Raw genomic sequence first — 144,179 nt, 5'->3', positions numbered from 1 at the left:
TCCACCAGCCACTGGTATGAAATTGAAAAGAAGACAGACTAGAGCACCCAAGACAATCTGGACATTTGGACCACAGATGACAGCACAGTCTAGGGTGAAAATATTGATGATGGGATTCTTAAAAAGAGAGGAATTTCATTAACATTCATCCATGGCTGGTTTTTTTACAGAGGGGCAATGTAAAGTTTCTCTTTATCAGCTTGAACATGAATGTGGCCAGTAGAGACGGCATGCAGAAATCAAAAAGTTCCAGCTTCTGACTGTTCGTGAAGACTTCAGCAGCCGTGGACCATTTAACGTGGTTTCTTTTGACTGAAATCAACACATATCAAATGGATGCCTAGGCCCTAAAGAGGTTTAAAAATATATCAAACCACAGAATTCAAATGAATCTAGATTTCTAATGGCAAAGAAGGAAAAGATGATGACAAATGACATTTACTTTTTTTGTTTGTTTCTGAAAGTTTTAGATATGAGTTATGTACGATTCAAGCATCCATTAACCTGCCATCCAGCGCTCAGTCGCTCCACTGTCTGCCTGCGGTCTGCGCTTTGTGAAACCAGTGGCATAGAAAAGTAATGGTGACTGTTTTTGTTCTATTTTAGACTTGTGTCTGTTTGGATAGAAAAGGTAAAGAAAAGCCAGCTTCAATTCGTAGCCGCCCTGTAGAGCTCTTACGCCATCTTTAGACTTTCTTTAGCATTGTGTTGGACTCCATGGTCTTAATTGTTTCTTAAGTCCTTTTATATTTTGGCACAGTGTCCATTACAGATTATCAGTCTTTACAAAGTGTAGAGGAAAGTTATAGTAGGAAGGAAGACAGAAAATCAGAGGTTTATCTAAATCTAACATGCTGTTTTGGAGTTGTGCTTTAGATTCAGTATTCTAGAGTTTGTCTTTGGTATATATCTATATTTTTTTGCTTTTCAAACTGTATGATGCCCAAATGATGGACAGACACTGTGTAAGCAAAATGTAAGTGATTGTTTTATTGCAACCTATGGATTGCCAAAGAACCGTGTATGTGCACAGGGGTCTGAACAAGTATTAAAAAAGGCTGGGTGGTACATGGGTTAATAGTGATGTATCATCCTGCCTTTTAGCCACCATTCTTATTGTCACCCCTTGACTGAACGATGCTCAAAAATAGAAGGAGGAAAAATGACTAAAAGAGGAGAACAGAAATCTTACCGTCAACTTTCTTGGACACACAATCGAGCCTTAAGCTAACTACAGTATACTCTGTATTGGAGGACAGCCATTAAGGAGAGCCAGTGCTGCTGGAGAGACTGATGAACAGGAGAAGACACACACCCACACCCACAGAGAGAGAGAGAGAAGCAGAGAGAAAGAGAGAGAGGGAAAAATATGATGGTTATGTTTACATGCAGGAAAAAAGTCTTACTAATTTAAATAACCTGTTCATGTCTGAATGTTTATACAGATATTATCCTGTTCTCCATACTGGGCCTACAAAAAATTCATTTTTGCTAAATATATTTTGATAGAAAATTAAAAGTACCCTGTGGAGTTTTTCATCATTACGAGCACTGGCAAGTTTGTCCATGTAGATCCCCTCACATGCTGCATGCATCTACACAGTGGCATTAATGTACCAAGAAGCAACGTTGTGTTTCCATTGCAGGATTGAAATTTATTAGAAATAATGCTTTGTAAACACATTATGAACAAGAAAATTATATTGAACACATTTGTTAGTGATACACAGTGATACACAGTATACACAGTTCTGGTGTGCAACACTGAATATCAAACTATATTTTCAAGAAAACTCAACAGGGTACTTGAATACCTTTAAATATATTGACAAAATTGTTATGTTAAACATATATGAAACTGTTTTGATACTAAAAGATGAACTAAAAGATGTTTATAAATGTTTGGGAAGGTGTGAGCACTGACTTGAAGCATAAATCTGAACCTTTGCCATTATATTTTGTATGACCAGTCATCTATCGTCCACCCAGCTCCTTCTGCATGCACAGGGTTGATGCCACACTAGTTCCAACATTACTAGCAGACTACTAGCTAGTAAACATGAAACTCAAATTCGCTATATTTGAGCAGAATTCATGGGAAACATCTGCTGTATGGAAACAGTTTCATGACAACATAAAACATGGCAGGTGAATCTGTGCATGTAAACATACTCATTAAGATACTGGCCTGACAGACACACACAGGTACAAACTGTCAATAGCATAAACCAAATCAAACATAACATGAGTGCCAGGCAGACAGGTGGATGGTGAAAGACGCAATCACAGCACAGAGGGAAGAAAAGAGGCAACAAAACAAAAGACACATAGGGAGGAAAAGTCAGTGACCCAGACAGCTAGTTTAAAAATGAAATTGGAGGACCAGACGCTGACCTCTCCATGTCTGCTTTTTATTTTTCTTTTGCCAGTCTGCTCAGCCATATCAGATAAAGGTCAATCCTAAAAGTCAGTTTTGTGTTTTCTGAATCTGTATAACTTCCTGGTCAAGTTGTTAAATCTGAGGATGAGGGGGTTGGATAAAAAGGAGCAAAAGAAGCAGACAGGGGAAAAAAGAGTAGACCATGTCATACCTGTTGTATCTTTGCCTGGAGCCCTGTTCTTTCTTAGTGTGTTTCTCTCTCGTCTCTCCTCATTCAAGGGCATGCATGGATATAGCCAGGAGGCCTATAGCGATGAAATAAACAGCAAAAATAAGAGGATTATAAATAGGAGTTGAAAAGTGGTCAGGGAAAGAGAGCTGGAAGGAGGGAACAATACAGAGGCGATTTTCTGTCCATCTGACTGTGTCCATCCAACGTTTTCCAAGTGCCTTGGAGCTCTCATGTCTCTCGATCTCTCTCACATTGCTCTCCCTAATCTTAATCTGACTTTTGTTCTCTCTGACATGCACATATGAAACAGTGAGCACTAATTAGAAAGTACATTGTGAGACACATGATAGTGCACATATGGAAAAACTACACCTATAGTTTGCATAAAACACTTGAATGATCGTCTCTTTCGCTCCGTCTCTCTTGCTCGACTCTCCTCTTTCCTTCTGGAAGTCCAGATAGTATTACCTCTTCTGTCTTGATGGATACAGACACACACAGCTGACAGAAACACATTCATTTGCACACGACATGAAGACACATCTACGGCACTGGCCAGATAACTCAAATTGTTGTTTGTAGACTTTGTACAGAAATGTTTCTTTTTTTAATGTTATTATTATTTAATAAAGGCTAAATAACAAGTGATTTGGTTGTGTTTGTATTTGTTTGTCTATATGTTTGAAATGATGAGTCAGTGCCACTAAGAGCAAACTACCATTTAGTCTCACCTTTGCTCCAGCACATTGTAGACAATTGAATTAGAGCCTAAAGCCACAGGAGTACAGCAGTGCTAATTTTAGCATGCTAGCATGCACACCATCATGATTAAATCAAATCAATCTTCATTTATATAGCACTTTATAAACAACTCCAAGATTAACCAAAATGCTTCACAAAATTAAAAATCCAGACAAGGAATAAAAGGGAAAAAAAATAGGTAAGATCAAAACACAGTTCAGCAGAGGAAAGAGAATCCCTAGTGATGGAAGCCAGGGCAAAAATAAGTTTTAAGTCTAGATTTGAATGTACTTAAATCATCAGGAAAATAACAAGTTCCACAGTCTCAGCACAGAGGCTGAAAAACCCTAATTATGAAAAGTTTGTCTTCTTAGGTACAAGAAATTCTGTGCAGAAGCCCAAACATGCCTACTGGTCTGATGGAAATTAAAAACAAACTATATAATCTTAAAATCCATCCATCCATTATCTATATCTGCTTATTCCTTAACCAGGGTCACAGGGATCTGCTGGAGCCTATCCCAGCTCTCTTTGGGTGAAAGGCAGGGGTCCACCCTGGACAGGTCACCAGTCCATCACAGGGCCACATAGAGACAAACAACCTCACACACTCACACTCACTCCTATGGGCAATTTAGAGTCACCAATCAACCTAACATGCATGTTTTTGGACTGTGGGAGGAAACCAGAGTACCTGGAGAAAACCCACGCAAGCACAGGGAGAACATGCAGACTCCATACAGAAAGGCCCCTGATGGGTTTCAAACCAGGAACCTTCTTGCTGTGAGGCAACAGTGCTAACCACTAATCCCCAATGCTGCCCAATGTGTGTGTGGAGAGTGAAAGGCATATATGACACACTTTGTGCCTTTCTATTTGGGGGAGGTGGGCTGTTCCATCCACCACAATTAAAACCCAGACAGCTCCTAAGCCCTCTGAAAACCCTGAACATTATATGCAGGACGGTATCTGCACTAAGGGCAGCAATGTACCAATGCACTCAGGTCTAATGGAGATTAGCTAGTAAATTTACACGCTTAACTACTTTATCTGAAACGTGTAGCGATGTAACATAATTGATGAAAGTTTGAACTAACTGGTTTACTGCTGGAGATGACACACATTGTGTCATCAACATTATCAAAATGTGTGTGTGTGTGTTTCAGTGTGTGGGCAGAAATACACCAACACATTCAAGAAATAAGAAGTAAGGCCATGAGTTGTAAAACTACACCAAAAGGAATTTCTGTTCAGAGACAAGATTATTTTAATCCAAGGCCCACAGAACTGCAGTAGAATGCCCTACATCCCTGACCATCTGCTCCACTTTACAGTGCTTCTTAATTGGCTCTAAGTGTGTACAGTATAATGCTAAAGTTTGGTTTTAGTCCACTAATTAGCTTAGCAAGCCATTGTTACTGATCTCTCTGCATCAGCTGTTCTTCAACCCTTTCTTCTTTTTCTCTTCTCACATCACATTTATTCTTTGCTTCGTTGTCTCACTGTTACTGCACTCCTCAGGACACTGACCTGGTTCTCACACTTCCTCTGACATAAAAGCATGTACACACAAATGGTCCAAACAAGAGGAGCGTCCACATGTCTGCACACACACTAGGTGAGTGCAATATACTATAACACTGGCTCACCCAAACTCAAGCATACAAGTGTCTGTACGCCTGTAGATGCACAGATACACACACACACACAAACATACTGCCTTGAGCTAAAGTTTTATTGACATTTTCATAGAAAATGGTTTTAAAATAAAATATTCCTTATATCTCAAGCATCTTAAGCACAAAGACAGCTTTAAAAATAAGCATAGTGCCTGGTTGACCTTAGCTATTTTGATATTGAAACCCTGATTTTTGAAGGCCTACTTGCAACCTTGACTGTCCAAATTCATGAGGTCAGATAAAAGGCTAGTACATTAAATTTCCAACTGTGACATCATCTGTAGGTTCACATACCAAGTATAAGAGCCAACAATAATATCTAAACTGCCTACTAACCGGGTGCTTTTGTTAAAGATGACACTCAGCTGTATCTATCTATGAAACCGGTTAACACAAACCAGTTAACCAGACTTCAAGCGTGTCTAACTGACATAAAGGCCTGGATGGCCAGTAACTTTCTACTTTTAAATTAAGAGAAAACAGAAGTTATTGTATTTGGGCCTAAAAACCTCAGGAATAGCTTTTCTAAAATTATAGCTACTTTAGATGGCATAGCCCTGGCCTCCAGTACTAATGTGAAAAACCTTGGAGTTATTTTTGACTAGGACATGTCCTTTAACTCAAACATAAAACAAATCTCTAGAACTGCCTTCTTTCACTTGCACAACATTGCCAAAATTAGGAACATCCTGTCTCAAAATGACACAGAAAAACTAGTCCATACATTTGTCTATTTGTTGTTTATTGTTGCTGTTCTTTTCTCTCCCCTCTATCCATTCACCCCAACCAGTCGAGGCAGATGGCCGCCCAAACTGAGCCTGGTTCTGCTGAAGGGTTTTTCTTCTGTTAAAGGGAGTTTTTCCTCTCCACTGACACCAAGTGCTGCTCATAAGGGATTTGTTGGGTTTTTTGTTTTTGTAAAGTGCATTGAGATGATTTGTATTGTGATTTGGCGCTATACAAATAAACTGAATTGAATTGAATTGAATTGGAGTGTGCACTGATGCCGGCCAGCAGTTCCATGCCCAGCACAGAGTAAACCTGCATAATCGTCAGCAATTGTAACAAACCCAGTAACACAGATGTTCCTCAGGGGTGGGGGAGCCCAGCAACACTCTTTGTAGTGAACAAAAAGGTGTGCATTCTACATAACATGCCAGGACATGCACCAGGCAAAGAAGATATGACACAGCCTCCTCTGTGGACACATGGAGAGGAGGAAAGACACCCTCCAGTGTGCTAAACACCAAATTCCTCTGCTGTAGTAACTGGAGAAAAGACAAAACCATGGGGAGAGGTCATGCAACGGAGGAAATACCATTTTCACCATCACCATCGCTGAAAAGCAGCCTATTTTGCCCCATAAAAAGCACACATCCTGGATGGTAACAACAACGTCGGTGGGAAAATTCCAAGCCCTCTAAGTAAATCCCTCTCAGTGGCCAGACACACAGGGGCTGCAATATTACTGGGGGGCTAAAGATTGTCCCCCCACCTGCAAGAGAGCATCCTGTCTCCATGGAATTTTCCACAGAGGAATTGCCAGCATGCACTGCAACAGCAGAAACCACAACACTCAGGGCCATTCTGGAGCTATCAGAATCACTTCCAGAGCCTCCTTCTGAACCCGAGCCAGCAGTGGAGGGATAAGGACAGGGAGGATCAGGGAGGGACTGCATAGAGAAGGCAATGAGGCCACAGACAATGAGCAAACCATCTAACCCCAGCAGGGGATTGTCCTTCACCTGCAGAGAAACCCAGTGGTCGCACTGTGCATTGTCACAAGCTGCAAAAAGATCCACTGCCACCTGTCCGAACCTACTCTATATCTGAGCCACAAGGCTTCGATTGAGATGCCAATCTCCCATGCGAAAACTGCTGCAGGACATAAATGTCTGTGGCCACGTTGCATTCTCCTACAATGGGCTGCACTTTTACGGAGAGATGTGTGTAAGTCCCCAGCAACAGGTGATGAGCGAGGGAGAGGAGATGGCTCCCCGCACATGCCTGTTAATATATGCCACTGCCATCATGGTGTCTGTCTGGACCAGAACATGGCGGCCCTTCAACAGTGGGGAGAAGCGCCGGAGTTCCAGTTCAACTGGAGTCAACTAATGAGTCAACGGTTGCCCCGATGAATGCACTGCAGGAGCTGAGCCGTCGTGAGCATGTGAAACCTTCTGACCTGCATCGATTTATTGAGCTGTGTCAGATCAAAAATGGGCCTCATTTCTCCCGATTTCTTGGAAATCGGGAAATAATGGGAGTAAAATCCACAGGCCGTATCCACTGGCGGAACAATGGAAATAAATCCATTTGACAACAGATTTTGTATCTCTGTTAGCAGTGCCCATGCATGTACCGGTGAGGTAAGGCACGGAGGAAGGGGCCATACCAACTGAAGAGTATGTCACGGACTTGACAGACTTGTCCATCCAGCGGTACAACTTGCAACACCTGCACCACTGTGAATGAAAAGTAGAGAAGGGATAAGGGGAATTAGAATTAGCAACGGGGTCTGACAAATCACTGTCTGTGAGCGTTCTCTCCTAAACATGTTTATTAAAAATTTGAACAATGATCATGACTAACAATTCACCACATACATATATTCCCTGTGTCAGAACATCCACTGCTTATGAGGAGGTTTGGTTGCCAGGGTGAACCAGGAGCCGGAGCTGGTGGTACTGATGGTTGAGGGCGGAGGTTAGAAGCAGGAGCCTGGGGGCCAGGAGGATGTCGCGGCCTCGGTCACTAATCACGGTGGCCCCGCCATCCCCCTGTGAGGCGAGGAGTGGCAGTGACATAACCATCTTCAGGATGTAAGAGAGATGTAGCCAGATGTTTCTATGCGCCATTGTCTGCCAGGTGGCAATGTGGGCCACTCCCACGGTGATAGAGGTGCAGAGGGCCATGATAACACCCTCAATCTTGCTAACTTGCGAACCTTGTCCAAACTTTCTCGGTGAGATCAGAAGAAAGGGCCTTAGAGTCTGCTGCTAGTTCAGAAAGGAAGTGAGCAGCGGCCGTCTGGAAGGCACATTGGTGGGACCTGTCTGCTAGCTTAGCAGTTAACATATCCTTCAGCATAGGAGGGGCAAGCAGCCATCCAGCACGTAAACCACACTTTACCCTGAACAGCTCAGAGCTCTCACAGAGCCTGGCATAGCTGTGGGAAAACCCCCACCGTTAGGTCGGCCACCTGTATGTTACAGGTTACAATATTACTTTCTAAGGTGGATAATTATTACTTTTAAATTTACTCTTGCCTATCTCCCTAAACAAAGACCTGATCTAATATAAAGTTACTAGGTCATACCTCATGTTTAAAACTGGTCGAGAAAGTAGCAGAATCTAATTCTGGACTATTGTTTAGAGACAGTGATGGTGTGTTAAAGCCTGTTCCTCCAATGACCGCTGTCTTGCAGAGTGCACACACACCCAACAACAGCTTTTCTTTTGGCCTGCCATCGAGTTATTTAGGTAATGCAATTACATTAAATATACAGTATTGTTCAAATTAATAGCAGTACAATGTGACTAACCAGTATAATCCAGGTTTTTAGTATATTTTTTATTGCTACATGGCAAACAAGTTACCAGTAGGTGCAGTAGATTCTCAGAAAACAAACAAGACCCAGCATTCATGATATGCACACTCTTAAGGCTGTGCAATTGGGCAATTAGTTGAAAGGGGTGTGTTCAAAAAAATAGCAGTGTGGCATTCAATCAGTGAGGTCATCAATTTTGTGAAAAAACAGGTGTGAATCAGGTGATCAGGTGATCATTTTAGCTGAACAGCCTAAAATGTTTTGCACCTCTCTTTAGGTTTTCCCCTCTCCAATCAACTTTTTAATCAAAGTACGCTGTTCTTCTGAACAATGTCTTGAACGACCCATTTTCCTCAGGCTTTCAAATGCATGTTCAACAAGTGCTGGCTTCATCCTTAAATAGGGGCCACCTGATTCACACCTGTTTTTTTCACAAAATTGATGACCTCACTGATTGAATGCCACACCCCTTTCAACTAATTGCCCAATTGCACAGCCTTAAGAGCGTGCATATCATGAATGCTGGGTCTTGTTTGTTTTCTGAGAATCTACTGCACCTACTGGTAACTTGTTTGCCATGTAGCAATAAAAAATATACTAAAAACCTGGATTATTCTGGTTAGTCACATTGTACTGCTATTATTTTGAACAATACTGTAAACTGGCTTGTCACCATAATAGGGCAAATTTAAATTACAAGATCTGTCTGTACATATGGTAGAACATTTGCATCTCCTCTAAACCAACAGAGCTCCTTTGCTATCTGAAGCCAACAACAATCTCTGAGTTTCCTGGAGACCTGGGACGTATAGCCGCATATCCTTCTCCATGGCCTCTTAGCTCCTTCACAGTCATCATTTTTACTGAATATGGGGTTTGTAGCTCCAGCTTTTGCTGCTTCACACCATTCTGTGGCATGCAGACATTAGCATTTGTTAGCTAACTGCCTACATGTCCTAACTTTGTTAGAATCCAAATCAGTTACTCTACTTAGCATAAGCGTGCAGCTTCTTGAAAAGTTTCTTCAAAAGGATGTGATATTTTTAGGTGTGGTAAGCACTTTAAAGTCTTAGCAGGGGTTTCGGTCACCATTTGATTTTGTCCTTTTCAAAACAAGTTGAAAATACTGACAATATTTCCACTTAAAAAAAACACAAGTGTGCCATTGGTCATGATTCCCAAAAGCAAGAGTTCTAAAAAAAAACAAAACAAACAAGACATGGATCTACTCGTTGACAGATGACACATTTAAGGACATTCTATGTCCAACTACATTAAGACAAACAAGACAATCTAAAAACCCAGAATTTACAATATGGCCATACAAAATCCTGAAACGTGTTGATCGTCCCAAAAAACAACAAAAAAAGTCAGAGATGTTTGAAGTGGGGTGGTGGTCGGGGCTGCCATCACCACTGTGGCCCTTCCACCCATCAACTTCCCTTTACCACACAAAACATTTTTTAATAAAATAATATTAAAAAATAAGCACATACTTGCCTCACTTTCATATTTTTATAGGTCTATCCTTATAAAACAAATAATGTGACCTATAATACATTATATATATTGTGGCGAACTAGAAGCTGGCTAAGAAGGTAACTATGAGAGCTAGCAAGAACTCACACTCACACAGTGTCTCTTTTCTTATTGGCGCCCGTGCCCCATACACCGCACGACTCCGAACACGTATTTATTTAGTCACACAACACAGAGCATAATAACAGCTCCAACAACTTGCATACAGCAACCCGAGAAGGGTCCTTCCCCCAGCAGCCTCCCACAGTCACGGTATCTTAATCCCCTTCCCCGAACTCACAACCCCTTTTCCACCTTATAACCCCCCACAATAACCTACATACACACAGTGAACAATTAATACATGAACATGAACAGTAGAACACAGAAAACAACACCAATAACCAGCTTTCCTTTTTACCCACAATCCTCTGCGTCAAGCGCCCTCCTATGGCCGCTACATAGCCCCCACCTGAGGGGTCAAGTGTCCCCACTGACCTCATCACCCAACACAAAGTCTCTTAAGTGTCCAGGAGTCCGCCGACTCCGCACTGGTCTCCCCTCGCCCTCAGGCCTGGTGGATGGCCCTGGCACCGAGCCTATATTGTCCATGCTACCGTCCCCAGGGGCAGAGGCAGACTCCCCTCCCCCACCCCCTCCAGTTGAAATCAAAGGATGGTAGGGGGCCAACCGGTCCTTATGCAGAACCACTGTCTTGCCGCCATCTGGCATCCTTATCCGGAACACCACATCCGAAAGACGCCCCACCACAGACCCTGGTCCCCGCCAGTGACTATTGAGCTTTGGGGAGACACCCCTCTTTCGCACAGGGCAATAAACCCACACCTGGTCCCCCACTTGAAATGTCCCCCCATAACACCGGTTGTCGTAAGCCCGCTTTTGTCTTACCCCTGCATTCTTCTGGTCCTGTCGTGCCAGGTCATGCACCACCTGAAGCCTCTCTTGCAGCCTCCGGTAATAATCCAACTCCATTCCCCCAACTATTTCCAGCTCAGGGGGTGCCCCAAACACCAGGTCCACTGGGGTACGAAGTTCCCTCCCAAACATCAGTGCAGCAGGGGTGCACTGACTAGATTCCTGTACCGCCATCCTATATGACCACAGAACCAGAGGCAGGTGCTGGTCCCAGTCCCTCTGATGCCGATCAGTAAGAATGGCCAGCTGAGTAGCCAGAGTCTGGTTAAACCGCTCCACCAGGCCATCACTCTGGGGGTGAAGGGGCGTCGTCCTCGTCTTCCTCACCCCCATCCGGTGGCACACTTCACGGAACAGACGGCTTTCAAAATTCCGCCCTTGGTCGCTATGGAGTTCCCCCGGTGCCCCAAACCTGGCGAACATCTCCTCTACCAGTTTCTGCGCCGTCGTCGAAGCACTCTGGTCCGGCACCGCATACGCCTCAGGCCACTTGGTGAAGTAGTCCATTGCTACCAAAACGTAGCGGTTACCGGAGTCAGTAGTTGGAAATGGACCTAGCACATCCACTCCCACCCGCTCCATGGGGGCCCCCACCAAGTACTGCTGTAAGGGACCTCGAGTGCGCTGGCTGGGTCCCTTCTGTGCCGTACAGGTGTCACAGCAATGGACGTGCAATTCCACGTCCTGCCGACAGCCGGGCCAGTAGAACCGCTGCCTCAGTCTCTTCCAAGTCTTTGCGTTCCCGTAATGGCCTGACCCCACCGCGCCATGAACCATCTGGAGAACCTCTGCCCTCAGGGCCCGAGGTACCAACAGCTGCAGCAGATCGGTCCCCCGGCCAGGGGCATGCCATCGTCGATGGCGCACCCCCTCGTGACACTCTAGGTTGTTCCACTGGGAATGCAGCACCTTCACCTCCGGCCCCTCCGCTGCTATGGTTTTCCAGTCCGGACACTGCTGTGCCTCCAGCCACCCTTTCACCATGGCCAGAGCGGGATCTGCTGCCTGCTGTTGTCGCAGCTGGGCCTTGGTGAACAGGTGGTCACCTGCTGCTTGCCCAGCCGATGACGTCACAGATGGTCCCCCACCTCTACTGTGCAGCTCCGCCGCAGCTACGCCGGGGCCTGTGGGGCCAGATACTCGTTCTACCACCATCGCCAGCCCTGACCCCTCTCTCTCCTCCTGGCGCTGGCAGTGACGGCACATCCCCTCCGCACAGGGTCGCCTGGAGAGGGCATCAGCATTGGCATGTCGATGCCCTGGTCGATGTTGGACCTCAAACCGATACTCCTGCAGCACTTCCAACCACCTCGCCACCTGGCCCTCGGGCTGCCGGAAGGTGAGCAACCAGGTGAGCGAAGCATGGTCAGTGCGCAAGAGGAACTGACTGCCCAACAGATATGGCCTGAAGTGTCTCACCGCCAGAATCACAGCAAGCAACTCCCGTCTGGTGACACAGTAGTTGCGCTCTGCCCGGTTCAGACTGCAACTGTAGTAGGCCACCACTCTCTCTGCACCGCCCTCCATCTGTGAGAGAACCGCCCCGACTCCCACATTGCTGGCATCGGTATCCAAAATGAAGGGCTGCTGGGGATAGGGATAAGCCAACACTGGGGCGTCAACCAACGCCATCTTGAGCTGTTGAAAGGCGGCATCGCACGCCTGAGTCCATCCGAAGGCTCGTCCCTTTTCAGTCAGCCGATGTAGGGGGCTGGCAATGCTGGCAAAGTTCCTTACGAACCTCCTGTAATACGACGCCAGCCCCAGAAAACTCCGCAGCTCACTGATGGTGGTTGGTGTCGGCCAGTCCTTCACGGCTGCCACCTTACCAGGGTCAGTAGCCACCCCTTGACCGCTGACCACATGTCCCAAAAACATTGTGTCCCTGGCCATCAGGTTGCACTTGGCCGGGTTCAGCCGCAACCCGGCCTGCCGGATGGCAGAGAACACTTCCCTGAGGTTCTTCAAAGCCCCCCCAAAGTCACTGGCATGCACCAAGAGGTCATCCAAATACACTACACAGCGATCTCTGGGGATCCCATTGAGCACCCTCTCCATCAGGCGCTCGAATGTTGCAGGGGCATTACATAGTCCAAATGGCATGACCCGGAACTGCCACAGTCCCTCCCCGATTGTGAAGGCAGTCTTGGGTTTTGCCTCTGGTGTTAGCTCTACCTGCCAGTATCCACTGCGCAAGTCAAGGGAGCTGAACCAGGACGACCCTGCTACATGATCCAACGCGTCGTCGATGCGGGGCAAAGGGTATGAATCCTTCTTGGTGACTGCATTAAGGCGACGGTAGTCCACACAGGGCCGCCATCCTCCCCCTTTCTTTTTCACTAGTACTACCGGAGCGGCCCAGGGACTGTTGGAGGGCTCAATAATCCCGTTACTGGCCATAGCTTGAATTAGGTCCTCTGCAATCTGTCGTTTGGCCAGGGGCAGTCTATGGGGTCGGAGGCGAATAGGTTGTGCGTCACCAGTCTCTATATGATGCTGCACCAGTCCTGTTTGAGTGCAGTCCTCACTCACACGCAAGAACTCACTCACACAGTGTCTCTTTTCTTATTGGCGCCCGTGCCCCATACACCGCACGACTCCGAACGCGTATTTATTTAGTCACACAACACAGAGCATAATAACAGCTCCAACAACTTGCATACAGCAACCCGAGAAGGGTCCTTCCCCCAGCAGCCTCCCACAGTCACGGTATCTTAATCCCCTTCCCCGAACTCACAACCCCTTTTCCACCTTATAACCCCCCACAATAACCTACATACACACAGTGAACAATTAATACATGAACATGAACAGTAGAACACAGAAAACAACACCAATAACCAGCTTTCCTTTTTACCCACAATCCTCTGCGTCAAGCGCCCTCCTATGGCCGCTACAATATATTTATATATATATTATAAATAAAAATGCTGCCTATAGTCCAGCTAGCTTGAATGAATGTTGACGTCCTACAGTTCAATGGTTGAAGTTTATCAGAGTGAGGCTGTGCCAGGATACCCCACTCATTAAATGCCCCTTATCCAATCAGAAATAAATTGTTTAAGTGGGACTAACAGTAATATAAAAAAAACATCAACACAAAGGGTGTGCGGTTAAATTAGGCTAGCAGTAGCAATGGCACAAAAGCATATTTTTAACTACTTTTCACTCTGACCCTGAGCCAGTTAAATGCCTGAGAGGCACAGAAACAGAAACAGCAGGTGAACATTTGACCCCTGACCCTCCCAGAGGAGGCAGCTGCAGCTAGCTGCGATCAGTACTTGTCCTTCTCCACCTGGTGGTGAGAATAAACACATTTTTTTGTGAAATCAAAGCGATAATAATTACTGCTATGTTGCTCTGTCCAATGTGTTCAACCACCCAACTCACAGTAAAATCCAGCACTCCTCTAAAATAAAATACTGATAGTGACAACATCTCTGTCTGTATTTTGTTATGCAAGCAGCTTATCGTTTAGAGTGATTCTTTTCAGCAAAGACGGCGTTATGGTCAAGTGACTGAGCCCCTAGTAGCTATAGTAACTATGACAGCAGCAAAGGAGAACGGTGTCACTTGTGTGAGTTTGTGTGTTCGCAGTCATGTGTGGCTTACAGCCATTCGTAAGGAAGATGTGTGCAAGCACAAATAATTTGATTATCTTTATTATTTCTACCTTCTTGGCATTGCAGATCAAATATACTGCCTACAGCTCAGACTTTAGTAGACTGGAACCACACTGATGCTTCTGCCCTTTGCTCCTTGCTTGCATTGTTGGCATAAGCCTACAGTTTTTCCCATCATACATCACCCCACAAAATCAGTTTTAATTTAATGGAAAAATGATTTGTGTAGCAAATAATTTGGTTAATGATTTGTTTAATTTTTCTCCCTTACTGCCTTCCTTCCATCTTTGCTTCCACACCGTTATTTTTTTCTTTCTCTTCTTCAAGCTGAATCCCTCAAATTGATGTTTTAATCATTTGACTATATTTGAACATATAAAGTAGCACTGGTTTCAGAAAAGCGAGGACAGGACTGAAAAAACATTTTTAAAGTAATAAACTACAAATTTAATTTGCATGCTGTGCCCGCCACTTACTAAATCTTGTTTTTCACTTTGTAGAAAACATAAAGTAAGTTAAGTGCAAAATGTCTCCTTTACCAACTGTATAAAATCCATTATGTGTTTTTTTAATCTTCCCCCACCTGGGTGGGTGTCTGGGTGAGAGAGCTTGTTCATGGTCTTGGCAGTTTCCAGGGCCCTGCTCTCCTAATGTCCCAAACTCACTAGCTGCATGCTGCTAAATCAAATTACATTTCATCAGACAAAAGCTTTTTTTTCCTCACTACACCAGTACAAATAAGATTGCGGTAAATCTAATCACAGCATAAGGCTTATAGCTTTCTTATTTCAGGGTTTTCATTTGTTTGGTTGTTTGCCAAGTGCTGGCAAGTGTCCCTGAATTTTTGCCAAATTAAAAAGTTACACCAAAGCTGAGGGTTCCAACTCAAAAACCAGTTTCTCTGTACAATTGTCTTTAATATGCATGTTTCGTTTTCCTCTCTCTCTTTTTCACCAGATTATCATTTGAGCATTAATTGTTCTTCATTCTTCCTTTTCTTCCTTTCATCCCTGGATTTCCTATATTCAACATTCCTACTTTTCTTTTCAATCATCTCAAACATCTTATCTTCCTTCCCTAATTTCTTCATTGCTCTCTTCTTTCATGAAACATTTTATCATCAGTGTCTTTGCAGTGTTTTCATCCCTCTCAATTCATTTGTAAAGCATTTCATCAGTCTTCCATTACAGCTAGCACATTCTGTTACAATGATATCAGTCTTTCCGTTCAGTAGCATTGGGCTTATCTTAAATGCCTGCTTAGCCACGAACACTTGTGCTTTCAGAGGCGGTTGTTGACATTAAGACTCTTAAACTATCCAAGGCTGCAGTGTTCCCTCTCTGTTGTGGTTGTGAGGACGTGTGTGCCCTCAATCTGTGTGTGTGTCTGATCCAGCATGAGTGTGGGACATGTTATTACAATGTTCAAATAGGCACCACATTCATATACACATTCTCTTCAGATATGACACATAAGTAAACACCTGTGACAGAAACAGGCACAGAAACATAACAAGCATACACATCATCCTGTACAATACACACTGGCATTCCTCCTGCTGACTCCTTATCCCATAAATAGCAACAATAGTCTTCAATGGGGCCTCTAAGGGAGCCAGAGTGGTCTACCACGGAGCCAACACTTTTATCTGGGTAGGTGGCACAAATGTGTGTGTGCGTGTGTTGTAGGGGCAGTTGTTGGCACCAGCAGCAAAATGACTGTTTTCTAATCCCTGCCCTCTCCCACACAACAAGCTTTACCTTACTGCAAAGGCATGTACCCCCACAAACCTGTCAATATATGTTGGATCCAACACAATCCAACTACTGTGATGTACTACAGTGCATATATCTGCTACTTTGATTTAACTAGTTACTTTTCAAAATCTGAATAATAACACAAAATAGAGCAAATCCTATCCTAAGTACTTAAAAATTACAGACATAAGGTAATGTAGTTAACATTAGCTCCACCCTCACCAGCTGAAACATTAAAGTGATGAACAACACAATGGATCAGTAATTATAATCATATGTAATCTGATATACATTCATATGAATATGCATTAATATGAAATGTGCCATTCTGCATATTGAGTAATTTTACTTTTGGTACTTTAAGTATATTTTGATGCCAATACTTTCATACTTTTACTCAAGTAACATTTTAAATGCAGGGCTTCTACACAGGGGTATCTGTAATTTAATGAGAGTACCTCCTCCACCGCTGATCATGTGAAATGGCTTTACATGGTTAAAACAAATGAAAGCATATTTCGAAAAAGAGTTTCGAAAATTACAGAAACTTGTGGGAGGCACTGTTCGTCGTGCTAAGTTCGTTTAGCAGAAACTAGTGCATCAGGAAACCTGCATTATTTTAAGTCAAAAAAGATTACAGCTGGTATATCTTGCCAAAAGTGGTGTTTGCCATTCTAACAGGTGAAAAAACAATCGTGTGAGAAGTAAGAATAGATCTAAGATCAGAAAATACTGAGCCTCTGTGTTTTAGGGATTAAGATTACACACTAGTCACAGGAAGCCCTTAAAATCATGCTGCTGATCAAATCTAACACACACTAATTTTCTTGAAATGGACAGCGACTGGTTGCTGCAATTGTCTTTGTAGTATTTTTGCAGCTTTCTTTACAGTACACAGGATTGTCCTGTGATACTTTGTAATGAAAAAGTCACATAAATATATATTTAAAAAGTAATCATGTACGTCAGTTCTGTTATTTATGTTACAATGTTACTTGTCCTGTGTGTGTCTGTGTGGTTGCTGCCCTCTTTTCCTCTCTAAGGAATGAAAGCCCACTATCATTAATTTTCTAATAATGTCCCCATGGCTGCACATGTCAACAGAGCTCCAACACACCAATCACAGCTCAAAGTGTCTGGTGGTGTGTTTTTGTGTTTCCCCATGTTGTGCATTTACCAGCAGCTCAGGGCAGTGTGTGCTTATTGGATTTGTGACAGACTGATTGAAAGTGACAGATGACTCCTTTTGTGAGTGCATGCATGTGTATCAACGTGTTCACTCTAAATAGTGACAATGAGAGCATGGTGTGGATGTGTTTTGTCATAGCTTTTAGATTTATACATTTCTTTGTACCTTTGACTGCTTTAAATGTGTGCAAGAAACAGGTAAGTGGCACAGAAAAAGTACACTGCAATACAGTGACACCTGGAATATGTGGTTTCATGTGTATCATCCATGCAAATGTTCTTAACGTATCTGAAACACAAATTACACAATTCGTTTTATGTACTCACTATAATGTCTGTGAGTCCAAAAGCTGGTTTAGCTTGTTCTACTGTGCCATGTACCTTCACTGTTGTCGGAAAACTGTGAAATACACACACACACTGGTTGACATGTTTCTTCCAGTGGAGGTCTACGGCACAAACAGATAAACTAAACCAGGTGGAAAAGTAGAATCACCACACTGTGGTTGTATGCCTTCACCAACCTGCCAAGTTACACTTTACATGTGAGACTGTATAAGACCCTCAAATTTGAAGAACTTCCCTTTCTAACATTCACAAGAATGGGACGAAAGTGAGGTCAGGGTAACATTGACCTTTTGACCTTTGATCACCAAAATCAAATCAGCTGATCTATGAGTCCAAGTGGACATTTGTAGCAAATTCCTGAGATATTATGTTCAGAAGAATCAAACACACAGACCTGAAACCACAATAACTCTGGTCACAGCTATCGCCTGCACGGAGGCATAATGTCTAAAGAGTAAAAAAAATCACCAGCTTTATCCTTTAACTGAAACTTATCATATTTCCCCACTATTACCCAAAGTGCTTCTCTTGTCTAATCTATTTGCAAATGACAATCGGGATGCAAACCCTGGTTTTTGGTGTCACAGCCCTGCAGCAATGACTGACTCTTACTCTTGATGCTAAAACACATTTGCTGATGATACCGCTTTTGAATGCGAAAAGTAAAAGCTCTGAAAAAATGTTTTTCTAGTTTTTCTAGTAGTCTTCTAATATTCAGGGATGGAAAGACAAAAATGCTACAGAATGGATTAACAAGCAGTTTTACACAGCACAGGCGTATCCGACTGGGTGTATTCAAAATCCTGAGTTCCTACCACCTTTACAATACTGGTGACTATACAGATTGTACTCTGCACAAGGCTGGTCTGAACCATCCAGCAATCTGCTAAGACCGAGCAATAGAGATGGGGGGGGGGGGTCATCCATTTCCTGCTGAGTTAAAAGAAGGTTGAAAGACCTGGAACACCTCCTGCACAGCATGGTGTATGTGTGTGTGTATAGAAGAGTGCACAGTGCATTTTGTGTGCGCCACAACTGTGTTTTTCTGTGTGTGTATTTCAGTGTCCTTCTCCAGTCTCCTCTCAGCAGGAAGCAGTGAGTGACAGCTGGTGATTTTCAGCTACAACTGTTCAGACCTGAGGAACCCCAGTGAGCAGCTGTAAATAAAAGCTCATTCTGATTTAAACAGTAGCTCCCAACCAATTTGTCTTTCCTGCTACTCAGCGTGCAGATGTTCATGTGCAGGGAGAAAGCTTTGCCCAGCCCCAAATGACAGACTGACAAGGCTAGGAAGTAGCTGGTAACGTAGCAGAGATTTACAGTCAGATAATTCCCTCAGGAGCTGATGAACACTAAAACAGAGCAGAGTATTGGACATTGATACATCAGGTTGACACAACTTTGAATGCAAATGCTATATATCTTGCTGCAAGAGTCTCGTGAATGGAGAGTATAAAAAAACAGCTTGTTGGGTCTATGAATTTATCTTTTAAAATTTCTGTTTTATTATTAAATAATTCATATAATTATTGTTAAACACATTTATACATTCATACTGTATAATAACAACAGGGAGGCCAGTTTAAACATGCAGGAGTGTACCTGGAGAGTTGTTTGCTCATTATGTTGCACCTGACTACAATTAGACTGGATGCTTCCAACATACTTACCACCTGAGGCTGCACTCAGACTGACACACACACGTGCAAACACACACACACACACACACACACACACACACACACACGCACACACGCACGCACACACACACCTCTACCTCATGTCATAGGAATGCTTTGACTTTCACCAGGGTAAATCCTGCTAACTCGGCTTGATAAAAGGTGGTTTATTGCACATCAATATTACAAAAGACAAAGTGGTAAAGGTAACACAATGAACTACATAGAAGCTTCATGATATTTGGGTGAAGCCAAATTTTCAATAAAGATTACATACTAGTGTGTCTGTGTGTGTGTGTGTGTGTGTGTGTGTGAGAGAGAACATTGTTACAGACAGACAGTTAAACAGAAAAGAACATCTATCCAGAGCACATCAGTCTGTCCAAACAAAGTCGTAATGTTTCAGAGGACAGACTCTTTTTATGGTTTGTTACATTCACCGTTCTACTCTACTCTAATGCCCCTCCCCCCTCCTGTCTGTATGGCCTAAACTCTTTTCTTGCCTCCTTCTTCCACTTTCTTTAAACTTTTTTGACAATCTGTGCTTAAATATATTTTTAGAACTTTTTACTCACCAGCTCATGCTGACATGACATTGCAGGAGTCTACACACTGCAACTTCTCTAACTTTTCTTTCATTGCTAATCCACCCCTACCTTGAGAATGTTTTCTCACCAAAATAAAAGAAATATACATGTAGTATATGTATATTTCTTTTATTTTGAAGTATTAAGGCAAGAAGTCTTATTGTTGTCACTGCTGTCTAAATGTATACAAGTGATACTTTTGCACTGTAGCAACAGGTTATCCCATGTGCCTTATTCTGCCAGTCATCCTTGCTTTCCCCCTTTATCTAACTCTGGATAAATTATGTCTCTTCTTTGTTCTGTCTTCTTTCTTTTTTCTCTGACATGATTCCATCCTCCCTATACTCGCTGTCCCTGTCTCCCTACAGAAGCCCTTTTCTTATGAGATCTCAGTTGCACCTTTACAGTGGCTCAATATTGTATCATCTATCACTCTGCATAGAGCTGCAGGCTGCATCAGCCTCAGCGGACAGAAAACAAGATTTACTACAGGAGACGACACCCTGTGTGTGTGGTGGTGTGAGACAAAGGGAGACAGAGATGCGGCTGGACACAAATTTAGACAGAAAAGTGTCAGGGAGAGAAAGACATGCATAGAAACAGAAGACGCAAAGGTAGAGACTCATCAGCAGAAACATGGTGACACGAGTGACAAGAAGGAAAAGGTGTTAAGACAACGTAAAGAGGAGGTGGACGCAAAAAGACATGAAAGTAGGAGGACAAGAAATTTCAGAGAAAGACAGATGACGTGAAAAGACAGGGCTAATGAGTTTGACTGATTGAGAGTTTAATGTGTGTGTAAATGACAGACATAGTGCTTAAAGGCCAGTGCTTGGCTGCGCGTCCATTAGGTGTTTAGTAATGACTGAGGTTCTGTGTGTGTGTGTGTGTGTGTGTGTGTGCCTTCAGTAATCATCTGTGTCAGTTTGATTGATGATTGACCACGGCCACTGATTAAACATTTAAAATCTTCCAGGATAGAGGAGCAAGAAGGAGACCAGGGGAGGGATGTAGAAAAGATGTCAAAAGAAAAATTAAGCATGCACATCGAATTAATGATCACATTTAAAACTGGAAAAAAAAAAAAGCCACATCAGCAACATTTCTTTTGGAATTCTGTTCACTGTATATAGGAAGACATGAGATTAGTGGAAATCAGATTCACTAAAACAACATCCATTAAAAGTCAGCCATTTCCAATGTTAGCCCCCTAATGACTGGCCATTATCAGTTATCCTGTCGATAATTACTCTTCAGATGGGGCCAACAGCATTAACCAGTAGGCCAGAAGGTGCACGTCATCAATATATGATATACATATATATATGTGTGTGTGTATAATTATAATTAGGCAGTAGCCTAGCTTGTGCAGTAATTATGACAGGTGCAAAGTTAGCATAGACTGACAGGGAGCAGGGAGGAGGTCTGGCTAAATGAGTGAGATGACAAAACACAATTTTTAAAACAGTTGTTCCTGTTACAAACCAATAGTCATTGTTGTGACTTAAGTAAGCTTTTATTTTAACCCCAACCATAATATTCCTCTAAACCTAACCAAATGTTTGGTTCCTAAACCAGGGACTACTCCAAGTTTATTGTAATGACTATAATGACAAAGGTCTGGGGCATGATAACGGCCTAGTGAGAGGAGGAGGGGGTGGAGAAGGAACTCACATTTTTGCCCCAGTTTCAAACTGGATGTGGATTTAAAGGGGTGATAACATTCTAACTTAGTGAGTAAAGAAATAATTTAACATTTAAGGAAATGAGCATAAGCGTTTTCTTTTCCATCCTTATTCTGATAATACCCTACAAGGAGACCTTCAGTCTCTATCTCACTGCTGGCTTCATACTGAATGCTGTCAGTGTTGCACATCCATTAACCCACTCTTTGATAGCTTTACACCATTGCATCTGAATAAGTAATGACTAAATCATTCCAGGCAGAAAAGTTTCACGAACTGACTGACTGCATTTAATTTAAGTAACACTCAGATTTTTCATAGTTTGCCTGTTTTATTTATCTCAAAATCACAAATTTGCCACCAACAAAGCATATGACATCCTCTATTATTAATACTTCAGTTAGAATCTCTCTCTCTCTCTCTCACACACACACACACACACACACACACACACACACACACACACACACACACACAAACCCTTTAATGAAAAAAGGAACATGCAACAGCCTAGATATCCTGTAGCCATAACAAAAACATGGAAAATCAAAATAAACAAACTCTCAGTGTTGGTCCCCTACAGTTTTCACTGGGACTGTTTGGGAAACAGTAATATAAGTAAGTGTCATTTGGATAAACTGCTTTTCATTGCTGCTGACAGCACGGCAGAGTAATCATCAGCTATTTTTGAATAGTGGAGTTTTGACAAGACTTTTTATGCACAATGAGTGATGTGAAACAGAAATTTGATCGCTCCATGTTTAGGTGATACTGGTTGAAAACAGTGAACCGTGCACAGAAATGTAACATATGTGAAGCCCTGAGGTGGAAGCAGTAGGAAGACCGAGGGAGAGAAGAAAAGTCACAATTAAAGATTAAAAGAAGTAAAAGTTACTGTGGACGACAGATGGGGTCAAAAACATTAGGGGTTTAACAGAGAAAGGCATGAAGAACAGAGGTGGGGAGAGTGGGACATGAGAAGACGGGGCAGCAGACAGTGACTCCACTCCAGCAGTCTGGATGCTCAACCGTTCTCAGGCTTTCCAATATAATTCAGCCGTTACGCCATGTCAAGATCACCACCGCGGCCCTGTAGGGCCCACCACGCCTCCCTTTCTCCTTGGTTCCATATATGGGCATCTCGTCCCCCCGTTGTGCTCAAAAGGATTATTATGTTTATGTCCGCGCTGCTCTGGTGACCCTGTGACAGAAAAGAAGTGAGATTATTCATGCTACTTCCACCCTGCTCTTTACAACGGAAAACCGCCTCCAAGTCTTCAGTGTCAGATGTGTGTGTGTGTGTGTGTGTGTGAATAGGCATAGAGATAATGGAAAGATTAAAACATCAAACACACTGTTGTATTTTTTCATTCAAATCATTTGCTTTGTAGAAGTGCTTCCATTATATGTGAAGCATTAACCGAATTGAATTGTTGTTTAAAAGTCAGATTTCAGTCAACAGTTTGAGTCCTTTTTGTGATGTGCAGTCATGCCAGTGTTTCAACTGATTCTGCAAGAGCAAGAAGAAATTGAGACAAAGAGGAGAAGAAAGGAGGGAAAAAACGGGGTCTTTAAATGAGTGTGTAGAAAAGCGGCCTGGCATTGGAACAGACACGCCCCATCACACAACAGTCAAGACATTAACTTCTCCACTCTCTGTTTGCTCCCCTGCCATCATTCTTTCTCTCCCTCCCTCTTTTCCTTCACTCCATCTGCTCTGCCACTGCACCTGGCCTCTTCTCTTTCTTTCACTCCACTTCCTCTCTTTTACTTCTTTTTCTCATCTCATCTCTTTCATTTTCCCAACCTCACCCTCCTCCTCTTCCTCTCTCGTCTTTTTGAAAATTAATAGTTTCTTTTCTTCTGTTTGCCTTCCTCGATCTGTTTCTCCCATCCATCTGACAGCGCCTCTGTCTCTGCTCTTGACTTTTTCTTTTACAGTGGCAAAGCTTATTTCTAAGTTTTTCTTGCTCTAACTCATATTCTTCATTTTTGTTCAAATGTTGAAATTTCATTCTTTTCTTTCTACATCTTTTCCTCCCCCCAGGTGGGGGGTGTCTTGGCCCAGCACGAATAGATCACGACTTGGCCCAGAAAGTCAGGATCATAGGGTGAATGAAAAAAATTTCCTGGAGGACTCTGACACAGTGACCATATGGCAGGGCACTGAGCGAAGAGTTCCTCACAGTCAGACAGGGACACACAACCCAGACTCCCACAGTCACCCGGTGTGAAGGAATGGATTGTGTCCCCTGTGGCCGGTGGGCATGTCCACCACTCATTTGTTTTCCCATGGAGAATTGGAATTATTCACAAAGCTGCCTGGCTCGACCCGGTTCATAATCCTGACCACGTGAATAGGCGGGTGACATGAGTGTGGGTATGGGTTCAGAAGTTCAGAAGGGTAAAGAGGAGGAATTAGTGATCCACTAAAATGTTGATGGTAATTAAAAAAACAAACATTTTATATGCCCACACACTACAAAAAGCACATCAATGAAAAGCAAGAAAAAAATCAAGCAAGTTATAGATTAGATATCTAGCTTTGTACAATGCTAAGAGTGATGACAATGGTAACACGCTCATAATGACACAGTGTTTACATGCACTTAAATAAGTAACCTGGTCACAGTCGGCTTTACCCAGGAAGCTGATTTCTTAACTGTCATGTAAAAAAGAAACCTGGTTTCTGTAATCAGGGAGACCTGGAGGTAGATTTCTCCAGGAGTCACTTTTCTCTGCCATGTATACCCAAGGAAGGCTTTATGGGGTAACAGCTGTACCATGAGAGCTGGGTACAGCGCCACCACTTGGCCATTCAGAGGCCATTCAGTTAACTGCAACAGAAACTCCACCAAAAAAAAACCCAAACCACATTTTCTTCACACACCTCAATTATAAAATAGACACTTTAGAAATGTCTGTTGAAAGACACATCAAACTACAATCAAAATCAATACTTTTTGCTTACATGGAGGCGTATATTTGTACCTTCTCAGACTTTTTTTATTCATATGATCACAAAGGGGGCAGCACTGTTGCCTCACAGCAAGAAGGTTCCTGGTTTGAAACCCATCAGAGGCCTTTCTGTGTGGAGTTTGCATGTTCTCCCTGTGCTTGTGTGGGTTTTCTCCAGGTACTCTGGTTTCCTCCCACAGTCCAAAAACATGTATGTCAGGTTGATTGGTGACTCTAAATTGCCCATAGGAGTGAGTGTGAGTGTGTGAGGTTGTTTGTCTCTATGTGGCCCTGTGATGGACTGGTGACCTGTCCAGGGTGGACCCCTGCCTTTCACCCAAAGAGAGCTGGGATAGGCTCCAGCAGATCCCTGTGACCCTTGTTAAGGAACAAGCGGGTATAGAAAATGGATGGATGATCACAAAGTTGGTCACTTCTGGGAGCATGATGGTGGGGACAGCAGGGGCCACTCTAATAGGCATGTGACATGTGCTGCACAGTGTTGAAGCTAAAACACTTCATTGGCTCATGTAAGGAAACTAACACAGTTGCTTGTAGAAGTCCAAACACATCAGTTCCCATAGCTGAACACTTGTCGGCCTGCCTCTCTCTGACACAGACCCACAACACAACAATAATTCAGGAAGCAGTGTCCTCTATCACTGTATAGCTAAAATCTATCAGACATGTTTCTAGAAGAAGCCCAGGGTAGAGAAGAAATCTGATTGCTAATCTGCAAAGTACTGGACAATTATGACCTGATGATGGCATGAGATGAAAACGCAGGTGGTCAACAAAGTTCATTTGTGATCCACTGGGGATCACAAATGTCTGAACAAACTTTAGGGCAATTTGAGCCATTTCACTCTGATCACAATTGTCAACCCCATGAAACAAGAAAAGAGAGTCAAATTCATCTGGGAACTTCTTATAGTGATGATTATAGTATACTGTAATAAACAATGCTAAATGAATGGTTATTATTAATGATTCATTTAAAGCTTTATGTTTAGTTTATGTGTTCTCTTGTTCTCAGAATGAAAACAGATTTTCACAAAGCGTTTTGTTAAAATGCTGCATAGTGATGCATTTGTCCTGTGCATTGCCAGTCAGATTCTTTGCCTTAACTTGTTTTCTCTTCTTGTAATTTTTGCATTTAATGCGTTGTGTTTTACTCACCCGGACAGAGCTGGCATTGTTATTTGTTTAAATATAGAGAAATGCTGCTCAATATGCATGTGCATATGTGTGTACGCAGCAGTAATAGTTTTGAATGTCACTGAAATATGAATTACGTTTCAGTGCAGGGTATTGGAAATGTCCCCTACATTGGCTTTTTTTCTAATAAGACAATTATTTTTATTCATGCCACTGACTCTGCCCTATTCAGAGTGTTCCTCATCACTACGTACACACCGACTAAATTAAAAAGATTACTCACTTCTGACAATTCCAGTGTTCCTTTTCATGGCTGCCCCATCACAGTCCCACAACATGTAAATAATAGTGTCTGCCATCAACAGAAAACTTATGTTGCCATTTTTGTCCATTTGCTCATCTTTCTTTCACTGTGGCTGATAACTGACTTGGGCTAACGATAAAAGAAACTTCCTAGCACATTAGACAGAAATGAGTGGCCAGTGCAAATCGAAGGTCAAAGTGCCCTGTAACACATATTGTAACATTATGTTTTACTTTAGGCTTCCTTTGTACATTGCTGCAATTATATTAATGTAATTACATTATTTTCCTCCAGTAGCCAAACAGTCTAAATTGCTGCAATTTCTGTTATACTATGATTACTGAGTAGGAGAATTTGTGATTTTTCAATTTATTCCACATTTGTCTAATTTGCTCCTTCATTTCTTATGGAGCTTACAGCCAAGATGACAGGAAACTAAAAATGTCAGTAGAATTATGATTTGATGGATTGAATAAATAAAATATTCTGTTTTTCATCTCAGAAAAAAAAAACTGTGGCTGGGGCTGTGGTTTTGAGACTTGCTCAGGCTCATATTAGCTTGTGGAACAAAGTGCTGAGTTTTAACTGGGGCATCTGAAAGCAAAAAATGAACACAAGGACAACAACACAACACAACCCTTGAAAAACAAGCAAACTCCACAAATCTACTTCCTCTTTCATGCTGAAACATCAAAGCACAATGCTTCTATTTCCTGTGAGTACAGAGTGTACACACACACACACACACACGCATACACAGACACACACACGCACACACACAGAAATGATAATAAATGAACTCATCCCCCATCAGTGTGTTCTCTTTATGGATCTAATGATTAGAACTCTCTGTTCCTCGTCCTTGTTCAATGAAAGCCTCTTTTCAGACTTTTTATTGAAAAACAACAAAATCACTGTGTGTTGATATGAGATATATGTGTGCGGAAAGATCATTGCCCTTTTGATGATCCTCCACTTCCTGCTCTGACTATACATTTTTCTGTCTCTCTCAAAGCTGGTGTGTTATAAAAATGCATGCAGGGGCTTTAATTTGCTTTGCTTTTCCACTAAATACTGCATTTGGTTGTTATTTTCAAGTACCGTCTGTGCACAGCCAGACCACACTTTGAAAACAGTCATAAACCTAGGTGACTAAGAGTCACAGTCTTTTTCTTTTTCTCATGTTCATTCACTTTCACACTTTAGAAAGACACTTTAAATAAATGAATAAATGCTTGAATTTGAATTTTTAATAAGCTGTTGCTGGAGGCTGAACCTGTAAGCCCTGTTTCCATATCACTGTTATTTTCTTGAGAAAAAACTGATCCCAAAATATAAAAAATATATTCTGCTGTTATCTTAGCAGATGGTGCCTCTATGACACATCCACAGAGAGAGACCCTTCTGTATTTAGGTCTGACAGAATTACACTTGTCTAATTAACTTGAGTCAGGCTGCTTGACACACAGTTCAGAAAGTGATGTACTGCTGTCAATGTGTGTGTGTGTGTGTGTGTGTGTGTGTGTGTGTGTGTGTGTGTGTGGGTGTGAGAGAGAGAAAGAGATGATGGAGAGAGTGACAGAAGAGACACACTAATGAGTAACTCAGCATTGTGTTATGAATTTGTGGAATAATAGCATCTTCTGTTAGGTAAATGTGACCCATGCTGTCATACTGAGATGTTTATGTGTGTGTTTGCAGTATCTGCATGGATGGTATGTGTGTCCATAGGCTTGTGCGTCTTTCCCCTTTGATTTAATTGACATTCGGCACAGACCGTAGTTCCGTCCTCAATAATGGTTGTTATGGAAACGATGCTTTGTGTGACAGATGTGTTTGTGGCAATCAGGATACAGCAAACCGCAAGGGACACACATAGATTTGGAGAAAGAGCTGGCAAATAGATAAGTGAGTAACACAAAAGAATAAAAACACAATACAAAACCACCACAGTGGATAAACACATTCACATAATAAAAAGAGATTCATTACTAAATGCCATGAAACCGAATAAATGTTTCAATCCACACTATTATTCCACCTGATTAAAGACTTAATTAAAGGTAAATATTTTTGAAACATCAACTGCAACAAATTCAAAACCCAACTAGTGACTAAGAAAGATTTCTCCTGAGCTATTGTCAGTATTATGGGACATTTAGCTGACATGTAAATATAAACACTATTTTAGCTTAGTTCCACTGCTCTACACTATGCCTCTGTGGGTTAATGCAGAAGATTAATGTGGTTTTACTGTTGAATTGACAAAAAACGATGCTAGGTATAACCGGCAGCTTCAGTTATAGCAGGGGTGGGGGGGTGAATACTTGTTATTCTTTGCAAACCACAACAGTGCAATACTCTTCATCGTCCTCCTAAAATATTATGCGACAGGCTACATAAATGCATGTTGTATCCTGACAGTAGCAGAACAAAACGGCCTGTAGACATTATCATGCATTTAAAATGCAAAACAGTTATTAACACTAAGAGGCACTATAAGCTGAGCAACTGACTCTGAGCTAACAGGCTAAAAGGTAGGCAAGCACTGGGTCTACTGTATGACTGATACATGAACAAGAGGAAAGTGCCAAAGGTCAGTGTCTGCATACTGACGTCAGTATGGACCAGAGCTGGTATTAGCTGAGTCAAGTCAAGTATATCAGTAAAAAGTAAGGTGTGAGTGGGAAAACGTCTTTAAGTACCAAGCCACAGCATTTAAAACAAGCTAAACTTCATCACACTTTGTTTAAGGTAGGCAGTTAGTTTGGTAACACGTGAAGTGCAGGCTGCATTGGAGTCAGTATGTGCCACTGTACTCTCCATTAGTATTAAACGTCCAGAAATAGCAGTAGAAAGTATTATTGTTCACAAACACTAGTGTGAAACCAGTGGCCCAAGCACAAATAAAGATGGACAATATGAACAGCATAGTGCTGAACAATGAAAGTCAGCTTTGTATTAAATCAATTAGACAATTAACAAAGACATGAGCATTTTTTAAAAAAATCAATCACACCTTGAATGATTGTTGAGTAAAAGTGTCAAAGTTGTGTTGGTTTCAGGTTCTCACATAATTATCTGTGGGGCATGCTGGCCTGCCGCAGAGTTCCCTACAAAACTATACACATTTATGCCTCATGAATTTCAAATATTGTGTTATTACTGCCACTGCCACAGTTATGACTTGAAGGTATCATTGTGGGTTTGAAATTATTCGACTTCTGTACACAACTTCAAGAAAACAGCCTAACAAGGGGAAAACAGGGAAATCTGGCCCTTATAATTTGATGGAGTGTGACATCAGTTTCCCCAGGGGCACCACGTCTAATGATTAGAGCTGAGAGGGCAGCACACAAAGTTTATTGGTTGGTGCCTGAGGTAGACGTAGTGATTATTATACAGGGGGAGAGACAGTTACTCTGCTGTGTTTGTGTGTGTGAATGCAGGGGATCCCCCAGCTCTATCTTTCACTGTGAGTCACACCTGCTCCCAGTTTTTGTGTGAAAAACGACAGCAGCAGACACCGACGGGAACAAGCATTCAACATCACCCACTCTGTGTGTGCATATTCCTAGCGTGTGCATGTAGACCCTCCTGCAGAAGTGTTTGTGAGTGTGTTTCTGCTCTGGTTTGGTGGGTAGATGTGGGGCCACGTCAGTGTGGGTGATGATTGGCAGCACCAGTTTTGGGTGTCGTTGATAACACACAGGAGGGTGACTGCCACAGATGAGCTCTGTCAAGCTGTCTGCAGGTCAGACACAGATACTGCTTTTCTCTTGTGTTTTCACGCACACATATACAAACAAACACACACACACACACCAACCTCTCACTCAATTTCTTTGCCAGTGACTCTTGCTCTAACCCTTGTTTGTGTTTAACATACACACAGTCACTCTGTCTGATCTCAAACACACAGTTCTCACAGGTCTAGAATCCACTCTGTATTCTGTCTACACACGGACACACAACCTGCCAGCAGTGCCTGTGGCCAGCCGTTGAACCTGGTATACTGATAACAGCAACAACAGCCCTATCCTCTGCAGAGAGAGACTCATTCATATGTATCTTTAATGTGTTGGGGAATCTGTCACTTGTTTGTCACTGTGACTTGAAAAGACCAGGCTGACATTTGGAGGGGTATATTTCAATACAGCAAATGGAAAAAAAAGAGAGTTGTTCCAATGGCCGTGTCTGGATTGTGTGTGGTATGAGGCTGCGTATTAGTTTAAAATCAGTGATGTTCTCAAGTCATGCTGCTGACATGTTTTGCCATCAGCTTTTATGATTCAGAGTTTTCTGAAGCACTGAACATGAGACAGTCCTGACCAGAAACTTAAAATCAGAGTCTTTGTATGGGACACCACCCTCCTTCCTAACAGTGCTACAACAAAGGCAGTACTACTTCCCCTTTTGCATCTCACAAACAGTGGTCACTATTCAGGTCAGGAAAGGAAAGGTTAACTGCTCTGTACATTCCCAGCCCTGTTTCTTTTAACCATCACCACAGTCTTAAGTTGGTAGTTTAGGTTTCTGCAACAAACACACATTAAGTGGCATTAAAGGTTCATTGTGCAAAATGTCAAAGATTTAGCAACATCTAGTGGTGAGATCGCAGAACACAGCTTTCTGAGAATCTCTCACACCCCACTCCATTGTGGCATATTAAGCAGTTACAGAGCAGGACATTTCCCTTGGGAGTTTCGAAAACCAAAAACAGACCAAAAAGGGGCTAAACTATGGACTTTCATTTATCAGTGGCCATCAAAACTAGTCTCAATGAAGGACAATGTTGCTTTGTAATTGCTGGATGTGTTATGAATTTAGAGCCACCTGTGTTGACAAAACAGTGGAAATGGAAAAACAGTGCAAATCAAAAAATTAAGTCTGTGCTTACTTTAAATTTCTGAATGACACAAAATACAGTAGAAGATCTAACCCAGTTTTATTCAGATGAGGGAACAAAAATACAGGTAGCAAATGTGTGTGTTTGTGTGTGTACAACAACACTTGTGTGGTTGCTTCAGTACTTCAATACACAGTACAAGACCCTATACTTACTATATGACAGACAATTAATAAGCTGTTCTTAAGGAGACACATGCTGACATGAAAATAGCTAATTAAGGACTGAGGTCTGGTGTGTGTGTGTGTGTGTGTATGTGGTGAGAGACAGAAAGAGCATTGTGTGTGTGTGTGTGTGTGTGTGTGAGAGAGAGAGAGAGAGCTGGTATTATTCAGGGACAAAAATCTGTGTACATTGTGGGAGCTCAATGTCCTCAGAGGGGGACAAAAAGCAGGTCTCCAAAATGACAAGTGGTTGGGGTCGTGTCCAAGGAACTAATGTAAGTCAGTGCAGTGTCCCCGCAAGTGATAGAAACACATTTCTGTGTGAATGAGAGAGAGCATTGTGTTTATGTGTGTGTCAATTCTTGTATAATGAGGCTTTTTAGTGAATTTGGCACTTCATCATCTCACCTGGCACACACACACTCACACAATGCAGCCCTTTAGGGATCAATTACCTCTCAATCACATCTTTATCATCTCAAAGCTTTGAGTTTGAATACACACATACACACACCAAGGCTATAAACCCAGTTTGATAATTGAGATGTATAAGCTCCTTTTCAAAATGATCTGTCAGAGAATGTTATCTCCTGCAGCAGCTAGCCAAACAACACAATAGCCTTTATTGTAGTGACGGAGAGAGGATCCCATATGTGTGTTTTGTGTGTGTGTGTGACAGAGAGAGAGAGAGAGAGAGACAGAGAGATTTACCTGTTGAATGTTCAGAACCTGTGGATACACCTGAGACCAGGAATAATCAACACATGCACACAGACCTTTCTCTTCCTGTCCAGATGCTCCACTGTCATCTTTTGCAGTATGAAACTTTTCATCAAGGTCACTTTATTCTGTGGAAAAATGAAACTTCATCAAGATCTGGCTGTCAGAGAAAGTGGTGGAGACGGATGCAATGGCAACATTTCATCATCTGGATTTCACCCAGAAAATTAAAGCCTATCCTAACTGGGAATACAAAAAAAAAAAAAAAAAAAAGATGAACTTTTGTCTCACATGGACACAGCAGATGTAAAAGCATTTGCTTTACATGTATTTCTATTTGTTTTCTGCTGAGATTTACACCCACAGTTCTAGCATGCAGTATGAGATTTAATGGGAGATCTGCTCATGGATTGCATTTTTCTTTAAGCAAAGCAAATTTTCTATGCCGCAAATGTGACCTCTTGCCTTTTTCTTGTTGTTTTTGTATATCTTTGAAGCAGATTCAGAAAGCTCTAAAAAAAAAAGCAAACAATTTTCACTTTCACTTGTGCAGATGTGTTTGCATCAGTAGTTGGGAAGGCTCTGGTTAAACAATGAACTCACTGTTAGCAGCTAATTTATGCTGGCAAAATTAACCATTCAGCATAGAAAATAATGTTTGCATACATAACTAGTGATTATCACCAGTCCATAGTTTTTGTTGGAACTGTTCTTTTCTGTCAGTTGCTGACTGGGCTAAACTGGTTAGCGTGGTACTGACATTTAAAAAAATATCAAAAGTCACTTTAAGAACTTTCATGGAGACCACTGTGTAAAGCCTTGACACCCCTTTCTGTTGTTGCTGTTTCATATCTTCTAGGGCTGGGCAATATGCCCTAAAAAACAAACAGATTTTTCACAAAAAAAAATCTGATTTATGATTTAAATCAATTTTAGAGAGGACATGGTATTTTTGCTGTTAGGTAGTTCTGAGCTAGTGACATCAGGGCATCGGCCCAGCGCCAAATCTCCACGAATCCACCCAGAGCTTTGAGCATGCTTAAGCAATCATGACCTGGCATAAGGTCCATGTACGTAATCAATTATTCATTTGGAAGGTGGAGGAAAGTCAGCCCATCTGCTGAGGGGAGCAGTCCTGGCTGAGTTATTGAGCTGTAGGCAGTTCTGCTGTTTAATGACGGTCAACTATGGATTGAACAGTTGCAGTCAATCAATTTCGAGTCACTGCATTCAAATATAAAGCAATATGACAATTCACAAATACCAGCAGAGTGCTTTCAGTTCAGTACAGATTGTATATTTTGTTTAGTTTTTGGTTAATGAAGAAACTGAAGAGTTAATTTGTCAATATGAAAAAAGTGGCTTAAGTAACTTGAAAGAACAGAACTGGGAGATAAGCATTATTTCTGCACACTCCTCTAAGACCATTCTTCTCTCACTAAAAACCCATGTCCGATATAAACATTGTTCACAATAAATCTGATTAATGGACTTTTCTCAACAAACAAGACACTAATCTGCAGCCCACAAGTATCAGACTGATTTATAAAAATGGCAAAGTATAGTCAAAAAACAATATACATTGGAATCTTAGGTTTAAATCTATGATGGGTCTGTTTTGAAGGCTTTAATTATATATCAGATTAAAAAAAATTATTCTATATTAAACAATGTTACAACTAAAGAAACCTCTACTCAGGTTAGGACCAATATAATGCAGTCAGCAGGATGTCATCTCAACCCCAAGGAGGAAAATGGTGCTGTACTGCCATCCAGTGGTAAACTGAGTCACACACAGGAACAACGGTATCTGCTTGGTGGAACTTGAACTAAACTAAATCTTTACAGCAGTGAGCAACATGGAGCCTTGTGCCATCTTGAAAGGGTTTTCCCACCTCTTCATATTTTAGTATAGTACCTTTCACAATCGAGGATTAAATTAAAACCTTCTGAGGGTTGTAGTGGCATGAAATGGCAGTTATGCTCTTCATTAGACAACAAATGTCAACACTAATAAGTAAACTCATTTACATTATTGCTTTTAAAACTTATTGTGACAGTACAGTGATACAGGAGAGGTTTTAAATAGCAATGCAAAAAGAGATGATTTTACCTTTGAGTGGTCCATCTTTTCAAAGCTGCTTTAACAAGGCCACATCATATCTGGTGCACAGTAAAATAGCAAGACAATATTTGGTCGTACCTAAATTCAGTAAGTCACTGAGGGGTAAATCATTTTAGAATAAATGGATCAAAAAAAAAAAACAAAAAAAAAAAAGAACAAAAAAACAACTAACTCCAACTGCAGCAAAGCTTTACTAGTATCAGGTACTCAAGGAAGAAAAATAAAAGTTTATATAAAATTGGAGACTCAGTATGTAGTAACAATACTGCAAACATACTTCTCAAAAACATATATAAATCTACTTCTAATCTGCAGCCGGATGATGCCGTTGTAGTGTGAACACATTATTGCTGTATGCTCCAATACTTTTTGACAACATGACATTTGTGAACAGTTACACTGAGTAGGAGCAGAAATAACTCACTGCTAAGACTTTGTAAAACAGTCAGCGTTCCTTGTTTAAGACAATAAGGAAATCAACATCACACTGAAAAATACTACAGACATAAATTGACTGACACTCCAGACTTACGATGTTTCAGGGAATAGGATAAAAAAGTCTAAAAGCGTGACATCTACAATGCTACCATTTTAAAGTCAATGTGATATTTTTGATTAATAATTCAGAAAATTAAGAATGTACAAATTCCACTTAAAATATTTCACAAGTTTTCCTCCAGTTAAAAACTAGCTCAGCAACTGTCTAACAAGTTGTACTGTGGCTTCTCCAGCATTCTTGGATGAGAAACTTTGAATACATTCATTTTTACATAAGGCAGGGTAGTAGCTACCACATGCTAATACGTGGAGGGTCAGGTACTTTCTAAAATAAATTCAGATACCTGTTAGATAAGAAAGACTGGACACAGATTTTGTCAACAGCAACTAGCCAGTCAATTGACAGTTGTGGCATTTAAGTTGTTAAAAAAAAAAAGAAAAAGAAGTTAAAATTCATGTGGATACACAAGGTGCCACTTCTTTCACAGCAAGTGAAAGCAAAATATAACTTCATATTCTGACCTATGATTCTGCAAGGGCACAGTGTTTGAACAGAGACACAGAACTACTTTTCATCAGTGATGTTTAGTCTGTCGTGATAATGGTGCCATGTGCACATGTAAAAATTACTGCCAAGGACAAAAAAAAAAACAAACATTAAAAACAGACCAATAAGTAAGACTGGGACAATAAAAACATCTGTTGAAAAATTAGAGCTGTAATCTTTGTCATCATCCTTCATAAAGATATTTTTACAAGGTCCAGTGTTGCAAAAATAATCCAGTGCAGTTTTAATAACCTGGCTACAAAAAACAAGTTTCACATGTAGATCTGACCAGATTTATAAAGGTTTGTAGTGTGCTACCAGGACAGTACAGTATCATTTCCACAATAAATCATGCACAGTCCAGGTGTTGTTTATCTCTTAGAATCAACATTTTAAGTCAAGGCCTTTCTTTAACTGTCTCTCTTTATCAACTTGTCTTTACAGTCCTTTCCATTGTACTCCAGAAGCTTCACACGTGAGTGTACAGAAAAGCTCAGAGTAGCAGGAATCCAGTGATATGCATTGCCAGTGATAAAACATCATGACCAAAACAGGTGGGGCAGCAACACTGCTTGTTAAGTAATACAGCAATGGTGGATGCTTTCATGAAACGCACCGCACATACTTCATGAGACGTTGGATTTTTATGCATGAGCCACAAATTGACCTGTAGCAAACAAACACTTTCATTACTTGTCATCTACAAGACGATGGTGTTGGCTGCTACACTGAGGTTTGGTTGACTGGATGGATTAAATAAATGACAGGTTACTAACACTGACACTCAAACAGGAAGGTTTGTAAGAGTACTGAAGATGTCACTACTGGAACTAAATGTTTAACAGTTTTACAAAAAATAATCTTCATGTCATATCGTGGCTCAGCATGGTTGATTAATTTTGTTCAATCTGCTTGAACATGGATGCACTTAGAATTGTGGTACTTGTCAGCTGCCTTTTCCTTTCTGCTTTCCACATTGTTAGGCTTACAGGGCCCAGCTTGCTTGTGTGTGGATGACTGAGAGTGTAATGGGCTGAGGTGGGAGAGCAGTGAGTGAAATGAATGGTGTGGTGGTGGCTGCTCATTTCGTCATCAGAGCTCAGTGGTCAGGAGACCTCTGGGTTTGGCTCCATTCTCCAAGGCTGGTGGCTGACCCACAGCGCTGTGGGACAAAAGGAGTGTAAGGATGGTAAAATTACTGCATCAAAGATAAGGCTTACTTCGCTGATAAAAACACTCAAACACATAGTGTACTGTCACGATGGATGGTGATGAAAGAGTCAAAGTGTAAGCTCTGTCCTTGAGAAATGACATAAAAACTTGGCTTATTTGTCTATCAGTTCTCACCAAGGCAAACTTGCTACTACTGTCGTGTGACGTCTGCTGAACCTAGCAAGGATTTCTCCAACATGAGAAGCATTTCAGAAAACGTTGACGCCTCAAAACAAACTCATGATTTCTCAGTGTACCAAGGTCAAGCAAGAATTACAAGTAATTTCAGCCAAGTGCAAAGACAGCTGAACAGCCTGTTTATATTTCATCTGGTGCCCATCTGAAGTGCTTTTGCATTGGAAGTAACAGCAGAAGGACATATTTTATTGTTCTACCAGCAGGGGTCAGCATACTACAAAGCTTCCTTTAACATCAACTGTTGCTTTGGTTTGAATCTCAAGACTTTTTACCTGGTGGAGATGGTGCTATGTGTGTGAGCAAGGTGGGGGAGGGCTGGGATGAGAGCAGCTCCCCCATCTGCATTGAGTAGAGGGGTGACCTTAGCAGGGGGGTCAAAGTCGAGCAGTCCATTAGTAAAGTTGCCAGGAGGCTGCATTAGAAGGGGATGAGGGAAAGAGAAAGAGATCACTGCCAGAGTGCATAGCAACTATGCAAGTGGATATGGGAATACAAATAATATCATAAAAGGCACATCACCACTGTCTAAAATATTTGAAGAAGAACCTGTGATACAAACTAGACAGCCAGACAGGTAGAGAAAAGTTAGAAAACAAAGGCCAATCACTCACAGCAGCTGTAGGAATGATCCAGCGAGGCGTGATGACAGGTTTCATCTGTTGAACTGTTGGTAGCTGGAAGGCAAGAAGAAAAAACACTGTCACACTCCATAACCATACAAATCACACACATTTATAAGAAATTCAAACCATGTTCCACCCCAGACCCACTGTTACATGAGTTTAAAAATGGCACTGAGTACTGAGTTGCACATAGAGTATGTTTAAACTTACGGCAGGTGTTGGATCAGAGAAGTCGATCAGGTTGTCAGACAGTGAGCTGGTGTTTTGCAGATCAACTTCTTCTTCTTTAGCCTGCAGCATGACACAAACAGTCATAACCGCAATATGAAAATTACATACACTCTCTGTATTAGATCATACACTCACACTGGGTTCAACATTACAAACACACATCAGACAAATAAACCTGTATATAGTACAACGTGTTTATTAGACAGATATACTGGCAGGTTTAGGAACAGTCACAGTAACACAAGGGCTCATGCACATTGTGCAGGTTTCAGCACAGTCAGTACTGGAGATCATTTGATGTACCGTATTTTCTGGACCATAAGTATCACTTTTTTTTACTCCTGTGGCTTGTCCTGTGACTTATACAGCAAAGCAACTTATATGTGTATATTTACAGTAATTTTGTTGAGTAGTCACTAGCGTTAGATGGCACTGTTGACTCAAACGAAGATAATATTGTACTGCTGAAGAAGTAAAAATGTTTATGTTCTTGCTAAACTAACTTCTAGTGTAACACAAATGAAAATGCTGTCCAAAAGAAAGAGCTATACTGCAGACTTCAAAGTGCAGGTAATAAAGTCTGCAGCTGAAACAAAGTTTGGAGTGAGCCTCGGGATTCAGACAACCTGAGAGAGGAGGAAGAGACACTGTTTCATCTCGCCCCACCACCTCGTTGGCACAGTTATCTATCGTTAGTTGACACGGATGAATGAATTTCATAATGTACTTCTACTTGTTGTTATGCCTAGCCTATGTTCTTCACAGGCTAGACCATCATTAGTGTAATTAGAAATGCAACTTACACGAAAGTGACTTGTAAATGTTTTTTTCTCTTTAACAAGGCTGTTTTTGCTAAAAGCAACTTATACTCCGGTGCAATTTATAGTCCGGAAAATATGGAAGTCACCTTTCAGTCCATCAATAATAATAAATAAGTCATACCTTTTACAGTATGTGGTAAAATAGGATTATCATGTAAAATATTTGTACCATTATAATTAGTTGCTGTAGATGATATTCACAACACAGAAAAAATATACTTAAGCCTTCAATTAATAGTATGTCTTTAACAAACTGAACTACTATATAAATAATCATGTTACCTTTGGTACTATGCCTTCACTAGAAGACTCAGAGGGCATCTTAGGATCACAGGGGGTTAAATCTTCAGGTAGCCTCTCAGCACTGATGAAAAATGAGCAGAGAGAAGAGAATGTCAGATTTCTATTGAACTTGAAAATTTTCTCACAGAAGAACTGAGAGGAATGTCTTTCAAGATCCTCATCCCTGAGATACAGTGGAAACCATTTTCTTTGTGCATTTTTCAACTTTGCGTGATTGAAGAAGTCAGTTAAACATAGGAAGGCAAAACATCTTCCTATTTAAAGATGTTGAACCAGAAATGCTTTAACATTTTTTCTTTCTAAAGATTAACTGCCAATCAAAATGAATGGTCTGACTAACGGATGAATTCATTTTATTTCAGTAAAACATGAGTTTATATTCTCCAGACTGTGGCAGAAAAACATCCTCAACAGAAGCATTTACTGCGCCAACGAGTCTGGAGCTGCACAGCTTTGTGAACTGTCTGGTCAAGCGTATGAGAGTGTGTGTTTTTATGTTCATCCTCCTGTAAACACTTATTGTGGACACACACCAGCAGTATCCAGGCAGAACTCAAGTCATGTGACGCAACACACACATATATTACTCAAACATGCCAACAGATGTCAGCACAGACTACAAAGAACCAACAACATTACCTCCGATAGATCAGTGTGAAATCTGTGTTGCTGACATTTTATTTTCTGTTTGGCTGAACACAGGCATACATAAGTTGTCAGAGATAGACTATATAGTGAGTTGCACCTTGGTTTTTATTTCTCTCTTTCTACTATCTCAATGCTGATGTAAGTGGATAGTGAAATCAATGTGATCACTAGACAAACGTGAATGTAAAAAGTGAAGGACTTGATGATCCATTACAATAAAAAGTGATCAAGAAAAGGTGAAATTTCACTAAATTATTTGACTTAAAAGATAAAAGAGGAGAACATAATATATAATGTGTCTGAGTCCTTTCAGAAGGTTTAAGAATCAGCAGATACTCTTCCCTCTGCTCTCCCTGGTTTCATCTTCTCTATAATCACATGCATACAGTGGGAATAACATGTATACATGTGTCTATGCAGGTGAACACAGAGTCAAAATTGCACACAAAAGCATTCAGTACATCCAAACACACACTGACCTGGCCCCTGCTGATGACACCAGTGAAGCTGGCTTTAGCAGCTCCCAGGAGTCCTGGATGTCAGGGCGACTGCTAATGGAAAGAGAGGAGTTACTGCCCATTCGCCCGGTATGCACCTTCAACCTGGCAAAACATGGCACATATTTTTGTTTGCGCTTGCAATGTGTGTACATAATGCACATTGCTGCTGAAAATATTCAGTTTGATTTTACATAGAAAAAAACATGACTGCCAGGATGGGATCAAACCTATCCTATTACACAGAAAGGTAACTGCACAATATAGTATATCTGAACATTTGTTATGTTTATGCTGGTTTCATATCAGTTTTTAATATCTAAATGTAATATATTCTTTAGAGATGTTTGTCTTTTACAAGTGGCTTTTTCTCCAGTCTGAACCATTTACTGCCTCTGACACAAGACAGGGACTTGCTTGTCAATATGCAGAGCTGTGCTTGTAAGGATAAGCTACAGGTGATGTAATGTTGTGAACTATGCTGATAAGCTCCATGAATATTCAAGAAGTTAATCAGCTCAAGCAGCAGGGATTGTGATTGGCTTGCACTAACAGTTGGCATGACTCAGGAAGATGGAGGAGGGAAAAGGCCCAGTTTCAAGACAATGAAGCTTAAGTGACAAGTGCTTTTCTCCTGTGCATGCTTGCTCTATACTGGCTAACTGTATTGTCCTTAAATAATGCAGCATGATGCTGCAAGAACATGAATATTTCTGCATAGTTAAATAAAATTTGAGAACCTTAGCAGAAATGTTCCTATTTAATTTTAATTCTGAAATGGAGTTCAAGATAGAGCCTATTATTTTCCTTCTTTCTATTAATTCTGTAACTATAGATTACTGGACTTTAAGAAATGAGTAATAACAGTGTGTAATCATACCTGGCAGAAGCCTCCTGCAAGTTACAGTTTTTATCTCCAACCATTACAACATATTCCTCCAAAGTGCCCTACACAGAGGAAAACAGAGATAAATGGATAGTCAGAGACAGAGCCCTCTGTGGACCACACCTCCGTGGAGGTCATTTTAAAGGTGTGGTGGTTAAAAGTCCTGGTCAAACATTTAAGTTTCATTCTGTGTTTGCTCCTTTCTGGTGTAAAATAATGCATAATATTATGCTATATATAACAAAATGTCACTATCTTTTTCGAAACCATATAGACACCAAAGGATGGCCCAACCAAACGTGTATTTTTGGGTCAAGGAATAATATGCCCCTAAATCAACCTGATCAAAACCTATGGAGCAGACATGCCCAGAGCTCCATACGCCAATTTACTCAAATTAGTTTCAGGCAGGTTTCACTGTACATTCACAACCATCTGACTGGAACAAACAGCATAAGCACAAGGCTGCAGTCATTTCACAAAGTCTTCTGATATTCAGTTTGTTAATGCAGTCATTTAATTGAACATTAGAGAAAAACACACTGTTACCAATGATGTGTTAAAAAATAACCTTGATGTTGTTGCAGACATGTTGCTTAAATCCTTTCAAATTAGAATCACTAAAAAAACTCAATACACAATTTATATTGCTAAAGCACTACAAAGTAAAAATGCTTGGGATTATCATCATTAAAGGCTATAACTGTAACCTCTAAGGTGTCTTTCCTCTTCCTCTCTTTTTGTCCAGTTTAGCGGAGTCTGGTTCTCACCTTTAGGCCAGCAGCCTCAGCTTGTGCCTTTAGGATGTTACTCTTCAGATCCTCTGGGGTGCGCAGTGGAGTAACAACCGGACTACTGCCTGTACTACTTAAACCACACTTCTCTGTGAGCTTAACCACATCCTCCTGTTGGAGCAGGGTCAGCGGAGGTGAACACATAAACACATAAAAAAGGTACATTGTGAATCCATACAGTACATACAGCATACATATAGTAAAAACCTAAAGACAAATGCTTCTGAACCAGCCTGGTTTGTCAGACTTGCTTTAATTCTCCCTAGTTTGTCTTGCTCAGAGCCACACATAGTTCTTCACTACTCTATATCTAGAAGACAAAAGGTTTTCATTAGTGTAGAAATACTGCAAAAAAAACACTCACCTGATTGTTCATGACCATATTGACATTGACGTTATTTCTTGGGGTAGCAAGAAGTGGACTGCTTTCCAACTCCAGTTGCTTCAGACGAGCGGCTGCTTCTGAAGAGAGAGCCAAAAAAATTTAGAAACAAACCAACACCAACTGCATTTTCACTTTTTTTCAGTGCATGTAACTAATCTGTAGAATTACACTTGTTAATTTTAAATCTACATTTAGTAGATTTAGTAGGCATTGCCTTACCAGTGAGGCTGAGAGGATCTTCTGCAGGGACAACAGCAGAAGCATAGGCATTGCTTGATCCGATATCCTCTGTAGCTGTCACCGTGGGGGCAACAGGGACCCTGAGGACATCATCAATGCACGTCTCCATCAGGTCAGCAACCATGGGCATACTAGAGGCAATGAAAAGGACAAGAGAAGGAACATTTAAAAAAAGTGAGAGGTGCAGATGGAGACATAACAATAACTACATTTACATATAAACACAAACAAATACAGTGGAGGCAATGCAGGTGTTTAACCAAAATTGGAACAAAGGGTTATACAGATGTACCACTTACCTGCTGCATCCATAAGATATGAATGGACTCTGCAAAGATGGCAAAGCTAGCCCATGATTTTATATCAGAAGACAATTTAAACTAATACAAGAGCCATATTTGTGGCATAAAAAATACAATAAAAATAAAGCAAACAATAAAAATTATTCCATTGCCATTGAGAGCACTTTAGGTACAATATATCTGAGAAAGAAGCCTGCGTTGTTGCTACATAGTCTATCTGAAATAACTCATGTCAGTTCAGTGGTGCTCTGGTTGGTTTGGAAAATAACATCTTGTACCCACTGTATAGGTAATCAACAAAAGGACAAATTTAGGAATAAGGGTTAAGTAGAACGTCAGGCCAGACTATAAATAATCATGCCCAAATGTCTTCTCAAGAATAAAGGAACAGTTTTAAGGAAGCATGATTCAGTTAAAGGTAATAAGGCTAAGTAGTAACTTTGAAGTGACCTTAAGTAAAACATCTTCCAGTACCCTGGTAATTGCCTCATATTTCTGTAGCCTGGAGATGTAGTGATGCATGAGTAATATATATCACTACATACTGCCTGAAGCTCCACACAAACAAATATGTGAAAATCAGTACAATGCTTTGCCAGGGGACTCACAAACTAAAACATATATAATAATAGGGTGATATGTCTAGCCTTCATGCTGGCAATAAAAACAAACAAAACCAGAAGGGGAAAAACACAGATAATAAGGATGCAGTGTCTTCTCCCAAGCAAATACTACATATCAATTAGTTTCTTTGGAGTCTTATTTAGTATTCATACCTGATGAGTACTAGTTACCACTTACATCTATCTGCCCTGCTCCTTCCAATAAGTCTTCATTTATATAGCAATGTAAAAAAGGAAAACCTCAAAAGATGCATGACAGTTTTCACTGAGAGATAATGCAATACAATTCAACGCCAATGTAAACATCTTTCTAAACTGACTACAGCTTAATTGACACATCTCTAAAACAGTTAAAAATGAATGTCACCCTCATGATGGCAGGATTTATTGCAGGGCTGCTGTAGTACAATGCATTAGTTTTAGCTGGGTATAGTGTCTAATAAACTGCTAAAGGTATTTTTTTATTCATACTGTGCTCTATAGTAGATATGAGCAATTTATGCCCAGTAACTCATGGTTAACATCATGTTGTGTGTATAATAGCTAAAGTAGATTTTGAATGGTACAAAATACAGTGTACAATATACACATTAAAAATGCTACATAAAGTTACATACTCCGCTAAGAGTAATCCCGTCTTTATTATATGATTGATTTAAAATGTACAGTTCAGAAAGTTATAAATCCGTTGGTCACAATTATGCTGCAAATATCTATGTAAAAATATTATAAAATCACCTCCACTGGCTAAAGCCTACATGCAGCAGTATAGTTCAGTGACTTCTACACACAGCTTTCATATATTTATGAGTCAAAGTCATTACTGTGATGCCTCGGCCATTTCACAACAATCCTCTGAACTGTGCTTAGCTGTGTTCACAAAATAGAGTGGAAGTGCCCAGATAAACAATTCTCATTCAACTCCGATTCAGTTTTCAACATTTTAATAGAATTATGCTTTTGATTGAAGTTGGATGAGAAAGTCTATATCAATTTCATTTCTGAGTACAGAGTCTAGGATATTTTTAGGAAAGTTTAGGACAGGAAACAGTGACATCCATCCTACATCAAAGCAGAGGGAAGAGTATCTGCTGTTCAGAACTTTTAAACTGTTTACTACATAAGAAACAGTGTCCAAATGTAATGGATCTGGAATTTTTGGACACAACTTTAATGCAGCAAAAGTAACACTTTCCCCCCCAACCTCTTTTTTTTTTTTTTTTAACTGAACTAGGCATCAGCCTCATGCATTAATCTCTAAAAGATGAAAGATATCAACCTTCTTATCGCAAAACCAAAGCCACACAAAATACAGCACAAAATTGAGAAAATCTGATTATTTGCTCATGTAATAATCATGTAGAGCAATTCAAACATAATACCATAAATGAAATGTTTTGGAAATAATATTAAAAAAAACATTGAATTACTTTTGAGCAGGAATAAGTAACAGAAGGTACCTTGTCTCAACCCTCTGGAAAACAATTTGATCCATTGTGTCCATGCAGAGTCGAGACTGAAACTGAACCCCTAAGATTCACATTGATATCACTTCACCCAACCACCCACCATGAGGTGACGGTTGATGATTGGAAGCAAAAGGGGGAGGAGAGAAAGGACAGGAGGGAGACAGAAATGATGAGGGTATTAAAGGAGGAAAACAGGAGAGAAAAGAAGTTGGAAGGGGCAAAAGGATGACGTTTCAGAACTGTCACTGGAACAAGGAACCAGGAAAAGTCAGAGGAGATGCAGAGATGGAATGAGGCACAGGGGGCAGCATCTTGTGTGAGTGGAAGTGTCAGTCTTTGAAGGGTGTTACTAGACTGAATAAGTGGCACTTTGGTTTCTGTTGAGGAACGTTTTAGCTAATAAGACACATGTGCCTTCACACCAAGTGTGTTCCTTCATGTGGTACAGACACTGCCACAGCTATCTTTTCATGGGTGAGTCATTGATGAGCCATTCCCATTTAATAGTGTGATGTCCAATTCATGTCAGTACGGGCGGTGAAACTTGTCAGCTCGTCGGATCTGTCCAACTCCATATGGGGAGCTTTGACGCAACATGAGCAGGGAGGATGAAGGGAAGAAGAGACCTGAAGAGAGCAGGATAGAGGGGGAAAAAAAAGGACCAGGGGCTGGGGATACACAAGAGAGGGATGTAATGAGTACTGAGTGAGGTAGAGTGGCAGTAAACTAAAAGTAAGACTGAAGGATGGGAGGAAGTGAAGGAACAGGAGACTGAATGCAAAATGACTGAAAACAGGAAAAACAGCTTTTTAACATGGGAATAAAGGAATAAAAGGCAGCAGAAAGCTTTCTTTGAAATGTAACTCACTGCATATAACGTGATAAAAAATTAGGCACAGTTATGACAAGCAGTGTCAATATATAGAATAAGCAATATTCCTCAGTCCTGTCATTACAACTGACCAGAAACTGACTTTATAGCAGAAAGAGGGTCAGGCTGACTAAATGCTGTAAATCTGTATAAACTGTTTTCCAAGTGACAGGAAGAAAAAAAGCTATGTTTTACTCTTTTGTGCCAGTTTTTCATGGCATCATTAAAACATTGACAAACTAATTGGCAAACAAATTTCAACTAATCTCAAATATTTTTTAGAATATTTTGTAAACCACTTTACAGTTCAGAAGTTAGAAGTTTCAGATGACAAAGCAGAGACATCTACACACTAGAATGCACCAAGGTCTTGAACAGAACATCCCAAAGCTGAAATCAAATCACATCACTGATTCATGATGGTAAACCCAAGATCCCTGCACAGCATCCCAAATCATCACATAATTTCCCACAATGATTAGAGGTTGACATCTCATGCTGATCAAAAGTGTGCAGACAGAGAAACACAGGAGACAATTCCATGGCAGGAGAGCCCTTTTCCAAAGCCAAAATCACAAAGCCTGCCACCACTCAGCAATTGATTGGTTTAAAGCCAGAGCAATGTCAAGGTTCAGTGCTCGATTGTACCTACCTGGACTACCTCCACACCCATTTGTCCTTAGTACATGCTAATACTGGAACACACAGGGAAACATTGCAGGTTTCTAACAGAGGTCTGCATACATATTTGTATGGACACACAAACACACAGATACACAGACACACACAGAAAATAATAAAAAGATAACAGCAAGTATGGTATCAAGCAGACACCATCCAAGTACTCATATATATATATATATATATATAAATAATATAGGGCTGTCAAAATTAACGTGTTAATTACGTGTTAACGTAAATTAATTTTAACGGCACTAACTTTATTAACGCAGCGCGCATTTCCTGTTTGACCCGTGGCCTAGCTTTCAGTAGGACAAATCGAAAATGCAGCCATAGACAGTAAAGAGTGCAGCAGCAAACAGAAACGGAGAAAGACAAAGGTCTTCTGAATAGTAAATTCATTTACTGTCTGATGGTTCTGTCGATAAGACAAAAGTCTGCGTTTATTGTCCATGTGAATTAAGTTGACTTGTCTGTATTAGCAACTGGCTCAGTGCAATGAAAGAGAAATAATGGGAACATGAACAAGTTCTTTGAAAAACATATCTACGGTCTTTGAAACATATCTGTTCTTTATGCTGTATGTTTAGGGTAGTTTCACTAATAATAAACACACATTTACATGAAGCATCCATGTATGTCCATGCCCATGTTGATTAGAGTATTAAAAACTTGAAAAGTATTAATTTAAGGTACATTTAGAACAGATAAAAATGTGCGATTAATCACAAGGTAACTCATAACAATTATGCGATTATTATTAAATATTTTAATCGATTGACAGCCCTAATATAATGTGTGTGTATATGTGAGTGGATATACATATTATATCCACTCACATAACAGACCAAGAAGTTAAAAGTTGGGTAAAACAATCAAGAACAGAAGGCACACACAAAAAAAATCATCATAAATACACTCTCTGCCTGATTCCCTCCTGAGTTCCCTGATCACAAGAGGACAGCAGATTACCCAAGTTAAGCTTCTCTCATGGCATTAGGCCACAAAAAGCACACCTAACTATCCACCCACTTTTCTCAGCACCCAAAATGGATCAGTTAGCTCTCCCCACCCTCCTGTAGCCTGGTTTTGTTTTCCCTCAACAACCAGATGAAAAAAGAGCTTTTCAAATAATTCACCAAATATTAATACAACAATTAAAATGAAACACATCTGGCAGACATTCAAAATAACCCAGAACCCATGAACCCAGCAAAAAGCTCTAATTATTCAGGCACCAACCTCCTTTTTTCTCCTCTAGGACTTCTGGGCAGAGCCTCGATTTCCAATGGTCCACAGGCAGAAGCAGTTACTGGGCTGACCACAGGCACACCTGACCATGGACCTGTACTGGAAGAAACCTGAGGAGGGAATAGATAAGAATTACATTAAAGAGGCTAAAACAAGCTAAGGTACAGAAAAAGGCTTAAAGAGAGATGAAGGTATTGAAAAGATTAAGGAAAGTAAAGCAAATAAATTACATCATGTATTAAATATCAAAATAAAATTTCAATTCAATTCAATTTGTATAGCGCCAAATCACAATACAATCATCTCAAGGCACTTTACAAAAAAAAAACAACAAAAAAAAAAAAACCCAACAACAAATCCCTTATGAGCAGCACTTGGTGACAGTGGAGAGGAAAAACTCCCTTTAATGGAAGAAAAAACCTCCAGCAGAACCAGGCTCAGTTTGGGCGGCCATCTGCCTCGACCGGTTGGGGTGAGTGGATAAAAGTTCACTTACACTGTAAGTTTTACTCATTGTAATTTTATCAGCAGTTTCATATTAGCTAATTGTATCCAGTCATACATTTGGTATCATGTCCAAGTTCAAAACCTGCACTACTCAGTTTTGTTCCCTTGTATGACTTGAGAAGTATTATAAACAGTTTTGCTCCTCACCCTGCTGTCTTTGCTGGAGGTAACTCCATTGCCCGATGAAAGAACTCTGAACAGAGAAGGAAATTATGGTCACACCTCTACAGAAATTTTTATATCATACACAGATCTGAATGGCAAATAACTGAACCAGTTTGGCTAAATTAAAAGGCAAATTTTGAGTTTTATTTCTCAAAGGTTTTAAAAGGTTCTCAATTCAATTCTCAAATCTCACAGCATAGGACTGCCAAATCAAGTGTGATGAAAAGTCACATGAACGTTGAGCATTTAGCTGAGTAAAGCTGGTCCCATGACAGCTCAAACTACCACTGACATCATGTCGTTAGCCCACACGCATATACTGTCAACAAAAGGCTACCAGTCTAACAAGATTATAACTGAGCCTTACGGTTACACTGGATGAATAAAGATTATGTGTGTGTGTTAGTCACAGCATTTTAAGGAACAGTAAATGCAGACAAACCTGTAGTATAACCAATGAATTTCCAGTACAAGCCTTCCCATTTTTGTTGTTTATCACAAGTTTAACAGTTGTGCTGCAACAGTTTGCAGTTTCTCCACAATTTAATGTGGATGTGGGCACCCTTAAATCTAAGTTGTATCACAATGACAGGGCAGATTAAGTGGCATTAAATGGCATAACTACATTGTGTTATCCTACATCAGTGTACTCACTGCTGGGGGTTCAGTGGCCCTGTAAAAACACAAAGAACAGCAAGTAAGATATATATATATATATATATATATATATATAAAAATATGTAGATTGTTTGAAAAAAATGTGTATTTTATATATATATATATTATATATATATATATATATATATATATATATATATATAAAATACACATTTTTTTCAAACAATCTACATATTTATATCACGCATCACATTTCTATTTTAGCTTGCAAGGTTAATATGCCATAGCATGTATAAATACAGCACATGTCCATGTGGTTGCATGTGTATACTGTACATATTTTCTGCTGTGTGATGATGTATTAGTGCCAGCAAAATATCACGTTGTCCGTACCTCGGTTTTGCATAGTTCTTCTTGAGTAACGTCGACTGGGCCTTCTCTCAAAAGAGGCTGACCGCCTGGCTTTACTGGCCTTGGTTGTCTGATACTCCGTCTTTCCACTGGTAACACATGCACAGAGAAAACCACAGACAAAACTGTAATGGTAAGTAAAGGTGACCCTGAACTTTTCTTAAATCTCTGTGAAAAAAAAATAAACAAACAAACAAACAAAAAAAGCAATGACCCCTGCTAAACTCTGGACCTACCGAGGCGATAACATTTTACTAACAACAAACCCTGGAACCTCTGTGTTAAACTAACATTACATGCTTATCCAAATGTGTAATGTTTAAACACACATTCAGGGAACTAGATGGCTACAGTGGCATGTTGACACAGTGATATTTCTTGTACAATTGCAAGTATCTGTGTGCACACATCTGGGTTTTTTTTGGTATGGACATTGGAATGATACAGTACATCACAATAGGATTATCTCAGTTGGTATGTTCAAACACATGGCACAGCAACAAAACATGGCCTGCAGCTTCCCAACAACTTGTCTTCTTTAAAAGAAACAACTTTGTAATCGTGGTTGGTGACACAGGTGATTATTTACGAATGCTTTACTTATGGGGCTCAATAGTTGTACAACCATACATGCCTGACATTTGCATGAATTTAGATAAAAATACATTTGTTTTTTTTATTAGATGTTTCCTGCAGACTGTTATAAAAAATTTGAATAGTTTAACAGTAAGACATAAAAGAGCTGGTTTGACAATGTTTTATAGCCACTGTAAACACTCTACTGTAAACTGCTGTGCAAGCAAGTTATTATGTAAACCACACTCCCAACAAAAACCTGTTTGCTACACTATCCATGGACTTTGTGACTCTGAAAAGAAAACTTTAACATCTGCGTATTTTATAAAAATTGACCAAACCATAGCGAGAAAAAAGCCATCATTCAAATGTTACCTGTATCTGAAACGTGATCCCATGCGTATGAATCCAGAATGCGCAGAGTTCTTTTGTACTGGCCCTCTCAGCCTAAAGAAAGCATGGTGTTCCACAGCACACTTCCAGAGGTGCTTACAGGCCTTGGGATGGTCCATCCTAAAGACAAAGGTATGTTCCTGCTCTTTACCCTGGGGAGGATTGGCATGTAGTTAATTTGGGTGACAGAGAACAGGGTAAGGTCATAGCACAGTAACATAAAAACATTTTGTGAGCATTGTTTAACTATGGCACAGTGTTTGTATCATCATTTACAGTTTGAGTTAGTACATGTTAAATTCCACACAAATTAGTTTTTCTTTCATATCTAGCTAACATATGTGTACTTTCAGTAAAACAAACAAAAACTTGAAATTGAAATTACCGTATTTATCAGACTATAAGTTGCGCTTTCTTAGTGCTCTGCCTTGTCATGCAACTTATTTAGTGAAGCAGCTTATATGTGTTACAGCCATTCTGTCAGGTAGTGATTAGCATTAGATGCCACTCTTGCCTCAATTAAAGATAATACTGTACCGCCGAAAAAGTAAAAACGTCTAATTTTCAGGCTAAACTATAACTGCTAGTGTGACACAAGCGAAAATGCCGCCCAAAAGAAAGAGCTATACTGCAGACTTCAAAGTGCAGGTAATAAAGTCTGCTAAACTACTAATATTGTGGTGCGACTTACAGTCTGGAAAATATGGTTACTTGATTTCTCATTGGCCTAAATAAAAATTTGCCTGGCACCACAGACAGTTACAAAACTGTACTGAAGCCTTTCCAGTGTGATATTTGTTACTTGTTTTGTTCTCATGATTTCATTGGCTTTCAGGCCAAAATTATGTTCAAGTAACACCCAATTGGACAGCTAACCCTGTATTGTTTATCATTTCTATTTGATTATGCTATCTACCTAATCCCATTGCCCTCACAGAGATATAAAACTGCACCCATAGCAATTTCTGTGTAGTAGGAAGTAGGATCAGATCACCACAATGATTTGAAAAACAAGAGTTGGTTCTAGTTAGGTTTTTATGGGATTGGATCTTCCCAATGAACTCTAACAATAAAGCCAGCAACCATTTAACAGCCAAAGAGAAACAAAAGCACAACCAAGCTCACAAACGTCTTCAAATCAACCAGCCAACTTGTTCTTACACATTTTGTTTGACTAAGAGCCATGACTGTTTCCCTTCTTCAGCTACCATTTAACTGCTGTTAACGGGAAAAAACACAATTTAATCTCAAAATATGTGCAATGCAGTGGCCCTGTGACAAAACTCTGTTAGATTCAGCTCTGATATCCTGGCTGTGTGTAACAAGCATCTTAAAAAATTTAGATTTGAAGAATGAGGAGTAAAATCCAGTGGTGAGAAGACATACAGACAGCATATGACTGCTTAGGACAGAGTTGGGAGATGAGAGCTCTGTTTGTGTAGGAGAAAGGTGCATACCAGAAATACCAGAGGGAGCAGGCTACTTTATTAAGTTCACTCACAAACCTCCAGGATGGACACAGACTCTCTCTCATATACACTGGCCTCTGGATACTGCAATACCAAGTCTTGCTCCATTTGTGTTTGGAAACCAGTCTCTCTGGGAGCTCAGGCACTACTACAAACAGCTAATATGTTTATATTCCCCATAAGCTTTTGAATATTATTTTATTTCTTTTATTACAGTAAGCTGGTTGTGCTGGTATTTTTCTGCATTTCCTTTCATGTGATTTAAAATGACTTGCATGATCTACCTCAGTTTGTAAATAACATTAGCATTATAGTCAGTCTATGATAGGCAGTAAAAATGTTGAGATTTATCGTGAAGAGCAATTTGTTCATTTGTTTCAGGTTTGTTTTTGTAAGAGAGCAGAAGAGGTGAGGTGAGTTCACTCTACAAACTGTAATTGTTTAAATGGACATGAGAGAAATTCACAATGCTATAGGAGTAATTTGTGAAGTTTCCAACACTTTTTCATATGAAATTGCATAACTAATGAAATACAATATTACCATCTTAAACCAAAAATGACTGCTTCAGCTTTTCTCTGTAGACATGCCCAAACTCTCATAAAATGAGAACGCTTATGGTAAACCATATTTAATTGCAACAAAGGTGTAATAAAGGTAATACACTTTTATGGCTATGGCTACAACAGTAAGTCGATTAATTCTAATGATTAGCTACAGTACATAGGGAGTGTTGTGTTTAATGTTTACCTGCTCATCATCCTCCACTACCACAAGGGTCAGTTTGCTTTTCTTGAAATCCAGACGAGTGATCTTGGGCCTAAAACGGAGTACATCCAACACAACGAAAACAGAAAAATTACAAAAATAATGGAATGATGAAAACTCAAAAGTATGTTTATAAAGTATTTAGGTAAATTAGGTCATATCAAACATACCAGAAGAAGAGCCCAATCTTAGTTTGTCCTTCAAACACCAGAACACCAGTGGGTGTCAAACCCAGACTGTACTCATTGCCATCTCTTGCCTGCAGGGCCAATACAATTGGAGAGGCAGTAAAAGAAAAATAAAATAAATAAGACACAAAGACAACATTATGAACCATATGTTATGCTCTAAAGCACATTCCCTCCACCTCCTCTATACCAAAATTGTATGCAATTCCATGTGTTTGTAAATGCAGTACAACTTCAGGCTATGCAGTGCATGCTAGTAAATGTGTGTCATTTACCTTGACCACATGCATGTCCACCCCATACATTTCTAGCCACTTGGCTTTATTCAGATAGTTAATCTCAGCTTGGGCTGGTGTCTGACCTCTGAATGAGAGGAGGGATAAAGGATGGTAGACACAAAACAGAAAGAAACACATTATTGAAAATATAACTGCCCATTTTCCAAAAGAATTCCTTCTCATTAATATCAAGTCTAACTTTCGCACATATAGTAGTTTATTAATGTTGAAATGTTTACCTGCACTCCTTCCATGTGTTGTAAATAGCCAGCTCCACATCCTCCGTCTGGTTGGGGATGAAGCGAAATTCTGATACCAGGTCCAGATTGTGTTCTAATGGGTCACAATCACCCAGTTCAGCTGAAAATAGACAGACACACATACCTGTCAATTCACACTCTGAGGAACATAGGTAAGATTAGCTGAGGGGCTGTAGCTGTGGGCTGCATGAGATTCTACAGATGTGTCTAATAACCTGGCATACAATTTATCTAACGGCTGACAACATTCTTCAAATAATATGTAAGTGTTCGCTAACACCCTGTCCTTAAACCCATGGAAGAGAAGTCCTCTGGGGAATCCTAATGAACAAAATAATAAACAAACCCTGTCTCCATGTCACAATACACAAAATACGGTGTGACATTAGGTCAGGGACTGATGGGAACCTGATCTTTCTCTGGACAAGAGGTAGCAGATTTTATCAGGTAAAAGAAGACAACCTGTTTTAAGGCACAACAATACATAAATCTTCACTAGACAAGAACAAGAACAATAGTGTGCTAAAAACAAAACAAGGTAAAAAAAAAAACTTATCTCTAGTAGTATGGTGTATATATAAATATATATATATATATAGGCCACACAGAAGCCGTGGTTAAGAAAGACAAGGACTTGTTGGAAGATCTTTACTGTTTAGCTTATCCAGCTGTGGGCTTAGAATGCTTAGGATCTAGAGTATGTACTATCTATATCAGTAACCAGTTGACGAACAGCATAATTCAGCAAAAGGAAAATGAAGAGAGAAAGCTCAAGTGAGAGAAGGAGAAGACAGAAATGGTGCAGATTAGGGGGCCTCTGAAAAGGATGGAGCACTAATGAGCTGGCATTTACCCCACACTGTGTGTGTGTGTCTCTCCAAGGGTTTGTGCGCACAATCCCATTCCATAAACATCTCTATTGACTGGATCTTTGTTCTTCTGAAGCAGCATCTTTATACTGCTCTTGCATGTAAATGCCACATTTAGCACATTCAAGAGTAAAATGTGTCTATTTTAAAAGATATGGGCTCTTTGTCATTCAACATTTCATTGTAGAGAAAGCCCCAAAAGCTTTTGGTCTAAATAGTGTATTTTAATATTGCAATAATATATTATAACCATATCAACAAACCTAGAATGGACATCAGGCTATTTGATAAACAAATAATGCCTGTAAGATAATATTATTGCTGCTACAGATATCTGACTAACATTACTGATGATAATGTTAGAAATAATATCATGAAATAATGTCAATGTCCTACAAAGACCGTTTTTAGCTACAAAGGTAAAAAAAAAAAAAATACTGTCCTTGGGTTCAGTTATCCCCTCTTTTTAAATCTTTGTAGCCAAGTACACGTGTGCAATCTCATTCTCCACCACTCAACCTAAAGCCATCCACCCTTTGATTTGCAATCTTATTGTAGTGAAGGCGTTTATGTGTGTCTGTGACCATGGCAGCAATGTTGCCAAAGGCATTACTCAAAGCAGATGGCCATTCATAAAGACATCCATGACTGGTCTGAAAACGTCAAGGAAAACTCCTGTGAAGCAGGGACACACGGCAGCAGGCTCTGTCAGTTGTGTGCTGAAGTGATAGTGGCTCAAATGAGATGTGGGATCACCAGTTAGGGTGAAATGGCTCTTGGGTATGTAGATGGGTTGCAGTAAATTTCAGCTATGTAGACAAAAAACAACTAGCTTTTAGAAAAGGGACTACTATGGTAAAACCACTAGGCTTTGGGGTTCTGTCCAGCAAATACAGGACACATCTTTCCTCAGTGTGTGCTGCACAAAACACTGCACCTACAACGGATAACTAATTCCAGTTGTTACAGAGGAGATTCCAAATAACAAAAGAGAGTTAGAAAGAATCCCGCTGTGGTTACCTTGTAGTGAGAAGGCAGCCAACTCCACTGCAGTGTCAAATGGACATTCTAGCCTGAAAATATAGACATGTAAGTCAATCATGGCACTATCAAACCTACAACACTGCCATAAACTCCAAATTTCCTGATGACCTTCACTGAAGCCTACTTGTGTTTACCACCTTCTAGTACTGATACTCATGCAAATGATGCAAAAAAGTGAATTAAGCTCCTTTGTAATAAAAGTTATACTGGCTAATGTTAATGCTTTTCTTCTGTTAACCAAACCGTGTAAGCCTCTTAAAACATGGCCATGACAAAAAGGATAACTAAAGAAGAAAGCCCATATATAATGTTGGCCAAGTGATTTAAAACTTAGTTGTGGGAAATGAAAGGTTTGGTGCACCATTAGCATAATTAATATAGCACTCATTCTGGTGAGCTTTGATCAGTCAGAGTCGGCACCCATGCAAAAATTGGACAAACACTAAAGCAGGTAACCTAAATTTAAAAAATGAAACTTTTGAGCTTTCTTTGTCACTTTTTGAGGGACCTATTAGTGTACATCATTCTGGTTTGATTTTAACCCTCTGATGGTGTTTTGGGGCCCTGGACAAGTTTTGACATGTCCTGACATTTGTGCTTTTTTCAGTTGCTTTTAAACATATTAATGGCTAAAGTCTGATAACACTTTAATCAGCACAAACTGGGCTACAACAATATGTGAGCAGCAAGTTTATACATGATTGTGTTTTTGAGAACAGTGTTTATGCATGGTTAGTGAAAAACTACAATTTTTAAGTCACTGAAATAAGACCATAAAACACAAACAGAACATTGGTTCACAAGACTTTGGAGAAAAGCATCTTGTAGGTTAAAGTGTTTGCTTCAAAATGATCTAAAAGTCATCTTGTTCACTCATTCACAGGAAACACATTTTGTTTAGAAAAGACATATGCAGGAAGGTGTGTCTGAGGATGAATAGTCATGTGATTTACCTGAGAAGACAAAAGACGCACTCAACGACCAGACAAAGACGCGCATAATGAGCCTTTCAGTCAATGTGGCTGAGAGGGGATTAGTGCAGCACAATACAAAACAATGCGGATCCAAAAAGCCCAGCGTTTTGTTATTATGATTGGTATACAACTAAAACTAGACCCTTTACAGATTTGAATGATATATTTCTTTTATCTGTGCGATCAAAATTGACGGAGTAATTTAGGTTTGTTTCGGCGTTATCAGGAGAAGATACGTCAAAAGGCACCAGCGCGTTCGTCGACCCCAGAGGGTTAAAGAATTACTTAAGTAGTATGGTAAATGCAACAACAACTGGCATTACTTCATCTGTGAACTGGAAAATTTGTAGTTGACATGCCATTGCCTGGATAATTGCTGTGCATTAGCGTTAGTGTATGTGATAATTATATTTATTTCTCCCTCTCTATAACTGAACATTTGTTTAATGTAGCATAACATCATCAAATGTTTCTGATGTGTACATTAAGATAAACAGCTACAATGCAGGATATGACTTACTTCCCACTGAGAATGTCTTGCTTCAACTGTAAGACAAACAGATATCTGAAAGAAAAGTAAAGCAGTACAGTTAAATATGGCATTGAAATGTAACTACATTTGAGGACTATATGATAATACAATAAAACAGCCACCTATGCAAGTTAAAGGAACCCCACAGACACCTAGGGCTTTATGGTCAAAGCACAAAAAATAGGAATTACAACAAGGAGAATTACTTGATCACTTTCATTTTGAAGCTCACACACTAAAGAAAACGTGTGTAGCAAATGCATAAAATGACTGTTGAAGGTCTATGATTTTACCACATTTAATGAGTAATACAACATATAGATTACATATGAGTTTTAAAAATGTGTGTAAGAGACAGTGAGCTATGGACGAAAATGTGCACATCTTAACTGACCTGGTGAGCTCTTCGTGCAGGTTGTTCGGTTCTGAAGAGTAGAACTTCACTTTCATGTGAAGGCAGTATGGTGGGCCAACTAAAGTACAGACCAAAATGATAGCTCAGCAAATATTCTGAAGCTTAACAATCATAAAGTGCATAACAACAAAATTAGTAGGATGTAAAAATGTAATGTATTAAACGTGTTAAAGACCAGATGCATATTTGGGTTGGGGAGACTATATACTTACTTTTTACTTGCTTTTTGATACTTTTCGTAACATCAAGCCAATGCTGAAACAATATGAACGTAATTAGGAAAGCACAGCATCTTTATCATTCAGAATCATCATCATTCAATTTATTAGGTTTAGTATAAAAACAAAATCTAAGACCAGCAATACTGTTTTAATATGTGACCTTAAGCTTTTTCTCCACAACTCCATTTAACATGCAAACTAGTAAAAATTACTTTTTATATGCACCAATTTATCAATCCCCATATAATAGTTAATGATATGTTCAATTCTGGAAGATCCTGGAAGGCGTGCGCATGTGCACGCATACATGGTTTTGTTGTAAGTCTTCTTGGAAGAAGTACAGTTCAGAAATACAGCTATTCGTGGCTACTCTATGTGGCATATCTGCCAAGGAGAAGTGTTATGCATGTGCACTCCCCTCCAAAAAGTGTTGGAACAATTTCTTTATTTTTGCTGCAGACTGAAAACATTTGGGTTTGACATCAAAAGATGAATAAAACGAGAGATCAACATTTCAGCTTTTATATCCAGGTATTTACATCTGGATGTGACACACATCTTAGAAGATTGCACCTTTTCTTTGAACCCAGTCATTTTTCATGTGAGCAGAAGTATTTGAACATGAAACTGACAGGTGTGTTTTGTTATCCAGGTGTGTCCTATTACATTGACTATTCAAACAACAAATAGTGCTGAATGTCTGCACTCAGGTTCAGGTTTTGCCTGTGCAGACTGCATTTATAGTTAGAGGTGTAACCAACATGAAAACCACAGAGCTGTCTATGGGTGAAAAACAAGCAATTGTGAAGCTGAGAGAAGACGAAAAATCAATCAGAACCATTGCACAAACATTGGCCATAGCCAGTACAACCATTTGGAAGGTCCTGAAGAAGAAAGAAACGACTGGTGTACCGAGTAACAGACTTCGAATGGGTAGACCAAGGAAAACAGCAGCAGTTGACAACAGAAACATTGTGAGAGCTGTAAAGAAAGACCCTGAAACAACTCTTAGTAAAATCAGCAACAACCTCCAGAGGGCAGGAGTGAAGGAATCACAATCTACTGTTCGCAGAAGACTTAATGAACAAAAGGACAGAGGCTACACCAGAAGATGCAAACCACTCATTAGCAAGAAGAATAAGAAGGCCAGGCTGGAATTTGCCAAAAAGTACAGAGACGAGCCTCAAAAATGAGACAAAGTTTTATGGACTGATGAGAAAGGAGAAAGAAAGGATCTGCTCATGACCCCAAACATACAAGCTCATCTGTGAAACACAGTGGAGGCAATGTCCTGACTTCGGCTTGGATGGCTTCTTCTGGGATGGGCTCATTCATCTTCATTGATGATGTAACACATGATGACAGCAGCAAAATTAACTCAGAAGGCTACAGAAACATTTTGTCTGCCATTTTAAAGAAAGATGCAACCAGATTGTGAGATCCTTCATCATGCAGCAAGATAATGAGCCAAACCGCACTGCCAAAACAACAAAGGAGTTCATCAGGGGCAAGAAGTGGAAGGTTTTAGATTGGCCAAGTCAATCTCCAGACTTAAACCCTATAGAGCAGCATTTGACCTGCTAAAGAAGCGACTGAATAATCTATTTTAAGTCTATCTGTTCCAATACTTTTGCTCACCTAAAAATTGTGTGTTCCGTTACAAATAATGCAGTCTTCTAAGTTGTGTGCCAGATCCAGATGTAAATACCTGGAAATGAAAGCTGAAATGTTGATCTCTTGTCTCATATTCAACTTTTAATGTCAAACCCAAATGTTTTCAGTCTACACTAAAAATGGAATTAGCCTCACTGTTCCAATACTTTCGGAGGGGAGTGTATATGTAGGTTAGAGAGAGAGAGAACTTAAGAGAGAAAACAGAGGAACTCACCAGCCTCTCTACTCTATTCTCCCCCACATTCCTTATTACAACCCTCCCACTCTAACACACTATCTCAACCTTAATTCGCTCTCCCACACATTTAACTCTCTACCTCCACCCTTCTCCTCTGTGTTCCTCCCTTCTGCTTCATCTGTCCTCCCACAAGCCAGCCCCCGGCCTTCACAGACTATCAACGCGAAGGAAAATGGTCACTGACATCAATGGTTTGTTTCAGAACAGAGCCTGACCCAGAGCTGACAAGAGTCCCATAACCAGTCACCTTAGCCCACTGGAAGGGGAAGCCATGTCTCAAGCCTTCCATCAAATGACTGAAAAGTGAGTTGAACTGAAATCAAACATCTGGTTGGGGACTGAGTCCCTCAGTCACTTGGTGAAACATAAAATAATAACTTTAATAGAAAAATAGACATAGGATACCAGAACACTAGACGTTTTTAGACATAGTTTAGATGTTTCTAAATAACATTTCATTGTATTCATGTTATATTATATTATATTAACATTTTTAAATGTGCGTTTAAGTATATATATTCTGTTTATGTATACTGTATTTTATATACAGTACCAGTCAAAAGTTTGAGTACACAAATTGAAATGCCATTGCCTGTGCAAGTATATCCAAACTTTTGGCTGGTACTGTACTATAATATACACATAAATAATATTGGCCGATATGTCGACATCAGATTTTTTTTTTTTTTTAACTTCATAATATCAGTGTCAGCACTGGCCCTAAAAAACCCATATCGGTCAGGCTCTAGTTTTTGGCTATTTTTATTAAAACCAAAAGTTCCTTGCTGTACTGTTCTTGGAATAAATGGAAAGGAAATTACATTTGTCTCCTCCCCTTTTTTGCTGATCTGATCCATGGAACTGTATGAGCTTTCTGGTCCGATCCGTGACTCAAAAACTGTAATCTGATCCGAACCGTGAGTTTTGTGATCCGTCGCACATCTAACGACAAGAGATGACTTTGTAAAGTGTATGTCCAATCTTACCGGCACTTGTGCCCAGTCCATGAAGCGCAGCCCAAAATAGTCTTTTTCTACAATGTCCAAATGGTACATGATCTGGTCAAACAGCTCCTCACCTTTGGCTTTTTTCTGATCAGAGAAACACACAAACAAACAAGACGACTTAGGTAACTCTAAATCTTTGCAGCCCAGTATACGTCATCTAGTAATCATTTTAGCTCTAAAATAAAGTATTTTGAGAGAAATTAACAAAAAAAAAAAAAAAAAAAAACACTAAGATATACAGAACTTGCTAAGTCCAAAAATGGCTCATTTTTCCCCACCTCAACCAAATATTGTTTTGAGTAGACTTTGGTTTAAATAGACACATTATGACTTGTGGTGAATATACAGAACACAACGTTTGAATATATATGGCTGTGTCAAAGATATTCTGACAAAGCTGTAGCAGTTACTGCCTGCCTGGACTGGGAGATCCCTCCCTCACATGTGCACTCGCACTCACTCATGTTCGACTTCCAAAACTCACCATGAAAAGTAGCAACAGTGTTGTCACGGTAACAGGGGCTGAAGTGCCCCCGACAGCCAAGAGCTGAGGAAAGTGGGGTGGCTGGACAGATCATGTGATCATCTGTGAGCTGCTCACTATGTTAGGAACAGATGCCTGCAGCTGCACTTCATCTCCTCTGTCCACCTTTAACCATGAGTGTTGCTGACTTCTTTTGCATCTACTTCCTCTCAGCATACACAGTAACAAGCAAACATTACATTTACAAAACATTTTCACCAGACAAAATTCTCTCTTATGTTTACATCAGACTCGGGGACAAATCAAAATGGTTTCAAAGAGCAAAACTATGAATGAGTAAATGAGAGGACCACATGTGCCAGAGGTTTCCTTGTGTCTTCTATATATAGTACTGTCCAGAAGTTTTAAGCACTTCACATGTTTTAGGTACTTATCACACCATCGGGTGTCTGATTGATCCCAGGTTCATTGTGCAGCCTATTGTGCAAAACAACAAGTCCATAAAGAACCCACTAGAATTCATGAAGAAATATTTTCAGAGGCAAGAATTTGTGTAATCTATATTAAGAGCATCCCCTGTGGATTTTTAGTTCCTAAAGCCTTTGCACAGTACATGCAAGCACATACCCACACACACCACAAGGGAGCTCCTGGACAGCTCATGGGGGCTGGCCCCATGCTAGTTGGCATAGCTAACAAGGCATACCACACCCCTACAGTATCCAGGGACAGAGAATACAAAGGACTCATTGTGTGTGTGTGTGTGTGTGTGTGTGTGTGTGTTGCACCCAAGGCCTTGTTATAGTGCTTGCAGTATTGTTCTACTGTTCATAGTCTGTCTGCCTGCGAACATGTCACAGCTCTATCTCTGAGACAATGTGTCAGACTATTTACACCACAACTGCAGTATTAAGATGATAGTCGAATCAAGCCATAAAACAAACCAGTGTAGCAAAGCATCTATTTTAAAAGGCCCAAACACATTGTCTTGAACCAACAAGGGCTGGGGGAAGGCAAGAACATGGATGTTGCTAAACAGAGGTATCTCTGGGAGACACCTTTGGGTGGTCCTACACACCTAAGACCCAGACAGCTAAATAGAAATGGAAAAAATGAGAAAGAATATCCCTATCGTGTTTCAGACTGAGGCTGTGCATTTACAACCACTTGAACGCCTAAAAAGAAAACATATTGTACCATTTAACTGTGGCTCATCCTGATTTCTGCCAGCCTGGGCTGAACTGACAACTATTTAGCTGACACCTTGCAGTCTTGGAACCCTTTGATGGAGTCAGACGCTTAAGAGTGTATCATAAGCCTTGTGAAAAGCAAAAGCATTCTATGCAATTGTAGAATGACATGATTTCAAACTACAACAAGTAAAACTATATTTTCTATACTGACAACCAAATTGTGTTTTTCCTCTTTTGTAAATATCATGGCTCCTAGTCTGTAATCCCTACTTCATAAAGCAAAGTCCAGAAAAGGTTAGCAATGCCTAACTTTCTCACAGGGGTTGTTTAACTAAACAATAAGTCTGGCTGAAACACTGGTACTGAGACGCTACAGTATTTCTCTATAACCCAGCTCTACTATCAGTAGGTTTGTTCATGCCTATGTTCACTGTTCTTCCAATGAAAGTTCCCTGTGTTACTCAGCTAGCATAGTACCCATGAACAGATCCCACAGAATAGCACAGCAAAGAAAAACAGCAACCACTCAAATCTATTAAGGTCCCCAAGGAATTTATGCAAGCCAAATGACTTGAACCAGTTCTCTCAATTAATCACACAAGGGAAAATGCATCAATTAGAGCTGAAATTAAAATACCAAAATTAGAAAATCTATATTGCACACATGCACACATAAAATCCAATAATAATAATAATTATACTAATAATAATGATAAGAACTTGGTGATAAAACACGCAAATATGGATGAAATTGTGGCTCCTTAATGAATCGGTGCCTCCTTCAAAAGGCACTACAGTATCTGTCAACAGATACTGCCCTTCATTATACTGGCTTCAGTGTACTGAAGGGCAAGAACACTGACACAGCAGAGGAGAAGCTTTTGATTACATCTGATTAACTCTAAAAGTGAAACTCCTTCAACCAGCCTTTAAACATCCAAGTTGGATTATCGACACTTCAGATGTTAGCAAAAGACAGGCAATATCATAAAAGCAAATCTAGATGAGGAATATTGCCTAACATAGGTGGATTGCACCTGTGATGTCTGTTAAATTTCAAAAATCTTTTCATATTTTTAACTAGCCAAGTTGCCTTTTCTTGAGGTCCTTTCTTTTGCACATCCTCCCTGCTTATGCTGAAATGCTGTTGGTGATGTTTTCATTATTGAAATAGATTCCTACAATAGTAGGCAAAGCATTTTAACATGGTAATGCTCCTAACACTTAACATGATAAGTGTTTTTGTTACTGCCTTATCAGTAAAAGAGTGGTGAGGATAAGACAGAAGGGCTTCCAGAAGCTACCTATATCTGGGGGAGGGGAAACACAGAAGGCAGATTTGAAATCTAACACAAGGCCAGCGCCCTGCTGGAATGCATTCACAAATTGAAATGTATTCAGAAATGGTCTATGCTGAACACAGAAAGTGTGCTTTGAGGGCACGAAAATACATTTAGGTTATGGTACACAAATAAACTCCATAATAAAACAGACAACACAATTAACATCAATTAACAATGGTGAAAAAAGTTTTGTAAAAATGCCAGCAAAAATTTAATTTAATTTAACTATAAACAAAGAGTGAGATTAAGAAGCACAGTTAAGTTCATCAAACAGTCTGACTCAAAAAAAATGTAAATTATAAAAAAAAAAAAAAAAAAATTCCTCACACTTGAAATTTAAATCAATATCAAGATAGATATGGAAATAATGAGGTGTAAAAACTCTCCATTTAGCAAATCTTCCTGGGAACTTCCTTGGGAGCCAGAGAGCTACATTTGAAGATAAGACCACAGGGGATTCACACGAATGCTGCTTGTTTGACACATGGAATCACAATGGATACAAAGTAAAAGCAGTAAAAGCTGTGAACCAAGGTAAAATAAAGATCACTTGGAGGTAAAAAAAAAATCCAGAAATGTATGCACTCAAAATTATGGTTACTAAATTGTTGCCCAAGTTAAGACTATATTATGTTTTCCCGGGCAGCAGCTTGGTATTTATCCAAAACAAGTTGCTACAGGGAAATATAAAATAGACTAGAGACAAGTCAACACAGTGCAGGCCAACAAAGAGAAGAAAGACAAAAAACAAAAGGATGCCATGGGAAGAATGAACTTCTGCTTTGAGTCCACTTGGTGATGAGCCCAACATGTCATGTGATGCTGTCATGTGATTATTGTGTTCTCCAGAGCGGATCATGGAATTACAGGTGATCAGCAACATTATCACACACGCACACAAACACCAAAAGGGCTGCTCTGCTGACATTGGCAAACAATGGTCACTAGTACCTCTTTCTTTCATATTACCACAAAAATATAATAACAATAATTGGAGGACTAGTAAAATCACATCCATTACACAATGCAGTCTAGGGGTTCGCACGCCTCTTAACATTGTGTGCAGTATGTTTTGATTAAAGTATGACTGATCTTTTTATGTATTCTCCAAACACACTAATAGATTTTGCAACACTCCTTACCGGCAGGTCAACACTGACATCTGTCCCATCCAGTAAGGATACACGGCAGGTGATGACAGACTTTGCATCCCCAGCAGCAGGGATGTGCATTGTGGCTCGCTGAGCCTCCCGTAACCGGGATTTCTCTGCATGTTTCCGGATGGAGCGTCGCCCCAGCGTCCTGCGCAGGAAACTCAGCATGATGTGGGTGAGAGGGGGTTACAGTACCACACCTGTAAAAGAGGAGGGTAGAGATGAGAACATTTAAGAAATGAAGATATGTTTGTGTTTGTAAACTGTGCAGGGCTCCAGAACCTTCACTCATTCAAAGGCAGGATTTACCTCTAAAACACAGAAAGGGGATGTATCAGGTGAACAACTGTTGAATGCTAGTACAACAGACATGGCTAGAAAACACGGCCATATTAAACTGTTTGGTGTTAGTATGTCAGCTGGTAGGAAGCTAGCTAGAGATCACCTGAAACCTGTGAGGTGCTAAGTGACACCGTTAGCCATCCTCACATGAGTCACTATGTGTCGGGCAGAGTTGCTATTGTTTAAGTCAGCCACACATTTGTTTATGGTAATTGTGAGACTGCGCCCTGTCGTCAAGTTTGTTTGCTAACGTAGTCGTATGTACCACAAATATCCGGAAAACTGTCGTTATCTCAGTTAGTTAACAGGTAAAATACTGTAACTAGAACAGCTCGCTTTGTTAGGGCCAAACTAACAAGGAGAGAAAGGCTAACGTTATATAGTTAAACACAACGCTACAGTTCTGTCTACTGTACAGATCTAGGATGAATATAAACATCACAGCAGGACGTAAAACAACGTCAAGAGGTTTGAGAGGTAGCTTACAGCTGAATGAAAGCGTTACTAGCTAACTAACGTTACTCTACTTTGGAGATGCGAAACGAAAGAAACAAAGCCGCTTTGACAGACAGGTTCCCGAGCTGCCAAATCAACCACAAACTCTCAGATGGCGGGATATAAACAAAGCGCTAGAAAATATGTAAGCAATGTGCTGCTAACACATAAATAAACCGTTTAACTCTTAGCTTCAATTGTACTCTCAAGGCCTTAAGTACCTGGAGTACGCAACCGCAACAGGTGTGCGCTTGTTTTATTGCACTAGCTATTCCGTCAGCAACGAACGCAGGGAATATGCATAACTCCGAGCGCGAAATCTTGTCCCGTACAGCAAAACGAACGCATGCCTTAGCTGTAAGCGCTGGAGCCGACATACACTTGCTCTGCAGCCACTTGTGGATGCCTGGATGAGGACATACTTACAAAAGCCTCTTTCGTGGGAATTCACGGTCAAAGCACGTCCGCTAACATTATAGACGACTAAGGAGCAAGCTCGTACAGGTCCATGCTGTGTAATTTGTTTATTTCCCCACTATACTATATCTTTTATTCCACCTCGTCACCTCTTCGGGATAATTTTCTCTCCCTCGTCCCAACAAAAAGTCGGAGGCGAAGCGCTGCTCCGGATGTGACGTCACGACAAAGCCCTACCAAAATTAAATTAGCATTTTTAAAGCGACAAACCTTTGTTCTCTATTATAGCTAAACTCTGCTTTTCCTACCGCTGTTTCTTAATCTAAAGACCCCGCACTTCGGTATATTTCCCTTGATGGTTTATGTTTACTATTTATATATATGTATATTTAAATTATGGTGTCATTTGTTATTTAAAAGGTCAGAGAAAAAAAAGCTGCCCGACTCTTAAATACGTATAGAAGTAAAATATAAAATAAACATTAATGCAATAGATTTTATGCCGTTTCAAAATGTCCAGCGTTCAAAGATTGGCCTCCTCATTCATTTTCTGAATTTGACCAACGCAGTGTGTCCCATCCAATTGACAGCAGCACTCCCTTCTGGTTAGTTTGTACCATAGTGCCATAGTGTGTGCAGAGGACAGAGATGAACTAAAAGGATCCGCTGTCAACAAGGATCTAATTTAACCCAGAAACATGGACATCCATTCAATTTATGTTAAATTCAATATGTTGAATCATGTTTTATTGTGACTAAGTTTATTTTATTTCATTTAAAAAAGTATGTGTATTTGTTTTTTCAGCACATCACTGTTCCCAAAACTGCGAATTGAAAGCTTTGCCAGCAATAACTCAGCAAGCCTGATTCTTGTTGAGCATCAATACTCAACTATATAATCAAGTGTTATTTTTATATGCATTACTCCCCACTGGGAGGAACTGCCTGCAAACAGATTGGGGTGATCATTTAAATGTATGTGGCTAGCATGCTGGCAGATGCAGTATATTTGGCCTTTCACCTTTCAAAATCTTTAGTTATACTGCCTAAACATATGCTTATGCCCAGCCACACAGAAATCTCACTCTGATGCAGTAGGCCTAATATATGTAGGTATAATACCTAGCTGTAACGCTGTGAATTATTGCCTATACCACTTTCAAAACGAGTACTCATATACTTCAGAAAGTGTGGAGTCTGTCTATAGATACATGTGAAATGTAAATAAAATCTTTTGTGCATGTGCTACCTGTGTTTGGTCACTGTGGCAACAGAAATTAGAGTAAAACAGCTCATTCTATCAAATCAAATCATATGACACAATCCTCTGTCTTTAAGGTTGGTTTATATGCAGTACAGTGGGGAAGTGGTCTGTTTCCTTAGGAAGCCTATTTACACAATATTTTCTCAACTTAAAACATATTTTCTTTCTTTTAGTTTATCCTTCCAACTATGAGTGGTTTTGGTATGTTCTTTGGATCCTGACATTACACAGATTTAGCACTTTGGCTACCCAATGTGACTCTATGATTACATCTCATAAAAACCAAAATATTTAAAGCAACTGATACTTCAGATCTTCAGCGTTGGAGCATCTAATGTTTCAAGCTAACAGTAGGACAGATTTTAGGACATGGTGTTCTGGGCACAGACATGTAAAGGGCCTCTAACCCTGTTAGATGTGTAGTCAGTGTTTTCTTTTTGTTTTGTGTCTGTGTTCAGTCCATGGCGGGCCAACTCCAGTCCTCAAGGGCCACTAGCCTGCTTGTTTTTCAACCATCTGTTTTTCTAACTTCTGATTAGCTGAAGACACCTGGTCCAGGTAATCAGCAGTGGGTAGGGTAGGGATAGTTGGAAAACAAGCAGGACAGTGGACCTTGAGGACTGAAGTTGGCCACCTCTGGTTTAACCACTCTTTCCTTAGTTATTTTGCATCTGTTGTTTTGTCTCTTTTTGCATTTTTGCACAGTTGTTTTGCTGTTGTTTCTGTTTTTAGTCATTTTGTGCTTTAGTAGTTTTCTATTTCATCATTTTGTTGTAGTTTTTTAGTCATTTGCTTCATTTTCCAATGGAAAGTCTAACAGCCCCTTCAATGTTCTCTGGCCTATGGGTCCCCCTGACTCAGTAGGCCCGTTCAGTAATCCTTCCATGCTCTAACTTTGCCCAACCTCACTTTTACAGTGTGGAAAAGCAAGGTGATCTGAAGCCGTGTCTCCATGCTTTGACAGACAAGCTTTAATTGTTCACAATCAAGCTTATAGACATGTCCAAAGCACTGTAAAACCATGATGCCAGAAAGAAACAAGCAACCGAGGACAAAGGGTTATGACACAGGTAGGAGTTAACCAATAGTATAATACGGTAAAACATTTTGCATTATTTTGTGTTTGATTATATACACACTCGCCATTATAGATTAAGTTTCCCATAAAACAAAAATTTTCAAATAGCAGTCTTAAAATACACACCATTTGTGTCACATTTGAAGCATCCGAAAGGAACAAAAGAAAATAAAAAAATCTTTCTGCTCACAAATGATTTTCCCTTTTATTTTAAAGATTTTTTTTTCATATACAACATTGTATTTACATGGTCTAATATTATTTACACAAAATTAACAAGTGGCACTGCGTAGTTAGGAGTTCTCCTTCTTCTTCCCTACAGGTGTCTTATTTTTTTAAACAAAATAAAAATGATAAATTAAAAAAAAAAAAAAAAGAACTCATTTTAACAATGCTTTATCTCCAACTTTTTTTTTTTCCCAGCAGCACTACCTGCACTCAGCATCTACAAAGTGCTGTCCTTTTCCTATCCAAGTATGACCATTTTCATTTGTACAAAAATACAACTAACCAAGCCCTCCCCATGTCTGGTTCCCTCCAAACTACCTTTGATCAGTACCCCAAACACACAGACAGTACCGATTGTGTGTCAACAACAAAGTACTTTGAACATCAACAGCTCATTGTTAGCCATTTTGTGCAGATGGAAACTCTGGCAGCCCTGATTTAATAATTATTAACTTATCACCGTGGGGCTGATGTCTTGTCTTTATGTTAAAAGCTAAAAAGTTTTTTGTTTAACTTTTTATTAATGAGTAGGCCCTTAGCATCTATTCATTGTAATTTGGTAATAATCTGAATTGGTTGGCACAGCCGCCAATTACAAAAACTGATGTAAAATGGCCCCTGGGTACCGAAAGGCTTTTTCGTTGTTCTTTTGATCTTAATAATCATACTTTTAAGGTTAGTAATTTATACAGATTTGCCAATGAAAATAGTGAAACCAGTTATTTGGTCATTCCCTGGTTAAACTTTGTTTGTCCTTTTGTGGAAAGCAAGCTGTTTGATATTGTGCTGCTATACCCATAGTATTCTGCTCAGATATGTCATTTGCCTTTAGGCCATGCAGATAGAGAGAGTGGAATCTGTGTATAAGGATCCAAAAGAGAGGCATCTGGGGAAAAATAAAGAAGAATGGACTGTGGATGTTGCGTGGGCTCTGCAGCAATGGCTGATATTGCCTAAGAGATGAGAGTCAGGAGGAAAGTAGTTTCTACGTTGTTGTTGATCCCACAACTAAATGTGGCAAAAGTATGATTCAGTTGTTCGAAAGGGAGGAATGAACAGAATTCAAATTGTTTTACAGGCAAAGAGTCAGGTTGACTGAAAAATAAAACTCCAAGAAGACTGTTTGCATTACTTCAAAAACTTGAGATGGGGTTAGATTAGATTTGTGGCTTTATGGCACAACCTTTCATTCCAGTTGCACAGACAAGCAGGCGTAGACCAGACAGACAACAAAGTGTATGGGGGAAATGGCAGAGGAAGAGAGGGAGAAATATACAGAGAATCTTACACACACTCATACACACAGCAGTAGGTTTTTCCAGCACAATCCATTGTAAAAACCTATGACAGCAGATACTGAAGCAGCTGATAAGAAAACTATCTCAAATTATAAAAAGGCTACACTCAATTCCATACTACTATGAAAAGTACAACGACAGCTTAACTTGTACTTGGACAAAAACAAAAAATAAGATTCAACAAGCAACTTAATGCAGGGTTTTGTGAATTAAAAACACAATATTTAGTATCATCACTCATTACACATCACCTTAGCTTAAAAACATGTGCCTTATAATGTTGAAAATATAATTGGAAAAGGTCAATTGAAAAAGTAAAATGTTTGTTGAATGTTTTGTTTGTGCTGCTTTGTGTTCTCTGGCAGACACTTTGGAAAAAGATGAAAGAAGCAGTGTTTGGTTTTAAGCTCAGTTGCTGTGACCTCTTGACACCTCTGAAACTTAGTTTGAAAAAAGTAATCCATGATAAAATTTTCTTGGAAAAACGACTAACTAGTCTTACAAATGATTGCTTACACAAAGCAGTGACGGTCCACCAGTCATAACTGCAAATGTGTGAGCAGGGACCTGGGTTTGCTCCAGTTTTACAGGTTAGACATCTTGACCCTCTGGTTAAAAAAAAACAAAACAAAACAAAACAAAACAAAAAAAAAAAACATGTGGAAGGTCAACAGATAGAGCTTTCAAAGTTCAGTTTTCTTCCCCTCTCACAAAGGTTGAGATCAATTCACTGTCAATTCAGCAAACATTTTTTTGTGAAACTTGGAGGGAAAAACAAAGACTGCATAAACTACAAGCAGCTTTCTACCACTTGACAACTAATTGACTATACCGGTGTCTGATAGGCTGACTCCTATTTGTTGTCAGGTCCTATCATAATGACCTGGGCAAAGTAATATTTGTTGTCCTGATCAGGGGAAACCAATCCCAAATAAGTAAGAACTCTTCACATAGAGGGGCTTTGCTGTCAGTGTCTGGCTCAAGGACACCTCAGCAAGGGCTCTGTTGCCCACTGTTAGTTGCAAGTGATTTAAACAGCTTGATTTAAAGTTGCACTGACTAAATATGAATTTGAAGAATGAAATGAACTGACCTCAGCCTTGTTTCTCGTGTTTTCCAGCCATGACACTTGGGAAACAACTTAGATTGAAGTGAGATTGTGTCTACTGGGGCCTCTCTTTAGATTGAAGTGAGATTGTGTCTACTGGGGCCTCTCTTTAGGACAGCATCCTTGTTTGGTGTTGGATGAATGTACTGTTCAGCATTATGCAACGTCAGGAGATTTTATTTCAAATAATCAATCAATAAGCGCTGTCAGTCAATCAGCTGCTGTGACCAACAACGAAGCGAGAGGTGGGTGCCCAGTAAATACAGCCTCTGAGGATTGTAAACTGCTTCTATTCTTTACTACACAAAACAATGACCACTTCAGAGCATACAAGCTCAAAAACACAGAACAAATTGGACTAAAGTGTCCAACTTGCCACAGCAATGAACAGGAAGTGAGACACGAAGTGCTTTCAGCTGTCCATCCGTCAGTCTGTGCTGTCAGAAACTTAGACAAGAAAGCTGAGAAAGATAAACCAAGTACAATAAATTAAATCAGTTTTTTCCCCCACAAAAAGCAATAACTAAAAAGTAGTTAGAAGAAGAGGAATCACACTACTTTACTACCTAAGATTTAATCAGGAAAGCATGAAGCTCCAGACTCATACAAACAAAACAACTTTTTTTTTTTGTTCAGTGGACAGGGTTTGACACAAACTAAAACACAATAAATACTCTGAGGAACAAAAGATAAGGTAGATCTCTTTATCAGCTAAAAGGACACTAAAAAAAAGAAAAAAAGGCAGGTCCGTCTGGCAGACTCGCTCAGAAGGGGACAGGGCAACCCTTTTGGGGTAAAAAAGGGAAGGAAACTTTTACATCCACTGGGACAGCCCTTCCCCTTCATACTTATGGCACTACAGCAATTCCCCATCCACATTTTATTCACGCATACTTTTATCTTACCTGAACATTCAATTCCCCTAATGGTACCTATTCAACACAGCTGGATTTTTTTTTTTTAAATTCGAGCTTGTCCATAATTTTCACGTTTGTTTGTTTGTCTTTTATTTCCATTTTTGTCAGCATAAAGTGCAACAGTGCTTTTGTTCTCTCCTCTGGTCACCTGGCCTCTTCCTGGTGACCCCTGATGACCCCTAGAGGTCAAATGTTAAGGGTTAGCAGGGTCAGGCTCAGGGTTTGCGCTGGTCTCACTTGTCACGCTGGTGGCGCTAGCAACGCTCGGCTCCTCCGCTTCCTCCTCCTCTTCCTCCTCCTCCTCCCCCTCTTCTGTCACTTCTCCCACATCTAAAACCTCCACCTCTTCGTCGTCATCATCCTCTTCATCCAGACCTCCTTCGAGCAACTCCACCACTGCGCCCTCTCCTTCTTCTGCTGCCGTCTCTTCTCTCTCCTCTCCTGCGTTCTGCAGCTCTTTCTTCTCCTCCTCTCTTTCATCATTCGTCTTTTCTCTCTGCTGGTACACAGCGGTCTTGAGTGGTTTAAATAGACCCTCCTCGTAGACTTTCAAAATGGCCTCACACACAAAGCGGTATTGGCTCTGATAAAGACAAACACAGAGAGACAGATTTTTACCTTTAGTTTGCTTCACAACCCATAGCTAAGACAAGTTTGACAGACAAAGGTTGTGTTTACATACCGGTGTTTGTATCATCATGGCCCTCTGGTCTCTCATAGTCCTGACGATATCTAGAGGATACACTGGCTGGCCACACTCCATTAGACACAGTGCTGTCTCCATGGTGATCAGAACCCCTGTTCGGCCAATTCCCGCACTGGAACAAAATAGCAGACAGTTAAATGCAGATAAATGCAAAAGATTTAAATAAGCATTGTGGAGAAGAGAGAAAGTTGCTATAAGTTGACTATGTGACTCAGTCAACATGAAACAACAACAAAACAGCTGACTATGGGCTCAAAGCCTCATATAATTCCCACAATAAGAAATGTACCTGCAGTGTACCACCACTGGCTGGTCCTGTCCAGCCCGTTTGCTCCGTACCAGTGCCACAAAGTCCAGGAAATCAGTGGAGTCATCAGGGACGCCATGGTCTGGCCAAGCCATGTACTGAATCTGAGTAAGCTCTCTCTGCTGCTCACTCTGAACGCATGCAGACACAGAGAGAAAGGAGAAAGCAGAAAAATAATATTTTATGTCATCTTTCTTATGCACTGCCACAGGATTAGATATTGTCATTCAGAAAGGTTTCATTATTTGAGGCATTGGAAACAAACTGAGGGTATTCACTCTCTTCAGACATGTCAAAGAGAATTAATGATTCTGAGGTATCACTCACACTCAACACACAACAGGTTATTTTATTTCATGTGGGCGACCAAGTGCATTTCATTGAGTTCTGTGTCCCAATGGGAGACTACATATAACCTTGTTTGTGTAATTCTGGTGTAATTCAATGTGTTATGAAACTAGTAGTGTGAATTTATTCTTTCCACTGCACTGGACCCCTGAACCCATTACATAAGACACTAGCTAGGGAAAACATTTTCTGCAGCTTTACTACAAATTATCCATTTTGTATTGCTGTAATCAAACTGTGAAAAAAAAAAAAAGAGACAAGTCACACTTTTGTTTGCTCAGGGAAAGGGAAAGAAAAACCAGACACACACTTCAGATAAGTACTGACTAATTTCCTTCGCAACCCATAGCTCCTGTGTTCCTCATAAACATTCCTCTCCGTATTGCCATGGTAACACATCTATCTCCATAGCAACAATCACAGGCAGAGGAGAATGCTGATTGCCTCCCACTACAGCCGTATACTTTAAAGGTCATGCTAAGATGGCCAACACATAGAAAAGCACTGAGGAGAACTCAGACAATAGGAAATAAGAAAACACCAGGAAAAAAAATTGCCTGTAAATATTTAATTAGGTTTTGTCATTAAATGTACTGCAAGAAACACCCGGACACAAAGATAATTTCTACTTGCACCAGCATAAACCGCCTCCACTTTAGAAGGGTTTAAAAAAAGTTTTCTAAAATAAAGACTGGAAGGATCAAGATGCTTCAGCATCACAATAAAACAAACTTACATTCTAGTTTTCTAACTATAATCGCCCCACTCTCTGTTCCTTTCTTCCCGTTTTTCTTTCTCTCACTCTGTTGGTTTCTGCAATGTGACTGACTAGGGTGGTTGGGTTGTCATGGTAACCAGATCCCAATACGTGGCCTGCATGCAGCAGCGGAAGCCAGAAAAAGAACAACCCACACCGGTCACTATGGCAACACACCTCCTCGGGGTCCATGGGAGCTCATCCTTCCTGAGTAACTGGTTCCCCTCTCTGATTGGCCCCACAATATGTCTCTGTGGAGCCTTCGCCCTTCTCTCTAACCTGCTCTGGTTAGCTGCATACACTCTCTCACTTTCTCCTGTTTCCACCAACATCCTCCAGTTCTTCTGATTTAGACCCAGCTTTTCCATTCCTGTTTGTCTTTTTGCCTTTCTGTTTCTTTTGACATCATGTACGTGTAGGTTTCTGTGTTTGTTTGTGCGTGTCGGTGTGTACAGTTACCTGTGTGTGTGTGAGAGTCATCTCCCGGACCAGGAAGGCGGAGTTGCCCTCCTCATTGTGGCACGTGACTGTAAAGACTCCGTAGGTGGCGCTGCTGTCTGGGTTGGGCCAGTATTGGTGACACTTCACCTATAAACACAGACAAAACAATTCTGTTTAGAACAGAACTTTCATTTATTTTACAAGTTACAGTGTAGTCTCATCTCAGAGGTCAGAGATCGGAGTCTACTACAGAACAGCACCCCTTAATTCTACAGTTAACCATCTGTTCTTTGCTATTATAACTAATACACACATTTAGAGCATATGCAACTCACTAGCTGCATGTATCATTTAAAACTCTAGAGGGGTATAGGTGATGATTCTCAAGTTGCCTGTCACATGATCCGATATTTAGACGTTTATTTTTGCAACTCAACACTGTGTTGGCTTAACCTTAGTTTTTATCAGGTAACTAAGTTCAAAGAGATACAGGAATCTGATTATGACTGCAGTGTAGTTAAATATCGTTATCTGAATACAAGGCAGTCATAAGGTGTTGTTCCATTTGATAATGACTACAGGGTAGTTATGTCCAGAAAAGCCTCACATACAGCAGAGGTTTTTGAAATTTTAGTACCCTATATGTGGTGTCCAGTCCTTGAAGAAAACATGTACATACCCGCCCCCTCTCGACTTGTGTTGTCAGCATGACCACCATGGATGAGCCCTGCTCCCAGGTCATTTGCCAAAAGTCAGGGCAGGTGTTGGGCAGCGGGCCCTGGCACGCTATGTAGCGGTTTATCAAACTGGAGGCTGGAATTTCCATCTAGAGGGACAGAGAGAGAGAAAAGTAGGGCATCTTCTTTTAAATTAAAAGTTGTAAAGTTTGCAAATACTGGAAACTTCAGCCAAATAACAAATAAAGCCCCTTCCAAACATACTCTTGCTGCTGCAAGTCAAGTTGAACAAGGTTAAATAAGTCAATGAGTTGAATGAGCCCCTCAATCGGACTATTTAACCTTTTTGAGTGTCATTTGAATGACTTGAGTGTTATAATGTTGGAGCAGCACAAGCTTATATACAACTTCCCATAGAGAGCAAACAGAAATGAACTATGCCTGGTCACTGTTTAGACTAACAACAGGCAGCAGAGGTTAGCTATATAATAAACGCTAACAGTGATGAGAAATTGTATTAGTGGGACTATATTTGATGACTGAGAAGCCAGGGCATGTGTCCTTAACCCTCACAATGATCATTTATTAAAGCACCGAGACAAAGATAGATTACACTGTAAAATACATTTATAATACAAACTCCACTCTTATATATCATTATCTATTGTCTGTTGTTTTTAATCATCCCTCTCTATTTGGAAAGGTTCTTTTATGTTCGGTACAGCTTCTAAAGGGCATTTATGTAACAGAAACAGCAAAACAATTAGGTTCACTCCAGAAAGCACACCCTCTTGAAAAGACAAATGCCTGGCTGACTCAGAAAGATGTAAAACAGGAACTCACAATCTTAACAAATTATAAGGGTGATATGGTTAATTCATTTACTAGTATGTCCACCACATGTTTCGGTGGTAAGCAAAACAGATCACACATCAAAGGAGCAAAATGCAGAGCTGATGTGTTTAAAAAAACAAAACAAAAGCACAAAATGAGGAGGAACAAACTCACATTGATGTAATTTGCATTGATGTAGTCATCTGTGCTTTTCAGAATGACCCGTGTGGCATCATCTGCAGAAAGAGAGATAGACAAGAAGAGATGGCGTGATTACAAAGAAAGAAAGACAACATGAGGCAAATGAAGAAAGAAAAATGTTCAAGAAGAAAAGAGGTGGAGAACAGAGAGAGAGAGTGATGAGAGGAACAAAAGGTTAAGGTCGGTACATATTTGAACACACAAGCCAACAGAATTAGTGCAGTCACGTACAAGGAGAGATGTCTCTGTAGCGATTTTTGGAAACATTCTGAGGTAATTTGGCACACAGCATGGTCATCCCCGGCCTCTTTCTGTACAGTTGCTGTATGAAAAGGAACACATATTTATATTAAATCTTTGTAATAGAAAATTCAGTAAATGACAACCACATTTTACCCTTCTCAAATTCCTAAGTGAGGAAACACTTTACAGTGCAAACATTAGCCTTGTGTGTACTAGGTAGCTGTGAATGTGTATTTAACATTCTTTTCCACTAACAGCAAAACACAGCACTTAAACAGAAAGCTTAAGTGATGATAAAGGACAGGAAGTTTTTGGAATGTGGAGGAGGAAAGACATTTGTGACAACAAAGTTAAGCTAATAATCAATCAAAAACTGTCTCTGTCTGCATTGAGTCTGCTTGTACGTATTTCCCCTCCTTACATCAAACTGTGCCAGTATGGCTCCACTGCTCAGGCCTTCCTTCAGTGTGGCCATAGAATCCCTCAAAGCATGCTGGTCAAGTTGGGCAGGGTCCTGAGGGGACTTCTCAGGGATGTACTGAAAATCTGGCTCGGAGTCCACCTTCTCCTCCACCACGTCATAGATGGCTGAAGGGACAGGTAAGAAATATTTTACAGTTTATGCACACATGGCTGTTTTAGTAGGTCACAGGAGAGTTGATAAGTCTCTAAGTATGTACATGGAAAATAAACCTCACAGCTCACATCATCATAATGTGTTGCATCATAGCAATAGATAGTTTATCTATGTGCAAATGGTAAAATCAAATACTGTGAACTGACAAGCATTCAATGCATGGGTACAATCTTTTATCTGCTTTGATATAAGAGAGGGTAGAACACATAAATCCCTCTCTGACCTAGTTAAAATATCAAGTTCCAGACTTTATCATCTTTAAAAAGCTTCCCTCCCTGCTTCAGTGATGCTGATTAAAGGAAATACTTTACCGTCTCCCTACAGGAGGAGCACATAGAGCTGAGATGTACAGAGAGGAAAAAAAAAAAAAACTATAACTTCTGTGATCTCATTTGCAATTATAAAAGTGAGACTCAGCTTCCCAAAGCACACAAGAATCATCATCGATTGCTTGAGACCATTGGGGGTGTGAGGGGGGTGAGTGGTGTTTGGGATGCATCATCTTTCTCTATGTTAGACTGACATTAACTGTTACTAAACATGAGAATACTCCCTCTGTTGAGGAAGACTGTGAAATGACAGTGATAAGATCAGAAAAAAAAAGCTACTAAATGACCTTGAGTCAGGATAAAATATTTGAGCCATTTATTGCAGACTGAAGAGTAGAAAGTGATATCCAGGTATCCCTTATTTATTTGTTAATGTTGAACTCACCGTTTGGTCTGACCAATAGGATGAGCTCCCCAGAGTGGCTCTCACAGCTGGCCCTTATGAACATGACCACCTGGTCATGGGTGTGGTCAGAGATGTCCCGCCCATTAATTAAGACCACCTGGTCACCCTCGTTAAGGCGGGGCACACACAGGTCAGCCTGAGGGGGAAGAGGAGAGAGGAAGACGAAAGAAAACAAAGGACGAGAGACGTTTCAACAATGTCCTTGTCTTTTGAGCCTTGGGCTTGTGTTTTCTTCTGTAACTCTGTCACTCAAGTTTTCATTAACATTTTCTGTCCTCATTTTCTCTTCTACATCACTCTCTCTCCTGATGTACCAGTGTGCATGGCTTCAGTAGCCCAAACATTAGCATGTGTGCGGCTCCTACACTCTGCACATCAATCTAACCTGACGTGGCTGACTATTCCAGCCACATCATTTGTCTGTGCAGCGCTATTCTCATTGGCTGTTCATGTTTGTTAAAATATGGATGGCATGAGTTCTATCTGGATTGTACTGACGATGTCTTATACTGCTATGGGGGAAAAAGGATTTCGTGATAATTGTTTTATCGTGTAGTCCTACTTCAGATATAAAATCCTAAAATCAAGTCATTACTGAAGCTGTACATGTTTGTTCATACGATTGTTTTATTATGAGCTAATACTCAACATTAATCACTCAGAATATTAGAGGGACTACGTTTACTTTTCTAGTGATTCATGGCTTATATGAGTAGAATACGACTTACTGATGTTCCTGGAGCCACTCTAGACACAATGATGGGCATCTTCTGGTCAGCTCCACCCTGGAGACACACAGACACGCATGATAAAATTACACAGCACTGTATGAATGTCCTTTGTTTTTTTGGGGAATAGGTGACAGTTTAGCAAATGGATGTCATGGATGTCATGAGGCATACACCTGGTTTTATGCCAATGACTACTTTGGATGAAGAAGTAAAAAAATTTTTTTTTAAAAAGTTTGAATGAGAAATGACCCAAGGAATGACAAAGATCAAAAGAACATGAACACAGTTGTGCCTCATCCAGAAAAAGCCTTCACCTTGACATTGAAGCCGAAACGTCCATGTTCATCAGGCCGCATCTTGATCAGGACCAGATTATCATGAGGGACTACTCCATTCAGCTGAAAGAGTTGGACACACATACATTAAATTTGTGTCCTATTTATTTTCTTTCAGCTTCCTCTGGGGCATAGCAAAATCTGTTACTTAACAGATCGGGACACTCAGATTTCGACTGTAAATGGTGGAGGTGAGACATCTGAAATGCAGGCAGCAGTGGTGGCAGGAAATAACAGCATAGCTTTTGCATGAGCAGTGTGGCTGCAGCCATGCTGCAAAAGGCTAAGCAGCTGACAGCTTAAACGCACCACCATGATTTAAGGAGTATGTTGGACATGTGTGAAATCATGTCATGTTTGTGTAGCAGTGATTGTCTTATTATGTAGTGAACATTTGCATCTTGTGTTTCCACACTGACCGTGGTCTTATCAGCATTCACAGGAACATCATACATCTCATTGAGATGGTTGTCGAGCAGACTCTGCTGGGAGTGGGCCTGGATTATCTGGCTCAAGGTCTTCCTGCTCAGTTGTTTGGGGGGCAGAGCTGGAGGTTGGCCATCCACCCCTTCTGGAGACCTGAGGAACGAAGAGTAGGGGGGTTGTGATACAAATGTAAAAGTGTTCAGTTCAAATGAATGTGACTAAGAAAAAAAACATATTCCACGTGTCGATGTGTTTCATTTGCATCGCTATTCTACATGATTACACCTGTACCCATTAGAGAATAAAATATAGTACCTGATTATAATTCTAAATAACTACAAATTAATGCCCAAACGTGCAGTTGAGTAGCTGTTTCTGCTATTAGAATAAATTACCTTAAAGATCGTAGCAAACCACTGCTACAAACTTAGTATAGAAAAATAGAGAATGAGTGGTCTAGCTAAAGGTCTTCCTGTTTGATAAAGTGAGCTTCAGAAGAAAGTGAATGAAAGAAAGATAAAGTATCAGACAAGGGGTAGTGAGAGAGAAAGAGATTGTAACAGACAGAGTGGCTTAATAACAATGTGTTAGTCACAATGCATTAACCTCAATAAAAGGGCTCCAAGAGGACGGAAAACATGGGTCACTCCCTTGGGGTGCTGGGGGGGATTTAACTCTATGTCTATGTGGGTGTATGGTGGTGTGCAGGCACTTTTTGGGGTCAGGAGCACCATTCAAAGAGAATTACCTTCCTTTTTTGCTTCTGCTACTGGTGCCAGAAGTGTCTTAAATACACAGATGCAAACTAACATCCATTATGGGTCAAAACCAGGTCACGCCTCAGAAGGCAGGCATTGCACAGCAGGCCTAAGCCAAGACTGAACATCCTCCTACATTACTGTTTCTTCAACACAACACAAAGCAGTGAAACAGATACACAACTACCTTCATACCACAACTTAGCCATCACTCTGCAATAAGGAGATTTTATATCTTGTTAACATTTAAAATCACAAAGCCCTGCTTTTTCATTGTCCTGCTGCCAAACACTTCAAATCTTAAAAGCATGGGGACCAAAGTAAATGAGCAGTAACAAATCACATGCAGGTCCATGAGAAACCTAAGTCTAAACGACATTGAAAATCATTTGAAGATACATTTACAGACACTTTCAGCACAAAGGCAACATTATTTTTTTTAACAATTTTACCTTGCCTCAATAAGAAGCATGTGTAAATACTGCAACTAAAGAAATGTATTATAAAATACCACATAGTTGCAGGGTACTTTGCAGATGGGTTACGGTATATTCTATAATTATCTGACACTGAAGGAAATAAAAACACTGCCTTCTACAGACTGCATGTAAAGTGACATGGTTTGCTGAACAGGTCATTTTTGCTGTGTTAGTGTTATGGCTTTCTTGTATTTCATGCATACAGCACTGGCACAGCATATAACTGTAGTCCTTTGAATTAGCTTTAATTCAGGGAAAGTCTTGAATGGTCACTGGGAAATCTTTAATTGACAAACTAAATTTCTTTATACAGTGAATAATTATTTATGCAAGAAAATTGGAAGACTGAATCAAGGAAGCTGAAACTGACAGAAAATTGGCAAAACGTTTGTTTTCACTAAATTCCCTCCCTAGGGAGTGTATCATCCAAATTAACTATTTTCAGAAGTTATCAAGTCAAGATATCACATAATTATTTTAGTTTGATCTTACTCATTCTAACATTATGGCAAATTGCTTTTGTGCTATAAGCATGTTGGCAATAATTTGAGGATACATAAGGAGAATAGTCATCACATAGCATATTTCAGAAACTTCTGTCAAACAGGAAGACAAGACATTCAAAAGGTTTGATGACCAATTATTTAGTCATAAAATGTGAGTTTTTAAAAAATTGACTGGAGGTGTCTATTAGAAAGTGAAATAATAATTTTAAGCAAACTGGCTTTAAGGTATTTTGTCTTGCCTGAAATATAATTTGGGCTCACCAGCATTTGATAATGCTGTTAGATTTGCTAACATTGTTGAAACATCACCAATAAAAATTTTTAACCATTTTAAAATTTTTTTTGTTTAAAGCACCTGAACACCATGCTAGCTCAGACAGACTCACAGTGTCCACCAAGCATTGCTGAGTGACTGCACACCTGATCAAGTGAGCAAAATGTCTGGTCACAAGTTTACAGATTAATGCCTTTGCTAAGCATTCCCACCTTAACTTCCACTGGGTTTCTAAGGAATTAGTTAAATACCAAATTCCTGAAGTCCTTGCTCCACGTTGAGACCATATTTATAATAAGGATTAGAAGATGAAGTATTTCAGTACTGAACAAAATTGCAAATACTAATGTTTTCCACTTTCAGAATCAGTTATTTTGCAATAGTATGAACATCTCATGAATGCATCAATAATGTTTTCACACTCCTTTACTAATCTCTAGCTAATATCCCCCCTATTGTTAAGAAGACTGGGATTTTTGTATATAGAGATATAAAACTGATTCATAACTTACTTTACGCATTTACCCAGAGGCAGTTTCTGCCTCTGGGTAAATGCGTAAAGAACAGCAATGAGGAACTTTATTAGTTAAAAGAATTCAGCAGCTATTTTATAGCGTGTGAGCTCAATAAGGACATGAAGAAAACACACACAGACACACACATACTAATTCCTACTTCAGCCCTGCTGTACAATTTCTCCACCCTGCTACCCACTATAAACACATTTTACGGGCTGCTTTTCAAAGGGTTCATCTTTCCAATGGGGCCAGCTAAGTGACACTGGGAGAGGGTGTAAACTGTTGGGAGAAGCCACAGACATAGACAGACATTTTAAAACTAGTCAACTCAGCAGTACAGTCAGACAAATTGGCACTAACACTGATGAGTAAAACTTGACTTCAAAATTAAAGGCCGTTTCTTGGGACATGCTTGATTTATGAGGAGTGTATTTATAGTGAAACCCAGTGTTGTGTTTTTCTTAGAGAAACAGTGGGGAAAAGGGGGGGACAAATAGAAAGACGAGAAAGAGTGACAACTTCCCCACAGTAAATCGTATTTTGTTGTAACAGCTGTGAGACTTACGGTGTAGAGTCCAGGCTGATGCTGTTCGCCTGTGTGGACGATGCTGACTTGTGATTGGAGGAGAAGACAGGCAGGCTGGGCGACGCATGGATCACATGATCCACCAGGTGGCCAACGGATGACGGGCGTAGTCGTGTACCCTCTTGTACAAACAATGAGTTCCTGACAAAGATAAGTATTGTTTTGATTAGGGTAGAGACACTGACATCATAATGGCATAGATGACAGTATTAAAAAAAAAAATTATAATTTAGAATATCGCCTAATTATTTATATCCCTGTAGGTGTATCAGGGTTACTGTTCATCTGTGCCCAAAGTTTCTCTTTGATAGCTCCACATTATGGTCTCTGTCAGTTCTGTACTGACAAGTGGATAATATGATCATTTCACTTGCCCTAATGCTGTTCTAACTATTTAATGAACAAATATTTATTTTAGTTCTACATGTTACCTTCAGCATACAATTTACAGTGCATACTTTAGGCTCATATCAGAATGCGTAAAGAACTATAGCTGTTATATAACTGAACAAACTATTCTTCCTCATATAGTTTGTGTCTCAGCACTCGGTCACCTCAGTCATTTGATCATAAGGTCAAGCCTTCAATGTTATAACTGAGCAGATTTTTCCAGTCTCTGACAGCTGTAATTCCATGAGAAAACATGGATTTGTAGCTAATAGTCTACCTGATAATCAGAATGTATGGACTTGCCTGCCTACCTCTAGACATTAGTGACATTACTTTATGGTGTAGATCATTGGGGGATCTGTTTTGTTAAATTTACTGATGAGTTCACTGGTATTGGCCTACTTTGATGATGCACCTGCAGCAGTATTATCTATATTCCAATTATGATTTATTCTGGTGTGGATCATATTATGATGCTTGTATAAGTAATGTGGTTTCTCATATGTGATCCTTAATGGTGTGAGTAAATTAAATGCAGGATTACAAAAGGAAGCAGCCAGCAGGTTAATATACCATAATTCCCTTCTACAGTCTGTGGTCTCCACTCTGTATGAGCTGTTTACTGTGACTTTTATTTCCTTTAACAAGGGGTTGTATCTGACAGCAATGTCTGACTTTCAAAAATAGATTGGGCATCTGAAAATAATCACAAAATATTTCTTCCTCCTCTCGGGCTCCCTTTCCCCAGTGACACGATGGGCAACAACTGAGGCCTCACATGACAAGAAAACAGCTCTGGAAGGTATGAAATTTTAGCTCACTGATTGGGCGTTCCAGGCGGCGAGCGAGTGGGCAGGCTCTGGGTCTCCAATCTCTCATCGGATAAGCTGTTCCTGCTGACTGACTCCCAGTCAGTTCCGCCTACCAACTTCCTGGCCAGTGGCTTGCTGGGAGACCTGTTCAGACCGAGACATTAATTTAGCTGAGCCTAGAATGAAAACAACATTAATAATACATTAAAGTGCCTGTAAAGTCTATCTACCCTTAGAGGCTTGTAATGATTAGATTCAGCTAACAAAGACATTTCCATTACCTGGCAAATACTCTGTCTTTGATGCCTTTCTCCTTTCCATACTGGACAGACTGTACCTCTGTCCGCCCACTGCAGATAGGAACAACAAAAACAACAATCAACAGACTGTTTTAAAAAATAAATGTTTAACTGAACTACAACAGGCTGACAAAGGTTAAACAAAGTGATTTCTAAAGTCAGCTTTACTTTTATTTGCCCAGTTTCCCCCCCCCTCCCAAAAAAAGAAGACATTTTTCATAACGGTAATATACTGTTATAATCAGCATCATCAGTTGAGAGTAGCTTGTCAATGAGGGCACGAACCATATTATCATATGATACAGTGTTAATAAAATAGAAGTAAAAGTGTATCTTTATTGGAAAGTCAGTTGATACTGTATGTCAAGGGGGGAAAAAAAACAAACCTCCACACACATACTGTGAAGAAAAACATCAGACCGAGGCTTGTTAATGCTGCAACACCACTGTTCAATAATGCATTACAAGTCCTTCAACTCTCAGTTCATCTCACTCACACTACATAGAAAAAGGAAATAGAAATGCTACAAGTGAAGTGACAAGGCAATGTCAATCCAGTAAGAAGACAAATGTTTATATAAGTTACTTTATTTCATATCTGCTTTGTTTGAGAAGGGAGTTAATCTGTGAATTGACTTGCACAGGATGCTTGCACATCGACATAAACACACGGTGATGCCTGAAAAACTTAAAAGACTGATTCAAGGCCAAATAGAAATATGTTACGGTTTCTTCTTTTTTGAGGTAAACCATATATAATTAAGTTGTGGTTTGCTGGAGTACGGTAGCATGAGAGGCAACCACTAGCCTTCCAGTGCTTTAGTTTCTTAAACCAAAGTGAAACAACAATTATCTTCCAAACAAACGTACTTCTGTTGATGTTTGCCTTGGCTCTTTGTGTGCTCATGCGCCTAACTAAGTGTATATATGTGTCATCTTGTTCCTACCAGTATCTGAACTTTGAGCCCAGGGTAAAGTAGTGAGCAAAGAAGTTTTTCTGAGGTGGGACGGGCCGCTCTAGTCTGAAGAATGTGTGGTGCTCCACACAGGCCTTCCACAGGTTCTTACAGGCCCGGTAGCTGACCATGTTGAAACCCAGCAGCGTGTCCCGCGTCTCAGTCTGTGGTCAGGGAGGACAAAGGCAGTTAGTCAGACTGTGAATCACACCTTGGTATTCAGCATATGAGGTGAGAGTGTGTGACCATAATTACTTTCAGATTGTCAGAAATATAGATTAGAAACAAGACAGGCAGGAGAGATTATTCAAGTGCCATGTTTCCCACCATTTCTTGTAGCCCCTCAGCCCTGTCAAATGAACTTAAATATTTCTTCATTATTCATATTGTTCAAATTTTCTCAAAATTGTGTTAGATTGTCAAGTTTAGGTCAGTTCAAACACAGTTCAAAAACCCCCTCACCTGTAATCAGTTATTGAATTTTCACCACGCAACACATTTTATTTCTTAAAATTTATCACATATTCTGACAAACATATCTGATTAAGACATATTAATTAGGACTGACTGTTTCACCAAGAATTTTTGATTGAAAACAGAGAAAGGAGGAATGACAACTAACAGAAGGACAGAATAAGAATTAGACAAAGAGGGGAAAAGAGGAGTACAGGGACAGAATGAACCTCAGTAATATATAAGTTATATTGATATTAATATAATTCTATGTTATTATAGGCAAACTGTTAAAAGTTTAATAAAATTTTTGCCATGTTTATGGCCAGTGACGCTCTAAAGATGCTTTTAGTGAAAAAAAAAAAATACAAGGACAGTATAATTTAATTATTAAATATCAGTAACTAAATGTGTGGCGTGAATAAATATTGGGTGCAATGGGAGCAACTGCTTCATAGAATTGAATGTTATATCATAAACAGAGAGATTTAAGTGTCAAAGTCATGAAGGACACAGACAGTAGAGGGTTAATCTGACACTGATATACACATATGCAGATGCAGGTCAGCTAATACCTACAGTACTGTGTGTACTGTGCTCAGACACACACACTGGATGAACCTAACCTCAACCTTTTTATTGTTGTATTGCTATTGTATTATTTGATTTAGCAAATTAAATACAACTGTGGTAGAGAAGTGGTGATGAATGCTGTATGTTTTGCTCTGTGTGTGTGTGTGTGTGCGTGTGCGTGTGCGTGTGCGTGTGTGTGTGTGTGTGTGTGTGTGTGTGTGTGTGTGTGTGTGTGTGTGTGTGTGTGTGTGTGTGTGTGTGTGTGTGTAGGCCTGGTATTACTCACATTGAGAGGACTTGTAATATCATTCAATTTCAGGGTGGCAACCTAAGCAAATGTAAAGTGCTCAGGAGAACTGAAAACAAACGTGTGTGTGTATGTGTGTGTGTGTGTGTTTGTATGAGTACACCTACCGTCTCTTTTCTCAGCTGGATGAAGAACTGTTTGCACTTGAAGGAGATTTTCACTATTTTCAACCTGGAAACAACCAAAAAATAAAAAATGAGACTAGTGTTGCCATAATGTGGCCGTTTGAGACACTGATTTACACATAAATGACACTTACTGACATAAAACAATCTTGAACAGAAGTAACACTGATATAAAATGTTATTTTGATTATTTTGCAATGCTAAAAGGAAACCAAGCAATTTAGTACTTTAATTATTCTACAGTCTGAGCTAGCTGCCTACCTATCATTCAGCAATACAGAGGTGAGTGGTCACATCCATAACTAACAAGGCACATAGTTTAGAAACATGACTGGCCCAAACTTCTCTTTCAGGAATCAGTAAACAGAACTGAAAAGTATAGTTCTCAATGACTAGCCTGTTTTTCTGGGAAACCCAAACCATTCCATCAATGGAAGTTACGGGTTACAAGTGTGAGGGCTGGAGGTGTTCAACAAAACCCATAATTTCTCATGAATCTATTTGTCATCTGCTCATGCTTCTGAAGAAGCATGCAGAAATGGTATGAAATGATCCATGAATCTGAAGACCACACATGTGCAGCAATAGTAAGAGGTCTCCTAATAAGCAGTAGAGTAACATAATCTCTTCCTAGAGCTCTGCTGTTGCTGTGACTCATTGCTCCTTGCTAAATATATTTTACATACTTACTCACATACACTTGCATGGACAATTGGGCACGCACACGCACGCACTTAGGCAGAGCATGAGTCATGTCCCATCTAAGTGTGGCTCATTTGTTAGGCCGCTAAGAACAGAAATAGGAAAAAGGCAAAAATGAAGAAGTCTTTCAGTTTTCAGAGACTACCTCCAAGTCTCTCCAAGAATGAGAGAGAGGAGTGACAGGACTAAAGTGGACGTACAAACAGTGAGCCTTTGTTAAAGAGGGGCTGAAGCAAGAATGAAGGAAAAAAAAAAAAAAAAAAAATCAGTGAGCATAGAGCTGAGCGACACTTGACTATTATAACCCTCTCACACTTGGTAGTGGACAGCTGTTGGGGACACCGCTGTTGGTCTCTAAATTTAGTTCAACTGACTGGATATGCACACACAAACACTTAGAAAATGACAACTGGCCAAAATGTTCTCACTATCCAATTTCCTCACTCCCAAGTTCAAAAAGTCAAACTGGTTCTCACAAAGATAACCATAGAACCATAGAAATGCACAAACCCACTCATACACCCTATCCACAAATCAAGCCTTAAACCTAAAATTTTATGTGTGTGAGTGTCTATGTTTGTGTCTGTTAAGCCTACACGAGTGAATTATCTTCTGGTGTTACAGGGATTTGAGTAGTTGCTCTCCCACCCCAGCACCCATTAACATTTAGCCTCCCACACTGCAGTAGCAGAATATGGGAGATTTCCAAGAATCAATGCTTTGGAGAGAGAACGATAATGAGAGACAAAAAGGGTGATGAGAGTAAGTGAATTAGAGAGAGATGAAAAGAGAACAAACAGAGAATGGCATAAAGCAGATTTGATGCCTATAATATTTCCAGGAAACCTAGTTTAACACAAAGTCCCCCCCGCCAGAAAAAACAAAATCACATACATAATTCTAGAAAAGAGCAACTGAGGCTTAAACATTAATATGCCTTGTCAATAATCACCATGTGAGAGGTTACCAAAATATTACGCAGCACATTTCTCGGCAAAAAAGGTTCCTGGATGTGGTTCAAGTGGAGCTGGAAGCAGCCTGATTGGCAGATGTGTATGTGACAAGAACATCCACAGTTTGATTCAGCAGATCAGGGGAAATCTAGCTTGGGGGAAAATGACAGAGAAACCTTCTCTGCTCATCAACAGTTACATTAAAACACAGAAAGCAAGATGCCTTCTCATCCACACAGATCTACACATTCACACCTGAGAGCTCCCAGGTTATCGGCTTTTAGCTACAGAGGAGCTTCACTAAAAAAACCCTGGGTTCCCAGTGGTTGTTATTGAAAATGTTGAACTTTTGATCACAAGCTTCTTCCACTATGTCTCTGAAATCGCAGTTTGTTTACAGGTATACACTCAGTTGTGGTTTCTCTCTTTATTTTCTCCCTCCAACCCAGACACACACACTATTTATCTAGAACTAGAAAGAGAAATTTTATCCCAAGGTGTCCCTCAGGGTTTAGCACTTGGTCCTTTACTGCTCATCCTCAAGCTCCTGCTTGGTAATGTCATCCATCATCACAGATTCCACTGCTACAGTGATAATTACATATCCTCTAAATCCTTCACTGCTCCAACTCACTCCGCCCTGACCAACTGCTTTGCTGAAATTAAAACATGAATGCAAGCCAGCTTTCTAAAACTGAACTGTAACATATCTGTTATGATCATCACCAGTCCCAAAGCTCTGAATAAAACCACCCTGCTCTGGTCAAGTGGATTCCCCACACTGCAAACACTGAGTAATCTTTGATAGTAGCTTGTCTTTGAAAAAATACCTAAATCACAGCACAAAACTTGCATTTTTACACTTGTTTTCATTTGGTCCTTTTCACTTTCACACATAATATCTCTGCAAAACACAGGTAGTGGACCCATATACCTAATGAGATGTAACTGCATGTTCTGGATATGTATATTACTCACCATGGGAAGTGGTTGATCCGTACCCTGTTCTTGTAAACTACAATGCCAGCAGATGTCACCCCAATGAGAATCTCTGTGTTACTCTGGTCCTGAAGAGAGGAGTGTGAATAATATAATGTAAAGAATAAAAGGGGGAAAAAAAGCAATGGAATACATTTTTGGAAAAATAAAACAAGTACACAAGAGATCACATAAAAACAAAAGCAAGGGTAGTCACCAAAATACGCTGTAATGCTTACTTTTTGCCATCAAGATATTTTACATAAAGATTTATGTAAACGTGTTTTCTGTCACTTTTTTCTAAATAAACCTCCACAAAGGAACACACCTACAAAAACTGATAAATACAGCAGACTTTAACAACCACACAAACACACACACACACACACACACACACACACAACGAATAAAACCTTACTTACCCTTGCATAGTGCAGGTCTACCCCGTAGAGCTCCAGCGTGCGTGCTGTGTTCAGATAATTAAACTCTGACTGGGCGGGAGATAGACCACTGAGAGAGAGCATGAGAGACAGTAGGGTTCAAAGACAGGCAGGGATAGGAGGTTGGGTGTGTGGGAAACAGAGTGATGATGATAAGAAAGGAAAGAAAGGTAGAGTGAGTGTGTTACAGAGACGGGGGGAAAGAAAAAGAAAACACCAAAAAAGGGGAATTGGGTCAGATAAGCTCCATATGAGTCTTTCGTGTTGCAGGATTAATAAAATGCAACAAATATCATAGTTTCAATTGCATTTGGTATAGTAGTGGCTCTATTGCTTCTCAAAATGAGCAGACTTGTTCATCTTGGCAAACACTACTCTCTTCCGGCCCAGTTGCACTGATCACATCCTAAATGTCTGTACACACATTTGAATATATATGTCGTCATACTTGTATTTGTGTATATCTCAGTATACCTGTGCTGCTGGTGATGTTTTGCAACCTCTTTGTGGAAGTCTTGTGGAGGGTTGGGGATGAAACAGTAGTCAGACAGGTAACCTGGACTATGCTCTGTTTCACTGTAGTCCCCCAACTCAGCTACACAGATACACAGAGAGAGAGATTTATACAATGTCAGAGCATCAACACTATCAGTTTAACAAGCAGAGATGATGAAAGACACAGATAATGAGACATCAAGGATGACAGACAGGCCTACATCCATTATGCAGAGGTATGCTTCATAATTATCCTTTTAGAAAATGTGTTGCATGAAGATTGTAATGAATGAATTTTATGTGTAATTTCTTTATAATAACTGCTATGCAGGAGTGAATTTGTGGTTTGATGACTGAAAAAAAAAACTCCAGTAATATCATATAATATAAAAATATTTGATCACAACGTTCCATTTATTTTAAATCTTATTTTTCTAAAGTTAAAGATTAGGTCATGACATAAGAAACATATAATGGTAGAGCAAAATAGTTTGAAAAAAAATGAAAATGCAGCAAAAGAAAATAGTCATTTAAACCACTGATTACAAATCTCAGCAGATTATCAGCAAATTGTATCTCGTCCTTTATAGAAAAAAAAATGTAAGGCTGACAGATCCTGCAAAACATGTTTCCACTCCCAGAATCGCTTGTTGTCAGTAAAAAAAACATATAGCCAGTGATGAGCATAACCATTTTCACTGACATCTTCATGATCTGAATGCTTAAACATTCTGGCTCATTATTCACCAAAACAGACAATCGGAAACTTTCTCTGTCATCATCTTTAGTTAAATTTGCATTTGACAAATGACCTTCCTCTAAGCTTTCTAAAAAGGCATCATCTCAGAAATTGCAATCTCCATGCAATCTTTGTAGTGTTCATTTATTTACAAAGATTTAAAGTACTATCACTCACTGGTGAAAACAACTAATGAGCCTTCACACCTTAACTGCAGAATTTCTCACAGTCTCTTCTTTTATAAAAAATGCACATTATCACAACAAGCACCACTAGGAAAGAGTCTGAATGTGCAATAGTACTGAAATGTAATGAAAACATCAAGAGATTAAAAGCAGAGTGCTCATCATGTACATCAATAACACCATATTGTTTCTGAGTGTGATGTTGTATACAACTGTGAAATTTTGAAGGAATGAAGGAAAGAGTGATTGCAGAAAAAATAAAGACAGAAAGCATTCAAAGCAAATCCCCAAAGCCATTTGCCTACGAGCAAGCAGTTAAAACTCGAATGCATCAATTCACTCAAGTAGTCCCTGGACTAACGTACTAGGTGGTAGCCTAAGCATATTGACCAATGAATTAATTCCAACTCAGTTGCATATTGATGTGCACACAGCTCTAGGGAGAAATATATGTATAGTCAATAGCTTACGTCCCAGAACACTATGATAATGCAGCTTTTATTTTAAGTTTCTCCTTTACCAGTGTTTAAGTCAGTGAACCACAAAGAAGAGCTGACAACTTCATCTCCCTTTTTATATTCATCTTTTGAGGTAAAAGCCATACTCAGCAGTAGTTTGGCCCAAAGGGGGAGAGATCAGTATGAACTCAGGCTCCTTGTAATGATGCTATTGTCCAACAAAGCACAAAAAGACATTTAACTCTGTGTTGACAGTTTTACATCCACTGTGGGTAATTTTGTACGTGCCTGCTTTGGCTTCATTAACAATGAACACTAGACAGAAAACCTGACTAAACTAACTTATGTTTATTCTTTCAATGTCCTCCACTGTCAATATTAATAAATTAAAACATGCAACACCATGCAACTCTATGAAAACAGCCTTAACGATGTAAAAGTGTTTGGTGATGCAACATCTGTTACAGATATGAAAACCCCATTACACAAGTCTACATCTACTATTTTCAAGTAAACAAAATGATTTTTAGGAATCTGTTTTCACCAAAACACCTTGATTTCTGAGGAGTGGGTTGCTATGGTTTCCAGATGGTATCTAGGCAGTTTCAAGTGAGATTTTAGGTCTCCTGGCTGGGATTTGTGGTGTTTTGAGAATGCATGCTTTTCTGTGGAATTTAGAGTGATCAGTGATGGCACTTGGGCCAGGCTAACTGAATTATCAGTGTAGCAGCTGCTCCAAGCCGTTTTTCCAAAAGCAAACATTTATCTTCATAATCTGGGCTGGCACTAAGCTAAGTGACAGCAAGGACCTAGCTACATAATGTGTGTGTGTGTGTGTGTGTGTGTGTGTGTGTGTGTGTGTGTGTGTGTGTGTGTGTGTGTGTGTGCGTGTGTGTGCGTGTGTGTGCGTGTGTGTGCGTGTGTGTGCGTGTGTACCAAAGCAGGAGTGTCATGATGTTGGTAGTCTAAGCAAAATCTCTTCCCTGACCTATATACTGTTGCATTGCAAATTCCCCCCAAAAAACAGGAGAGAACTGAAGGACAGAAAGAAAAGAAGAGATGGAAAAGGGGAACAGGGTGAGAGAGAGGGGTTCATGAACACAAGCAAAATAGAGAATAAGCAGAAAGGTATGCAAAAAAGATACAGAGACAGGAGGCGAAACACACTGCCTGAAAACAATGAGCAGCAGTAAAGAGGAAGAGCAAGTGAGCCAGATCAGTGAATCAGGAGTTATTATTGTGATGACAGAGGGCCCCAGTCAGCATTTAACCCAAATGCTAAATGACAACACGAGATGAGATTAGTGCTGAGACTGAATGTCTACTGGTGGACACAACCTGAAGAACAGGACATGTTGCAAAGGAAGGAAGAGTAAAAACTGAAAGTACCAATACAGGTTAATTGCTTCTGTTGCACTAAACATCCAGTGAGCTGTTTGGTCACCATCATTCTATATAATATTTACAGTTGAAGCAGCCCTTACTGAAAAAGGCAAGTCAAAGCCTCAGAGAATAGTTACATTATTGCAGCTAATGCCAAATAACAACACACAGATTAATTGAATAGTAATGGATTCAGAGCACCAGCTGTAAATGCACTGCAACAACCACATCTAACAATGTGTGTGTATCCAAAGAGGGGCCTAATGAATTGGCTTTCCATTGTTATGTAGAGTGGCTGTATCCAGGGAGCACTACTTACATTGAACAGCATAGGACGCCAGCAGTGCAGCTGTGTTGTGTGGACAGGGCAATCTGAAAGCCACAGGAACACACACACAAAACAGACATACAGATGACTCAGCCTTGGATGAATGCAAAGGACACTGTAGCTCTTTTCAATGAGCAAACTATTTTTCAGATTTGATAATAGAAATTAGAAATACAAATGTTTGTTTGTATTTGAATACCTAAAGAAAGAAACCAGTAAGGGACAAAGTTGAGCATGTTTGTTTTTACAAGCCTGATGAGCTTGTGTATAGTGTATCATGCAGAATGTTCCACTCATGTTAATACAGCAACATCTCACATTCCCAAAGCACAACACACTCACCTTCCAGTTAATATATCCTGCTTGATCTGAAGAAAATACTGATACCTGTGGGAGGACAACACAGTGCATTAGGATATGAGACCAGTTAATTATTCTCTCTGTTTAAATGAAATATAATGAGATGCATTGGGAAGCAGCCAACCAGTCAGACTGTAATGGTGCAATTCACAGGAGAGGCATCAGTATTATTTAATAAAGTGCTTTGTTTCAAAGCAATCAGGGGTGTTCTGTGAGACATAACTTTACGGTACACCAGATCAGCATATCAGATCCAATGCTCACTATTCACTCTTAGATGCTGTACACAAAGAGTTGATAAGGCTCGTGAAATGAGGCCACAGCTGAGAAACTGAAACAAACACCAGGCAGAAAAGATGATATGGCGCTGTGACACCTCCTCTGCATAGTGTTTATATAGAGCACTGTGTTACAGACCTTATGTTTGGAGTACTGTGGGCTGCAGTCCATATTATGGCCTTCACGTATATTGTACTGGCTTCGCACAGTATTTTCTTTAATGAGTCTGCATCAAGCGAGTGAATAAAGCAGTGGCCCTGAGATTCCACTTGTTATCATTAGATCCCAAAAGCTCTTTTCAAAAAACTAATTACTAGATTGGAAAATGTATTTACTCTTCATAGACAAACAGTGTGGAACATGTCCCTTCTTCAATGACGAGTTTTGGGACAGTACATACCCTATTTACACACACATATATATGAAACACACTTACCGTGTGTATTCTTCCTGAAGTTTACTGGGATCTGTCACAAAAAATTTTACTCTGAAGCTCAAGTTATGGGGGGACCCTCCTGAAAGAAATGTCATTAAGAGTTAAAGGAGTAAAATGCAACTTGGAAGACCTGTGAGTGGACAGAAATATAAATCGATAAATTGTCTGATTTGGAGATCACTGAGAGCTGTGCTTTTGTTGTTTATATGTACTTATCTGAAATGTCAATGTGTCTGAAAAATTGTGAGAAAATGTGACATTGTTCCTTTAAACACAAATTGAGATGTCACGTAGCAAAACATGCTACAAAGCATTATATATGCAGCTTCAACACCTATTTATCATAAGACTACATTCCTACCAACACATCAGCTTCTGTTCTTGCAGTGATTCTTCAATAACCCAACCAGTCAGCATAAAACAAGAGTTGAAGCACAGTTCAATTATTGCTGGAGGAGGACTTCAGATGACACCAGGGCTACTTCTTGGCTGTTCAACATGTTACAAATTCTATTACTCATTATCAAAAATAGGAGCAGAGTTGAAATGAAGTTTAATCATTTCTTAAGGCAGATTGAGAATTTTAATTCACTCAGTGTGGACTGGAGACTTTTGCTTGAGGTGGAGTGTGAATTTTCAACCATCACCAAGCTGAGCTGCAGAATACTGCTTTGACCAGCTGGTAAACTATAAAAATTCCAACAATTAAGTTGGACTTGAGTAAACATGCTTTGTGTTAGAGGCATTTCCGTTGTTTGTTTAAAATGGACAGAACTGGTCAGTTTCAGGTGATGTGTTGTGGATTTCACCTACTTTTTAACTGTTTCCTGATGGGCTTGTTGGGATCGAGCCAGCGCTGTAAAATATTAAGAGACACTTAGAAACACCATAACACTTCCACAGCCTGACTACACAAGATCAATTATTTACCAGTGGCCACACACACATACATATCAGAAATACTGACACACACCAATATATTACAAACTGACATACATAGAGCGATGTACACTTACACCCAGATGAATGTGATTTTTACAAGATTGATCCAGATACAGAGTATCTCTAGAGTCCTCTTACAGGTTAGGATATGAATCCTTATGTACACACACACACACACAGATTGAAAAAAATTCATACTGACTGGTGTGTCTGAGGAGTCATCAGCCAAGTGCAGGCCAAAGTAGTCTCTCTCAGTCAGCTCCAGGTGCTTAAAGACAGCATCCAGCAACACCTGGCCATGGTCGGACTTCTGCACAGAAAAACAGAAAACAGAGAGTGAATTAGAACTTGTTATTCAATCTCACAATCACACCTGTTTGCCACTCCTGAACTCCTCAGTAAACAAGTGCCAAGGAAACAGTGAGGGCATGTGAATGAGAGAGGAGCCAATTTAAACAAATTCTGTGCCATGCTGTAGAGAAGATGTGAGCATGGTGCGGGGAAATTCCTTTTCCTTCCACAGACTTCTAAATTATTTAAACACTCACAGCGCAGAAACATTTTACCAACTTAGAATTCATGTGTGATTCACCCATGCTGGACTGCATTTGATATCTTTCCAACCACATGGGCCAGAGCATGTACAAGAAATTGAGCGGATGTGTGCCTGTGAGCTATTTATCTAATTTGCTACTTGGTTTGATCAGTGACTATGTAACGCCATCTGACAACTTTCTATCAAGGCAATTAGAGGGCTGAATGAAAAACTACAGCTGAGGAATTTAGATGCAATGCTGAGTTTTCAGAGTAGCACATGACGATGACGTGTAGAAAGTGGAACAGAGTTCAAGAAGATGGTTAAATACAAGCCCATCAATGACCAGAAGTTAGAACAGGGATTAACTTCTGCTTTCTGAAGTACACTGCAAAGGTTTTTGGACGGGAAGCACTCACTGCTGCTTTATGTTGTTCACTGGGTTGCTCACAAGGACTGTTTATGTCACAATAATCCTTTATAATCATGAAAAAGGTAGCAAAACGTGCATGAATGCTTTAAAAGAAGACGATAGATCTCCTTTTTTTTTAGCTCCGTAGTGATTTTACTCATATCCTTCATTTTTGCAGCTCCGGCATTAGACATACACACTAAAAGGATGAGCTTAGTAAACCACTGCAGTTATCACCAGTTATCCAAACCTTTAATACAGGGTTACTAGAGAGCCAGTGAGAAAGAGGACAAAGGAACAGAAGAAAAAAAAAATCGGAAGAGAAGGATTGTAAGATTATAAAGTGTGAATAATAATGTATTAAATAGATCATTGATATTGTTTTATGAAAGAGTAGGAAGGGTGAGAGGATAAACTGTGGGACCACAAGTGGAGCACAAATTCACACCTGAACCTACTGCAGCATTTAGAGAGAGAGTTAGAGAGAGAAAAAGTCTGTCAGAGCTCCCACGAGAGAACAGATAGATATGCACACACATAAAGCTACTGGTCTGTCCACCTCTGCCTTTTCCCCCAGTGACACACTTTTCCATGTGTGAGTAAAGTGTGCATGTGTGACATTGTTGAAATGGCAGCCCCCCAGGATCACCAGCAGTCTTTTCTTACATTCTTGTGAGTGTGTGTGTGTAATCTACCACAGTCAAAGTCTTTCTAAATGTGAGTCAACTGTGTTCCTTTTCTCACTTTTGCTTTACTATAATGTCTGGATGATGAAAAAAAAAACATTTTCATTTCAGCCTAAAATTTGCAGCCTATATTAGTGTTGGAGTACTTAATGATACATGCAATATGTCAGTTCAGTTTTGTTCAACTACTGGGCACTAAGCTGGCAACTAAAAATTAATTTTCTAAATATGAAACAGACCTTCTCTTAAAAGAAATAATTCATTTAAAAAAGGTCACTTTTGATTGTCATTAGATTGTTTTTTCTGTCACTTTTATTTTTTAGTCAGGGACCAAAGTTCAACTTCCGTAAAATAATCTGTGTGAACAGACACTCACAGTCATCTAAGTCTGATGAGTTCACCACCTGACTGGGGTTGAACAGACAAAACAGGGTAGTGAAAGAAGCATAAAAGGCGCAGATATGATACTTTACCATGTAAGGCTATTCATTGACATGCCTCATACTGTGTGTGAGTTTGTGTGAGTGTGTTCCCACTGCTTCTCCCTTGTATGAAGCAGCTTTTCAGGCTGAATATTGGTGCTCTCTGTGCACTTACATTGTGTTCGCAGGAAACCTATCACCACTCTGTGTGTGTGTGTGGGGGGGGGTGTATGTACTAGCCTCTTCTGTTATTCTATATCCATGCAAGCCAAATGTGTGATCACTGCTACTGCAAGAACAAACATCAATACATTGTTAAAAGTGACCCAGTCGCACACTGGCAAGCATGTGTGCAACATTTTTTACACTGTTTTTCTTTGTACTTTTACACCAAAAACTAGAGCACCAAAAACTCCATGTTGTAGACAGTTAGTGCACTACATTCAGTCACAAGGAGCAAAGATGAAAAAAAGTAAGAGTGAAAAAAGTGAGCCAAAGACAGAGAGTGATAGAAAAACAGAGAAGGAAAAAAGAAAAGGAGTGATTGACGACGCCTTGACACAAACACTCTTTGTGCAGTCCACCAGCACCATTGACTGAAACGGTGTCTGTGTGCGTGAGAGAGAAGACAGAAGAGGGAGACATGATGATAGAGAGCAATCGGAGCACAAGGGACTGGCTAAGGCGCTATGTTGTGAGAGCGAGTGAGAAGGAGATGCTCCGATACTTGTTTTTTTCCCACCCTCAGGGTTTATCTACGGTGTAAGATGGTAAACGTTACCCAGATGTCAATAACACTGGGCGGATCTGAAATACAAAGTGGTAGTGAGTGTCGGAGGGGGGGTGCCAATGTTCCTAAGGCAGGTCAAGAATAAAAAATGCAAAATGCGACACATTTACTCCCTTCCTTCCACAGCTGAATGTGGTGTGTGTCAACGATGGAAATTCAGGAATGTGTGAGGAAGCTTGTTCAGACAGGGAGGGATTACGTGAAAGACAGAGTGATTCACATCTACCCGTCTTTCATTGTGTGTGTCTAAAACACACAATTCTAACCAGACCGTGATTTAAGTATGTCACTCGCCTTGATCTAAATATTGGACCACATACCCAACAGAGGCAAATTTATACATACACACACAGGATTCAAACACTTGTATCTATTTTCTGTTGTGGTACAATAATGTGACAATATTTTTAGTTGGATCATGCTCTCATCGTTTTCAGATTATTTCTTCCACATAACTTGCATTTGTATCAGAGACCTCATTCAGCAGTACTATGAACTATGAGCTATTATTTATACTTTGCCCCTTGCTGCTGTTTATTAAGAGCTACTTGATTACCACATAGCTCTTGCAGACAGCTGGATGTGTTTATAGTGTGTAGTGGTTACTATGGTCACTGCTGGTTTGTTGCTTTACTTTGAATAAATCCTGGTTCTGACCTTGCCTTTGTATTTGTGGAGAAGTGGGTCAGTAGTAGACTTTTTTTTTTATTTTTCTGTCCTCTATCAAACTACACACGATTCACCTTCATACCGATGTTGTTTCATATGCCAAAGACTTTCTATTTACAACATCATCAACCCAAGCCTTCATGTGCAACCACCCCTTGCAACATGAGCACGGCAGTTCTCAGTGACTAAATTTTCACTCCCTGTGAAAATCAAGGCCATTCGGCCAGGGAGAGGATCAATAGAAGTTTTGTTACTCTCGGGATGGCTTGTCTTTCCAGGAAGTTACTGCTGCTGCAGGGGCCTGATCAATGACACTGTCAGAGAGACTGACAGAGACCGAGTCATTCATTCAGCAAGAGGCAGGGAATGGGGAATGGTGGGCAGTCAGGAGTAGGAATCAGAGAGGGAGAGAGAGGGAAACTGTCAGGGTGGAAGAAAGTGGAGAGAGATTTAATAGAAGAGACTGTGTATGATAAATATCCACAGTAATGGCTGAAATTATGCATTTAAATGTCTATATTTGTTTGAAAATCATGGCAAGGTGTAAGGAGATGTTGTATTATATATGGTACAAATTGAAATTTACCAATCGGTTAACTCATGGTGAACTTAAAAACTCTTCCAAACTTGTTTTATATCTGTGCACTATGCAAGCAAAACACATTGTAAGTCCTTTTGGTGGAAACCACAGAAAGAGCAGAACAGAAAAGACAGGCAGGAATTGAAAGATATGATCAGCTACAAACAAGCATGTGACAAAACATCCTTTATCTCTTCTTTACTGACATCACATGTATCTCGCACACAGTTCAAAAGTAAAGATGATTTTATTATCACTTTAGCACTGTGAATAGCACCCTCAAAATGTGTGCATTATTTACGCATTTCTATAGTCTGTATTAACCCACACACGCATATCAAGAGGATGTGATTCAGAAGCAGTGACATTATTAGAGTAACTATACTTTCTGATTCGCAGAGGGAATTTCCCTACTTGTACTATCATAATGCTGATCAAACACATGAGCACAGAGTCATATAAAGAAAACGGAAATATGTTATCACATGAAGTGCCAGACGACTGTAAAATCAGTCAGAAGTCTATTTGTCGCCTGGTTTTGAAGTGTCTGTGTGACTGAAGGAGGTTAGCAGGAGAATTTTTCTAATCTAAGTATGATCACCAATACAGCGTGGGTGGCTTTTGAAAGTGGGCAAAAAACGTAGAGACATACAGAAGAATTTTCCCCACCAACGCACAAGTAAATTTCTGGTGGCCTTTAAAGGAAAATGTGTACTATTGACAAAAGTGGAGAAGGAGGAAGGAGATCAACATTGGTGTTGGAGATAGAACACACATTGGGGATGACAAAAAGTCATCAAGTTGTCAGATGATGGTATAACAAAATCTTGTTTAGCAAAATTTTACAGGGTATTATAAGTATTTATGAAGTACAGGTAATGTAAACCTACAGTAAGTAGGTAACAATTGTGCTTTAATTAAAGGTTAGTCTATATTTTGACAGAATAATAAACCTCCTGCCTCAGTCAAGCTGTTTTATCACGATTTATTGGATTCTATGAATTTTCCATTGTAAACTAAACATAACTCAATTTACAGTAACATACTTGAATGGAAGAACAGTACTTACGCTGACTTTGAAAGCCTGGACGGTGTTGTCCAGCAGCAGTATGTTGCACACAACCTGTGTGTGCTGCCTGTCTCGCTCCAGCTCCGTCGCCCGGACATTGTAGGATCTGCCAGCAGGCAAGCGGAAGCGCGCGCTCATTACGCTCCTACCAGGGTCTGCAACAACCAAAGACAGAGCAGAGAGGGGAAAACAATCAATGAGAGAAACAGGGATGGTAAGAAAAACAAATAAAAAAAATATTTTAAAAACTGGACCAAACACCGAACAAAAAACCGGGCATGATTAGGTCATGGCCTGGGTGAAATCTAGCAGAAAAAAAAATGGCATGAACTGTCCAGACAGTATACAACACTTAAGAAGGGCTTTATGAAACCACTCTCTGGCATAAGCTCAGGCCCATTACAAAGAACACAATAAGCCAATGTACAGGAGGGAATAATGTACTTTTCCCTCTACTACCTCCATGAAGGCAGTCACACAGAAAGGCAAGTTTGCACAAGCACGGTGAAGCAGCAGAGACAGACTCCTTCATAGGAAAACAATGTCAGTGATAGGTATAGAGCAGATTGCCCAGGACAATAAGACTCACTCATGCAAATACAGAATGAAATAAAAAAAAAAAGACAAAAATAATTATGCAATAGATACAGATAAAATGCTTGCAAACATGGCCATGTATGTTTCATTATTTCAAACTGTGATTCTTTAATCTACTCATGCCATTCTAATAACTTTACTCAGCATGTGTGCCTCTTTTCAGATGAGACTCCATCAGTACTTCATAATTTTATCACTTCATCATCAGCATGCCTGGCTGGAAGAGTTGACGTGATTGGATGACAGGGCTTCCCCTCTGAGAATGGCCTGGGTGCTCATCAGTGAATAAATAACAATAATTCAATATGAAGCTGCTCCTTGTTATAAAGCCCTTTATAAAGCCCCTGAGTCCACATCTGACTGCTTTCCTTTGTCTTGCTATACCTCAAACTGGTTGAATGTGACTTAACTCCTTTTCACACAGATGAAAAACCTCTTATAATTTGCAGTATATTTATATCTACACCAAGAGAATCAACAATTAGCGAGCTTTAGAGGTGCTCATATGCCGAACATGTTACCTGTGTACAGATACACACTAGCTGTGTTTGACCCATTTCCATTTTTTAAGCTAAGCTAAACTAACCTAACCATACACACATTTAGAGTACAGGCATGAAAGTGAGATCTATTATATCATCTAACTTTGTTGCCTTGATATCTTCAGACAAAAAAGGAAATACGCTTTTGCTCTATGCAGCAATTTATATGCAATGAGAGTTTCATATATAAGCTTGTTTTATATTCATTTTCAACATATGCCATTGCAGTGGCGTTTGGACCATTCATGCTCATGACCTGCTTTTTTATTCTTAGTGATCTACCATGACAAGAGACATAATAACTCTACAAGGGTCAGAGTCCTGTTGTCAAGAGCTGCTATATGTGCAACGACGGCTCGCTGCAAGCGCATTTGTGTGTGTAGTATATATGCAAGGCTTTCTGCATGTGTGATCTGCTTGTCACTACAAATCAGAACAAACCCCCATGGCCACTAGCAGATGGTGTGCACAATGTGTACGCACAATGCACACACATGAAAATCTATATGGGGCGGCCACAGTCCCAACATCGTGCCTTCACACCTCCAGACAATGAAGCTACACAAAACATGAAATTATGTCGTTGGTTGCAATATGCATGGTAAGTGACTGACTGTATATATTGCATCATGAACACATTATTCTACCTCAGCAATATGAACAGGGAATCTCAAGCACAGAAAATGTGTAGTATGTATGAAGCACAAATATTCCTAATTGTGGAAGACCAAAACCATGCTGGCACATGGACATTTATGATTTTTTTTTTAATATCTGAGATTAATAATTAGATTACTGGGTTGCATTTTTTCTAGTGTCTAATATCCAATAATGTAAAGTTTTTTCCAGTGCAATCACACTACGTTTCCACTTAAAGTGAAGGTCTGAATGGTTTCTGATGGCACTGTACAACAACTATTCCTGATTTTTGAAAAATGTGTAAAGAAATGCTTAACCTACCTTAGCAAAAGACTAAACAACAGAAACAGCTAACCTGGCTCTGTGGTGATAAATGCACCAGCATCTCTAAATGTTGCTATTTAACATGTCATTTCTCACTCATTTTAGATACCAAAAACTGAAGTGCAAAAAGAATAATTTGTGGATGCTAGAACATGCTAGAATATTTCTTAGTTAGATGCACTGATGACTTGGGAGTCACTGCCATGGTTTGGTGAACAATATCTGCAGTGATTACTGATTACCCATCCTGAGTTTGTTAAGGTTTTGCACTTTCTGCTTCTCCCTTCTTCCATGCAGTTACGAGAACACATCTTGTTCTTCAAGAAATTGTCTCAACAAACAACAAGTTACTCTACATCTGAATAAGACCACATCTCATGTTCAAAGTTCAACACTAACAGTTTTGGAACCTGAAAAAATAAATAAAATCTTTTCGCCAACTATTAGTACTGATAAAGATGCTGTTGGGCGCATTATAAGTAATTCAGCTCAAGTAGTAATAACACACTCAAAAAAGAACAGTGCACTGGTTTTGTACATTAAGAGGAGTACTTTTTCACCTGTCAAAATAGTCCTATAATGCCATCTGTGGCTGTGGCTAAGTCTGAACAGTAACCCATGGTGATGTCACCAGGATTATTTTAATTTCAGCAAAGTGACTACAATGTTTTAATAGAAGGGTTCCTTGTATTTACAGTAAAGGAAATCTAAAATTAAGACTGCCCACATTAACTAATGTCAGCAGAAGTTCTTGCATCGTTAGGAAATACAACAGAAAAAAAAAAAAGAGGAGGTGTTTGATAACAGTACATGAGGCAGCTGTTTAGATTATCTTGTAACTACATTACATGTATTAGTTTCTGTCTTATTGAACTCAGCAGCTGATGTGAAGAAACTAGGGAGTATAAAGGATATGTACTAGACAGGCAGAGTAAGATCCACTGGTTGACAGATAGCGGGCAGCGTCTAACCAGGCGTGAAGCTGGTCATACATGCATATACGCACGCACAATTAGGGATATATGCATAAGTACAGTCTTACAGCCATGAATCACATGCACATGGCACAAAGGCACAGGCAGACATGCACATTAACAGATGCATGCTGATGCCAGCTACAGCACTGTCAGCTTAGGAAACAGAGCGAATGGACCAATGACATGGAGCAGAAAGAGATGCAGCCATGCAGAAAGAAGGAAGGACGAAGGGACGCTCCTATCACTGGCTCACATTGTGGAAGAGATGTGGGATATACAGATAATGAGCTTTGACATCCAGACTCTCTCCACAGGCGGCATTGCCTTCTCTGCCCTTTTTGTGTCCTAACATTTTTTCTGCCAACCAGCTGAAGACAATTTAAAGACCATGGACCGCAGAATTGGATCATCTCCGTAGTGCGCAACAACATTACAGCTTTAAACCAACAGCACCTCAGCATATAATTTTAAATGATCTGAATTTTTTAAAAGAAAGTTGTGTATAAATGTTTTTAAAGGGCACCAAGGGTCAACTCAAAATATCACATTTTGTGGCCTCACTTTTGCCCATTAACCTTATTCTAAGTTCTGTTTTATTGCATTTTATTGAATTCAAAGATTTTTGGGTCCATCTGTTTCTACTATACACTCCACTGGCCTGTTCTATTGTCCTATTTTCTATTCTACTGCATTCATCCTCAATGTTCTACCATTTTCTGCTCAGCTGTTTTTTTCAGTTTTGCTCTGCTGAGCTGGACAGCACGGCCACTCTCCCCCTGAGAGCACCCTCCGGAACTCCGGAAGCACGCTACCATTATTACTTCCTGCAGTCAGCGGAGCTTACAAACAGGCAGGAGTGTGTGTGTGTGTGTGTGTGTGTGTGTGTGTGCAGAGAGCTCTTGACCCTAAAGCTTCTCTCACTGGTGGGCTCTTCTGGCTCTCTCAGCTTATTGCAAACACAGGCAGTCCTGCAGGCTTCCTGTCTGTACACAGGACTACACAGCATTCATATTAAAAAAAATAAAATACAGCAATAAACACCACTACTGCAACACATAAACAAGTACACTTGCAGAGATGTTATCTAACAACAACATAGGGTCGTGTATAGCTCCACTGTACCAGGATACACACATATTTGTACACACACAAACACAAAAGTACAACAATAAGATTAAACTAACAACTATGATTCTCCATAACGCCCATAAATGTATCATTTTTACCAACAGAGCTAAAGTCTTGTATAATGTGTAACAATAGACACCAGTTCAAATATGGGCTGATAACTGAACTCCATTTGGCTTGCACAGATCTTTTCAAAAGAAAGCCAAAATACATGCTACATATGCTTTAGTTCGGTCCCTTTGTGCTGCTTTGGAACAATTGAAATAAGAGGAGAGTAGTTAGAAATCCCAGAGGAGCTGTGCATCGCTGCTCCATGGTGTTTCATAAAGCAGAAAGTAGGCCACAGACTAACAGGTGGTCAATTACAGATGTGTGTGTGTGTGTGTGTGTGTGTGTGTGTGTGTGAGTTTACAGACAGCTCTTTCTGGATGTTATGTTAGAAGAAGAGCAAAGAAATGAAACATGCACTATTCAAAGATCCACACTGGCAGAAAAACTGGCCCAATGTAATATTGTAGTTATTCACAGCCACCCATACTCTTTGTACCCATCCCCAATGCTTCACATTCCCTCATTCATCTTTGCCCAATTTTTCCCTCTACTTGCCTAAAATATTTGGTGCCCAACTCATTTTTCCCCCTCTATTGACCAATTCACTGCCCATATGCAATCACCACAATGACCTGTTTAGGTTTGCTTATGTTATGTAGGGTTAACAAGAACAGCAGACAGAGTGCTGTTTAATGTCTGTATATGTGTATACTGTATTTGAGGGGTTTAAACAAACCGTTTATATGTCTAGATAGGGTGCCAGGGAAATTGCAGCTTTAGCAATGTGGGCAGTGACTGACCTCTTACCCCCTTTATCATGGCAAAGTCAAAGTTCTGCCTGTAATCTGACTGCTGTAGTCTCTTTCAGGAGAAGAGATTCAAGGTTTTCTACTCTGAAGGTCGACATGATTAACTGGAATTGTCATCACTGATGCAAAAATATGACACTGGAGAACCTTTTTAGTAGATATTCAGCCACTGAGAGAGAGTCAGGAATAAGTCTGTTTTGACCACCACAAAACAATCAACACTACAGTTATTATCCAGAATTTGCACTGCAAACATTAATTCAAGCTCCTTTGAGTTTTACATCTTGGTTCAAGTTTGACGTGAGGTTGTGCACATGGAATTTTACAGTGCAGTAAGTGATTTATAATGGATACTGTGGGTCCACCTACAAATAAATAAAACAAGTCAATTGTACTAATCTTCATGAGAGGCCAGTCTCCAGACAGGTTTCTACCCTTTGGCCTCAAATCAAATCCAGGTATACAGACCTGCACCATCTACCTAAACTTCACTTATTGTACGTATTTATATGTACTTATTTATTTGATTGTTTACTTACTTTTTTCAGAACAGAAATGGATTGGAAGACAAAAAAACAGGAATAATCTCTAAACAACCCACATTAGCTTTATACTTACTAGTGACTCTTTATCCAAATACAGAGAAACATCTAGAAACTAAATGTAAAAGTCACTTTGATACAGACTGTTGACTGAAAAAAGGAAGTACAGTGTACCCCCTCCGAAGTGCATGACTGCACTGTAGAATAGGATAAAGGACATTAGTGAACTAAGCCTTTCATTTGAACTTAATGTAATAGTTAGATTTCGTCAACTTATAATATGTAGTTTTTGTTATTTCAGACTATTTTAGAGGTATAGAAACGTGAGTTGTTGTAACTTGATGTCAGTTGACTTGAATTGATGAGTTGCATGGTTAGAGTTCAGTGAGGTTTTAAAAAAACAAAAGTAATAGGCTCCCCAGCCCAGCACAGAGTTCAAAATCTTTAGAAACTCATCTTTTTGTGGAGATGTTCTGTTTCTATAATATATATAAAATTAAAAAGTAGCTGTTTCATTTCCAGTCTAAACAGTCAACTTAACATCTTCAGTTTACTAAACCCATTTTCTCAAATTTTGTCCCCAAACATACTACAGAGTTTAGAAGTAACAAAATGAGACTTGTACTGAACTAATAACATTAATGAACCTTTTGTTTTCATTACTGCAGCACACTACAGATGTTATTGATGTTAATTATACCCGTGTGTGATGAAACAAAAAGGACAACACCACCACAAATATCGAAGAATGGCCTTAGTATAAACAGTAAACCAGTCTCTGCCAAATCTCTCACCCAACCCTACCAGTGTGTAATAAGTTTAAAAATGGGGATCTATTTTTTCATAAAACATAAAAGGGAACACTATTAGTTTCCCTGATTGCTGTATTTCTTGATTTTTTTTTCCCCTGCTTCCTTGCCTTTTCGTCTCCTCTCCTCCCATCAGTATGGCCTGTGAGTTCATTATGCAAATAACAGTGATCAGTGCATCCATTTACTTACACACACAAACACACACAGAACCATTCATAAAACCCGCCACCTGTCATGGAGATTCCTACTGAATCAAAGACTCAAACTTAAATGGAGACTGACTGATTTTCAATGGTGAGTATTTTCAGCCAATTCTGGACAACGTCAATACAGTGTACCCCCACGAAGTTGCGGTTCAGAATTCACGGCCTCAGTTGTTGACAGATTTTTCCTTAGAACCTAACTACTTTTGCAAAGACTACAAATATCCTCCTCAATCTTTTTATGGCTTTTTTCGTGGCAATGCATACTTTTCCATGTGTTTTAATGCTAAACTACTAAGAACAATATCCATCCATCCATCCATCTTCTATACCCGCTTTTTTCCTGTATCAGGGTCACGGGGATCTGTTGGAGCCTATCCCAGCTCTCTCTCAGGTGGAAGACAGGGGTCCACCCTGGACAGGTCACCAGTCCATCACAGGGCCACATAGAGACAAACAACCTCACACACTCACACTCACTCCTATGGGCAATTTAGAGTCACCAATCAACCTAACATGCATGTTTGTGGTCTGTAGGAGGAAACCGGAGTACTAGTATTTACTAGTACTTTATTTACTACTAGTATTTCATCCCTAACCCCTATATAAGCAGCTCTTACACATGAATGCACAGGAACATTTCTGCTGCGCTCAAACATCTTAATAACATGTGTTCTTCCTATAGAGTCATTCTGTATCAGGCTTTTTCCAACAGTTTATATGATTCATAACTGCACAGAAACAATTGGTTTCAGGTGGGGGAAGGATGTGATGGGGGAGAATCTACTATAGTCACGGCTGCTGTATAACTTCTGGTGAATCAGTGAAAAACTAATCAATGTGACTTCCTGGATATGATGCTGGATTGGATTGCTGGGGATTTTTCATTGTCTAATTTAATGAATGTCATGTTTATATGAATTTTTGTGGTTTTGAATCTATAAGACATTTAGGTCACACTAAAATAGTGCTAAAGACTTTGGGAACAAAAGAGCTCTTTGAGATTCATCTACACACAAGTATGCACCTTAAAAACATAACTGATAATTCCCTTAAACCAAAGCTGTTACATATAAACTAAAAATGCACTTATAACAATGGAAAGTAAGCGTAAGCACTATAATCACCACAGTTTTCCCACACATCTAGGTTTTTCCTCAGGGCGTGTAAACGCATAGTGTGACTGCAGCTGATGTTTTGAATTTGCATATAGCACAAAGGTTATGGTGGTGGTTGGCTTGTAGTGGTGGAGAAATCCCACGCAAGCACAGGGAGAACATGCAAACTCCACACAGAAAGGCCCCTGACAGGTTGTGAACCCGGGCCCTTCTGGCTGTGAGGCTACGGTGCTAACCACTCAGCCACCATGCTGCCCCATATTGATTGTCTTCCCTAATAATTAAATACGTTCTTATAAGAAGGAAACACACTATACATGTTTGATAGACCTCAAGGATATACAAAGTGTGTTTGCAAGCAAACATCACAGGGTACTTTTTAGTTTGAATTTTATAGGGTCTATTCAGAAATTGCTCTGCTGTATATCCAGCTTTGGAAATCCAAACCATTTACAAGTCACCAGTGTTGTGTTACCTCTCTTTTCCACAGCTTTTCTTGCTTTCAGCGAACTTTGCATGTAACAACTTGCTGGCGCTCTGTAAAATTATTAACATCGAACTGTTACATTTACAATAATTCATTCATAGTGTTCAAGATATAATGTACAAAAACAGCCCCAGGAATAACCACTGAAACAGACATTACACAGAAAGGTACACAGTTGGTTCAATAATTAAATTGATTCACGGCATAGAGACAACTGCTGCTTTTGCCCCCATTTCTTTGAATTTTCTCTTAAAGCTTTGTTCTATCAAACAGGTAAGAAACCTGTGACTATCTGCAAGCAGCAGTGTGCTGCTCCTTACTGGTGACAGCTATTAGAAAGCTTTTATAATGCCTTTCACACTGTCATAGTTCATTCAAGTTGAAAGGGGCTCCCCCACGTGAAAAAGATGGAAAAGTCAACCTCAACTAACTCAACTTTCACTGGATTAATGAATAATTTGGAGAAGAACAAAAAATATCTAGGCTTGTGAGAATGGATAGTTATTTCCTATACATACAGGATCTAAGACAAAAAATAAAGGGATTGCAAATCAAAGACCTAAACCAAACAAATGGATGGATGGACACAGATATAAGAGGGTTGGGACAGTATAATAAGAGGCCTGCGACTCTACAGAAAGCAGAAACAACAGAGATGCAAGTTCGATTAAAGCAGCACATTCCCCTGATTTTTCCTTTACTGCAGATGGTGGCACCTTTAAATGTTACCAGGGTTCACGTTCTGACCACACTGCACACTTCCACCCATATTCACCTTAACCCTGCACATTCCTGCCCCACCAGCAGGGAGGCCAGGTGTTCTATAAAATCACATCCCCTCCTGTGACTGCTAAGTTAAGTTAGCACACATGGCAGCTCAGTTACACTACACATTTACACCTGACAGAATGTGTGAAACCATGCTGGTGTTATTTTGATTTTTACACTAGATCTATCTGGACCACCACTCTTAGTGTTTCTTAGTGTGAAAGTGTGTGTGTGTGTGTGTGTGTGTCTGAACAAAGTGTAGGATCAATAAGTAGTAGGTTAATGGGCCTCTTCTCATTAGGATTTAAATGCTCCCCTGACAGCAAATAACACACACATATGCACAGGCATGCTGATGTGCATATGAGTTCTTCTGCATTTTAAATGTTTAAGCTTATAGGGAGTGTGTGTGTGTGAATGTGTTGAATATCCACAGCGACCCATCCCATCTAAACCACACAGTAAAATCAGTCTTAAACAAGGCTGTTGAAGTATCACAGTACTACAAGTCTGGTAAAAGGTCCCAAAAGCTCAAACGGAAATTTCCATGTTTTTGCCAGACAAAAATAAAGGCATATTAATATTAAAATTTGCTGGAGCTGTTCTTCCTGTCAGAGTGTCTGAGTTGGCCTTCAACATTATACAACAAATAAAAAGGCAGTTACACAGTGTTAAGCACTTCGATCATGTGAAAGCAGCTTTAACACTGCCTGAAAGGCACTCATTCAGGTCTTACCTCGAAAGAATCCAAATGCTATAAGGTATTCTAGAAAACTATTTTGTCTAGTTATTCAAAGGCATTGGGTGCACTTGGATGGGAGACCAACTTGAAAGACCAGAGGCCGCTATCCTCAGACACTGTGGTTGCGTCAGGAAGGGCATCCATTGTAAAAATCTTGTGCCAAATCCACAATGTGGATCATTTGAGCCGCTGTGGCGACCCCGAATGGGAGTAAGCCGAAAGAGAAAGAAGAAGATTCAAAGGCATGGGGTGCATGTTTTTTGGGTCAAGAGGACAGACATGATTTTCTCAGGAAAAAAGTCAAACAGTAAATGTTGCAATAGACATTATAGAGTAGCACCAGCTGAATGAATTGATAATGAAATTAACCATCTCAAAAAAGTGGAATAAACTAGCAACAATACAGACCAAGGCAACTAATACAGTTATATTCATAACAACACCTGTTAGTCTCTCCCTCTGTGGCAAAGTCATGAGTACATGATTTACCTAATCCTCTTAGGATGGCCCTGTATTTCTATTATTAGAAGCTATAGCTGTTAAGGCCATGACATGCAAGCACTGCAAAATCGATCTACTCTCATCAAATTTCAGCCCATCTCATTTATTATATATTTATTTATTATTATCTCCACTCACGCTACTCAAGCCTTTTTCTATGAAGCTTTGCGGTATTGGTATGTGCATTTACTTGGATTATGTGGTTACACATCTGTAATATTATAATATTAAAATAACTTTATATATTACAATATGTATATTACTAATAAGTATTGTATGTGTAATAATATTTTAATTGTAATATTATATATTATTGTATTATATATTGCACATACTTTGTGGTATTTTACTCCTGTACTATGCTGAGAAATAGGGAAAGTGGTATTGAAATTCAAAATCAGGAAAATACAAGAGGATAGCTCAGTGATAGGAACAGGCTTTAATAATCAGCCTAATGCTTTACAGGAAATACTACAGTTATTTTCCAGGAATCTCTTCGCTTCCTGCTACTGATCAGAGTGGCTATATCCTATCTGCTTCAGGCACTAAAACACGAATGCCTGATTATTGTTTCATACTCCTTCAAGAAAATTAAAATACAGCCTAATCTGCTAGCCTATCTGTATAACAGACATTCAATAAACACTAAAAATTATATATATAAAAAGATAGAACAAAAAATATATTACACAAAAATGTATACAGTATGCCAACACTGCAGGATGTAAAAGGACACAGCTCTTTGTTCATACACATACACGTTGAGTGGCACACCCACAGTATGTAACAACCCAATAAGAATAAATGGCTTCTGTACAGAGCAAATGTATATAGTATACATCTGCTTAATATACAGTACCAGAGTCTGTCTTTAATACCGTCTCATTTACTACTACTCCCGTCTACTCACACAGCCACATGCAAAACACAATATGTAGCACAACATTTGCTTCTTTAAAAAAAAAAAAAAAACCTAAAGGTTGAAAATTGTCTGGGCACCTCAACACCAATCAGCAGTGCTGACTTCTGGGAAAAACAGTTTTGCCTTCAGCATCTTTTAAAGAATTGTACTGCTCTGTGTAGGTGCGTGTGTGTGATAGACTGTAGGATCAGGGAGTCTGCTTTGTTGTGGTGATGAAAGGAATTCATCCAGATGCGTAATTGAGGATACTTGAAGCTCTGGATTAAGATTTCCGCACCACTATTTTTATTTTGAGATCATCATTACCTTTTTGGTCAAATTTAGGCCAACATTAATCTTTTAAAAACAACAGATAGTCTTCTTTGTTGTTTGTTTAAGAAATCCTGCACTTTAATGTATGGTTGCTGCTTTTCTGTTTGGATTCTTTCGCAAGTACATTTTGCAGGTGCTTGTCTGCCCTATTGATTTTTATGGCACGTGTACATGTTAGACAGCAGCGTGGTTTTGACCCTCCACTGCTGTGGTTGAAACCTAGGAGTTTCTGTAGGTGTGGGGTTGGGGAGGAGGCACAGATGTCATTTTACATACATATATACATATATATATATATATATATATATATATTTTTTTTTTAGGGTGTTATGACTTAACAGTGGCAACTATCAGACGTTGTGGCTCATATTCAGTGAATTCCCAAGTTAGAAGGCCTTAAAAATATCTACATACAGTATCAGTAAACTCAGATACTCTCTTTAGGGTAGATTTTGATCATCTGCACAACTACACAATAAACCAAGTAGCTCTGCAGTGACAAGGGCAACCTAAGAGAAGAGGGCAATTTAAAACTGATGATTAAACCACTTGCTTGAATGTATTATACGGCTCATATAACAAAAAAGCATGTGTGTGGGAGAGGTGTTAGGGGATGTCTCTGTACCACTGGTTGTATGAAGAGGTGAAGATGAGGAGATAGACGTGGGTGGAACACATTGTGGTTGGTAAACAGGGCCAAAACAGGAAAGCGTGGGCCAGGCAGTCACCTCATACCTTATACAATTTTTCCACACTGTTGCATATAAGGTTATCTTCTGGTGAAAATTATTGAGACAGCATTTTATCACCTTTTTGCATGCCAGGAGGATTGGAGGAAGAGATTCACGTGTGGATGAATTGTCCTTAATGACCAAGTTTGCTTTGTCCAAAACACCAAGGCCTATGTTCAACTCAACTGATACAAATCTCCTGTCATCAGACCTTTTAAGCAAACTTTTATTTCTGCTAGAATCACACCACCCAGTGCACTGCTAGTGTTTTCACACAGCATTGTGACAGACAGTGGGGCCACTGCTTAGATATGTAATACCGTAGTACAAAAGGGGGCTAAGCAAAGATTCAATCTAATAAAACAGAACTCTGCCTTCTTTGGACAGGTAGCTTATGATCTGTTGTAGATATGTGTTTAAATATACTATCAAACATTAGCTCCAAAAAAACTCTTATATTGCGTAGTATTATCTTTATTAAAAACACAGGTTCAATTAGGGATTCACCACACAGGCCACACAAAGTACTGTATATTGATTTAATTATAATGCAGTATTTCTACCATAAAAATTACAATGGCCATAAAAGTGGAATAACTTTAGGCAGGTTTTACTTTTTTTTTCTGACTCTGATTGAATAAAATACACAACAGGAGAGAGCCTGCTGCTGACAAATTCTTTTTTTTTTTTTTTCTGTAAACAAATGTCACTACCTCCACTGTGATATGTAACTGACTGAATTCCACCCTGAATGCCAAAGTTTAGAAGCACACAATGGCAGCTCACATTTGAATTAAAAAGGGTGCTTGCTATGTCTGTCTCTGACAGCCTTGTTTCCTCTGCTGCTGAGAACAGCCACCTCTCTGATGGACACGTAATGCTTAAAAGGAGCATCAGCCTTGCAGTTACAAGTATTCAAATCATTTTCATATAAAAAGCTCATTAGATTAGAAATTAGCTCTTGTTTTCTTCTCATTTGCTACAGTTAAGAGAATGAACATGAATGAGGGGCCAGACAGGGGCCAGTTGAGCGAAAGGGGGAGAGTGACAGTGTCATTTTTTTTGTGTTCTGCTAATTCAGCAGGTGACTGATAGACTGCCCATACTCAGACTTTGGTGCATGTATTAAGCATTAGTGGAGCTGTGGAAAAGAGAGGTAACATAACACTGGTGACTTGTAAATGGTTTGGATTTCCAAAGCTGGATATACAGCAGAGCAATTTCTGAATAGACCCTATAAAATTCAAACTAAAAAGTACCCTGTGATGTTTGCTTGCAAACACACTTTGTATATCCTTGAGGTCTATCAAACATGTATAGTGTGTTTCCTTCTTATAAGAACATATTTAATTATTAGGGAAGACAATCAATATGGGGCAGCATGGTGGCTGAGTGGTTAGCACCGTAGCCTCACAGCCAGAAGGGCCCGGGTTCACAACCTGTCAGGGGCCTTTCTGTGTGGAGTTTGCATGTTGTCCCTGTGTTTGATGGGTTTTCTCCAGGTACTCTGGTTTCCTCCCACAGTCTAAATTGCCCATAGGAGTGAGTGTGAGTGTGGGAGGTTGTTTGTCTCTATGTGGCCCTGTGATGGACTGGTGACCTGTCCAGGGTGGACCCCTGCCTTTCACCCAAAGAGAACTGGGATAGGCTCCAGCAGATCCCTGTGACACTGCTTAAGAATAAGCGGGTATAGATGATGGATGGACAACCAACATGAGAAAAATTATAACATTGTTTTTGCCCATATCGATGGCTATGGCAATTTATCAGCTCCTCTACAAATCAATACACAACAGTTGTATGGCCACACAAATATTGAAATATTTAATAACTAGACAAGTTTTCAGCTGTAGCATCTGAAACTGGACTTAAAATGGCCTAAAGAGCAAACATGAACAAAACTACAAGTGATATTCTTGCCAATGTTCACAGTGGTAGCTTAGCCAGTGTTTATCAGTTGCCAGGTTGATGTTTGAAAAAGAGGTCCTAAAATGTGCACATTCATGGGCCTGTAGTTAATGTGTCTTAGATTAAAGTGTCCAAGAAATGTCATGCATTGTCCACTTGCTAGCAGCTTCCATGCTGGCACAGAGGCTGAGAGAGACAAAGCACTCAGAGTGTCCGTGAGTCAGCCAGAGCCAGCCCCCTGCCTCATGCTGAAATCAGAGAAACCACAAGAATGTAACAGCTTCTGTTATTATCCCTCTGTGCTGCCTGCCTGATAGTCTACCCCAGAAAACAACAGTGAGACTGCCTGTTTCTCTCTCACACGATCTTGTTCTTATGTTTTCTGTCTTTTCGTTCTCCTCTCTGACACACACACACACACATTCTTGCCGCATATGACTGCCCATTTTGCTCACTTTCTTTCTGCACATACAAATACTCTGTATACACTCAGGGACACACTGGATCTGACAGTGCAGAATCATAGACTGCAATTTGATTTTCCAACTGAGAATTGCTGCAAATCCAAGGCTGACAAGACAGAAATGTCTAGACATATGTCTATATAAAAACCAAGCTAGTACAGTATATACAGCAAGTAGTCAGCAGACACTAGATAGATCAATAGCATACTGTCTGTCCTGTTGTTTACAGGGCTAACCTACAATTTCAGGAAAATTAATCAAAATTTGTGACAAAATATAAAACAAAAATGTTAAACTCACTATAAATGGTGGTACAGTACATTCATTACATTTGTAAGGCAAATGCTATTAATGAAGACCATTCATCCTCTGCAGGAAAAAGAGCTTCCTGTGTTAAAATGAAACTGCATTACGTTGCATGTGTAGTATTCATTGATGTACACTTTAGACCTTGACACATTACAGTAAGCTGACTAACCAGCTCCTCAGAAAACATATTAGTGTTCCTGATCCACATTTCCACTTTCCTTTTTCTGCCACTATAAACGAAATGCTGGACTTATCTGTGTTGTAGAAATAAATACCAGTATTTAATGTTTACCATTATGATAGCACAATGTAACAGTTTCAAACAAACTGACATGATAAGTTAGCAGGACAACCACATTTTTATCTGAATTAAGTCACATTTCAGCTCTCAGTTTGGTCATCTACAGCAAAAAAAAAAAAAAAAATCAATCTGCTCAACTAACATCAGACTAACACATAGCAAGATTGCAAAAGTCCCTGTTTGTCTCACCATATCAATTAACCAAAGCCATGTCATCAAGCTATACAACAATATTGGCTTGCTAATGGCAGCTGATTAAACTGGTCTACAAATTTTGGGAAATTATCGAACTCGGAGATAAAATGTGCTAATTGTTATATATCTTGATTAGATGAATTAGGAAACAGGTGATAAAGGTATTGGATGGCAAAGCTTTTCAAGATATTTCACGATAAAGATTTTAAACTATCTATACACAGGCAATTATATTTGCCTACAAGGGAGGGGGTTGTCTGATGACCATGATGCCTCGTAACCTCTCGACAAAGTACGGTAGCACTGAAAATGGTGCCACATGAAAGGTTATAAAATTATCTTCACTTTGATACTAAAGATTATTACCTAACTGTCATTTATTGGTCTTTTATTAGCAAATATCAAGGTTTTGATGTTGATTTTCATTAAATAACTGGTCCGGGTGTGGGTGTCATTATTCACTTTGCTTTCTACGTTCAATTAGGCCACAGCAACAGTTGTTTTACACCCTGGGTATGTGTCCAAGCTGCCCATCTATTCGGATGGTGTCTCTCAAACTATACCATATGGAAGCTTATAAACATGTGATGAATAATACAAGATAATACACAGTGACTTTATAACCAAACAGATGTTTCCATTGGTTTTTTTGTGTGTCAAAAGCCCAAATGTGAGAATAGATACTCATTAAAGGGGTGCTGTTTATCTCTGATCTACCAGTTGTACCAAAACAATTTCTGCACCGCAGAGTCCATTTGTCTTGGCCAGATACTGCATATCAGCAGTAATCTGTGTCCTGGCAGTGTGGAAGTCATAAAGCACTGTTTAGATACCAAATAAATAACACTCAGGACTTAGTTTTCCTTTATTAGTGACCCAATTTTGGTAAAATGTAGCTGCTCTCAATTCTGAGGCCAGTGCTATGCTAAGGCTACTAAAACAATGCCAACACAGCCTTGCTTCTCATGGCCAAAATGAAGCATTAAGCTATTAATTATACACAATGTTCACTGAAATCCTCATCTAAAATTTAACACTTTGCTGGTCATATAGTCACTGCTCTTAAGCTTTGAACCACAATTAAAGACCTGTTTTTTTTCGTTCCACGTCTACTGTGTCTCAGTTCAACTCTTTTCAAAGAGAAATCGAAAAAGAAACATTACTGGCAACTGCTTTTGACATTTAAAAGAAAGTCTCTGTCATGTTCTGTAATGGTTTTATTCAAACAAACATTTGACATATTAAGCAAAATTTGGAAAATATCTTTAATATAGTACTGATTTAAACACACAGGCTGAAGGGAAACAAATCAATAAAGGATTTCTTTGCAAAATGTTATACATTTAAATGGCACCGTCTATAAACAAATAAAGAGCCCAAGAATGGAGCCCTTAGTTACTGTGAAAATGTTTGCTTGAGGAAAGGGCCATTCTTTCCCTCAGGCAACGAGTTAAAGTTTAGAAGGTTCAGGACGAGCCCAGCTGTCAACAAAAGAGCACAGGCAGGTTCATGTTGTTTGTGTGTGTGTGTGTGTGTGTGTGTGTGTGCTGTTCAGAGTGATACAAGCTCACGTGGGTTGACACACCCTCATAAAATACATGCCCAACAGCATTTGTAACCATATATCTCTTCACATCTTACCCCTTTGCTCTCTTTGCTGTAACATCTAAGATGCAGAATGACATTTTCAGAGCCCACCTCAAGATTTAGCACATGTCCCATTGACTAAAACAGAGAAAAAAAATATCTCCGGAACAAGCTGGTGTTGCAGTCTAGGTTTCCAGAGCAATAAGGACAAAAAAAAAAAAAAGGAGAGGAGGATGGAGAAATGGACAGAAAACAAGGCTGACAGTGGTGAAACCGAAAGTAGCATGAAATAAAAACAGAAGCACTAATGATCTGTGTTTTTAGACTTCTCTTTCCGTTCTTGTTTGAGTTGGATATGGATTCCCTTCGCGCTTCCTCCACAGACCTCCAAGCAAAACAAGCAGCGGATAAAACTAGGTTGTACCATGTAAACTGTTGATGTACCAGAAATAACCCTGTCAAGTGTCACACAAAATACAGTGCATGTCTGAAAATAAGAGCAGGCAACAAAAGGTTTAAAGACAGGAAAACAGTAATTGTTTCTGTGTCTTATTTTGAAATAAACCATGAGCTAATAAGTAACTTACAGTACTGCTGACTTGTAAAACAGTGAATTATCAAAAGCTGGACACGTGTTCTATATACTCATGACTGACTGCAAACTATTTAAAAAAAAATAGTGCAACCACAGTCAAAAACAAAGCATAATAACAGGCAACATCCATTTTTGGCTCTGCCCCACTGTTGTTAAGCAACTGTGTCCTTTGACCTCCTGAGGTATTCAAAGCTTTTTAAGCAGCTGTTTCAAAGGCAGACCTAGGGATATGTAGCGCGCACACACACAAACACACACACACACACACGCACACACACACGCACACGCACACACACACAAAGCTCAGGTTGCTCAAGCAGCAAGTTAAAATGTGCACGTGGCAATAAGTCTACAACTCTATACACCTTTTGCAAACAGTGGGTGCATAGCAGAACATATGTGCTGCATATACTGTATGCACTCAGAGAGAAAAGGGCAAAACATAGTGAAGGAAAGAGCAAGCCAAAACACGCACTGGAACAGTAAAGAGGTAGGAGCCAGCTGTGCTCACATACCTGAGGAGGGTAAAGATGGGGGGTGGGGCTGCAGTGGAGAAGAGTCCTCTCTTTCAGATGAAACATTTTTAGGTATAATCACATAACCCAGTTGTCCCTCCTTAATAATGTGATGACAGAGGAGTGGTGTTCAAAAGGACTGATTTTATTGTCTTAATCCCCTTCTGACTGCAGCCTAAGTCTGATTAGAATTTGCATATAAACCAAGACCGATGTATTTATTTATAGCGCCCGTGCAACACTGTAACCAAATCTAGGCTTCCAGTACCTAGTTCTAACTACATCTGTCGTATGCACTAACATTTGAAACAGGGCACCCAACCAAGCACCCATATTAAACAGACAACTTTATATCTTTCTAACTTTATATCCCTGAGTCAGCCTATGTTTGTTGCTTAAAGAGAGATCCGTATTAGCAAAAGGCTAAAAGCCTGGAAGTTGTTAGCCTATATAAAAAAAATAAAACTATCTGTCAGCTAAATTGATAAGACTATTTGCGTATTATTTCCGAAGAATGAACATTAAATATGGTTACTGAAATGCTCATTTAGTTCATCGCTGATGAAGTGCACCACAATGATTACCTTTATGGTGCCTGTTTTAGGTGCAGTATGTAAATGAAGATTGCCTTTCTTTTATCACAATTTTTTTCATATCAGTCGATCTCAATATATATCATGATATAAACCAAAGCACAATTTCATTCAAACTGAAAGGTTCCTTTTTACTCCTAAGTGACATTTTGAATATTATTTAAGTCTTACAGGAGAACACACGAAATTCGGTCAACTCCAAATAAATAAAACATATAAATATTAAAGCATTCACGTTTTACAGGAGCACAAAAACTAAATTCTTTGGTCACTTCTAAATAAATAAACTAGGTCTGCTCTTGTGCATTAAGTGGCACTCTTGTTTTTAGGGACCACCAAAACTTGCTTGGTTCTGGGACCGTAGAGTCTTGCACGATAATCTAGTTAGCTCTGTTAGCATAATCTAGCCCTGCAATTGTGTGAAACTAGGTTAGAACACATAAGTGGCTCAAGATAGGGCTGATTCAGGAGGATGGATTTCAAAAGATAACTAGAACCACTCTTTTTGTTGCCACGACCTACATGTTTGTGGGCCAGTGGAGTAAAAAGTAAATTTCCCTTATTGAATCAAAATGTTGACTGGGGATGCACCGAACGTTTGGCAACCGAAATTATTCAGTAACAAAAAAAAAAATCGCTTTCGGTGTTCGGTCGAACAATTGAAAAGGCCGAATAATTTTTACCGAACTATGACGTTTGTGATGACGCAGTCAAATGGCAGCCAGCACAGAGTGAGAGGCACGCGCTTTAGAAAATGCAGCAAAGGTCGACAGTGTGGTAGCATTTTAAAATATCTGAGAAAGACACAAAATTGGCCGTTTGCAGACACTGTTCTGCTAAATTATCTAGAGGGGGTTCGTCTGCAAAAACGTACAACACTACAAGTTTAATTTATTATTTAAAATCAAGACACCCCAGACGACATGCAGAGAAAGACACGGCAGTGGCAGCAGTGAAAAGCAAAGTTCCTTCTCCCAGTCCCAGCACATCCACGCCATCTGTGGCCGATTTCTTAGAAAAGACAAAAAAGTTTGCCAGTGACAGTGCCAAGGCTAAAGGCATTATTAAGAAGATAATGGAATTCATCGCCTTGGATGATCAACCATTCTCGGTTGTAGACGACGTTGGATTTCGCAACCTTATGGACTATATTAAGCCCTGTTACACCATGCCTAGCAGATGTTATTTCTCAGAAGTGTGCTTACCTGAGATGTATAACTTCATTTCAACTCAAGTCCATGAGCTGTTGGCTACAGATATAGCAGCCCTCAGCTTCACATCAGATATATGGAGCTTGGATGTAAGCCCCACCAGTATATGCTTAGTGTAACCACACAGTGGATCGACACAGGTTTCAAAATACAAAAGGTTGTGCTTCACTCACAAGAGTTTAGGGTGTCCCTTACAGCTGCAGCCATCTCCCAGGCATTGATTATTCATTTGTTTCTTTTTTGCACTGTTTTCAGCGCACCTTTTAATGCATATCTTTGTTGTAGGAGTTCAGTGTGTGTTATGTTACATTCTTTCAGCAGTTATAGGCCTAATATAGGCAAAGCAAGAAGGGGGGATCAAAAATGGCCAAATAAAAATATGATTTTACTTTTTTTAAGTTATATTCTGTTTTGTTGGTATAATGTCTGCTGGAATTATTGCTGCTGAATTTTGTGGTAAACATTTTTAAATTGTAGTTTTGTAATTGATTTTTTTCTTTGAAAAAGCAAGACTAGATAGCAAAAAACACATTTGACTATTTAATTTATGCAATGGTGAAAAATTGACAAATTAAATGGGAAAAAAAACAAAAAACCATGTTCGGTATTCAGCCTTCGGCCAAGTGTTTCATTATTATTCTGCTTCGGCCAAGAATTTTCATTTCGGTGCATAATGCTAATGTTGAGTCATTTTATAGATGGTCAATGAACAAATGAGTCCTATGTATTATTTGCCAAGAGTGAACTGAACAGCGCTTATTTCAGTCTATTATTTTCTAACAAACAAAAGGGAAGAGGCCACTCTTTATTTTCCCAAATCCTTAAATTGCCTTGTCCTTATTGCATGGTCCTCAAAGAGAAACCTTTGATAAGAACTATATATATTGAGATAACTTTATCTTATTGGTCCTAGTGACATCCTAGGGATAAAAAGAAGACTGCCTTTCCACAGTCTGGGCTTACCAGATGTGATGATACACAGTGCCACAGTGACCTAATCTCAACCATTCACATCGAGAGAGACCTCTAACCCCAGAGTAAATTACAATGCAATGTTCTATGATGTCGCACCACAGCTGTAGCAATTTTAAAAGGCACTACCTCATTTGCTTCAAAGTCAACAACAAAAACATTTGCCCAATGAAGATTTGTGAGGGCCCTCAGTGCAACAGTGGATGACAAGACCCGGTTTCTGTCTCTGAGAAGCTGACATTATGAACATGGGTGTCATGTTTACAGATTAGAATGTAGTATCAGACATTTATGTCGGACCACAACTGTTTTGGTTTGTATGAATCCTGTCCATAGCTATGCGAATGAGTGAGAATTAGAGTTTTCAAACTCTTTATTTTTTCCATACCAACAAAAATCAGCTGTGTCGACAAAACATTTCTAAAGTAAAGGTTTTACTCAGCACAAACATTGACTGGGTAGCATGTTTCAGCTCATCAAATCATTGTGACTACCCACTAAGTGAGAACACCATTACCATAATATGCAGTTTCAACTAGTTATTCATGATCCACATATGCCAATGCCAAACACACACAGAGAAAGGGACAGGAAGAAGAGGTGACCCTCTGACAACAATACATCTCAAAAAACACCTTTAAAATAAAACAAATGTGTGCAGACAAATTCTTCAGACGCTCACTACAAACCCATGACCCATTCACATTAGACGTAGGTTCTGATACTCTGTTCCATTTTGACACAATTCTATTTCAGTAAAACATCCAGATTCATTCAACTCTGCAGCAAAATGAAACTTTTATCGAATCATTCAATCATATGCTCTGTTTAGCTAACCTTTCTCCCCCTTTCATGCACTACAGACAGCGGGAAAAGCTGACATATACAAATTTGTGATGTTACTGATACTACTATGCTAAAAGCCTAACTAATCCACATTTGATATACTTCTTCATTACTAATGTGCCACCTTTTAATACTGCACTACCTTTTTTTAATTTTACAACTCTAGATCTGTCAGGGTACCTCTGTTTTGGCATTCGGTAGCTGTAGTATCTTGCACAAAATAAACACAGCTGTATTTGGGGCTTGGGAGATTTTTTTTTTGCTTTAGAGTCATGCCATATCCTACCCAGCAACAGACCACTAACTAGCTGCCTATCTGAGAGCTATCTGGCTGGACATTTAAGTGAATGGATGGCTGTTTGGCTGGTTCCCTAAAGGGCTGTCAGTCAGACAAATTAAAAGAGCTGTGGCTCAGGACGATCAAGGTGATCTTAAGAGTGCTACCAATGTGTGCCATGTTCCTTCTAAAATTGTGTTTGCGTCAGCTGGTGCAATAATGGGGGGTATTGTCAATGTATGGGATAGGGCTGGGCGACATCGCCTAAAAAAAAAAAAAAAAAAAAAATCCCTGATTTTTTCACAAATTTTCACGAATTAAATCGATCCTCCTAATATGGCAAACATGCAGGGGGAGGGGCTTAGCCCAGAGGGGAACATTGTCGGATGTTAAAGAGAAAACTGATTTTCAGTGTAAACTATACATTCAAGTTAAGATCGGTTTATGCCTCCATTAAAATATTTTATTGGCACTAATTGCCTTTCATGTAATTATTGATGCAAGACACATAACACTCATGAAATAATCTGGCACAGATTCAAAAGCAACTTGGCACCTCCCAGCTGGGTCAATGTGCAACCACTGTAAAATGAAATGACCGAGCTCTGTCTATCAATACCTAAGCTTACAATGCATCCTAACTGGAAACACGAGTGTGAGCTTGTACTTTCTACTCCTTACATTATCAAAACAGGCTCATTACTTTTTCAACCTCCAGGGATGACGGCATGACGTAAAAGACGTAACTAACTAGAGAGGGAAATCAAGTGAGTGCACCGATTATTATAGAGAGACTTACGTATAGAATGTGAGTACTTTTGCCATCTCTGGGACAGACAACTGGTGCTCTTGGTTAAACATGAACAGACTGTCACGAATAGTAAAAGGTAAATACCACTCAATTTGAAATGAAGCTGCACGATATACAGAGTCAGCATCAGTGCCATTGAAATAGGCTCATGCAATAGTTACATTGCAGGAGGTGTGATGTCAAGTAGGCAAATTCAGGCCTCCCAGAAGGGGATCAAGCTGAGTCCACAGGGGGCAATATCATCCAGTTGAAGTGCAGAACATGTCCAGGATTCTTTTGAATGGAAGTTAACAAAAAACAGAAGAGGTAAATTTCTCTTGTTGTTTCATGATACCACAACCCTGACTGCAGCTCTCGCTTGTATTGTGTAGGATTTTAGGTGAAACACTCAAGAACACAACAACACAGGAAGCCAAACTCACATAATTCAAAGCATCTGCATTTGTGTACTTGCATGAAGGATGTTATAATCATACTGCATCTTTTACTTTCTTGATACAAAAGAGAAATTGCATGGTTCTTATTTACCTTGTGTACTCTACAACACAAATCTCTTACATAATTTAATCAGGTTCTTGGATACATGGAGTTAGTGACAGTGAACTACAAACTGTTCAGTTTATCACACAACCAAAGCACCCTTGCTAGTCAAGGAACATGAGAACATCTCCAATAGCAAATTTATATTTCTTCATATTGCAATATATATCTCAGAAAAAAAACATATACCATGGTCAGTTTAATTTCAATGTTGTGAAGCCCTAATTTGCAAGATGTACAAGCATGACTCTTAAAACAGTTTTGAATTGGTATATTTGAAGTTAACCACTGTAGTGCTAGATGTGTGAATAAACAACTGGATCTATAGAGTCAAAAAGTTCAGCAACAGTAGTGAAATTTAACAGTTTACTGTGGAGCTTCTTCATAGCCCTGCTGGCAATGATTCCAAGCCTATGAATGTAAGATAAGCAAATTCTAGCATATTTAAAGGCAGATAATGTATCTTGCATGCAGCAGCCAGTCAGCAGTCATCTTACCAACACTGACAGTTAACACCAATACTAAGCTGTCAGCTCTAGTGAGCACCGGTGTTGAGACTAACCAGACAGGTGTCAAAGAAAGAGAAAAGTGAAAACTCAGGCAAGAAGCAGGCAAGAAAGGAAGAAATGTTGGATAGACAGCAGCTAGACCTCAGGATACATGAGATGACATCCTCCTGGACTGAAATAATTGTGAGAACAACACGGAAATGCAGCGTTAAGTCTCCAAACATATTACGTATGTAAAGAAATGTAAGATGCTCTAATGATTTCATTCACTGATTTTTCACACAAAAATTACTAAAGACTGACTGACTGTGCAAGCATGCATTGTTCCACAGATTCTCAAATGATCTGTGCTTCTAGCCCATCCCATAGTATGTACACATCTCTCAGGCTTTAGAACTGACAACAATCATGGTTGACCTCTGACCACACTGATATGTGGGCAGGTTTATTATGTTTACCTGGGAGGCTGCCACTGACCAAAGCTCGCTGGCCTTACCACAACCAGTAATGACCAACAGTTCTCAAACTGGTCTGCAAGCCATGCCCCAAGGCTAAAAACAATTTCAACTAAGACAACTGGCTGAAGGTATTTGTCATTATTTGTATAATTCTGAGGTTGTTAATAACTTAAGTGTAAGTGTACCATTTGTTTATTCAGGATCTGATACTACCTCCCTATGATCCCCCTGCCCATCTGCTAGCACATGAAGCTAAACCCAATTACCTCTGCCACACCTGTGTCCTTGCAGTCGTGCCCCCTCAGTCTTTCTCGATCCACATCTTCTCCTCACTTCCTATTTGTCCTCTCTCCCACTGTCTCTCCTTCACACACTTACACACTATTGTATGGTTCAGGTGTGCTGCTCAAGGCACCACAAGCAATTCAATCTTCACCAGCTGAGTCCATCCACTTCTTCAGTTTTGGACAGCAAAAAACAAAAATGTTTAAAATTAAATTCAGGAACATTCTTTAGCACATCATTTAGGAATTTATATTATTATTATTATTAACATATACAGAACTAAAAAGGGCCTCCACTCCTACGGAAGCTTTCCCCTACCAGAAACAGATCCATTTTAGGAGTGTGGCTTTAGAGGAATCTGAATACATTACTGTCCTATTTCAGTTTTATTTAAGCTTTAAGGGAGTTTCTGTTGGTTTCAACAGTAGTCAGAAGCATTTTGGGGAGGAGGAAATTACTTATTTAAGTCTTTTAAAGTATATGTGTCGTATTTTCCAGATTATTAGTTGCACCAGAATATTAGTCGTTTTTAGCAAAAATTACCTTTTTGAACAGTAAAAAAAAAAAAAAAACATATATAAGTCACTTCAAGTCGCATTTCTAATTATACCAATTATAATCTAAATTAGCCTATGAAGAACACAGGCTAAGCATTAAAACAAGCAGAAGTGCATTACAAAATTCATTCATACATTGTGTCAAATAAAGTTAAACCATTCTGCGATCGTCACAGCTTAAAATCTACAGTAGAGCTCTTTCTTTTGTCATTTTCACTTGTGTTACACCAGAAGTTAGAGTTTAGCGTGAAGTGTTTTTACTTCTTCAGTGGTACTGTATTATTCTCAACTGAGTCAAGAGTGCCACCTAACACTAGTGACTACTCAACAAAATTACTATAAATATACAAATATCAGTCACCTCTCTAAATAAGTCGCAGTACAAGCCAGAGAAGTGCAGTAACTACAGTAACAACCAACAACTACAAAGATAGTTATAAAGTGTGGGAAAAAAAAATAGGTAGGTCAGATAAAATACATTGTAAATGTCATTGTCGTCAGTCAAATTGTGCTAAAATGCCCAAGATATTTTTACTTTGTTACAGACATCAAGGTCATTGCCTGCTGATTTAAATACTGGGAAAATTAAGGTCAGATCCTCTTTGGTGCGAGAGATCAACGCCACAATTTTGTCACCATTGTATTAAATGTCATTTTCAGCTCCATACACAGAACAGACAGTTAGCAGCTGCTGGGGACCAGCACTGCTCACACTAAAAACAACAAGGTCATCTGCATACATAAGATGGTTCACACGTTTGTTATCAATCACACATCCAGTGTTACAAATGTTCCACTGCTTGAACAAATCATCAATACAGAGATCAAAAAGAACAGGCCAAAAAAGACCACCTTGTCTAACTCCATTACTTACACTAAAGAGGGATGACACACACTTGCCTCATTTTACCTTCATCGTCTTTATGATATCTTGTGGCAAATTATATTTGATAGCAAAACTGGCAACAAGTGAGCTCTAAAGTTTCCTGCTATTTGCACGGCTAGGGACTGTACAGGCAAATAAGCCAACAAGAATAACTGTTCTAGCAGTCTGGTCTAGTCTAACACAATATAACCTTAGTTTAACCATAGTGGCATTCAACAGCCTAGAATGGTGTCCCAAATAAAAATGTGCAACATGGCAAGATAAGAAGTTCAGCTTTAGCAACCATCAGCCTCAGACAGGGATTCCCAGATGTATTCAGGTCATTAGGTCAAATACATATTTCGGGACATCCATCTGTTAAATTGTTGTTTCTATTGATTCATTCAGAAAGTGTTACTATAGGAAAGCTCTTGTCAAAACAAGTCTCACTGTCCAGTTTTACATTAAAAAAGCCTGTATTATTACTTGGGATATAGCATGCCTTGTGGTTGCAGGCATATGTGGCTTCTGGTGCCCCCTTCCCAGATTCCCAACCACACTTTGTGAGCTGCTAATTTTGGTGAAGGCTTGGTAAACTGAGTCCAGCGACTGGATTTCATTCACAATTCCTTCCTTTGCTGCCCTGAGATCCCATTCAGAACCACTGTGACACGACTCTGTAAGTCATTTGCAGCTTACACTGCGAAAACGGCAAGAGAGACCCATATAGGGAGGAGCAGAGTGTAGACAAACAGGACAGAGCATGGTCCGTATGACTTCAGCAGCGGCAGCACAGGAACCGACTGCGACCCAAACGATGTGGCACGGATGGTGAAAGATTACGTCATCGAAAAAAAGGAGGACGCCTCATCACAGCAGACCGTCACATCCATTACTTAACACCACGTAGCTAACAGCTTTCCGCCAGCAGACACGAACCCTTTTCTGCCATTTACTTCGCAGAAAAGCTGAGCATTTATGGTTGCACGGGAAACTAAACACGGGGTCGCAATAAGCGGCTTTTCTCTCGTGAGACACATACACGGGAGCAGCTGTGACAAACCGTGCTTCACCCACTATTTACTGATGAATGACAAACCCACGTCCACTTTATGTGACAGCCCTCTGTTCGACATATACACGTTCACTCTTCTAGGTTTACACGCCAAACAACACTCGGGCCAAAACACATCAACATCAGTGAGTACTGATCACTCGTTAATGGACATTAGGTGTGATGGTCACATTTAAAGCTCCAGGCTGGGTCCACTGTAAGCCCCGCAAAGAGCTTATTGTACACTGCATAATGAATAGGCTATTTAAATAAATGATATAAGGCGACCCCGAGGAGGACGAACAAAGTTGTATTTATTCAATTAACTTGTAAATTCATACCAATATTGCGCACACGTAAAATAAGCTCCTGGATATTGAATGGGCTATGGAACCGCTAGCTAACAAGCGAGCTACACAGCCACCGGCTATTGAGGTTACACAGTAAATGTATATCGGTGCTCTCTGCTTTGGTATGATCCCATTCAAAAAGGCAAAAGAGCAACTTTAAAAGAGCCCCTTTGGAGCAGCGATATCACCATGTTGCTTCACAATGTTAGCATTTTTAGCCGTGCAGGTAGCAACTTGGACACAAGTGACAGCGCTAAGCTAGCTGGCTAACGTCAGTTGGCTGTAAAAACTAGTGGCCTGTGAATGAGCGTCTTTCTTACCGTCATAAACTGCTCCAGGGGCTTCCAGTTTTTAAGGAATATAATCTTTGCTGTATAACGAAATGCTGTGTGGAGGGGCGATAGAGCCCGAACATCCAAGCTCAGTTCACCCACTGCCGATGAAACCCGAGCATCATCATTATCACCGTCTTCATCAGTACTCGCAGCCCGGCGCTGCTTCACACACATCCACCCAGCAGAGCGGGGCCTCCTCCGGGCTCGACCATGCGACTGGCTCGGCGACGACGGATAATCCACAAGACAGGAGCCACCGCAGTAACCATTGGCTAGACACGGCGACTAGCAGTCTTTACGGGTCGAAAGAATGAGAAGTATAATCCAACGCATGCGTAAAAATAAAGAAAAAGCAATTAGCAAAATTGTTAGTGAAAAAATGGATATCTGGTCAGAAAACGGACAAATGCTGCGTTTCTGACGTCCCCGACATAAGCCTGTGCGCTGTTGTCAGTTTTCCTCGGCGTCTCTGCAGCTGCTTCGCCTGCCTACTTGCCTGTCTGTCTGCCAGTCTGTCTGCCTGCCCGCCTGTCTGTCTGTTTGCCTGCCTGTCTGTCTGTTTGCCTGCCCGTCTGTCTATCTGCCTGCCTTGCAGCACAACAGCGATCTGTAAAGCGGCGACGTAATGGTGCAAATCGAGCGCACAAGGGCGGAGCCACGGAGCGGAAGGCGCGCTGTTTGTTTTCGAGCGTACCCATAGACTGCATACAGGGGTGGTTTCCATGCAAAATATTGTTAACTTGGGCTCACATCTGCTTCTTCCACTCTCAAAATGTAATATTAATATTACCAGACGTAACTGTATTGTAACCCTTACAATGGCTTTTTTTAGTGCAGCAAAATGGAGCCCATGTGTATGCACTGAGTAATGTATCAGCCCTCGTGGAGTCTTCATACTGCAAAATAAACCAATTATTTCTCTTTGTCACATGCTGTAAAATAACGCCCATATGTTCTACATATGAGCCTACCAGTTTAAAAGCAGGGATTTTGTATTGCACCATAGTGTGTTTCAACTGGATAAAATTGGCATTTCTGTCCATCAATCTATGCCTAATAACCAAAAAGGGCAAAGTAAAAACATCAGTTACAAGTCTTGTTGGGTAACTAAGTAGGCAATTTATCCCACTCTTGTTGGTAGAGCCTCTCGAAACACCATCAGATTGGATGGAAGTCTCTCTCCGCAGATGTTCTATTGGGTTTTGCCTTTAATTCAAAGTGGCGTTAGTCTATCCACTCTACCATAAAGGCCTGATTGATGAAGATCTGATCAGATGGTCGTCCTTCCAGCATGTCCTCCCATCTCTGCAGATGACGTCTGAAACTTTGTTGGAGTGACTGTTGGGTTCTTGGTCACCCCCCTGACTAAGGCCCTTCTTGCCCAGTTAGCTGAGAAGATTCCTGGTGGATCCAGACTTCTTGCATTTCACAATAACTGAAACCACAGTACTCCTGGGAACAAAAAGCTTTGGAAATCATTTTATCCCTTTGCCTTGATCTATGTCTCATAGCTTGATGGCTGAGGTCTACAGATATCCTTGGACTTCATTCCTTGGTTTTTGTTCTGAAATGCAATGTGAACTATGAGATCTTAATATACATAGATGCAGGCCTTTCTAAACTCTGTCCAATATCCAACAATATAGACACATCTTAGGGACAATTAAAGCAAAACAAGTATAACAAGTATATGAATTTCTAAAAACATATTTTCACATTGTCATTATGAATTACTGTGTAGACTGAGGGGCAAAAATGAATATGCTTTACATTAAAAATTAAATCTACAATAGTGTGCAAATAAAGAAAAGGTATGAATAATTCCTGAAGTTGCTGTAAAGCAAAATCCTTCTATTTTTCTGTATGTGGCAAACACATTATATAATAATACAATACACTCAGAAAATAAAATAAATGTGTTTGTGATTATGTAACATACTGCATATTCACACTTAGATTTCAAAAATTGCTGTGTCCCTCCAGGAATCAGAATTTCAGAATTAATATAGTTGTGTGACTTTAAAAATGAATGCAGTCATGAACATTTTTCTGGTTCTATTGACTTCAGCTCCAAGCCTGCCCATTCACACCAAATTAATCTGTAGCCCTTTCAATTATAGGCACTGTGACAAACTGTAACAAGCTTTGAGAGTGGTAGTGTGGGCTGTACTGACCTCAAGTGGCTGAAAAAAGAAAGAAATGAACAATGGTCCATTGTACAGTTAGCTCTGTAGGACATACAATGAAGTAAGCAGATGAAGCAGAGTAGTGAGAGCAAGACAATACGCCCAGTGTTGGTGAAACAAATATCTAGAAAGCTACTTTGTAATCAGGAAAATAATGGAGTAGAACTAAAAATCCAAAGCTTTTTTGTTCTTTTTGAAAGCATTTCTTTTACCTAACTTACCCAAGCACAGTAATGATTCTTAGTTGAAATATTTGGGAAAGCATTTGAGCAGTTGATGAGTGCATGGTGTCAAAGTTTACAAGTCTGTGTTCTGCACAACCACAGATCTGCAACAAATTCAGCATCATGCTTAAGGGCACAAATGTGAAGGACACTTGCTGTCAGAGAACACAGGGCCAAGCTCTCCTGATTAGGAACAGTGCTGCTTTTTGTTTTTAGATAGGTAAAAATTAATGTATGAATTTCCACTTTGTATGGGGTGGTCTACCCAAAGATGATGAATGGTAAAAAGTGTCAGCTTATGTGTATATGCAACACTATTAATTACATGCTTCTATATTTGGTTCAGTCCACAGGGCACAAGATTAGGAATGTAATTAAAACACCATATCTGAATTGTGTTATTATGCAAACAGGCATCCTAAGGGAACAATAAGCTTCAAATTAAGATTATTATCGCTGAACAAATTAGTTAGGGTTTTGCAAATGAAGCATGGGTATGAAGAGCGTTTCTCTTCTGAAGGTTCTTTGAGTTCTGACCTGAGAAGAACGCTGCTGTTCATTATAGCAATGTTAGATCACCAATTAGATGTTATTCATATACGAACAAATAGATGACTAGGTAAAAACACAAGAATAGAGAGAAAGATGGAGCTTTATGTAGGTGTACCAGGAAAACACCACACTGCATTAATCAGCTTCTTATTACATTACAATAATTTCTTCGAACACTGTGTACAAGCTGCTTTGTGTTGGGATTCATTGGTTTGCCATTTCCATTGTTACACATCAACACACACAGTACAGTGTCTTAAATGGCTTTTCAACAGATTTAGAGGTAAATACAACTTACAGTAGATCACTGCAGTTTCTCAGGTGAGACCCAGACACATTGATTTTATCTCTCAGTACAATACTTCCTCCCCTTTGTTTTCAAATTTTCTCCTCTTTCAGCAGAGCAAGGATCCCTTCCCTCCTGGATGTGTACGGTGTGTGTTTCAGCTGAAGGAGGTGAGCTGGAAAAATGTTCCCACTGGGAGCATACATCTCTTCTCCCTTCTGGCCCATCAGGGAGCGTAGAGTCTTGTTTCTGGTGAGAATTTTATCATAAAACTCTAGACCTCCTTTTGCATAGTCACGGGACACTCCAGCTGCACGACGGTCCGAGCTTAAGTCAATCCACTGGCTGACAGCATCTGAGGTGAGGAAGTAGGACACGGCACCAATGCCCAGCGCCAAAACATTCACAGCTCCACGAAGCAGCATGGGCCCAGTGTGTAGCCCAAACACCTGCTTCAGGACCACACTGTACACCCAAACGCCACCCAGGCAAAATGGGACAACAGCAGCATTAATGACAGGGCCTCCAGACTGCAAGCGAGCAACTTCTCGTGCTATAGCAAACTTTTGTGCCTCTGGGGAAAATACCAGTGCTTCTTTTAAAGCTCTGCCACTTTCGCTATTCCAGTCCACTGTTTCACCATTAATAAAAACAGTACGATCAGTGATTCCACTCAAGTCGTCGGCCGTGCTGTTAAAGTTTGCTGGAATACCAATTTGGGCCCCTGCAGGGAGCCATGGGATTCCAGCACCAACTGGATGAAAGCCAAAGGATGCAAAAGCAGAGAAGCGCTTAGGCGAGCTGATACCACAGTCCTTCAGCACCTTAAAAATAATAGCAAATGAAATTTGGATGTTACTGACTTTTTTTTTTTACATTTTACTATTGTAATAGTAATTATTACTGCTGTGTCCAGCCAATGTTTAATAGTAATCATTCATTAATTTTGAATGTACAGTATTGAGAATGAAATCAAAGCTTTGCACTTTGTGTGTGCTATGAATTTGTATAAGGTGTGTTTCTTCAGCTACTAAAAAAATACTGTATAAGCTGTATACATTCAGAAAGTATTCAGACCCACTTCACTTCTTCTAATTTTCTTCTGTTGCAGCCTGATACTACATTTTTTTTGCATTAATCTACACTTAGTGCCACATAATGACAAAGTTAAAAAAGAATTTCAGGAATGTTCGTAAATTTATTAAAAAGAAAAAAACTGAAATATCACATTTACATAAGTATTCAGACCCTTTACTCAGTACTTATTTGAAGCACCTTCGGCAGCACTTGTACTTATATCTTTTATTTGTAACAAAGGCAAAACATCTTAGAAATATGCTAACAAATGCAACCTTAAGGATAAAGAGAAAAGAAAACAACCTGAAACAACCTCAAACAAACACACAAATGCACATTACCTGCTGGAAAACATCGTCCAGCTTTTCAGACAGGGCGACTGGCTCTCCTTTGTGCCAAGCTTGGTAAAGCTGACGGTAGGACATGCCAGGGAAAACATGGTAGAATATGTTGGCTGCAAATACTCCACCACAACTTGCAATGAGCAGTGGAGTTCGGTACTTCTGAAGAAAAACCGAGTACCTGAGGAAGTGAGATGCCATGTCCTATTGTTTTGTTTTTCTCGTTTAGTGTCAATTAGCAGCTGTAGACGTCAGTAGATGGAACTGTTGGATCTGATCTGTGGAAAACAGATTCTTTACAGAAGCATGAAACACTTTGTCGATTCCTGTTGGAAAATGGCCTCCTTTCCAAAAAGGTTAAGCTGAGTTAATTGTCTTTCTCAAGGATGCCTCAGGCAGGGACATGAATCTTTAATGTCCTGAATATTCAGTCTCCTGCCTTCTGTAATATCACCTTCATCACAGACCACAGCTCGCTCCAGTTAACAGGTGTACACAACAGCACTTGAGGGTCTTCATATCTTAACAGTTATGGGAAGTGCTGCATTGTGTTACCCTATGTTACAGTATGTACTGCACACACTGATCTTCCCTGACTGTTCAGGCAACATGAAATGACCAATAATCTTCCTGCCAAATTCAAATTACTCAAAATAAGCCATTCGTTTAAATGGATGTAACGTTACGATAGTTCATTTCCTCAGCATTGTCGAAGTGAAATTAGCCTAGTACCACATGCCTATAGTCTGTAGCTTGGAGTCTCTAATACACTGAGACGACACGAAAATAGTCTAAAATAACATTAACCAGCTTCACTGATTAAAGTTGTTATATTCAGCTTCTAACGCTGTTTTGCTTTACTAAGTTACGCTAACTAAAGTGTACACTAACGTTAACGTTAGCTAACAACGAGCAAGTACACCTATGGAAAAGGCCTCATCTCATAAACATAAATGAACCAAGGATAAAACAACCTGCATCCAGCGTCTTAATAGCCAACAACCATGTTTACAGACTCACATGTTCTCCACATCTTTACAAGGACAGTCGCACAGGACGAAACGGCTCCATGGTGATAAAAACCCTCGTCCGTAAAGCGATTTAACTGCCGTCATGGTATTGGACGGCTGTTTTACGACAGTAGGATTTAAAGTGGCATGACAGAGGTTACTCTACAGTTTTCCCATGTTGGGATTTAACCACTAATATTAATGCATTTAAGTCATTTTAACCTTTTCTTAAACACACAATAAAGCGAGAAGGGCAGTAATGTATGAAATAACAATAGTGAGTCTTGCCTGCCATCAGAACTGCTGGGGAGTCAATGAACTTAGAGACAGCTTTAACAACAGCTAAATTAAAAAAAAAATCTATTTATGCCATATATTTATGTTATTAATAAGGGGAATGAGTTGTTAAACATGAACTGAACTTGGTTAAGTGGTGATCTTTGAGATGGACTGAATAATTATGAAAATTAATCATGTAAATTAACCACATAGCAGCGACTTATGGAACAATAATTTTAGCTGTTCAGTAGTTTCTCTTCAAAAACCTAGCAGATGTCTTTTCTTTAAGGCAATGTGTGCTTTAATGTTTCTTTTAAATAGATTGTTTTTCTTTACAGTTACATGTTTACAAAAGTGTCCATCCATTTGTTAGTCTATTCAAAGGTAGGCATTTAGTGATGATAATAAGGCAGCTGTGGCATGACAGTGCAAAGATTTGAAAAACCAAACCATTTTAACATTTAAGAAGCAAAAACAAAAAAGAAACAATCAAAAGTTCACTGTTCACTGCTACAATAGGTACAGCATATACAATATAATATATATACAATAAACAATAATAATAATATAACATATACAATAGGTACCAAGGTACCAGCAGGTTGGTTGCACCTCAACAAAGTGCAAGATTAAGAAAAACACAAAAAGAGTGACAACTAGGCTACTGGGTTAAACTGAATTGCACTTGCTACCACTGATGAGAGTTAAAAGGACCCCAGTGTATCATTAATGTTAATCTCATAAATGTATGTTCCAATCACATCTTGACTGTGCGTGATCATTGCCACACCACTCATGTTTCAGACGTTTTTGGCTTTGACAGAAATGATATAGTTAACATTAGTTTTTAAAAGAATAATACTTTTTCAACCTATTATTATGATTATTATTATTCTTTTTCCTTTGATGCACTTTAGTTGCTGCATCAATGAACCCACAGAGACGAACAGTTTCGCTGACAATAAGCTAAATGATGTGCACTGTCTTTATGATGGAAGGCAAGTCTGTGCGGCCATAAATCATTGTGAGATTATAATTCTTGAAGTCACTGTTACGCAGAGTTTCATTGGTAATATCTTCAGCAGTAGGCCATTCCAGGTGTTGATATATGGAAACAGTTTGACAGTGAAAGTGTGTGTGTGAAGGTGTGTATGACTGTCAGGACTGTCTGGATCAGAGAAAGTCAGTTTTCCATTGTACCAGTCCAAGTACACTGTGACTCTCTGAGGCCTGTGCATTAGTGGGAGGGCAGAGACCAAGCACAGTGGGGAAAATGCTGTGAATCTGCCATTACAGAACCTCAGCATCCACATCCTGGACAGTACGTCTCCCATCCATACCTTATTGTCTCTGACCTCCATGTCCGAGCTGTTGCTTCCTGAGCTGAAACGCTCAAAGCCCAGGATGCAATGGTGTTGCTGTGTCCTCTCAGGGGATGTAGCCAGAGACTGGTCCACATCTCACACTGGTCAAACCTTCAGACAGGTGTAGCTATTCGTTCTTCATGGGCAGTGTTGGGGTTCAGGATTACAGGTGTGTATGAAACGATCTCCTTCATTTCGTACGGAGAATCTCATGTTCCCGAAGTATTTGCCAACATCAATCATGGCTCCTGTGACCTTTTGACCGGGTCCTCTGACAGGGGGCGCTGAGCTTCATTCATTAAAGCGTTGACATTTAACATGAAATACATGTTGTCACTTCCCAGCCCTTCTTCTATGTTTTGAATGGTACTTTCCAGTGTGCTTATTTCTCTGGTCAAACCTGCAACCTTGTCCATCATCATCTTTCTTATCTCTTCTTCCCTCAGTGTTGCAATCCTGACCACCTCCTCAGTAGTGATGGGCAGTTGAAGCCTCATGAAGCTCTGAGGCTTTCCTTCTAATTGTGTTGAAAAAGATTCAAAGCTTTGAGGTTTCAGTCTAACTAAGAACTGTGACATCTAGTGGCCAATTGAAGCCATAACAACCTCTCAACCTCTGGTTGTTTTAATCTGCTAATGATTTTGTTAAAAAGTCTATAAAAACAAGCCCAGAGATCCCTCCTGCTGCAGGTATGCAACTTACCTGCATAACTTCCAAACTTAGCAACACTCTCCAAATCTCTCTCTCCCCACAACCCAACATTTTTTAGTAATTTTGATACATCTTATATAGCTTGTGTAGCGCCAAAGAAATCAAAGCTGCCCATCCAAGGAAATGCATTGAAACACTGAGCCAATAAAATGCATTGAAACACTCGGAACCAATGAAACGCTTCAAAACATTTTGAACCAATAAAGTGTAAAGTAAAGCAGTGATGACTTTCAAAGCTTCGGACGTCATCGGTCATGTGAGAGTGGTATTTTGATACAAGATCTGACACAGTGTTTCAAATCACTCTGCTTCAGGAAGAGTGACACAAGCTCCGAAGACTCGGTATCGTCAGTTTGCAAAAACTCCTGAAGCACCTCTCTTATCTTCTCCTCTGTCTCCTGAGCCTGATTCTTAATGTCTTCATTTGTTTTTAACCAGTTAACTTTAATTTCACTGAGCACTTTCACTTTGTCCCATAAAGCATTCAGGCATTTCAGGAGATCACGTCTGTGAAGCTCTGCAGCTTCGTCCACGGGTACACACATGTGGTTTCTGTGTCGTTTTGAATCTCTACACACAACACAAACAGGTGTCCTGTCGTCCAGGCAGTAGAATTTGAACTTCTCGGTGTGGACGTGGCAGATGAGCCCAGACTCCACATCCTGTAGGTAAGCTCCGCACAGGTTCTTCAGGACCAGGTTGCGAGTCAGTTTTCTGGACAAAGACACGGTCTTACAAACAGGACTCATTAGGTGGACTATGAAAGGGCAGCCTGGTAGATTGAAGACAAGTTATGTCTGAGCCCTCCACCCATGTTAAGGGTTTTTCCACTTGAATAGCTTCTCTGACTCCTCTCTCAAACCACTTACTGTATCTTCTAGATCTAAAATATGTACATCACTGTCTTCAAATGAGTATCCTGTTTCCTTTAAATCGAGGTGCACAGCGGACTGTGGTCCTGAGGAGCTGCTCCCCCTGTGCTGGACCATCCTCCTGTTAAGTGGTTTGGTTTCTCCAATGTAGACTTCCGAGCATTCTTTGTTATACTGGACGGCACATACTACATTGCTCCTCTTTTGTTTTGGTGTCTGGTCTTTAGAGTGAACCAGACTCTGTCTCACTGTGTTTGTGGGTTTGAAATGAACTGGTATCTGATGTTTCCCAAAAATCCATTTAAGCCTCTCTGAAACACCTGCTACATAGGGAATGACCAGGTTTTTCCTCTGTGGATCTTGAGGCTCAGCTGTGTTGCCTGTTTGAAAGACACAGGTGTTGAGGGCTGTCTTCAAATGTGTGTCCTCCTTTCTCTTGGCCTCCATAGAGATAGAGATGTTTCTCACTCTCTGGTGCAAAGTCTTGATGACTCCTAGTTTGTGTTGCAGTGGGTGGTGGGAGTCAAATATCAGGTATTGGTCCATGTGTGTGGGAAAGGCTAGCATCAGCACAAGTAAAAAATACAACTGTATAAAAACACTTTAGTAGAAGTACTGATTGTGCACATTTCACATTAAGTCATTGAGTTATAGTGATTAATACATTATTGTGTCCATGACTTTAATGTTGCAGCTGGAGCTAATTATGCTCATGTGTTGAAGTACTGCTGGGAAACTTCTATATGTCCCACCAGGGATCAATAAAGTTTTATGATTGTACTATATTTTGTATTATTAATCTAATGTTGAAAAGTAGCTAAAGCATTCAGATTACTCTAGTCCATTAAAAAGTACAGCATTTGTGGCTGAAATATAATATGGCACAAAAAAATATCAAGCAGTCTCTACAATTTTGTTAATATCATTTACTCTGGAGTCTTCATCTTCCTGGTAAACAATGTACATTTTTCCTCTTCTGTTAAAGTCACATACACCGTACTGTAACAGCAATGCTCCATGCACCACTACAATCTAAGCTCTTTGTTAAGAGCAGGAGCAGGAACTTGGTTCGCATTGCTGGCAGTAAGTCAGAACTGTTTCCAGTGCATGTCGGACTCCAGCAGGACTGCCCTTTGTCACCGGTTCTGTTCATTATTTTTATGGACAGAATTTTTAGGTGCAGCCATGGGCCGGAGGGAGTCCAGTTCGGGGACCACAGGATTTCATCTCTGCTTTTTGTGGATGATGTTGTCCTGTTGGCTCCATCTAGCCAGGACCTTCAGCATGCGCTGGGGCGGTTTGCAACCGAGTGCTAAGCGGGTGGGATGACAATCAGCGTCTTTTATGTGGTAAAATTAAATTTTTAATGTGAATGTATTGTTATTGGCTAGAATGAAGGAGCCTTGCAATTTATTTTATGCATTTGTCAGTTTTATGGCAAATACAGCTCTCCAGCATGACGAATTATTTACACTGTGGTTTACTGAGCACATATTTATTTATTTATTTGAAATGAACACCATTCAAGTGGAAGGACAGCCGAACACATTTATAGACTACAGTCCAGCAGCACATCAAGTGCTTATTCTAATTTCAGTTTAAATATAATCCTTTATACAAAAAGGCTAAAGTCCCATTGGGCTTGATCTTCAATCAAAAGATGCGTTTTATTTCCACCGTGTTTTCTTTGATAATTAATGACTGCTGCCATAATCACTCAGATCCATCCTTGAAAGACCTAACTAGTGTTTTATCAGGACAGTCTGCTGTTGTCTCTTTTACTCTGTCCGCAGGAAAGACAAACAACAATAATGCATTTGGGCATCCCAAAACATTTGGAGTAAATAATAGGGGCCCACATGCTGTCATGCTTTATTTTATCCGTTTTAACAAAAAGCCCATTTTATCCTCTTAAGCCTTTATCACCCTTTGTTCTTTGAGCTCAGTTTACTCTTGTCTGGCCTGCAATATTTACCCCATCTCTTCTTTTCATCCATCCATCCATCGTCTATCATTTATCCTGCCTATCTCTTCATTACAATGCAAATATCTAAACTGATTCATTTAAATATTTACCATATTATTGTGTAAAAAACTAAGGCTTCCAAGAATCTGGAAGATATACTTGTACATTAGAGACTTTCAAAGTAGAGAGACAGACTACAGTCATACATAATTGTAGAGAGTTGGTCCATAGTAAATATAACTATGCAAAGGTAGGGATCAACCCAACAACAGTATCACATAGTCATTGTAGGACATAGTAAAATGGTAAAACTGAAGATTTTCACTTTACACCATGTCAATGTGTGTGTGCATATGTATTGTGATAAAATTAGATGGTCTAATCCTAGTGGAAAGAAACAGCTGACTACTGTCTCCATGGAAACAGGCAAGAGGTAATGAAAGTGTGTCTGTGAATCTGTGTAATATAAGTGATAGAAAAGAGATGAGAGAATCCTTCATTCTATTCTAATATACTGTATTCTGAGCAAAACATATTGATTATAGACATAAATTGGCTTATTTCAATTATTACTTACCCCATCCTGGGTCACCAGTGTGCTGATGTTGGGCAGAAGGCAGGGTGCATCCTGGACAGGAGTATTTGTGTGTTTATGACATTTATGAGCCATTATGATAAGTTTTCATCATGCCAAACTGTGTCAGTCTGTAATTACTGTGAAGGAATCAAACAGGAACCAAAGTGCATGAACTTTTTAAAAAGGTTGACAGTGATATCAGTGACTCTCTAAGGCACTTTAGACTGAAAGCCTGAAAGGAAAATATGATATGCAAGATGGAAATTGTAGCGCAACCTCGCCTGTTGTTCTAGCACTTTTCACCTTATGTAATAGATCAAAATTGAATTTAGTATGCAGTAGTCTTCCTGATACCTGTCCATACACATGTAAATGTGTTCAGTCAAGTAGAGGAGGAGACTCTGTAGGAATACATAAATTGACTGAATACTGATGCACATTGGAATCAGAATGTTTTTTCTTTTTTTGTTACACAAGGATGCGTAAACACATGTACTGGGTGCATTTGCATTCTATGCATCAAGGGCATCAATACTGACACACACACAAACACACACATACACACACACACACACACACATATCACTGGTGCTTAATGAGTGCCAAGGTGGCCATGATGAACACATGGCTTAAGACAATATCAAAATTAACATTTTTACAAGTTATTGACAGATCTTTTGTAAATAAAAATTATGAACATGTTTGGTTTAGTGTTAATGTGTCAAGACTTTGGTCTTCCTGTGACTGTAGGTGTAGGTCTTCCATTAGAAAGGCCTAAACTGTTCTCTGTGTGCTCCTGCCCTCCAATCACCAGCAGCATCTGAAGAAATGCAAGGACTGCACAGGAAATACAAAGCTAATAATTCTCAAATTAAGCTCTCCTCAACTTGCCCTCCAGTCCAGTGGTGTGATCTCTCCATACATGAATAAATCAGTAACGAAGTTACTGCTAATAGACTACAACTTAAACAGTCCTACCAGTAATGTGGAAAATGTGTGTGTCTGTGTATTGGTTTTCAGAGAGTACACTTGCATGTGTGTGTACTTCACAATATGTCAGATCTCTTTTTAAACACTATACCAGTAAATACATATCTCATGGGATATCAGCATTTTTTAGTGTTTGCACATTCTCCCATGGTTAGTACATACTTACCTGTTGGCAAACAGAAGAAGCAGTTATTTTAAGTTGGTACTAGCTAGTGAGACTAAAAAGCCTTCAGAAGGCACACACACCCATTCGCGACCAATCCTCCCTCAGCAGGAAAAAAGCTGCTTGACTCTCTATTCCATTTGTACTGTCCTCAACATTCAATTCAATTCAATTAAATTTTATTTGTATAGTGCCAAATCACAATACAAATCATCTCAAGGCACTTTACAAAAACTAAAACTAAAAACCCAACAAATCCCTTATGAGCAAGCACTTGGCGACAGTGGAGAGGAAAAACTCCCTTTAACGGAAGAAAAAACCTTCAGCAGAACCAGGCTCAGTTTGGGCGGCCATCTGCCTCGACCGGTTGGAGTGAGTGGATAGAGGAGGGAGAAAAGAACAGCAACAATAAACAACAAATAGACACTGCAGGTTGGTGGGGCCAGTAACTGCACATCAGCAATATACAGCTCCAGGACCAGGGACACCTGCAGAAGGTACAGAGAGAACAGAGAGAGAGGGAGAGAGCACAAACTAGGGGAGAGAGAGAGCACAAGGTTAGTGACATTCAATGGTGGAATATACATGTGAGGGGGGAGGAGAGGAAGAGAGGGGAGGGGAAGGGAAGGGGGGGGGTATAGGGTAGGGGAGCTCAGTGCACCGATGGTCCTTGGGCAGTCTAGGCCTATAGCAGCATAACTAAGGGATGGTTCAGGGTTGCCTGAAGCCAGCCCTAACTATATAACATGTTTTTAGTGTTTTGACAGTCAGTTAAAATCCCTTCCCTTGCATGGTTGTTACTAAAAACTTTACCCATAAAGGTAAAGAAGTGCTGTTTCATATCTGGGTTTCTCTCAAGATTAGGTCTCAAGGTTGACAACCTTTTCATGGCTTGAAACCTGTTGTTTGGGAGTCTGCACCGTGGAGGACTGAAAGGCAATGGCGCTACCCAACGGTTGCTTCCATCTTTCTCCGACTCTTGTTCCATAATGTGAAGGAACGACAGTTTGTTGATAGATGGGGCCACAATGTTGTCATCACAGATAACCTTAAACACTTCTTGACCAAACTGATCTCCTCCATGTTTGTAAACAAGTTGCTCCATAAAACACATTCCATTAGAATCTCGCCAATCATTACTGTTTCTCTCTTTCACATGAAAAACATTTGGACAAGGATCAAAGATGGATGGATGTTGTTCTTTTGTATTAGTGAAGAATGTACTCACAGTAGTAGACTTGTGAATGCCATTCAGGCAAACATTGCCAACTATCACCCATCCAAGGTCAAGCTTCTGTGCATAAGAAGCATCGTGAGAACCGTTTACCTGTCAGCAAACCTTATGGACACTGATAATGTCACACCCCAGAAGAATCATAATAGGAATATCTGGGTCTAACTCTGGTATGAATGGAGCTATAGGCTTCAGGTGAGAGTGATAGAGATCAGCACTGGGTGTGGGAATGTCAGCCCTATTATCTGGAATGTTGTTACACTCTAGCAAACTTGGTAGGGAGAGAGTTACCTTTCCATTTACAGACTCAATTCGGTAGTCAGATACTTTTCGGTCTCTGTCACTCCAGAACAAGTTCTAAGGGTATACAAAGAAGCTGGGCCGTTTTCTCTGAAGGCATCAAAGAATTCAGGATGAGCTAACGACCTGTTGCTCTGCTCGTCTAGAATCATGTACACTTTCAGTGCTTTCTCAGGCTGGTGTTTGGGGTAGACTTTCACCAAGCTGATTTTTGAACATGACTTATTACTGAGGTCACCTTTACAAAGTGCAATGAGCTTCCACTTGTGTCGGTGGCATGGAAACTTACTCCCCACCATGGTGTGATGAGGAGGCCACTTCTTGAGCTTTTAGAGCTGGGCCTGGATGTAGTGCAGAAATGTGTTTCTCACTTCCACACTCAGAACATTTAGTCACAAATCTGCAGTTCTTAGCTGTGTGTGTAGTGGCTAAGCAACACTTGAAAAAGACTCTCTTTTCTTTCAAAAATGCAAAACGTTCCTCCAAGTTTTCTCCTGGAAGGAACGGCATTTCCTTAGCAAGTGATGTCTTTTGTGAATAGGACAACGTCTCTCTGCATTCTCAGCTTTCTGTTCATCTTTAACTGTGTTGAAATAAACAGGAGACGATATATTTACCTTATTTACTGAGACTTCTCTTGATTTGCTTGGCTTCCAACTAGCCTTGTCTGCTTTATGAAGTGAATCTGTTTGAGTAGAGAAGTTGAACCCCAGGTCATTCCTTATTCTAGCTTGTTGACTTATAAAGTCAACCAAGACCTTAAAGGGGAGATCCATAACACTCTTCCAGTCTAGTCCATATCATGTCAAGACCCTTCAACGGCTGATTAATGTGTACGGACTTCATGCGTTAAACATGCTCAGCTGAGTCTCTTCCTAACCATTTGACTAACAAGTCAATTTCCTCACAAGGTGTCAGGTTCAAACCACTTACAACATTTTGAAAGGATCACTGCCAGGCTCTGAAGCTTTCTGGTTCGTCACTGAACTGTATTACACCAGTGTTAACAAGTTCACGGAGAGCAAAATATCTGACAAAGTCTGAAATGTCTGTCTTGTCTTGTTGGGAAGTTTGAAGTGTTGAACTTGCCACTGGGAAAGGTGGTGTGTTGCTTTGGGTTAAAAGTGTATGCCTTCTGCACTGGGTACCATCTTGAGTGTGACCAGGAGGATGATTCGAACATTCGATTTGATGATTCGATTTGAACATTGTGATGGTTGAACAGAATCCTTTCTTGGCTGCGTGTGATAAAATCCAGCGTCATCTGAGCAACTCTCTGCCTTAAAACGTGTAGCAAGAACAGAATATGTGACTGGTAACTCTGTGTGAGGCTGTATGGTTTCATCTGGAGGGAGTGGCTCTGCTTTTGATGCTGATTCTACGACTGCTTGTAGAATCATCTGTTCAACATATTCAAACGTTCCCTGCATAACATCCACAGGAGCTGTTTCCAGTGGAGGATCATGTTTACTATGGACGCTGTTGTCAGTTTCTCTCTCTAACACCATTTAATCCATTTTTGCCTCCAATTTGGCTTTCTCCAACTTTACTCTTTTCACTTTAGTGTCCTCAACGTATTTTTAGTGTTTTGACAGTAAGTTAAAATCCCTTCCCTCACGCAACTCTGAAGACAAGAAGCTCGTTTGCCCACAGGTTTAATGGTCTTGGGTATGGAGTGAAACTACAAATATACAAATTAGCATATTTCAATAATAATAATAATATCCAGAACTTAACAACAATTTCAGCATCATATCAATATCTACAATAATGTAATATTCTGTGCTGCTTGTGAATGAACATAACACAATGTGGCTAACATGTGGCTAAAGCAATAACCAGATAGAAAATCAATAATTATCCTAAACCGTAACAATTCACATTTTTATGCAAGTATAATGAATCTCAACGTAAATCAATAAATACTTTCAATCAATAAATATTTTTTTGGATTCATTTACAACTAACAAGAATGAATCATTTAACAAACGTAAACACATTATATTCTTATTATTCAAACATAATTCTGTCTTGCAAAGCAAACACAGGCCTTAGTTGATTTTTTCCCATAACCCATAACTTAAACTGTGGGAGTTTCAGTTCAGTTTCAACACAGAAATGACTCACTCACTACACCAGAGAAGAAAAAAGCACCTGGGAAAAGCAGTGGGAGCTCACAGTTGTAACACAGGGGTTTGAATCTCTGTCCTGACTGTTGAGTTCACACACTGTCTACTGGGTGGTGTGGGTTTACTCCGGGTGCTCCGGTTTTAAAACCCATTTAGCAATTCGGCGACCTAAATTATAAACTGATGGACTATTTTAATAAATAAATAAAAACAAAAACTCAATCTCTTATCTCTCTTGCGATTTTCTTATAGAGGTAATACGAAAATATGTTAATAATGTTAAGATATATGTTGCCTGTGGCATCAGCCATTTCATTTTTCCATAACCACATCATTTTCCAGAGCTTCTGGTGCGTTTTGTTTCTTTTATTGCACATTCACATTTGATGCATGATCAAACTTTATTGCACATTTCCAATTTGCATGTTGAAACTATATTGGTCATTTACATTTGGTACCTGAACATTTTCATAGTTTTAAAGTCAGTGTATGTGTGTGTGTGTGTGCGTGTGTGTGTGGGAAGGGGATTCATGTATCACCACACCCATCATGGAGGAAGCAAACAGGACCGTCTCCCATGTAACTGAGCAGGCCGTCAGGACATTGGAGGCCATTGATTCTAATAAAGACCTAAAAGAGCAGCCAAGAAGATGGTTGTCAAACAGATTAGG

At 39.8% G+C, this 144,179-nt stretch overlaps 4 protein-coding genes across 15 annotated transcripts in view; 1 reads left to right on the top strand and 3 right to left on the bottom strand.

The window, feature by feature from the left end:
• The window catches only part of LOC113123098 (neuropilin-2-like), a 96,121-nt gene extending 93,564 nt beyond the window's left edge, over positions 1-2,557 (top strand). For all 5 annotated transcript variants that reach the window (XM_026294885.1, XM_026294891.1, XM_026294889.1 and 2 more), the window contains one exon: positions 1-2,557. This exon is cut by the window's left edge. The gene's annotated coding sequence lies outside the window, so the exon portion shown is untranslated.
• Positions 2,558-34,414: 31,857 nt separating this feature from the next.
• epb41l5 (erythrocyte membrane protein band 4.1 like 5) lies at positions 34,415-65,570 on the bottom strand. 5 transcript variants are annotated; one of them, XM_026295364.2, is made up of 26 exons: positions 65,367-65,570; positions 64,092-64,303; positions 59,909-60,013; positions 57,002-57,044; positions 56,769-56,847; positions 56,363-56,407; positions 54,845-54,897; positions 52,935-53,055; positions 52,693-52,780; positions 52,400-52,488; positions 52,212-52,281; positions 49,975-50,144; positions 49,006-49,112; positions 48,649-48,667; positions 47,977-48,022; positions 47,314-47,432; positions 42,105-42,256; positions 41,865-41,962; positions 41,477-41,611; positions 40,701-40,768; positions 39,803-39,925; positions 38,655-38,736; positions 37,531-37,611; positions 37,309-37,371; positions 36,970-37,109; positions 34,415-36,449 (listed from the first exon to the last, which is right to left on the bottom strand). In XM_026295364.2, exons 2-26 carry the CDS (start codon positions 64,269-64,271, stop codon positions 36,380-36,382), a joined length of 2,346 nt encoding a protein of 781 aa, XP_026151149.1. In that variant the 5' UTR covers positions 64,272-64,303; positions 65,367-65,570; the 3' UTR covers positions 34,415-36,379. The 5 variants fall into 5 exon arrangements, with proteins under 5 accessions (XP_026151149.1, XP_026151151.1, XP_026151152.1 ...); XM_026295366.2 differs by having other exon boundaries at positions 39,803-39,874; XM_026295367.2 differs by having other exon boundaries at positions 39,803-39,871.
• A 2,122-nt stretch (positions 65,571-67,692) lies between these two features.
• On the bottom strand, positions 67,693-127,788 carry ptpn4a (protein tyrosine phosphatase non-receptor type 4a). 3 transcript variants are annotated; one of them, XM_026294911.1, is made up of 28 exons: positions 127,233-127,788; positions 99,506-99,660; positions 94,545-94,652; positions 94,214-94,256; positions 93,401-93,479; positions 92,668-92,712; positions 92,317-92,369; positions 89,212-89,332; positions 88,720-88,807; positions 88,298-88,386; positions 85,647-85,710; positions 85,519-85,560; positions 84,198-84,370; positions 83,233-83,301; positions 82,961-83,095; positions 81,729-81,890; positions 78,622-78,781; positions 78,182-78,265; positions 77,865-77,921; positions 77,116-77,272; positions 76,186-76,352; positions 75,753-75,843; positions 75,495-75,556; positions 74,489-74,635; positions 73,828-73,956; positions 72,246-72,394; positions 71,933-72,068; positions 67,693-71,833 (listed from the first exon to the last, which is right to left on the bottom strand). In XM_026294911.1, the coding sequence occupies exons 2-28, from the start codon at positions 99,641-99,643 to the stop codon at positions 71,444-71,446; spliced, it is 3,138 nt and encodes a 1,045-aa protein (XP_026150696.1). In that variant the 5' UTR covers positions 99,644-99,660; positions 127,233-127,788; the 3' UTR covers positions 67,693-71,443. The 3 variants fall into 3 exon arrangements, with proteins under 3 accessions (XP_026150696.1, XP_026150694.1, XP_026150695.1); XM_026294909.1 differs by lacking the exon at positions 127,233-127,788 and adding an exon at positions 116,529-116,615; XM_026294910.1 differs by lacking the exons at positions 85,519-85,560; positions 127,233-127,788 and adding an exon at positions 116,529-116,614.
• Positions 127,789-128,696: 908 nt separating this feature from the next.
• tmem177 (transmembrane protein 177) lies at positions 128,697-133,015 on the bottom strand. 2 transcript variants are annotated; one of them, XR_003294914.1, is made up of 5 exons: positions 132,934-133,015; positions 131,914-132,191; positions 130,508-131,319; positions 129,422-129,475; positions 128,697-128,811 (listed from the first exon to the last, which is right to left on the bottom strand). XR_003294914.1 is itself a non-coding variant. In XM_026294582.1 (3 exons), exons 2-3 carry the CDS (start codon positions 132,112-132,114, stop codon positions 130,588-130,590), a joined length of 933 nt encoding a protein of 310 aa, XP_026150367.1. In that variant the 5' UTR covers positions 132,115-132,191; positions 132,934-133,015; the 3' UTR covers positions 130,292-130,587. The 2 variants fall into 2 exon arrangements, 1 of the variants encoding a protein (XP_026150367.1); XM_026294582.1 differs by lacking the exons at positions 128,697-128,811; positions 129,422-129,475 and having other exon boundaries at positions 130,292-131,319.
• Positions 133,016-144,179: the final 11,164 nt, after the last annotated feature.

This window comes from Mastacembelus armatus, chromosome 21 (assembly GCF_900324485.2).
Source record: "Mastacembelus armatus chromosome 21, fMasArm1.2, whole genome shotgun sequence".
NCBI lineage: Eukaryota > Metazoa > Chordata > Actinopteri > Synbranchiformes > Mastacembelidae > Mastacembelus > Mastacembelus armatus.
Note: the sequence above shows the minus strand (reverse complement) of the source record. Positions and strands in the feature narration are given on the sequence as shown.

Coding starts and splice junctions, on each gene's coding strand:
- tmem177 (XM_026294582.1), bottom strand. CDS start 132,114: ATGGCATCTCACTTCCTCAGGTACTCGGTTTTTCTTCAGAAGTACCGA. Junction 131,320..131,913: donor TGGACGATGTTTTCCAGCAG/GTAATGTGCATT, acceptor ATTATTTTTAAG/GTGCTGAAGGACTGTGGTAT.
- epb41l5 (XM_026295364.2), bottom strand. CDS start 64,271: ATGCTGAGTTTCCTGCGCAGGACGCTGGGGCGACGCTCCATCCGGAAA. Junction 52,282..52,399: donor AAGATTGGGCTCTTCTTCTG/GTATGTTTGATA, acceptor ACTCCGTTTTAG/GCCCAAGATCACTCGTCTGG. Junction 50,145..52,211: donor TAGTGGAGGATGATGAGCAG/GTAAACATTAAA, acceptor AATCCTCCCCAG/GGTAAAGAGCAGGAACATAC.
- ptpn4a (XM_026294909.1), bottom strand. CDS start 116,553: ATGTTACAGCAAAGAGAGCAAAGGG. Junction 76,353..77,115: donor CCTATTGGTCAGACCAAACG/GTGAGTTCAACA, acceptor CTGTCCCTTCAG/CCATCTATGACGTGGTGGAG. Junction 75,557..75,752: donor CTACAGAGACATCTCTCCTT/GTACGTGACTGC, acceptor CTCTTTCTGCAG/ATGATGCCACACGGGTCATT.